At 48.8% G+C, this 141,653-nt stretch overlaps 14 protein-coding genes across 14 annotated transcripts; 9 read left to right on the plus strand and 5 right to left on the minus strand.

The window, feature by feature from the left end:
• Nucleotides 1-442: 442 nt before the first annotated feature.
• PtA15_11A312 (uncharacterized protein) lies at nt 443-2,419 on the plus strand (the record flags this gene model as incomplete). Its single annotated transcript, XM_053161208.1, has 5 exons — nt 443-445; nt 526-780; nt 847-987; nt 1,072-1,379; nt 2,398-2,419. 5 exons carry the CDS (start codon nt 443-445, stop codon nt 2,417-2,419), a joined length of 729 nt encoding a protein of 242 aa, XP_053025177.1.
• Nucleotides 2,420-6,222: 3,803 nt separating this feature from the next.
• On the plus strand, nt 6,223-11,392 carry PtA15_11A313 (uncharacterized protein; the record flags this gene model as incomplete). Its single annotated transcript, XM_053161209.1, has 14 exons — nt 6,223-6,369; nt 6,442-6,543; nt 6,618-6,725; nt 6,787-7,260; nt 7,414-8,142; nt 8,267-8,352; nt 8,444-8,487; nt 8,548-8,654; nt 8,721-8,901; nt 8,967-9,154; nt 9,747-10,634; nt 10,708-10,904; nt 10,978-11,163; nt 11,275-11,392. The coding sequence occupies 14 exons, from the start codon at nt 6,223-6,225 to the stop codon at nt 11,390-11,392; spliced, it is 3,555 nt and encodes a 1,184-aa protein (XP_053025178.1).
• A 4,557-nt stretch (nt 11,393-15,949) lies between these two features.
• On the minus strand, nt 15,950-16,327 carry PtA15_11A314 (uncharacterized protein; the record flags this gene model as incomplete). Its single annotated transcript, XM_053161210.1, has 1 exon — nt 15,950-16,327. The coding sequence occupies one exon, from the start codon at nt 16,325-16,327 to the stop codon at nt 15,950-15,952; it is 378 nt and encodes a 125-aa protein (XP_053025179.1).
• A 5,133-nt stretch (nt 16,328-21,460) lies between these two features.
• PtA15_11A315 (uncharacterized protein) lies at nt 21,461-22,902 on the plus strand (the record flags this gene model as incomplete). The annotated part of the gene is made up of 3 exons (XM_053161211.1): nt 21,461-21,828; nt 21,893-22,503; nt 22,595-22,902. 3 exons carry the CDS (start codon nt 21,461-21,463, stop codon nt 22,900-22,902), a joined length of 1,287 nt encoding a protein of 428 aa, XP_053025180.1.
• Nucleotides 22,903-37,678: 14,776 nt separating this feature from the next.
• PtA15_11A316 (uncharacterized protein) lies at nt 37,679-38,298 on the plus strand (the record flags this gene model as incomplete). The annotated part of the gene is made up of 3 exons (XM_053161212.1): nt 37,679-38,017; nt 38,093-38,150; nt 38,255-38,298. 3 exons carry the CDS (start codon nt 37,679-37,681, stop codon nt 38,296-38,298), a joined length of 441 nt encoding a protein of 146 aa, XP_053025181.1.
• Nucleotides 38,299-40,323: 2,025 nt separating this feature from the next.
• On the plus strand, nt 40,324-44,360 carry PtA15_11A317 (uncharacterized protein; the record flags this gene model as incomplete). The annotated part of the gene is made up of 7 exons (XM_053161213.1): nt 40,324-40,374; nt 40,442-40,687; nt 40,787-40,843; nt 40,925-41,684; nt 41,752-42,451; nt 42,536-43,997; nt 44,181-44,360. 7 exons carry the CDS (start codon nt 40,324-40,326, stop codon nt 44,358-44,360), a joined length of 3,456 nt encoding a protein of 1,151 aa, XP_053025182.1.
• Nucleotides 44,361-51,569: 7,209 nt separating this feature from the next.
• Nucleotides 51,570-55,606, minus strand: PtA15_11A318 (uncharacterized protein; the record flags this gene model as incomplete). Its single annotated transcript, XM_053161214.1, has 11 exons — nt 51,570-51,791; nt 51,864-51,995; nt 52,073-52,219; nt 52,299-52,655; nt 52,726-52,832; nt 52,897-52,915; nt 52,990-53,328; nt 53,405-53,677; nt 53,749-54,358; nt 54,430-55,223; nt 55,289-55,606. 11 exons carry the CDS (start codon nt 55,604-55,606, stop codon nt 51,570-51,572), a joined length of 3,318 nt encoding a protein of 1,105 aa, XP_053025183.1.
• A 141-nt stretch (nt 55,607-55,747) lies between these two features.
• On the minus strand, nt 55,748-56,467 carry PtA15_11A319 (uncharacterized protein; the record flags this gene model as incomplete). The annotated part of the gene is made up of 2 exons (XM_053161215.1): nt 55,748-56,382; nt 56,461-56,467. 2 exons carry the CDS (start codon nt 56,465-56,467, stop codon nt 55,748-55,750), a joined length of 642 nt encoding a protein of 213 aa, XP_053025184.1.
• Nucleotides 56,468-56,556: 89 nt separating this feature from the next.
• Nucleotides 56,557-57,309, plus strand: PtA15_11A320 (uncharacterized protein; the record flags this gene model as incomplete). The annotated part of the gene is made up of 4 exons (XM_053161217.1): nt 56,557-56,568; nt 56,690-56,725; nt 56,795-56,996; nt 57,083-57,309. The coding sequence occupies 4 exons, from the start codon at nt 56,557-56,559 to the stop codon at nt 57,307-57,309; spliced, it is 477 nt and encodes a 158-aa protein (XP_053025185.1).
• Nucleotides 57,310-68,201: 10,892 nt separating this feature from the next.
• PtA15_11A321 (uncharacterized protein) lies at nt 68,202-70,750 on the minus strand (the record flags this gene model as incomplete). The annotated part of the gene is made up of 6 exons (XM_053161218.1): nt 68,202-68,869; nt 68,947-69,076; nt 69,278-69,346; nt 69,431-69,768; nt 70,230-70,654; nt 70,725-70,750. The coding sequence occupies 6 exons, from the start codon at nt 70,748-70,750 to the stop codon at nt 68,202-68,204; spliced, it is 1,656 nt and encodes a 551-aa protein (XP_053025186.1).
• Nucleotides 70,751-71,042: 292 nt separating this feature from the next.
• Nucleotides 71,043-73,961, plus strand: PtA15_11A322 (uncharacterized protein; the record flags this gene model as incomplete). Its single annotated transcript, XM_053161219.1, has 18 exons — nt 71,043-71,295; nt 71,359-71,451; nt 71,518-71,592; nt 71,660-71,756; nt 71,819-71,853; nt 71,937-71,960; nt 72,036-72,120; nt 72,182-72,255; nt 72,317-72,373; nt 72,525-72,628; nt 72,697-72,808; nt 72,886-72,944; nt 73,031-73,054; nt 73,127-73,228; nt 73,291-73,351; nt 73,437-73,594; nt 73,669-73,745; nt 73,823-73,961. 18 exons carry the CDS (start codon nt 71,043-71,045, stop codon nt 73,959-73,961), a joined length of 1,629 nt encoding a protein of 542 aa, XP_053025187.1.
• Nucleotides 73,962-75,306: 1,345 nt separating this feature from the next.
• On the plus strand, nt 75,307-76,746 carry PtA15_11A323 (uncharacterized protein; the record flags this gene model as incomplete). Its single annotated transcript, XM_053161220.1, has 3 exons — nt 75,307-75,532; nt 75,618-75,656; nt 76,742-76,746. 3 exons carry the CDS (start codon nt 75,307-75,309, stop codon nt 76,744-76,746), a joined length of 270 nt encoding a protein of 89 aa, XP_053025188.1.
• Nucleotides 76,747-94,941: 18,195 nt separating this feature from the next.
• Nucleotides 94,942-95,382, plus strand: PtA15_11A324 (uncharacterized protein; the record flags this gene model as incomplete). Its single annotated transcript, XM_053161221.1, has 1 exon — nt 94,942-95,382. One exon carries the CDS (start codon nt 94,942-94,944, stop codon nt 95,380-95,382), a length of 441 nt encoding a protein of 146 aa, XP_053025189.1.
• Nucleotides 95,383-96,033: 651 nt separating this feature from the next.
• On the minus strand, nt 96,034-100,551 carry PtA15_11A325 (uncharacterized protein; the record flags this gene model as incomplete). Its single annotated transcript, XM_053161222.1, has 11 exons — nt 96,034-96,049; nt 96,141-96,264; nt 96,377-96,456; nt 96,549-96,730; nt 96,813-96,923; nt 97,014-97,101; nt 97,169-98,277; nt 98,348-98,572; nt 98,728-98,806; nt 98,881-100,141; nt 100,218-100,551. The coding sequence occupies 11 exons, from the start codon at nt 100,549-100,551 to the stop codon at nt 96,034-96,036; spliced, it is 3,609 nt and encodes a 1,202-aa protein (XP_053025190.1).
• Between the last annotated feature and the right edge of the window lie 41,102 nt (nt 100,552-141,653).

Raw genomic sequence — 141,653 nt, forward strand, 5'->3', positions numbered from 1 at the left:
CCTCCCTGTCGTGAGGAACAGCCGACGGGTGGTCGGGCAGGGTCGGGCCGACCCGAAGGGCTGCTCGACGTCCTACCAGGACGGCCCGACCCAAGTCCGCCCGCCGCACGACTCACTTTACAAGTGGAGCAGTGGTGTAAGCCTCTCCTGCGGAGAGCCCTCCGGGCGGGGTCCCCCGGACCCTCCGTTCGACTCCAGACCGCCAACCAGGCCAACGACCAGCTCTCCATCTCTCGGAACCCTAGCTGGTTATCACATGTGTCTTGTTACGTCGCATGTTTCATGACGTTATTCCACCGGTATCCTAGAACGTATAGTTGTATATACATATCAGTAGTTAGATTAATAGTGCGGTATGTGAAATCAATAGCACTTTAAAAAAAAAACAAAAAAAAAAAAAAAAAAATCTCTCGGAACCTCGACCGGCAGTTCGGTGAACTGCATGGTCAGTCCGCACACACACACAAGCAAACAACCACGGCAGGCTGACGAGGCTCGACAGCATCGGCCGCACCCTTCAAACAGGACGCCCTGGCTTTCATCTGGCCCCAGTGCATCGCCCTCAAGGCCGCCTTCGCCTCCCGCCTCCCGCCCATCTACTTCGCCATCTGCCGCCCCAACATCGCCTTCGTCGCCGAATACGTCCTCTACGTTATGCCCGGCGAAGAGGCCTACGGGAAGAACGATATCGTCTTCGCCTGCGAGGGCTTCCTGCCCCTCGTCCTCGACCCCGAAATGGTCCTCGATCCCCAGAGCTGGAAACTGTTCAACAAACTCAAAGTCCAGATCCACCTCTCTCATTCACTGCCCACCCTTGGCTTTCTTTAACCCCTTCTCTCATCACAGATCTACATCCAACGGCTCGACCAGACCGGCCAAGAAAAGGCCGACTCCCGCGTCCTCCCCACCCTGTTCGTCGAAAGTCTGTCGAGCTATTCCGGGCTAGACGTCGTGCCTGCAGAGTCGGAGATCGAGTTTGAGAAGCTGGTCACGGAGACCAAAGAGGAGGCATGCCGATCAGCCCATTTCCCGGCCCACCCCCACGAGCTGACACTGCTCTTCATCGCTTAGCTCATTGGAGCAGGCGCCGATCTGGCGCTGGTGCAGAGCCGACATCCGTACAGCAAGTTTGCGGTCTGGGCGATCGAGTTCCTGCATCGCTGTGCGAGCCCGGTAGACCACCAGGCGGCGGAGCAAGAGCAGACGGGTCCCTCGTCGGCTGCGTCCCCGTCGACGGGGACGTCGAGGAAACGGGCGCGCCAGAGCGAGCACGGCCCGGGGCCCTCGTCGCCACTCCCTACCCCAGCCTCGCCCGGCTCAGCCCCGCACTCGTCCGGCGTCCACGTGGACATCAACGTGGGGCGTGTGTCGGAGGAAGAGTACGCCCAGGACGGTGGTGGTCTGGGGACTCCGATTTTTCCAGGTTACGCAGGGAGGTCTGGTCCTGGATCTGCCTAGGTTTCCCTGCAAACCCTGAGAGCATCTGGGGTTCCAGAGCAACAGGGTTCCACTGCATGCATGCACTGCCAGTGCTGCTGGATGTCATCTGGATGCTTTGGGGAATGGTGGGGTGGTATTGTCGCCCCTGCAAATTTAGATGTTGGAGTTGGGTTGCCATGACATTTTATATCAAGTGTAGGGTTGAATGTGGGTTGGGTTGACCCACTGGGTACCCAACCTGTGGTCTGGGTTGGCTTTTGTCTCAAAAACTGGTTATTGAACCTGCAACAGTGACAGACCTGCTAGATTTTCCAGGTTGGGTTCAGGCAGCCTATTGGAGGACTTCCCGTCACTTTTGAACAGATCTGGAATTCCAGATTTTGCAGGGAAATCTGGAATCTGGAACTCTGGATCACTTTGGGGATCTTCGGGGACCCAGATTTCCCTGCGAAATTTGATATCTGGTGGCTCAGATCTGACTTTCCAGATCGACGGGAAGTCCTCCATTTTCTAATCAGGTTGGCCTGTGACCATTACACCTCCAACAGCCAAGTTGGGGGTTTGGTGCCTGATAGGTTGGTTTGACCCAAGACCTGTTGGGTCAGCCCATGACCCAAAAGTAAAACAGTAAGACGTTGAGCTGGGTTTGGGCAGCATATTTTCAAATCTGACCTGCACTCAATTCTGGGTTGGGTTTGGGCACTGTTTTCCTATCCAGTTTCATCCCTAGGTGTCAGGCACTGATGCTGTCTCACTGTGTTGGTGTTGGCATGATGCTGTGGGCAAGATCTTGCCCTCAACAAGGACCACAGTGCTCCGTGAGGGAATGCTTGCTTCTGAGAGCAACTCGTCCACCCCAGCCCATTATTTCCAGAATCCACACTCTCCCTGCCTCTCACAGAGACCAAAGAACAACATTTCTGTAGACTTACCACATTCCTTTTCTGCCATGGCCAGGTACCCGTTTGGCATGGCTTGATTGGTGCCCTGTATTCAGCAAGGAACAGGCTGCACAGCCTCCAAAGCCGCTCTCAGTGCTTGAACCATGAAAAAATTGATGTGAATAGGTGTCAGGAAACATTCAGTAACATATGATGAAATTCCAGTTGGTACTGCAACATTACTTCCCTTGAATAAACATGGCCCCTTTGTCATCATCAGGGGGTTCTACCACTTTTCCATAAGTGTATGATTGAAGATAAGGATGGAGTTAGCTTCATGCCACCTACCACCTAGTCCCCTTAGTTTTTTCATGGTGTTGTAAGCTTCTTGAAAAGAAGCAACTCATTGGGTGCAAAGCTGATGAGAAAGTAAGGAACACCTTTGGGTACCCGGCACCCGCGGGTGGGTACCTGTCACACCCGCCAGGTTGAGGTAGTGCCAGATGCAGTTTTGGGTGTCAGCTTTTGGTGAAAAAAACAACCTGGTACCCAGGTACTTGCTGACCAAAGGCCCCCGGGCTTGCTTGTGGATTGAAGCCTTGGGCAGCCAGTACAGGCAATTGAGAGAGAGTATTCATTCTCCCAATGGCCAGTACCAGCAATCTCATTGGCCAAGAGGGACAGGCCCAACCCAAAGCAACCCTTCCTTCCAATCACTTTGTTGGTCAGGGTTGCTGAGCCTCAGCATCTCATTGGCTGAGAGGCACAGGCCCAACCCAAAGTGACCGGAAGGAGGAGTTACTCCTTCCATCCAATCACTATGTTTAAGGGGGGTACCCACAGTGCTGGGTGTTGGGTTTAGATGAAAAAACAAGTGGGGTGCCAACAGCACCTGTTTTCACTAAGGCATTCTCTATGAAAAAGTAATCTTACTAAAGAAATGGAGCAAAACAAGGAGCTCTAAAGGAGTGTAAGGTCAGGGTGTAGGGCTCTGTTTCTTCAGTTTGGCCCAGACAGTTCTGTCAGCTGGCTACTATTGCTAGAGATGGCACTGACAAACCTGTTGCAGGTACCTGCCAGAATGTGCGTGTTTGGGTGTGGATGCTGGGTTTCTGGGAGAAATCCAGCGGGTACCCGGGTATTCTTAGTGGGGGCCTGCCCTTGTTTGGCCATGTGGTGACTGCCACAACCGGAAGGCATTCCTTCTGGCCAAAGAGGTTGTGTAATCTCTTTTTACTCTTTGACAGGAAGAATTCCTTTCCGGTCAAAGATGTTACACAGCCGCTTCAGCCAAAAGAAAACCCTTGCTGGCCAAAGGAGTTGTGTAGCCTCTTTGAATGGAAGGAATCCTCCCAACCAAGGCGGTTGAGTAGCCCCTCCAATTGAAAGGAATCCTTTGGGCTAAGGAACTCAACCTCCTTGGCCAGAAGGATTTCTTCCAGTAAAAGGGGCTACTCAACCTCCTTGGCCGGAAGGATTCCTTCCAGTCAAAGAGGTTACTCAACCTCCTTGGCCGGAAGGATTCCTTCCAGTTGAAGATGTTACTCAGCCTCCTCAGCCAGAAAGGGTTCCTTGCGGTTCAAGAGGTTACACAACCTCTTCAAACAGAAGAAATCCTTTTGTTTGAAGGGAGTATAACCTCTTCAAATGGAATGATTCCTTCTGGTCAATTTTGAGGGGCGCATACCTGCAGGTGACCCAATATGCGGGTGCGGGTGCGGGGGTCCCACTTGGCCAAAAAAAAACCGTGGGTACCCAGGTGTGGCGGGACCATCTCTAAATATTGCAGATCCACCATGACATGATTTCAATAGAGGCTTGAAAGAACAACTCCTAAAAATTGGGCAAACAACTCCCAAAAGTCAATTATGTTACTGGGACTGGTTCTTGACCAGCCACCCAACATTGAACTGGGCCCCTTTTTGGGGTACAATGTGTTTGGGAGTTGTTGACCAAAAAAAAATTATGTTTGGGATCTGTAACTACCAATTTCCCACAAGATTATTATTTTATTTTGGCTCAAACTGGGGGATGTCTGACCTAACACCAGGAAAAACAATGATCACTTGTCTGCAAGTGACATGGCAAAGTCCAAAGGGGCCTTTGTACTTTCTCATGTCACTTGTAGACAAGTGATCATTGTTTTTTCCTGGTGTATAAATGCCCGCCACCATGATCCTCTTTGGGAGTTGTCTGCAGAGCAATTGTTTGTGTCATGGCCTTCACCCCTGTCAGGATCATTGACTGTCCTCAGCTCACAAGTTTGATTTATCTTTTCCATCACTCTTAGTGATGTCTACCCCCCCCCCCCCCCCCCTTTCCCTCACATTGTGTGATTTATCTTTCTCTCTCTATCAACATTTATTGATGCTATCCATCACAAAGTTGTAATGCTTATTAACTCACTCATCCATTGTTAATTTACAATGTGCTTCCACATCTTAAGGTGTGTTTAGCATATGTACTTCCTGTCCTTCCATCTCATGTGGACAAAGAGACAGAGAGGAACTCCTCTGAGATAAGCAAGGGTCAATGAAAAGGGTACTAACTGTCAATATTCCTGTTGGTGATACTGGGAGTGTAGTGGCCTTTTTCTGGTGATCCTGGGCTGTCTGGAGGTGTGGTTCTGGTCTGCTGAATTCTGTGGATCCCTCTGATGCATGGGGGATCCTCATTTTGAAAGTTTTCACAGTTTGCTTATGTAATATGTACATGTGGCCGGTGCACCTGGTAGTGTCTACACATCACAGCTGTGCATGCGCACCACAACTCAAGAGCTCTGGGCAGGAGTAGAGTTACAAATCAGATGTGGTAAGTTGTAACTAGGGTTGCATGAGGAAACAGAACATGAAGTCAAAATAAGGATGACTCTTAAGATGAAAAAGATATAAAGTATTTTAGGTATAAAAGAGTAGAAAGGGCAGACTTGAGGTCAGCTGCGCTGGCTCTAAGGCTGACGGTGGATATCTGTCACATCAAGGCTTGATCTAACACCCAACGTGCCTCAGAGGGTGGCGGCTTGAGCTGAGCTTGTCCCATTGCAGGCCTTGACCATCAAAGCGGATATCTGCTACATGAAGGCTTGATGTAACACCCAGCATGCACCCCGGGGGTTGCATGGACAGCTGACACAGATGTCAGAAGGTGGGGATGAGCTTCCTGCCATTTTGTGGCCTCTCCCCTGAGACACCTTGCAGCTCCTGAACACCTATGTGTGTGTGTGTGGGAGAGGAGATGGGATAGCTGGCTTTGCTGACACAGGATCTGTGTAGTGTATCTGTTACATGATTGGCAGTACATGTACTCCTAAGGCTATAAAACCTCAGAGTGAAAGTGTTAAACAGCTCATGACTGGGGGCTTCATTGACAGCTGTGTGCGGCTAAAACTGGATACTAAACACCACTCATCTTGAGGAACTGGGGACAGCCTCTGCTGAGAGGTGTCTCCCAACTCTGACCAACATACTTGACAGTTCCTCCAGTCTGACACACCGATGGGCAGTGCCTCCTGCCTGTGCATAAACAGCTCCTTTGTGATGTTTTGCATGTGCGTCAGTTGGATGATCCAGGGTGGGAGTGTGTGTATTGACTTGGCTGATACAATGTTTGTCTGATGTGTCTGTGCTTGATCTACAGTTGGATGCCCAAGGTTCATATGCTGATCATGGGGAATGAGATACACACCAAACAGTTCCTTCACTCCCACACTGCAAAGCAGCAAGTTCCATCCAGATCAGCAAGTTTACATAATGCAGTTGACAGTTGTATGATGCAGGGGGGGTGTTTAGGGGGCTGTTTGGATCTGCATGGTTTGTGACTGTTTTGGGGGGTGGACCCTTGGCCAGTCCCCTGGGCTACATATAAAAGGGGAGCAGCCTCCACAGGGTGGGCAGCTGCAGCCATGGACCCCGCCATCCTCATCCATGCGGTCACCAACGCACAGGCACTCGTCAAACACTCCGCCAGGCTCACCCCCACCAGCGCATTCCCCCGCCACCACCAGCTGGGCTGTGCAGTCGTCATCTGCGCATGCTTCGAATCACAGACAGTCAGCACATATTCATCCTCCCAGCGACGGTCAACAGAGGAAAACTAACCAAACATCTAAACATCCAAACAGGAAACCGACATCCTCGCTAGCGTCTTCAGGAAACCAGCCGCACTCAACTACCAGACCCTCTTCAACGCCATCCAGGAGCCCCGATCACTCGAAGCAGTCAGGGTAAGCACCACAAACACACAACCACCAAGCACAACCACTGACTCAGCCTCCAGAACGACCTCGTCAGCGGAAAGTATGGCTCCGCAAAGGCCTTCTACATCGACCTCAAGTCCGTCTACAGCACCCTCGCCGTCCTCTCCCAGATCGCGCCGGGGATATGGAAGGCGGCAAAGACGATGGACGTCAGTACCTTCTTCAAATAATCACACACACCTGCTAAAACTGACGACAGAGCGTGTGCAGAGCTTCACGGACGACGCTTGGATGACGGTGGTTTCCCTGCAGGCGGAGAAAGTGGAGAACGGCGAGCTGGAAAACCCGCTGCCCGATGCCCACCAGCTGTTCGCGACCCCGGACGCGGCCGACGACCCGCGCCCGCCGTGTCTGGCGGACACCCCGGTGGAGGCGGTCCTGGAGAGTCTCTCGGGCCGGCTGACGGCGGCGGCGCGGGCGCAGCTGCCGTCCAACCGCACCGGCGAGGGCCCGCCGCGGCTGGCGCTGGCTCTGCCGACGAGCACCGCGGACGCCCTGGCGGACGACCCGGAGATCGAGGTGCTCTATCCGCCCGCCGCCTCGCTCAAGCGGCTCCGCACGCCCGAGCGATGTCCCCACCCGCCCTCGCCCTCCTCCCTCGACACCCTCCTCCCCCCCTCGGCCACCAAAAGAGCCCGGCTCGAGCACGACCACGGCGTGGATGAGCTCGGCTGGCTGCGGCCTGTCGAGCGCATCAACCTGCCCAAGGCCCTCGACCTGCTCATCCTCCTCCTCCACACCATCCTCGACCATCCCCGTAAGTCCTTCCCCTCCCAGCCCTCGATACTCAGCTCACGTCTTTTCTGTTGCACAGGCTTCGTGATTTGCGGGTACCAGCAGACGCTCAAACAGGCCCTGCACGCGCCGCTCGAGGGTCTGCGCCGGACGATGGCCGACGCGCCCGAGCAGCTGTCCTCCCTGCGACTGCTCGACGGGGCGATCCACGCGCTCATCCTGGCCGCCAAGCGGGTGCCCAAGCCCATCAAGGCCGAGGAGCCCGAGGGCGACGCAGCCGGGGACCGGGCGACGGCGAAGCGGGCCCGGCTGTGTCTGCAGCGGATATATCACGAGATCCACGCGCTCGACTTCGCCCACTACTGCTCCGCCATGACCGCCCCGCCGACCGCCGAAGAGACGGCCAACGACGCCGCGATCCATGCGGCCCATCTGGCCGCCTTCGCGCGCACGATGCGTCGCAAGGTGCGCGCGCACGTCCGCATCCTGCTCCCCCCCACGCCTGCGTCCGGGCCCACTCCCTCGCCGCTGACGGAGGAGCGCGAAGGGTCGACGGCCGACGCCGAGCGCGACTGGGTCGTCCAGCAGCTGGTCGTCGCCGAGCGCGAAGAGAGCCGCCGGTCGTCGTCCGCCTCGCATCCCGCGGACGCCGAAGACGACGAGCCCGGGGCGGCCAAGCTGCGCACGCAGATCCTGAACGCCTTCGTCAGCCCGGCGGGCGCGGGCGTGCCGGGGACCGCCCCGTTGGCGTGTCTGCGGTTCAAGACGCTGGCCGTGCGGGTGGGCTCGTGGGTGCGGATCTTCGACCCCGCCCGGCCAAGCAAGCCCGTGGTTGGCCAAGTCTTCGCCATCGTCCTCGCCGCTGCCCCGTCCGTCTCTCCCCTCTCTCCCTCCCTCCAACCACCGCATACTGACCCCCGGCTGATCCTTCAGAGGCCCGAACAGGCCCGCACAGGCCGTCGTCGTCGTCGCACGGTTCCTCAGGGCCGCCGACGTGCCCACGGACACCGGGCACCGCCCGCTGGCCAAGGAGCTCTTCCGGTCGGCCGCCTTCGAGGCCCATCCCGCAGAGTCCGTCCGCCCCCTCCCTCCCCTTCCCCTCCCCACTGGCTGACGAAAGTGAGTGTTACAGGGCGGTCCTGGACTGTTGTGCGGTCCTGCACATCGACGACTACCGTGAGTGACCCTGCCTAAAGCGAGCTAAGAGAAAGAGAGAGACTGATATGGGACGCGCAGTGAGAGCCCGGCCGACGGATGAAGCGGGGCTGAGCACGACCCACGTCTGTCGATACGGCTACAACCCGATCCTGCACCAGCTGACGCGGCTCTCGGCCGCCGAATTCGCCCGCTCCATGCCCCCCGGCCACACGCCCTTGGCCCTGGCCCCGCTGCCCACGCCGCTCGAGCAGACCCAGCTGCCGCTGCAGAAGCCGCCCGCCCGGGCCGGAGCGAGGGCCAAGCCGGCCGACGACGCCCGCTTCGCCTTCCCCCGCGCAATGTCCGATCCCCTCGGCGTCCCCGGCTCCCACCACCACCAGCTCCGCGCCGATCCGTCCACCGCCCTGCCGCGCCGCGCGTCCGAGTTCAATCGTCTGTCCTCCCCTGCCTCCCTTGGACATCCCCTCGAGACTGACCTTCCTTCTTGTGTGTGGTAGCCCGGACGACGACGTCGATGGAGGTCCCGTCGCCCATCTCCTTGCTCGACCCCTGCCTCACCGAGCCTCCATCTGCCCCACCACCCCCGCCCACCGCTGCCGACATCCCCGTGCCTCACACCGCCGACCCGCCGCTTCTGCCCTCCTTCCACACGGCCCAGGACGCCCGCCAGGCTCCCGTGCCGTACGTGCTCCCCTTTCTTCCCCCGCTTTGCACACTCTCTCTTGGCGTCTGACTGTTTTGGGTTTTTTTGGGTTTTTTTGGGGGTTTTTTTTTGGGGGACGGTGGGTAGGGAGGGTGCCGAGGGGATGGATCGGCAGCGAGTGGATCTGCAGGAACAGAATCAACTGACTCAGAATCAGCAGCAACCGCAACTGCAACAGCAGCAACTGCTGCAGCAACAACAGCAGCAACTGCAACTGCTGCAACTGCAGCAGCAGCAGCAGCAACTGCAACAGCAACAGCAGCAAGAGCAACAGCAACAGCAACAGCAGCAAGAGCAGCAACAACAACAACAGCAGCAGCAGCAAGAGCAACAACAGCCGCAGCAACAGCAGTTGTCGCAGCATCAACGGCAACAACAGCAACAACAGCATCTGCAACAGCTGGAAGAAAGACAACGACAGTATAAGCAACTCCAGCAAGTCCAGCAGATACAATCGTCGCAACGCCACCGACAAATCGAAGCTGCTCAGCAACAGCTCCAACGACAACGGCAGCAGCATGAGCAGCAGCTACGACAGCTGCAAGTGCAACAGCAAGGACAGCAGCAAGAAAAGCCGCGACCCACTCCGGCGCCGGCCGCAGCCAAACAGCAGTACGCACTGCTGGACCGTCAGTACGTGCCCAACAACCAGCAACGGGCGGCGGGCCAACAAGCCGGAGTCGGTTCTTTTGGACAACGGCCACAGCAGGCTCAGACTCCCCAGCACTCGCCCCTCCAGGTGCACATTCCCTTGCAGCAACCAGGACCGCCCGGCCAGCATCAGACGACAGCCCAACAGTTCGACCTCCGCCAGGGGCTGCACTACTCGCCTCGCTCGAATCACGTCCAGAACAGCCCGTCTGCCGGCCAACTCACCTCGCCCCGTCTCCCGCTTGGCACGCCCAAACTCTCCCCTCATCCCCACCCAGGATCATCGTATCCTGCAGGCGTCAATGGGGCCGTCAATGGTAAAGAGCCCAGTCAGTTCGAGTCCCGCGCGGGCTCGCAAGTCCTGAACAGCAGTCCCACCGGGCCGACCCGCGAGCCTACCCAGAGTGTCTCCAGCCCCACACTGGGCCCTCCGTATCCCCGCGGCTCGCAGCAGGCCCAGATCGGCCGGTACATGCTCGGCTCCGCGCCCGCGCCGGGGACAGACCCGACCGTCAAGTGGCTGACCTCGCTGCTCGACTACGCCCCGCCCGGCGAGCCCGCCGAGATCCCGCTGTCGTGGATCTACGCCGAGTTCCAGAAACATTGCGCGCGCGTCGGCGCCGACGCCGGCCTCTCCATGCCCGCGCTCGCCGACAAGATCCTCGCCGCGTTCAGCAGATCTCCTTCCCTTCCCCCTGCCACCCTCGCGAACTCCAACTCGACTAATCCCGTCATCCGCGGGCTGAGGCCCAGGCCTCATCCTCCCCCGCCCTCTGCGGGCTATCCTCGGCAACAGGTAGACGGGCCCTCGGTCAGTCTTATCCCCTCGACCCCCAACGATCAATGCCTTCTTAACGTTTTCTTTTCTTGTTGCTGGGAAATAGAGTACGCCGACTATGCAGCACGAGAGTTGGCCCCGGATCCGCAACGAGTCCGTGCTCTCGGTCAATGAGGAGCACCGCAGCTTGAGGGAGACCCTGCGACACGAGATATACCAGGAATTCGCGACCTCGTACCACCAGTCGCTCGAGCACCAGCTGGAGCGACAACAGAAGGAGATCGAGATCATGAAGGCCGACCTGTAAGCTCGTCTCTCCCACCCGCACACCAGAACCATGGCGATGCTGACGGATGTCTGGCTGGTGTGGCTGCAGCCAATGGATCAAGGGGTTCCTGGTCAGCCAGTCGAAGACCCAGAAGCAGACGGCCTCCGCCGAGCACCAGCTCCTGACCACCGTCCAACAGCAAGTGCAGAGCCAGGCCTCGCTGCTCCAGCAAGCCCTCCAGGCCCCCACCGCCCCTGTCTCCGGCCCCGGCAAACACCCCTCCGCACAGGGCTTGTCGGCCGATGGCTACGCCAGACAGCAGCAGCAGTTCAAGACCCACCAGCACCACCAGCAGCAGCTCCAGCTCCACCACCAACGCCTCCACACCCAGCAGCACCTCCACAGCCCCCAGCTCGCCACCCCACACCATCCCTCCCCCGACACCCTCAAACAAAATCACCACCAGCAGCAGCACTCCCTCGCCCCCGACCGGCCCTCCTCGTTCGCCCACTTCCCCCACTAACACCCCCCCTCTTCTTCCTTATTGCCCCAGCACTAGCTCTCGCTTTTTATGTATCCTTCGGCGCTTCTTTTGTTATGCTTTTCCAGGCCGCCGCTGCCTGCCCCCTTCTTCGCACATGCTTGTATACCCTAGCTCGCAGCTTACCCCTACCCCAGCGCTCTCTTCGTCCGCTTCTTCTCTCTGCTTGGCTCGGCTATTTAGAGTCTCCCCGCGTCGGAGACGTTTTCTTTGCCGGCTGATGCGTGCTTCGGGGGCGGTGTCGCGGCGCGCCGCGTTGGTGCTGCGGGAGCCCCGGCTGCCGGGCGCGGAGTGTGCAGCCGGAGGAGAGCCACTGGCCTGCGGGCCTGGCGCTTCTGGACGGGGCGAGCTTCGCAACTTCCCTCTGCTGCCGGGCGGGTGGTCTCGCGAAGCGAGCCTCCCATCGAACTTAGCTAAGTCCCTCGATCGGAGGCGCGCGAGCGCTGTCGCGAAGCGACCCTCCGAAGGAGGGACTTATGCCCTACCTTGCAAATGAGTAGGCAGCAGATGTCTGTTTTCAGCCTTTTTTGCTTGTCCCTCCGTTGAGGCTACGCAAGGACAGCTGGGGCCAAGTCAGCTGCTTCAAGAAATAGCCAAGAAGCATGGCTCTCTGCTGGTATCTTTCTTTTACCTGTAACACATGAGCTTGATTTTTAAAAAAATAAATAAGAGCTGCTAGGTTTTGACAGGTGTCAAAAGTATGGCTTTGACCAAGGCCTGTTTGAACAATGCCCTCCCAAAACCCATGAACTCCTTTTTGTTTCATTTGGGATTCAAGAGTGTTTTTGGAGGGATCCGACCTCAGGAAGGTGGAAAGTGAAAGGGCAGATGTAGGCAGAAAAATCTGTCTGCTCAGATTTTTGATGGCTTTTACTTGAGTCAAGATATCAAGAGTTGAAGATTTTGAAAATTTTCCCCAGCCAAATGGGATTTCTGCTGCTTACTGTTTTACAAGGTAGGGCGTAAGTCCCTCCTTCGGAGGGTCGCCTTGCGCGCCTCCAATTGAGGGACTTAGCTAAGTTTGGCCTCCCATAGCCCTGGGCAGCTGCGCGCTATTGCCCCCTTTTTGCGGGGCCTGCAAGAGTCTGGGTTTGGCTGGGAGGGAATGTTGAAGACCTGCAATTCCTTGCCCTCAATGATTTATTTAGGGTAAACTGGCTCAGGTTGGAGGCCTGCTTTCTGCCATCCAACCTATTTAAGCTGAGGTGGTTCATTGCCACCCACAGAAATTCTGCCAATATCCACTGACAGCTGGGTGTACTAGTGTTGACTGGACCGCTGCACTTGGCAGCTTGTGTGCACAATTTGTGGGTGGCTGGTCAGCTTGGTCTCAGAGGATAAGTGGCATTCTTGCCTAGCTCAACAAAGCCACTCAAACGGAGGTCCAGGAGACCTGCGCGGAGAGGCTGACTCGCTATCCCTCAACTTTGGCAGGAGCAGAAGGGATATTCAGTGCAAAAAATAAAAATACAGCCCTATGAATTGCAATAAAAACAATAAAAGAAAAATGAATAGACAGTCTTGTAGCCTTGATAAATGCGCAAAGTTTGACACCTGTTCCAGCCTCTCAGTCCAAAGACTGCAATCCCTAGTGGCAAAAGTGTCCAGGAATATAGGTCAAGGTAGCAAACCAAAATTCCAAACCATGTCTTAAGTTTGGAGGATCCATGTGTGGATCCGCATTTGGCCAAAGGGCAGCACAGTGGTGATCTTAGCTGATGTACATACAATGTGTAAATTTACATACAACCTAGAAAGCATGCAGATTTGTTGGTCCACAGGATCTACAAGCAACACAGCCTTGTGAATCCTTGTGCAGATCTATTTCTTGACAAGTCATTTTTCAAAAATGTGTTAAAAATACATTGAGGGTGATGCAAGAATGCCGAGGAGACAGAATTGTTGGGGAGATGACAAAGGGTCAGAAAGCTGTGGCTCAGACCTTTGGAGTAGACATGGCCAAACAGGTCTGGGTGCCCGCAACGGGTGCAGGTACTTGCTACAAAGTTCTCCAGGTTTGGACACCCGGACCTGGACACGGCACCCGCCGACAGGTACCGGTGGTACTTGAGGCAGGTACCGCCACTGCATTTTGCAAGTGGCCTATTGAGTGGGGTATGTACGCACCCCTCTTGATGGCCGATCATCAAGCGGAGTACACACCCCGCTCAGTGGCCAGCCATCGTGATCACCCCGTTTGATGCCCAATCATTGCGTGGGATGTGGGGGTATGTACTCCGCTCAACAATGGCCGGTCATCAACACCAGGGAAAAAAAATAGTCACTTGATGGCAAGTGACATGATGCAGCTTTGGTTTCTGCTCCAGAGCTACTCCAGCGCTGCTCCAAGTCTGCTCCACCAGCACTTGTAGAGCTTGCAGGACTGCACCAGAGCACTCAATGTGGCACAGTCAGCTGATCCTAATTTTTTCCCAGGAACAGCTGATGCTCATCATAAGCTGAGCAGTAAGCATTGACTGAGCCTGGGCCAAAGCTGAGCATTGGCTGAGCCTGGGCCACAGCTGAGCATTGGATATTCCAAGCCTGAAACAAATCCAAGTGTCAGCTGGACCAAGAATATTCCAAATCTGAGCATCAGCTTAGCCAACAATGGTCCAAAGCTGAGCATCATCTTGGAAAAGGCTTGTGCAGAGCTTAGGATCAGCTGGGACAATACTGTTCCAAAGACTAACACCAGCTGGGCCAAAGATTTTCAAAAGCTGATCATTGGCTGAGCCAATGCTGGTACAAAGCTGAGCATTGGCTGAGCCAGGGCTGTTCCAAAGCTGAGTATCAGATTTTTTGAGACTATTCAAAAGATTAATATCACCTGAGCCAAGACTGTTCCACAGCTGAGCATCAGCTGAGCCAAGGCTGGTCCACAGCTGAGCATCAGCTGAGCCAAGGCTGGTCCACAGGTGAGCATCAGCTGAGCCAAGGCTGGTCCACAGCTGAGCATTGTCTTAGCCAAGGTTGGTCCACAGCTGAGCATCAGCTGAGCCAAGGCTGGTCCATAGATGAGCATAAGCTGTTACAGGAGTGGTCAGACTCAGAATCTGAGCATTGGCTGGGCCAAGATTTATCCAAAGCTGAAAATCAGCTGAGGCAATACTGGTCCAAAGCTGAGCATTGGCTGGGCCAATGATATTCCTAATCTGAGTCTAAGCTGAGCCATGACTGCAATAAAGCTGAAAATAAGCTGGGACAGGACTGTTTCTGATCTGGGCAACAAAGCTGAGCATGAGCTGGGCACCAAAGCTGAGCATAAGCTGGGAGCTAAAGCTGAGTATCAGCTGACCAGAAATGGGGATCAGTGGTGCCCAGCAAAAACTGAGGATCTCCTGTGGAAATTCTTTAACTGGTTAGATGGTGGGTAGATGGTGGGTAGATGATGGGTAGATGGTGGGTAGATGATGGGTAGATGGTGGGTAGATGGTGGGTAGCCTGCTGGAGCTGGCATGATGTCACTTGTCATCAAGTGGCTATTTTTTTTTCCTGGTGCAAGGGTGTGTGCCCCTCTTGATGACCGTTCATCAAGGGTGTGTACCCCTCTCGATGACCGTTCATCAAGCGGGGTGTGTACTCGGCAACTGGTCAATGGTCATCAAGTGCGCATCCCACTTGATGGCTGGTCATTGAGGGCACCGGCCATCAAGTGAGACATGTATCCCGCTTGATGTCCTGTCATCATTAAGCAGGGTGTGTACTCCGCTTGATGTCCGGTCATCAAGCGGGGTGTGTACTCTGCTTGATGTCCGGTCATCAAGCGGGGTGTGTACCCCACTTGATGGCCGGCCATGAGTGGGATGATGTTGATGGCCGGCCATCAAGCTCACTTGGAGTGCACAACAACGGGTACCTGTTTGGTACCCGGGTACCCGGAGATTTTTCAGCCCAAATTGTATACCCGGACCCGTACCCGGCACCTGCAGACGGGTACTCAAAGGGCAGTGGCAGGTACCCGCCAACGGGTGCCAGGTACCGTCAAACAGGTACCCACTGGCGATCTCTACTTTGGAGGTGCTGGGGGCGGAGCTATTAAAAAGTTAAAAAACCTTACAGCCATTTGGTACCTTCTGCTCCCCTATGAAATTGGGGATAACATGCAAGTCCCTCCCTACAGGAGGGGCTGCTTCGCGGCCAGCCACAGCAAGCCTCCCACCAGGGGGACTTGTTTTAAGTTAGATTATTTCTGTGTCAATGTGTGTGTGTGTGTGCAGGGGGGGGGGGGGGGTACAGTGTATAAACACCTCCTGAAAGAGGCTTGCTTTGTGAGTTCAGCCTACCCCCTGGGGGCCCAAAGTCTTGAGGGACTTGGCTAAGTTTGGGCACGTGGGGCACCAAAACACTGTCCACTACAACCTCCATGCCACTCTGTGAGTGGATTAGAGATGGCATTTGGCACCCAGGTACCACCTGTTATTTTCACTCAGATGAGCACCTGGTACCACACCCGGCACTGCCTGGCGGGTGCCAGCTGCTGCAGGCGGTACTTGAGGCGGGTACCAGCGGTACCCACAGCCCTAATAATCACCCCTATCACTTTGATTTGAAAATGGAGGGTGTGCCCTCAATATTAATGTTGGCGCTGCCAAGGCCGCCAAACTTAGCAATAGAGATCTGATAATGATCAGAGCAGTTGTTGGAAGAAGGTTTGGGGAGAGGGAGGATATGAATGGGCATGGCAGTGTAAAGTTTGAAAGAGTATGAGTGTTGGTAGTCCGGGATTGGACAAGCAGGTGGTGCTGCAGAATCTTCCTCCTGGGTTGCCACCAACGCACACTCCAGTTCTACAAAGAGGTAGAGCGCTTTGAGAGGGGTTTCTGGTGCAAACTTGCGGATCACCCTCTGTATATTGCCCAGTTGGAAGCCAATTGTTAGCCCACCACCAGTGGAAGGAGGCTCACTAGAGGGCATCTTCTCCCAACAGGCCCCAGTAATGCCACCACCGTTTCTGCTTGGCCTCTTCAAGCCGCTCTTGGCAGGCTTTCTCTTGGGCAAGTTGCCTCTGGTGAGGGGATGAGTCAGACTTTGTACTGGAAAACTTGTGTTGCTTGGGGGTGGATCCCATGGTTGGGGAATGGGTGAGTCAGGCGGTGATTGGAAGTGGTCGGAGGGTAGTAATTGCATATAAGTGATTGAATAAGGTGAAAAATCCCCCACTCAAGGACCCCTAGCTCTCCGGGTATAAGGCGGGTACTGCTGCAGGTACCCAGGTAACCACTGGTTTTGGAGATAAAACAGACACCAGACACCGCACCTGGCACTGCCTGGCGGGTGTCTGGCTGATGCAAGTGGTACCCGCCCGCGGGTGTCAGGTACCAAAGTGACATCTTTAGAGTGGATGCCGGAAAGAGCAGATGGCCTACCTCTCTGATGACTCAGGAATTTCCTCCCAGAATTTCAGAAACCTAGACTGCTTGAGGAGTGGGCTTTAAGGTGCTAAGAGCATCTCCACTGCGGGCCCTAAATTGGGGGACTAAACCAAATTTAGCTACCCAAACCCAATTTAGTCCCTCCACACAAGGCCCTAAAGGAGGTCCTAAACTGGGAAAACCCCATCCGGGCCCTATACCAGTCCCAAATCTGGGACAGCATAGCTCCCCACATAGTCCCTCTGGCTCACATTTCACACAGCCAGAGGCCTGTGATACTCTACTTCTTTACCGCACACAACCCCCAACCCCACCTCCATGAATAGGCAAACCCATTGAATACAACCCTACATAATCCCAATGGCCGGGACTGACTGGCCATTGGGATCACTACAAATAAATTATAATTGAAAACCTTGCTACCTACCCTCAATAGCTCATACTCATACATACCAGCCATCAAAATGAATATATATTGATGGCTGGTCAGTGCTAGAGGAAAAATTATTGTTGGCTGGTCAGTGCCGGCAATTGAGAGGACAAAATATTGATGGCCAGTCAGTGCCGGCCATCAAGAGGACAAAATATTGATGGCCGATCAGTGTTGGCCATCAATAGGACTATGTATCAACGCATCCCAATGGCCATTCAGTAACGGCCATCAAGAGGAATGTGTATGAACATCTGGGATGTTTCCTCCCCTCAACAACTGAATTGAGATGGACAGCTACACATCAATGGCCTTTTGTACTGGCCATCAAAATTAAAATATATTGAATCAATGGCTGGACAGTACCGCACACCAAGACAACTACAAATCAATGGCTGGTCAGTACTGTGCCATTGAGAGGACAACATATGGTGTTGCAAGCCCGTCTGGGCACATACCCAACTCCCGCTTGGCCAAGTACCTCCGGGGGTTGGGGATGTGCCCAGCAGGCTTGATTGGGCAGGTTATGCGGGGGGCAGAGCTTGGCACACAGCCAAGTCTCACTTGGCCAAGATCAAGCTCTTGGCTGATGTGTGATCTGTGACTTGGCATGCAACACACCGGTCAACACTGGTCATCAGACGCCGGCCCTCCTCTCTGCCTCAAAAGGCAAGAACAAAGTACCCTCAAGGAGGGGAAACGTTCTTGCTTCTCAACATTGCACATCGGACAACAACAAGGGAGCTTTTCCTTCTTGATCGCCGGTCTGTAGGCTGGTCATCGGGGAGGAAAGACTCCCTTTGCGGTGGGTGATACTTGTATTGATCATCAAGAAGGGAGTCTTCCCTTCTCGATGACTGGTTTGTAGAGTGACCATCAAGGAGGGAAACTTCTCTCCTTGATGGCCGGCACAGCGTTTGGCATGCGTGGCACCCTTGCTTGAAATTGGCCCAGGGGGGCTTTGTGCCAAACCCCGCCCACTTTGCAATATGCCAAGCGGGGGTTGGGAGTGTGCCAGGCGGGCTTGAGGATTGGCCAAGCAGGCTTTAGGGTTGGCCACGTGTGCTTGGCTTTTTTTTGGCCAAACTTTGGTGAGTGCCCAGACGGGCTTGCAACACCATATTGATGGCCGGACCGTGCCGACCATCAGGAGGAGTGCCTATTGAGGTCTCAAGAGCTCTGAGGGGTTTTTCCTCCTCTTGACGACTGGATGGGGCAGGGGAAATTGAGGGCTAGGTTTTAAGTGTTGTGAGTACAGGTGGTGAGTGAATCACTGATGAGTAATAAAATGAGGAACAAAAATAGGGGAGGGGGGGGGGGGGAGATCCTTATAATACAGACAAGTGTGAGGGAATTTAGCTCCAGGTCATCCCTGAGTGAGCAATTTTAGCTGGCCTGGGCTGTGCACAATTTATGCAACGAGTGCATACATGAGTGAGGCTGTGCTCAATTCATGCAATAAAACCATAAAAAAGTGGAGGTAGAAAGTGCTAGAATGCATGGAACAGTCCAGTTGATGGGGCACAGTGCTGAATGATGTCATGAAGAAAAAAAACAAAGGAAATTTAAAATAGGCAGTGGGGATAGAATGAAGCAGGGAAAAGTGTTTGTATATTGGGGAAAGATGACAGGGGTTTGACTGGGTGCTAGTGTAGGTTGTTCAAAGGGCTAACTTCCAGTGGAGATCCAGTTACCATTGTGGGGGGCGACTAGGTGTAAATTTGGCTGCATATTCCATTTCTGAGGTCCATTTGGATGTACTGTGAGGCCTTCTCTGACTAATTATGCAAATGAGAGAAAACATTTGATTTTTCACATTTTCAAGTACCACACCGGGGGCCTGTGAGCTGTGCTCTGCCAACCACCTCACATTGATGCAAGAGGGACAACACGGAGCAAAAGCAGGCTCAAGGAATCTTGGAGAACACGTGCACATGGCGGACCCAAACTTGACTAAGTCTCTCCTGAGCGCAAAGCGCCTGCCTCCAAAGGAGAGACTTACAAAACAATGCAGTTTTTTGGTGTGACAGGTACACAGACACACCTTTTTCTTGGCTGTATCTTTTCCAAAAACCATTGAAACTTCTTCATGAAAGATGTATTGTGTAGCCAGGAAGCTCAGTTCCACTCTTATTATTTTTGTATTTTTTGAGCAACTAGTTGATGAAGAAAAAAAAACAAGGAAATGGGGTTTCAGCCAAGCTATCATTGGCAAATAGGGCAGCGTAGTGTAGCTTAATTCCGCTAAAACTAAGGGTTTTCCCCACTATCTGTTAGCAGAGTTGAGCTAGCGCTAACCTCTGGCAAACAAAAACTTAGCCCAATGCTCTGCGTTATGCCACTTTTTAACGGGGGTTTCTGCTAAAAGTGGCAAAATGTAGCGTAGTGTTAGCATAGCACCGCTAACATTCTTCTAACACTATTGCAGCACCAGCCAAAGCTAAAAGGTGCTACGCTATTGCACAGGGGCTGTTTAGGATAGTTTAGCGTAGCAGCCCACTGTTGGTTTCAGCATTTTCCCACACAGAGGCATGCTTTTTGCGGCCATGCAAACTGGCAAAATATTGGTATTTGGATGCCATTTTTTTGGCGAAGGTGGTGAAAGTTGATCACCAAAATCAATGAGTAGAAAGGCAAGACCAAGGCCTTTCTCATCATCTTTTCCATGCCAGCATAGCTGGTATGGTTGAAAAGTTATTGCAGAATTAAGATTTTCTCTGGCAAATCCAAAAAACTTGTCACACCAAAAAACTTCACTGTTTCATAAGTCCCTCCTTTGGAGGCGGGGCTTTGCGCCCAGGAAGGACTTAGTTACATAAGTTCGCGGCGGGCCAAGGAAGCCCTCGTGGGAGGGCTGGCAGCAAGCTTAGCTAAGTCCCTTGATCAGAGGTGCGCAAGCGCTGTTGCAAAGCAACCCTCCAAAGGAGGGACTTATGCCCTACCTTGCAAAACAGTAGGCAGCAGAAGGGTGTTTTGCACGTTTTGTTATGTCTTGTCCTGTAGCAGCTACACAAATGTACTTGAGGCCAAGTGAGCTACCCCAAAAGATGCGCAAGAAGCATGGCTCTCTGCTCACATTTTTGATATATTTTTAACACCCAAACCTGATTTTTAAATAATTATCCAACACAAGAAATCTGACTGCCTTCTTGCAAGTGCTAGCAGTTGTTTTAGTGCATGTTTTTCTGAAACCTAACAGCTGAACACCACCTTCTTGATAATCACACACATTGGGTTGCACATTTGCATTGGTCTGTCAGACTCAAGGGATGTTGTACATAAGACTATCTTTGGCATGTGTCAAAGTATGGATTTACCCAAGGACCTGTGTTAAGAGCGCTCACAAATTCCTGATTTCCCTTTTCAGATTCAAAGGTGGAAATAGAGCACCACTGTCTCAGGGAGGTGGCAGGTGGAAGGGCAGATGTAGGCGGACAATTCTGTCTCCTCAGATTTTTGATACCTTTTACCTGAGTCAAGATATAAACAGTTGAATTTTTTGAAAATTTTCCTCAGCCAAATGGGATTTCTGCTGCCTACTGTTTTGCGAGGTAGGGCATAAGTCCCTCCTTCGGAGGGTCGCTTCGCGACAGCGCTCGCGGGCCTCCGATCGAGGGACTTGGCTAAGCTCGGGCTGGCAGCTGCTAGCTTGCATGGCTGAAAGGTGCTTACGCTCGAGCTTCACTAACCCACTCGTGGTCTTCAAAGTGTCACCTCGTGAACGCAGTTGTCCTCAAGGCAATTTCAAAACCCTGTCAGCCAGTTTAAAGGTATGCAGGAAACGCCTTGGCCAGACAGAAAGCAAATGGGCCTCAAGGATTGTTCCATTGGCTCCTTTTTTCATCAAGACAACAGCTTGGCTTGTATATCTCTGCCACAATGATGTATGTGAGATGAATGAAGTAACTGGGAGACAACAAACAGAATGAAGCGCAACAGAGGACAATGAGCAACAACAGAGAATGAAAAACAACTGGACCTGCAAGCTAGAATCTTGAGACGATATGTACTAGGCTCCCTAAAATGGCCCAACAGCGCACAAGTCTGGGACTAATTTAGTTTTAACTGTTTGCTTCCCTCGCTCATGGCAGACTCGGCAATTCATCTGGTTTCCCATGCCCTTCCTTTCTCGCATTTGTCTTCTTTCTATTTGCCATATCCATATTTCCATATTTGAGCCTCTCAAAGAAGGTGTTTAGGGAAGAGTAATAATAATTTTTTCATGTTCTTAACATTGAGGACCCAATGATGCAGTGGCTCAGAACTAGCTCTCATCTCTTCGTCCTATTCATCCAAGCCATTCTGCTCCAGTTGGTATGGACCCAGCCCGTGCATCTCGACAGCCGACGGATGCGCTGGACAAGGATAAGCTTACTGCCGCTCACGCTGGGCCTGCTCTTCGTCAACCGCTGCCTGCGGAGACAGGACTCGGAGTTCGTCCGGCCATTCCAGGCCAACCCAGGATGCATGCTCACCCCAGACACCCTCAAGGCTATCCTGCTCGCCTTCAACCAGCCAAGCCCGGCACGGGCCGCCAAGTTGCACGCGTCGCCAGGCCCGCATGCCGACTCCCTCCCAACCATCCTCTTCCGGGCGGTCTTTCTAGTCATCAAGTCAGTACCATCCTCACCGACTGTCTACGAACCGAGTCAGTTCAGCTTTGTTCTTTCCAACCAGGGCAAGTTCGAATCCATCCAAACAAGTGAAGCTGGTGACCGGCGGGAGTAGGCATACGATTCGCGCCGACCTGGCCTTCCTTCTATCCACCGTCCGCCGGATGCTGGTCCTGAACACCGTTGGCGTGCTAGGATTGTACTGTTGGAAAGGCGTGCACGACGACGCGCTCGTCGGGCGGTTCCCGATTCTGAGCCGATACCAGACGCAGACCAGCGCGGTAGTATGGGGGGTGTTCATCTGGACGGGGATCGACCTGGTCGGCTGTCTGGTCCGCATCGCGGCCTTCGTATCCAAGGCCGTCCACCGGCTCTTATCCCACCACTCGAGAGCCTACCGAAACCTGTTCTCGGATGCCGACCTCAGCCGGGTCGATCTCGAAGAAACCTGCCCGGTCTGGTTCACAAAATCGCCCCTCGAGGCCGCCAGCCTCTCTGCCTTTTGGCGCAATCATTGGCACACTATGCTTCAGGACCTCTTCGTCGAAGCCGGCGCGATCCCCCTCACTTCCCTCGTCCGATGGACTTTTGCATCACGCAAACCGCACCCCAAGCTGCTCCGACTCAGCGGAATCATCGGCGCGTTTGGGGTCTCTGCAATCCTCCATGAAGCTGGTCAGCTCTCTATCTCTCTCTTTTTTTTTTACCCAAATCCAATATTCATTCCTGCCTGCAATTTTCTTTCCGGAACAATCCTGTGATAAAGGGATATGGTGCAATGCAGGTTCATTTGATCGACGTCTGAGGACCTTGACCTTTTTCCTCAGCCAAGCCGTCGCGATATGTCTCGAGAACGGATTCAAGAGCCTCTCGGGCAAGCTTGTCGACGGGCCCTTGGGTAGGATATGGACCTTTTCCTGGCTGATATTCTTCGGCGCACCCATGATCGAGGCCTGGCTTGAGGGACTGGCCTTTGACAAACACAAAATGTTTGATCATGCTAATCAGCTTGGGCTCTGGAGGATGCTGTCCACTCCTTTCATCTTACCCAAACTCATATTCTCCTTTGAGTGACCAATTCCTGTTCTCTTCCACTTGATCCTCCCTCAACTTCTTTGTACATTTCGCGAATGGATTACGGGTATGATACAGTCACTTATCCTGTTTGTTTCTCAGGAGCGGTAGAGTTACTATTTGTTTTCCTTTACGTACCTATTTGTCTTGACTTTCATGACCATCATTGTTATCATCATTGTCCAGCCTCCTTTACATATTCTCTACCAGCAATCCTCAACCAAATACATCATGGAGGCTGTCAAGACATCACACAGAACTAGATTTAAAATTCCAATTCTGTGTTGGTCATTATTCCTGTGCAGCTCACCCTGCGCAGATATGTTATGACATAGCTTGACCACTGAAAGGCCCTGTCCCTCTCTAAGCATTTCTTTCCACAGAGGGTGACATGGTTTCTGAGCACACTATTAATGGTCATTTATTGAAGCCATTGACACCATCATTTGAACATTGAACCCAACTAACCTGTTCCTCAACAGCAATATTGTACTGTAAGAATTTGTACAACCAAGATAAATTGCTATGAGTAAGACTGACTGCGGCTATGCACAATATGCTACATAAGTTGAGACCAAATGATAAGAGAGATAGAGAAATTGATAAATTCCTAAGAACAGGCAAGTTGTCCATGCTGGTTGTGTTATTGAAGAGATAAAAGAAATGGGAGACAAGCTCTGAGAGAAAATAGAGAGGGGATTGGCTATGAACAGGAAGATAGAGAGGAGGAGGTCTGGGAAAACATCATCAAGATTTTCCAAGAAAATCAATGCAAGAAACTGCACAACATCAAACCCAACATCCCAGCTTGCTGGAACTCAACATAAATTCAACTTGAAGAATATTTAATAGGTTCCTTGGCTTTTGTTTTGGAAATTGTGGTGATGATTGATCAAATCACTGCAGGTCTTTCCACAGTGATTGCAAATCAGGATGGAAAATACCCTCCTGCTTTACACAATGGTTGTTGTGCGGGGCTTGGGATCAAAAAAAAGTATTACTCACCAACTGACTCCAACCTAATCCATGACTGTTTTACCTGATTAGATTTTGAACTAATGACAGAATTTTGTCTGAGCTTCCAGTCCACCATCCATCTTTCAAAGACAAATATTTTAAGCTGGCCAAATGGCCTCAGGTGTGGATCTACAAGGTTATTGATCTAAATTTCAAGATTCACAATACATGGCACAAGCCTAGCAATTGGCTTCAGCCCCAAAACCACCAAAGAAAGCACTGGCAAAGGTAAGTTTAAGCCTCATTTTATGTTCACTGACCAAGTGGACTATCCACTCTCCCTCCAGCCAACTGGTGTTTTGGAAGGGTTAGGCGCAGCTGCTGTAGCCAGATTGGCTGAATCTCCATTGGAAACGGCCTTGCTTGGTGGAGCAAGCAGAAGAGAAACAGAAATACTCACAATGGCCTCTTGCAGATGGCCCTGGATGTCACGTTCTGCCCAGGTGAAATTGCAATCAAGTATCAAAAAAAACTTGCTTGCTGATCAATCACTGTTTATATGTAGCAACCACAGTCAATGTGGAGCGTACATTCAGCTTTGGACAAGACTATGTCTCCGCCTGGAGACAGAACCTCCTTGCTCTCCACAAATACCTTGAAAATTCCAAGAATAAGACCAAGATGAAACAATTCTTTCACAAATACCTTGAAAATTACAAGAAAAGTTTTGGAGGTACTCAACTTTGAGTTCCCAGAACTCAACCTAGATTATTTTCTCCCAGTTCAAAAATTCAATTTATAATAGTTCTACATCTTGTCTTTCTTCTGGTACAGTTTGGGACCATTACCTCCTCTTCTTCATGCTTATTTTATTTTTTGAAAACATTGCAAAATATGATTTGCTAGGTTCGGAGCAAATCACTAAACAACAAAGCCGGTGCGCAATTGGCAGATCTTATACAAAGTGATATCATGTACGTGCACCTTTTTTCACTTTTGTCAATCCTCTAAAAAGCTGAGTTTTTGGCGCGATGTAATAGCGTTGTCTGTGCGTAGTATGCTGGGATACAACAATTATTTGCCTTTTATTCAATTTTTACAAATATTTTTAGGGAGTTGAAAAATCAACTCTTGGAAATTAAATTATTGACTCCCAAATGGCATTTACGTCGCACGGACCGGGTCACAACGTCCACCCCCGGTCCGCGGGACCAAAAGTTGACCCGCGCGGATTTTGGGAGTCGGAAAATTAATTCCTCCTTCAAGAATGGGAGTCAAAAATTCCACAAATACACAAATAAATTCATATCTCCTCAGTGGGGCACCCAAACCCCCCAGAAATTTTACAGTGGGCAGAATGCCCTCTTAACAGCATATGACGAGCTTCACGGCATTAGCACACCCCATAATAGGCATGTGCGGTTGGGGGTCAAATTTGGCCAATTTCCTACTAAGGAAATCCACCAAATCCTTAGCTACACTGCCCCAAAGTGCACCAAACTTTTACAGTGGGAAGAATAACCTCTTGAAAGCATATGATGAGCTTCAAGGAAAACATAACATGAGAGATTTGCCATTTGAAAACATAACTTGCAAAACCGTTTGAGGAAAACATCACATGGAAAATTATGGTCATTGTGATGGAGGGACTAACAACTGAGGTGTAGGCACTATTGAATGTGTCAAAGGTACTAAAAGCTGTGGCAAATTTGGCAGAAACACTATTAGCAGTGGCGGTTGCACTATTATCTGTGGCGGCGGAGGGATTCTTAACTGTGGCGGGGGGACTATAACTGTGGCAGGGGAACTAATAACTGAGGTGTAGGCACTATTAGCTGTGTCAAAGGGACTAAAAACTGTGGCAAATTTGTTGGAAGCACTATTAACTGTGGCGGTTGCACTATTATCTGTGGCGGAGGGACTGATGTCTGCGGCGGGGCCAAAAGCCCCAGCTGCCTCTAATTTATTTCATGTGCTTGAGTTACTGCCTTTATGCTAAAAGTTTGGGTGGAGAGTAATAAAATTTATGAGCTAAAATTTTGGTGCACTTTGGGGCACTGTAGCTAAGGTTTCAGTGGATTTCTTGAGCAGGAAATTGGCCAAATTTGACCCCCAACCGCACATGCCTATTATGGGGTGTGCTAATGCCGTGAAGCTCATCATATGCTTTTAATAGGGTATTCTTCCCACTGTAAAAGTTTGGTGCACTTTGGGGCACTGTATCTAAGGCTTTGGTGTATTTCCTTAGTAGGAAATCAGCCAAATTTGACCCCCAACCGCACATGCCTATTATGGGGTGTGCTAATGCCGTGAAGCTCGTCATATGCTGTTAAGAGGGCATTCTGCCCGCTGTAAAATTTTTGGGGGGTTTGGGTGCCCCACTGAGGAGATATGAATTTATTTGTATACTAGACTTTCAAGGCGGCTGCGCCGCCGCTCGTCGCTGGTTCCCCGCGCGGGCCTCCGTACGCCTCACCAGGCCCCCCCGGCGCCCACTCCCCCCCTGCCACCCCCCCACCCCCGCACTCAATCCCCCCCTCGCACACCCCAGCTGTCTCCGTACTACCCTCAGCCAAACCTCGACCAGCAGCTCGAAGGCAACGACCCACCCGACCAATACTGATCGCCACCAAACCCTGAGAGCACCACAGGCCCCGGTATACTGGACCCGCACGACCATCACCGCAACTATTCATCCACTCCCTCCGACCACACGATGGGCCAAGGCATAACTACGCGGACGGCCAACTCCTCCCCCCCTCGCCCCCCATCAATTCGACCAATTTCCCTCGCCAATCAGCTGCCAACTATACCCAACACTAACAAATCTAATCCCAATCATCATGATATGGCCAGTCACTTGGCTCGAAAGTCTCCCCACTCGCGACACCTTGACGTTTTGTGGAAAGTTCACCGCGATATCATCTGTAAGGCCCCTTCCCGCAGCACTTAAGCCCGTCGCTAACGAACTATTCCAGGTTTTTGAGTATCAATCCAATCCCTTTGAAGCACAGCTCACCCGATCCTCATTTCTCACCTCACCTACCGTCCCAGCGAAATTTCCACGGGCATCCATCACATTAGCCCCTCTTGATACCACACGACAACAACTCGAAGACGGCGAGATTTACCGCCTTGAAGGTCAAGTCGCCCTAACCGACCGAAACGGCAACCAACAATTCTACTATCATCCCCAACGAGTCACTTGGAAACGCCACACACAAGCTCAAGCCTCTCCCGCAAAAATTACAATGGAAGGCACCGGGACTATCCGACAAGTTACCCTCCCACCAAATCACTCGGACAACACCACCCAAACCTCATCCCTTCCATATCTAGAGCTCATCATTGAGCACCAAACTAACGTTAGTGTCATATCTCAAATTTTAAGACGATTACTGACGCCGTCGACTCATAGGCCTATTCCGGCGCAAATTTCTACGCCAAATACATCATAGAAGGAACGTCTGCCCTTCCTTCCGATATCATACCACTCAAACCTGGGGTAAAAGTTCAACTCAAAGGCACCTTAACCGACCGATGTGCGATTACGGGGCTTCTAATAATCAAAGTGAGCCACAACCAAACCCCAACAGTTCACATAACTGACATCTTCCTCAGGTCACGTCAGGCTACGTTGGGCTACCCCCATTATTCTCTAACGGTCCTATCCGATCCGTCATAGATCTCACAGACTGAATCCCCCGCCTATCTGTAGCCAATCACCCGAAGACCAATCTGAAGCGACCTCTACAATCGAGATACCCACAGACATTTACACCAACCCTATCTACCGCGGTTCAACTCATCAACTTTACCACATTCGCCATATGATAAAGCAGAACCCCCCACTTTGACAAGTCCGAGCTACGGGTCAAAGCACCCAACAACCCTCCCCGAAAGACTTTCACATCAACTACGCCACAAGAAGTACGACACGCGATTTCTCGTGCATTGCCTTCGATTTGCTTATCTCCGAATTGTTTTTCTCACATGACCGCTCCATACCTGAGCTTTCCGTACAAAATCACCATGTTTTCTGATTCCCCTTCCCATTCCAACTTGTGCCTACAGTTTTTGTTTCATTCAATTTGAGTAATGTGCAACACCAGATGATATTGACCCGATCATCACCCAATGACACCTCACGCGCAACTGTGCTCCAGCTCTATTGAGTCTTCCATATCAGTCGCAAGAAAATCAAACAAAGCAATTACACAAGTACAAATTGTAGTGTTCCGAAGATAAGAATTTTAATTAAAAAATAAAACAATTCCGGAGATTAATGGAGGAATATAGGAACAATGCAACAAAGTGAAAGAAAATAGCAATTGCTAACAAGAGTGCGACTCTTTCATCCACAGACGGCCCCAACATGTGAGATTTCAAGTACGCCGCCTCCCATTGTGACCTACAGGTGAGCCTAGCGTACGACCTGACTTAGCTGCATTCATCTCTTCGCAAAGAATTAAGATCGCACTCACCAAAAATAGACTTGTGAAAAACATTCACAAGGCCTTCCTTCCTGTCAAGCTTACACACGATCAAATTGTCCTTATGTGTCACTCTGGACAACGCAACGTATAATTGACCATGTGCGAAACATGAATGCTTTAACATGACACCCACTCGCGCGAGTGTCTGACCTTGCGACTTATTAATTGACATTGCGTAGGCCGGAGTTATGGGAAATTGATGTCTGAAAAAACTCAATCCCGACTTCTGACTCCCCTTGTGATGGAGTTTGATTTTCGGCAACATCACCTTCTGTCCTTTGAATGGCCCGGACATCAAGACACCCTCTATTGATCCTGTCCCAATCCTAGTCAATATGAGACGAGTGCCATTACATATCCCCGCGGAAATGTCCATGTTTTGCATGACTAATACCGGCATTCCCACCTTCAAGTCGATGATATGTTTGGGGAAGCTAGGTATGCTCATCTTGTTGAGTACTTCCTCCGGCAAACTGTCAACTCCTTCGGGATCTGGCATATCAATCGATGTTGCCCTAACAAACGGCCCGGCAAGTCTCAGTGCCACTTCACGGTTCAACTTGCGAACGTCGGCATTCAAGGGTGCCAAGATACAGCGCTCCGCTAGGTAAGGCAGGTTAGTATCCACGCTGAAGTTATGCCTTGAAGTCACATCACCGTAGACAAAATCCACGACCGTCTTGTTGCCTTGCGCCTCGCTCGCCGCGTGAGTTATATTGATTTCAGAGACTTTGACAACGTGGTAGTCTTCTGTTTGACCAATACCTTCACCTAAGCTGAGCAGCGAAGATGCAAATTGACGATTCTTCTCGGCGTCCTCAGGTACCGTTGAGTTCGCCGCGATTCGCATGTTCTGCACGAGTTTGAACTGCTCCAGTTGGCCCCAAAGGGGAGAAGACCTTATCGTTGCGTCATAGGACGGCGGAAATTTGTCAAATTTGACGACTGGGAGGATTTGCCTGAAATCGCCTGAAAAAATTACTACTTTCCCCCCGAACGGCAAATCAGAGCGGCAACAACGCCTCAATGATCTGTCAACGGCTTCAATTGCGTACTTGTGAATCGTCACGATTTCATCCCATATGATTAAATCCGTAGTGCTTAAATCCTTGCCTAACTTATGGTTAGGCTCAAAACTGCACTCTAATTCTGGCTTGAGATTGATTGGTATCTTGAACACAGAGTGAGAGGTTTGACCTCCCTTCAGCAAGAGAGCAGCTACTCCAGACGACGCTGCCACGACGGACCGTTTTCCCATGAGGCGACATAGGTCGATGATCGCATTCAACAAAAATGTCTTGCCGGTGCCTCCGGGGCCGTCCAAGTAAAACAAACTCGCCTTCTTAGCCTTGACCGCGGTTCTGATCTTGCGAAAAAATTGGGATTTTTGTTGATTGAAAAGGCCTTCTGAGTGGTCGAGGCGAATTGCTACAGCCGCGAGAGACTCGAGTTCCCCTGGTATCTCGTCGAACTGTTTCATCTTGCGTTGATCCGTCGACGACACTATCATCCCGGCATCCGCCAGAGTCGAATTCATTTTTCCTGGCATGATTGATAGTTTAAACAAACCAAAGACCCTCCTTCTTGACCGGCTTAAAGGAATCGCGTTACGATCCCCTCGATCCAATCTCAACAGGTCGTCAGTCATCGAATCCCAATGCTTATAGTACAGGCTTGTTGGGTTCGAAGGTGGCGAGTTTACCAGCATGAGTGCGAAGAAGTGTTGTAAGGCATTACCACTCTGATATATAGATGCTTCCTCAAGAGCTTTATCATACAGATAGTCATTGATCAACAACCCGAGCAGGTTGCAGGCATCTTGGTAAGACGCCGCGAGAACCCCATCAACAGTTCTGAGATCTTCGTGGGACAAGGGCCCTCTTTGGTGGGAGAGGAGAGTGCGTAAGTAAAACTTTTCCCCCGCCCGAAACGACACGCTGAAGATCCTCCCAACTGAAATCGTCTTGTTTTTTCTCGGCGTCCAGACCTTATCCACCTTGCTCCACGTGAAATACTCCGGTATTTCTTCATACAACAAGGTTCGCGCTTTTCGCCCTTCGGCCCCAACAGCGTCAGTCTGGTTGAGGTCGAAAAAAGCCAATAAATTCGTCTTTTCAGGTTCTTGAAATTTCAATTTGTCCGCTATCTCTCCTCCGTCCCTGAAATATATCATTTGTTCATCCACATCGTGTATTGAGAGGCGCGTGACTGGGGGCCACCGAAAAGAAAGGGGAAACTTGAGTAAACGCCATGCGGCTAATTTTATGTGTCAGCCAAAGTCCCACTAAACACATTAGACAAACTGCGTACCTTCTGGTGCGCTAATGAATCTCGCGTCAATAAATGCTTTAGTCTCGTCATTATCCCTTATCTCCATAGACGACCGGTCATGTCCCTTTGTGATATACTTGTAGAGATATTTCACCGCAGTAGAGTCCACCGGTATTTCGACGTTAATGTGACAGTCGAACTTCAACGAAAGGTATTTGTTATAAGGAACAACATTAGAGCTGTTGAAGATTTGTTTGTTTTTTGCAACAACAAAATCAGTCACCCTACGCCGATATACTGGGTACGCCCCACTGATTGTGATTGTCCTTGGTGTGAGTGGTTTTGGATAACCCAAAGAACAGCCTTTCTTCGACCAACACGGGCGTCCGGGACAAGGGCCGTGGATCATTAGCCTGGAGACAATATCGTAGAGCTTGGGCTCACTCAGTGGGTCAGGCACCTCGGCGCAGACGAGAAAATCAATCTTCTCGGGGGTGTCCAGCCTATCTTCTTCCCTCAGTGTGACCATTAAGTGGAGATGGGGAAGGCCCCGTTTCTGGAATTCAATGACCCCCACGTATGAAATTACCGCTCCCAACCTTCCGTAATCGATAACTTCTTCAATTAGTGCGTCGACTTTCAATTTGAACACACGGTCGACAAACACAGGATGGTCAGCCGCGGACGCCAGGAGTCCGATTTCGTCGGTTATATCTTTCCACTTTGGATTAGCAGTCATGGTGATGAAAAGTGACGGTGGGCCATATTTCCTTACGATGGCCATCGAGTCTTGGTACAATTGGTCCATCGCCCTCGGGCTGCCGATAAAAGTCGAGGGGAGTATGACTCGCCGGCCCTCAGGGACCTCGAAGTTCTCAATGGATGTCATAAGGGACTGGTATTGATTTGCTTTCAAGGCGAGTTGATGGTTTCGAATGAAATTAAGACGGGAGCCTTCTACGCATACGTACATATCCACGACAAATTCCTGAAAAAGCGTACGGCCATGGAGAATGATCGAGTATCGACCAACTCTTGCAAACAGGAGGAATGCAAACCATTCCAATGACTTGACGCGTCTATTCGTTTCTATTTCGAAAGCACCACTATTAAGACAATGTCATTGTTCTGATCCGAGAAAAGGACTCACTTCGAGAGGTTGTACAAACATATACGTTATCCCACTGTTGGGATCCGTAAGGGAAGAATAGGGGGTATCGAAGAGGGAAATAAGATGAATGTAAATCGGAGATATGCTCTAATCGTCCGTCTTTCCGCCTCAATTGAATATGACGGGTCTTGTTAATTTCACCTCCCCCTTCGACAACGATCGCAACTTCTTCCGGACTTGGAAGATTGTAACGCTTCGGGTTCGTCCCCGGTTTATGAATCGTCGTTAGGGCAAGCGTCTTTGACGGTGAGTTTTTCAAGACGGTTCTAGCACTCTTGTAAACTTTCGCGTATGGGTTATATGAATACATAACCTTCATCAAATCTGACACTATGTCTTCCTGCATGACGAATTTGGCACCAATTGGGTTTCGTCTGCCAGAGGCTTTCTCGATTCGCAGCCGGGTTTCTTCTTGTCCGCCATTCCCGATGACGTAAATTTGTGCATAGCCTGGGTTGGAACGATTGAGGGGCTCGACACTTGGAATCAGGTGGCTCAGACCGCCCGAGATTCGGAAAACATCGATGCCTAGTTGACCGCGGACGGTTTTGTCGACATTAGCTCCCAGCGACGTGAAGCTAATGCAGTTATTGTAAAGTCTGATAAGAGCCTGAAAGTTGATAGCTCCTAAAGAATAGTCAGCCAAGAAGTTAACATCCCTTTTTGTCAAATGTGTTACATACTCTCGTCTGTTCCTGAGAACAACTGTTCGAGTATCGGAGGCGTTTCAGGGGCAGCTGGATCCATCATGGGCAATATGACCTGCGATTTCTGACAGCACATCGTGAAGTCTTTCTCCGTCTTCCCACGGTCGAGTTTCGTCGATTCTTCATTGAAGTGAAGGGCACCACAACCTATACAGATGATTATGCACCTTCCAAGCGAGTGGGGAATCGTAAATAGGACTTGGTTCAATATGTAATTCTCGTTGTTGTCACATTCACGGGTAATAGCCTTGAACTTGAACGGCATCGTAACTGGGGATAGAGATGTGATAAGATGTTGACGAGATGAGGCCCGATAGTTAATGATTATCTGACAATTCAACAAATATAAGGCAACAACGAAGAGGGCTGTCCAAAAATTTATCGCTAGAAGACTCACACACAATTTACGGAGAATGTTCCTAGTGAGGAGAGTGAGGACTATGAACTGGTCAATCGTGTTACGCACCAACCACTCGAGTAACTTGGCAGAATTAGTCCCGAGAATGTCTCAATGAAGGTTGAATGTTGAAATCGCAATGTCAACTGGCCCCCACAACTGGTATCAAACCAACACCAAGAGGCCCTGAACGTGCATGACGGTAAGGCGAATGTGGCTGGACCAGTCATTTGATGATGAATGGGCCTTCAGGTCGTGACACTCAAGCGAATCCAGTTGGCCCAGTAGATCTAAGAATCCTAGCTCATGAAGGACAACTAATAGCGGGCAAATCGCTAGCAAGGGTATTGGGGCCTATCCAACTCGAATGACCGGACTCGCATTGACATGTTTGGTCCTGGTTGTGAGGCGCGGGCAAAAAGTACGGTTGTTATTATTTGGCTCTCATCTAACTAACAATATCTACAATTTGGCCCGCTTTTTTTTTTACAAGACTATTCTAAATTTTTTTCTATTAACTGTGGCTCTTTATGATAAGATTTTTATGTTGATTTTTGAACTATGCGACACGACAAAAAAATGAGCAATGAAGGGAAAATGGATCCGTACAAAGTAAGAAAATGGCCCCGGAGGGTTCGATCTTCGGCTCACGGGCGCAAGAATTCGGGCAAATGGACTATTGATCTTCGAACTTTTAGTTCTCTCTGTTGGGGTTTGCTGCCGTCGGTGGCCCGGTGAATCATTCATTTTTAGACTTTTTACTTCCCTCGGTTGGGGGTTGCTTGCGTGGGCGGCCTGGCCCTTTCCTCTTGAGGAGCGGATAGTCATCTTCTTCGACCTCGTCTTCGTCATGGTTGTCGTGGTTTTCATCATTGGCACCTTGGACCTCGTTGGGGGATGCTTTTTCTTTTCCTTTGCGAGAGATCGGAGTGTGTAGCAGCCCAGTGGTGCCAGATTGAGATGCGCAGGGGGTTGGAGAAGATTCTGAGTCTTTCTTGAAGGTGATACTGGTGGGATAATCATGGTCAGAACTAATCCGATCTTGAATGATGAATTAAACTAACAACTTCCTTCCACGCGAGGCTGGAGTCGAGGGTCCTACCCCTAATTTGCCATTGCTACCCTTTGACTGATGACCACTCGTAACACTCACGCCACCAACCTAGAATTAATTCCCGAACAATTAGTATTAAGATATGGAACAGACAGTATCAACTCGACGCACAAGAATGATGGGCATCTTTGCCTTGATATCCCAATCGACCAAAGATCCAACGATCGACATTTCCCGTCCCACAGTGTAAAGGACATGGGTTTTCACCATGTTGCGAGTAGCTGGGACTATATACTTCGAAAGAAAAGCTCGGTGGGAGCGTGCCTAGACTGGGTATTAGTACCAAGCGTCGACTTGAAATGAAAATCTGACTTACAACAGGATCCCAATCATTGTGAGAGACAATGACTTCGAGTTGATCTTCCTCTCCAGGGTTCGGGCTGGGAACTTCAGCACGTTCAACAATTACGCCTAGGCCGACAATACCCGTCTTATTCGTGAAATCGAGGTTCAAATCAGTCGCTTTGCCAATTCGCATGATGGAATCCTGTGTGTAAGTCACGGTAGGAGGACTCCCGTCGTTAAGAGCGATCATCCGAGCACCCGTGATCGAATATATTATCCCTTGCTCAAGTGCATTAGCGACGGCCGTATTGGCCATTAATTTGACCTCGAAATCGACCTCTTTATCGCCTCCAACCCCTGCGCATTGGAAAAAGGTCCCGGTTGTCAGGAGCCCGTATTGGTTTCCTCTGACAACGTCTATTTCAGACTTTTGAGGATGGGAACAAGTAAGTCACAATCCGGTCAGGTTGAAGATGGTGGGGTGCTTACGTCGGACAAGGCTTCAAAATGTCCGGATACGATACTCGGATGATTTGAAGGTCGGACGTTCGACATTGGGGTAATGGTACTTGGTGGTGGGAGACGATGTGCGTGGATCTAATCTACGAGGAAGTTTTCAGGTGGCAGGAGATTAAGATGAGTGTGATCAGGTAGTGGGGGGTGGGAATGTGAGAAGGCGAGCAGGTTTTAAGTTCAAGCTAAGCAGTGATATCGCGGTTGGGGAAGTTCAAGACAACGGCACTCGGGCCAAGGAGAATATTGGGCCATGTTGTGAGGAATGGGGTCCACGGAGAAACACGGGTAACACTAAAGAAGGGTTCGAGTGAAAACAATAGAATTGGGCGAGGGTCAGTTGTCGCCATGCGCAATGTTCGATGTTCGCTCGCGGAGCTCCTATTGCTCCGTTTTTTCAGGGCCTGGTGTAACGGACGATAAGGACACGGTGGCCATGGTAGCGAATACTTGAGGGAAGGGGTGAACTAAGAAGTAAGGGTGACGATAGGGAAGCGGTTAAGAGAAGTGAATGTGATCAGTAGACGGTGACATGTCGGAGCTGGTCGCGCGCGATGTTGTCAGGGTCTTAAGAACTCACGGGAATGACAATATCAGGCAACGTGGGCGGGTATTCATGCCTAGAGGTCCACAAAAAACAATGGGTGACAATACGGAAGGGTGGAAGAGCAAGTAATGGGATAGGTTGAGGGTCAGTTACCGGAGATGAACGCGTTGTATGCACACGTGCGGACCTCGTACCGAAGAGAGTTCGACAATCGTTTCTGCGAGACGACGCCTCCAGCTTGGGAAGGCGTTGAGGGTCGCGAAGGCGGATACGAATCGGAATGTTTCCTCGCGGTCCAACTGCGCCCCTGAATGACAGGCCCTTGTGGGATCAGTACAGGAAAGATTTAGGTAAAAGTAATTCTGGAAGGTTCCTTGTGGACCCCGGTTGCGAGGGGATGGTAAAAGATAGGAGGTCATGACGAACAGGAGTGGGTGAAGTACCAAATTGGTGAGGCTGTTGGCCCGTAGGCAACAGTATTGGCCGCAAGTAGCGAGAAATCGGAAAGGAGGAGCAACGGATTTGATGGGTAATCGAGACCAAGTTTGGATGAGGGTATCGAGAGGCGAGTTTGGGCGTCTAGGGAGTATCATACAGTGAGTTCGAAGAAAATTGGAGGGGGAGGCGTTTGGGGGGGGTGGCAAGGATTAGGGTGCGACGTGTTTTGAATCCGAGAGATCACGTGGGAAGTGAAAAAAAAGAGGGAATGGAAAATTATAAATAGAGACTTACGGCGCATATGGATTGCTCCTCGCGGTTCCGGGCTTTGGCTTCATTATGCCGCCGGAACCGCCATTGTGGGCAAAGGGGGTTGAGGTTGGTTAGCGGGACTCGCGCCAACCTTGTGGATTTTCCACATTGAATTGGAGAAATTCATATTGAATTGTTGGCTCTAGGCTGGTTAGCGGGACCCGCGCCAGCCTAGAAATAAGATGGGGAATGGGGAGGGAGAACCCATGATCTTAGGTTCCATGAATCATTGGTTTCATGAAACTTAGATTTGTGGAATTTTTGTAAAATTAAATTTTTGACTCCCATTCTCAAGGGAGGAATTAATTTTACAACTCCCAAAATCCGCGCGGGTCAACTTTTGGTCCCGCGGACCGGGGGTGGACGTCGTGACCCGGTCCGTGCAACGTAAATGCCATTTGGGAGTCAATAATTTAATTTCTGGGAGTCAATTTTTCAACTCCCTATTTTTATATAAAAATTTGAGTTGAGATTAAAAATATGACAAAGAAGGGGATGAGGAGACGCTTCAGGAAAAACAGGTTCCAATACAAGGGGATGGGAACTGCAGGAGTGACAAGTAATATAATGAGTTTCCTTCTAGTTTTCATTTCTGGGACCACCCAAGCTGTCCCCATCTATGTACTATTTCCATCTCCCCCCATCCCTTTTCTTTGATCTGCAATACCCTTTGTAATATCATTGGTTTTGGATCCTGTACAGTGCAAGATGTGTAATGAAGGATGAAGTAGACATGATGGTGGTCATAAAAAAGTAATTTGAGTGCCACTCAAGGCTTCAAAAAATTTGAAAAATATGTAGGAAGATTCTCCATGGTCTTCTGCATCTTTTTTTCCCCCAACACCTAATCACCCAATGAGAATTGATGCTGCTACAAAACATCAAAAAACCGCATTTTTGAAATTCTCTCAGGCCACGAGGTCGACATAGCACATAAGTCCCTCCTTTGGAGGGTCCCTGCGGGACGGCGCCCCCCCTCCACATAGAGAGGGACTTAGTTAAGTCAGGGCAAGGCAGGGATGAACAGCGAAGGGCTGGATTGAGGTAAAATTGCTCCAGGAATCCAATGGTGGGGCCCTCGAGGCCCCAAAGTGGAAAACAAAGAAACTAGTTTTTTTCTTCTGATGGCATTCCTGACATACAGGAGCCATACAGGCTTTGAGGCTGAAATCAGCAGCCCAAAAGTTGGGCCTACCCAACTGCAAGCTTTTCTAACATGGCTGTACATTTTTGCGCGGAGTCTTCTTTCAGATATCTCTTGATCTACACTTTGATCTATTTGACTTTGCTATCTCTGTCGAATTCAATCACAGTTTTTGGAGTAGGCTCTGGAGTTGCTGGCTTGCGGGTACATAGGTTGCGCTGGTTTTTGCTTCCTCTTCATGGTACTGTAGCTGCAGGCAGATGTTCTGAGGGTTTGAGGAGCAGTTTGCGGCGCTGGTGACCCCCAAAAAAAAGAAGAAGAACACCCGGGTGTTTCGGTGTCTACCCGGGTCAACTCGGATACAGGCGTCGGGATGAGCCTCATCCCCCGTCCCGAACCCCGCGGGTTACACCTTTACACAACCATGATGGCTCAGACGACGCCGCCGAGTTCGATGGGAACTGCCAAGCCGGGCACGACTGAGGGCGCGGGACCATCTCAGACGACGCCGAGCACGACAGCGACAGTGACGACGACGGCGAGTGTGGCCGGGCCGCCGGAAGTTGAATCGACGATACAGCGGCTTTCCGAACACCGGAACGTGCGTGGGGTGATCATCCTCAATCGCGACGGCGTAGTTATCCGCTCCTCCGGCCCCGTCTTCCAGGGTAACGACGGTGCTGTTGTCCTCCGTCGGTACGCCTCCGAAGCCTACAAGATTGTCGACGCCGTAGGAAGCTCTGTCGATCGCATGGAACTCGACGTCCGTCCTTCCCCCTCTCTCTCTCTTATGATTCTTCCTTGGCTCACGTAGACCATTTTTTCCCACTCTTTGTAGGACCAACTGAGGTTTCTCAGAATCAGAACTCAACAGCACGAATTGCTCATCAGCCCTGGTTCGTACCTCCTGATCAGCCACTCCTCGCAAAATAAGAGCCAATAGATTGATCCCGGATAGTGTTTCTAATTCTTCTCAACCACTACGCGAACCTCTTGATAGAGCCCAAATTTACTCTGGTCGTCATCCAAGACCCAAACAAATAATTAACCCCTGCGATAATCTCAAGGAAATGTCACTTCAACCCTTAGCCCGTGCGGGATATCCGATAGACAAGCCAGGATATCTGATAAAGGACCCCGGATCACACCAGATATCTAAGATCCCAGGTTCGCAAACCTCCGGATATTCACGGTTATATTTGGATCCCACATTGTTATCACATTGCCATAGTCCTATAGGGATGGCAATTGGGCGGGCCTGCCAATGGGCCACCTGAACCTGGCTGGGTTCAGGCCAGGTTGGGGTCGGCTGCTGGGAAAAACTTGCAATGTCAGCCCAACCCAACAGACCCACAACCTTGGGCTTAACTAAGCCTGCACAGGCAGGAAGTGGGAGCAAGCAACGGAGCTTTCCACACCAGTGGAGGCCCATGCCCTATGTCAAAATTCCTGCACATTGAGTTTTATTCAATTTGGGCTACTATTTTGCCTTTCTCACCCTGTAGCTGCTTTGCTATACACATCCACCCAATGAAGGGCTGCTTCTTGTTATTGTTTTGGTGTTTGTAGTATTTTTTATCACTGCTCATTATTTTTATAATGATTTTGAAAACCATCAGTTTTTGTCCTGATATGACGTGTTGTGGCATGCCTGGGCTGCTTGATCAACTTGTCCCAGTGTAAAAAAAGTTCAAACTGTGATTTTATAAGAATCATTACAAAATTACATGTACTCCTTCTGAGTTTAGGTTGGATGGGCAGCATCATGTAGCCAATGATGGGTAGTTATGTTACATGGCCTTATCTGTGCAATTTGGGTAACATAACTACCCCTGTTACCCGCAGCGCCCTGTTACATTATTCTTAACGGGGTCTTTGCAGGCCTTACACGTCATGTAACAGCCTATTTTTTGAGGTCGTTAATCCATGTTTATATCCATTGGATAACACGCTAACGGGCCAAAAGAGGCTCTCCAGCCCAATATTCATCTGTTGTCGGGCACTCTGCAGGCGCTAATAATGTAGCAAACATTAGTATCTTCCCCTGACATTGGGGCAGTAACATAACACACTGCTGTTACAAGTACCTGTAACAATAATGGCTAAAAAACTGTTATGTTACCATTATTGGTAACATAACTACTCATTGCTGATGTAGCTCTTCAAGAAACCCTGACTGGAAATCCTCAAATTTGTGAGGAAAGCTTGTGATTGCAGTTTGAAGTTTTCTCCCATCAAAAGGGCGGAAGCTCATCACCCCCGTTTGTCTTCCTAAGGTAAAAGTCACCCCTGCAGGGAGTTTGCTTTGCAAACAAACCAGCCACACTTTGCTGGCTGTAGAGAATGTGGACCGGTCTGGCACCACCCGCACCCATCAGGCGGTGCCGGGTGCTCATTGGCAAAAAGCGGTGCGGTACACGGGTACCATCCATCCCCGGCCGGGGAGCCGGGTAGCCCGGCCCGGGGCCACCCGTTTGTGTCAACAGCTCAGACCCATCCGGTTTTACATTGGAGGACTTCATTTTGATCTGGAAACCCAGATTTTCTCAGATTTTGCAGGGAAATCTAGGCAGATCTAGGATTTGGGATGACTGAGCCCAGATTTCCGTGTGAAATCTGGAAAAATCTGAGTCACCAGACTGATGGGAAGTCCTCCATTGCTGAGCCAAATGTTGCAGGCAGATCTAGGCTTTGGGACTCTGGGTCCTCTATTGTCCTGTGCCCATGGCCATGCTTATCAAGCGGAGTGAGCACACCTGAAGGAAAGGCCTAAACACTGATGCAAAGATGGAAATGAGCACAACTAGACAAAAAATCGCACTGAGGAGCAGAGTCAGTTGCCCCTTGGACTGGGAGAATAATTTTCTAATTCTGATGATGATGATAACAGCCGAAGACAATTTTGTATGTAGTGTGGTAGGTTTGGAAGAGATGATTGCGAAATGTGTTTCGCCGGCTCAAGGAATACATACGTCACTTCTCCGCAGCTGGCCGCGCCCCGCAGCAGCCTATAAAGCTGGACAGCCCGATTGGGGCAAACCAAGCGACTTCCACCCACCACGAACCACGATGGCGATCGAAGGAGACGGAGAACTGCTGGTCTACGCAAACGCATTCAAGGTATGCAGACCGAGCCAGGAAACCACTCACACAAGCAGCATCAACATACTGACTCAAACAACAACAGTCTCTCCACCCCAGACAGGCTCACAACACACTGCTCAACAGACTCAGACAGGCCAGGAACATCAACGAGGAACTGCTCGAACAGCTCAGGGAACGGATCACCATCGAAGAACACTACAGCAGAACACTCACCAAACTATCCAGAAAAACGCAACCTGCAAACAACCCATCCCCAGAATCAGGCCGATTCAGATACGACCAGGAACAGCAGCAGGCCGATGGCCCCGAGCAGGATAGCCACCAGCTGGTCAGGAAGATCCTCCAACAGGAACTACTCAGATCCATCGACGCACACACAGCCTACCAGACTCAGCTGCAGACTCAGGTCGAAGGACCACTCAGAAAGTCGTTCGAGGACCACCAGACCCAACTCAGGACGACAGACGAACAACTGGCCAGACTGGTCAAGACCTACGAGGAGGCAGAACAGAAGCTGAACAGATCCAACCTCCGACTCAACGCATCCAACTCCAACTCGCGCAAGATCCAAGCACTCCAAAGCAGACAGACCGAAGACCAACAGATCTTCAACCAAGCCAAACAGCTCTGGACCGAGCAGTCCACCCAGGCATTCAAGACCTACCAAGCAGTCGACCAACAGCGACTGCTCGAGCTCTTCGAAACCCTCACCAAGTTCGAAACCATCCAGTCCGACTACCATCGCCAACAGATGGAAATCTCCGAGAAATCGACCATGAGTCTGCTCGCCTTCGATCTCAAAGAAGACATCCATCGCTTCGCCCTCATCAACGGCAACAACAGCATCATCCATGATCCTCCCAACAATCCCACTCCTGCCCCCGGTCATTCTCGCCATCCGACCGCAGAGACACACTCTCGGCAACCGACGATCGAACTGCACTCTCGCCAACCGACCCTCGAGCTTCATTCTCGTCAGCCGACCCTCGAGCTACACTCTCGTCAGCCGACCCTCGAGCTACACTCCCGTCAACCATCACCAGGCCGCGCATCTGAGGCCAACGACACCGATCAGGAACAGCTCCGCCAATCCGCCCGCTCTCCCTCCCTGCGTCCATCAGCCTTCACCACCCCCACCGTCCCACCCGCTGCCTCCTCCTCCTCCTCATCCTCAGCACAACCTACTTACGATCCCAACCATCCCGAAATCCCTAAGCTCAATGCCCCCAACATCTCCGTCCCCATCCGGTCCACCCCCACCTCCCCTGCCCTCAATGCTCAAAACGGCCTCCCCCCACGCACCCTTTACGTCCAACGCCGTCCCTGTCAGTTTCTCTGCATAACTAACTTCGGCCCTCAATTGACTGATCCTTTTTTGATATATATATCCAGCTAGCGAGTCTCTCTCGGTTGCAAACCGCAGCCGTCCATCGGGCGATCTCGCCCGTTCGCAGCGCTCGAATATGCGTACCACACCTACCTCCAAGCCCGCTGCCTCCGGGCCCTCGATAGCCGAGAAACTGTTCTCGCGGACCCGACTGACGAACATGCTCTCCCGCAACACCAGCAATAACAACAGTGCTAATGGCGGCACGCCCGCAAGTCTGAAGCAGCCCCAGGCCCGACGGATGTCCCAGACGAACCTCCCGGCCAGCCGGCTCAACGAGTCCACAAGCTCGCCCACGCCGACAGACCGCTCCCGTCAACGCAGGAGTTCGAGCATGATGGGTCGCGACACCTCCACCGGCCCCATTTCTCCACCCACGACCACCACACCGCCCGAGACTGCTGCTGCGCTCCAAAAGCCCGGATGGAGCTCCTCTCGGCTCGGCCATTTCTTGCCCGGATCAGGCCCCCTCCTCAAGAAGAAGTTCTCCCAGTCGAGCCGTCATTGGACCGCAAAGGATCAGCCCGCATCTGCTAAAGCCTCCGCCAAGACCTCCGCCCCTCGAGTCGATAGCGAAGGCTTCTCCATCCCCCCCGTCCATCGTGACCGTCCACCTTGGGAAACCGACACGGATACTGAGGTCTTGTCTTTGGATAGGACCGAGGGCTCTAGTCACCACCATCCTAACAACAGCTCGCGAACCAAGTAAGCCCCCACCCCCTCTCTTCCTCGTTTTTTTGTTTTTTCTCACATAGCTAATGCCTTTTGTCTATATCACACGTGCTGTAGTGTCCAGGAGCAGCCGGATGTTCCCGATCGGGCCGGTAATACGACCCCCGGAGCAGCAGGCAAACACCAGTTCGCGATCAAGCCGTCGGCCAGCCAGGACTTCACCCAGCCGCTCGACGAAGCAGCCCGACTGGCGGCGATCCAGCGGGTGCAAAACACTCTTGCCTCGTCCTCCACCGGTCCCATTCCAGGCTTGGTCGGCGGGACCCGGCGTTCGAATGCCGCGTTACGCGGGCGCAGGGCTGATGGGCGCGGGGTGACGATGTACGATGCCTCTCCCGTCCCCGCGGTTCCTGCTGCCACTTCCCTGGTCCGCCGAGGTACCGTCTCCGAGCGACCCGATCCGGCGACAACCGAGCCGCTCGAGATCTTGCCCACCTCGCCCGCCAGCTTCGAGCGCTCGGGATCCGACCAAACCGGGCACACACCACGGACGGCGCCGACGAGCTTCAGCCATCTCTACTCGTCCCCTGAGACCCTCTCCTCCTCGCTCGGTAATCCCCCCTCGGCCACCTTCCCGCATCCCCAACTCAACAATCAGAGCCCCGGATCGAGATCCAATAGCTTGTCTTCCGCCGTCTCGTTGGCCGGGCCCTCTTCGTCCAAGAACCCGTTCTTGAGCATGTCCCTCAGCTCCGTCCTTTCGCCCGCGGGCTCTGCTCGTCAACTCGAGGATACCCCCGGCGTCGTCGTGACCTCTGGCCCTGCGCTTTCTGATGGGACGCTGTTGTCAGTGAGCGAGAAGCTTAACGTGCTCATGCACCAAGGTGTCGTGACCAAACTTCTCATCATCGGCCAGGTCTGTATCCCCGCCTCCGCCCTGCGTGGGGTCCTTTCCCCGGAGAGCACGAAGGACGGGTTTTCGTTCAGGATCGCAGGTCTGGATCGGCTGGAGAAAGTGGTCTATCCGCGCGACCTCGTCGGCCCTACCACGCAAGAGCCAGCAGTCGACGGGGCTGCTGCGGGCACGACGGGGGAGTACCGACTGGACCTGGCCCGGCTCCAGGCGCTCTTCCCCTCCGACTCGTCGCAGACGGTCTCAGAAGACGTGTGTCTGCTCAAGTACCGCGTCTTCCTCGACCACGCCTCTCCATCCCTGGTCCGCGACCTGGCCCCGCAACATGTGCCCCTCATCGTCGTCCCCCGTTGGCGCTGTCTCCCCGACAAGACCGAGCTCGTCATCACTTACCGGCCCTCTCCCGCTTTCCGCACGCTCCATCACGCCGCCCACGTCCGTCTCTGCCACACGAAAATCGAAACCACCGTCTTTGCTGGCGACCACCCGGTCCGTAAGCCCGTGGCTAGCGTCCAAAGTCTCCCTCATGCCCAGTTCGACCCCAAGAACAACCACGTCGCCTGGTCCATTCCGCAGCCGCCAACAGACGACACGGAGGAGCTTACGATGGACGGCGGTGTGGGGACCCAGGATCGGGAGAGGTTGGGCGTCGTCGGGTTGGACAAGGTGGACGGCAAGCTGATTTGCCGGTTCATCCATCCCTCTCCCTCTCCCTCCTCCTCCTCTTCCTCCTCCTCTTCTTCTGATGATGATGAAGAAGGAGAGACGGGGGAGACGTCCGCGACCACCACCTCGCCGGCCGAGGAGAAAAAAGAGAAGAAGAAGAAACAGAAGGACGACCATGGCAAGGGCGCGCTCGAGGAGAGCTGTGGACCCGTCAGCGTCACCTGCGACGTGCCTGACATCGCGCTCTCCGGCACCACCGTCTCCTTCGGCAGCACTCATCTTCCGCACCAGCCGGTGTCGGCGGCTGGACGCGACCCGAGGATCCGCGTCCGCAGCGTCTGCTCGACTTTTCTGGCCCGCTGATCCCGCGCGCTCGCTCGTCCTCTTCATCCCTGCATTAACGCGCTCCTTTCTTATCGTTATCTCCCGCTCTTAATCACCCCATCCTTGCTCTATTTATTGTATGCATGCAGCTTTTTTATGGTTCTTTCTCCTGTGTGGATGTGTTGCTATTCGGTTTTGTTGTTTTTAGATGTGTGTAGCGTGATGCAAATCAAATCATCATTTGTGTGTGTGTTTTGAAGAGGGTTGGGAGTCAGGAGGCCCCCCGGCCCAGCGGGCCCGGGTATTGCTTGACATCCGAGCCCGGCCAGACACCGGTCCAGACACCGGGTTGGTGCAAGGAAAAGGAGTATCTGCAGCGCAAAAACACAGGAAAATCCCCGTCCCGCTGTTGGCCGGATAAAATTCTCACCGAAATCCGGGTTTACTCTCAACATCCAGAAAAGCACTGCCGGTGTATGCCGTGCGCAACTGGAGCTTTCCGGGAGGGACCATCGCAGGCCATCCATCCAGCGCGCCAATGTATTGGCGTGCGGCCTAACACCACAATAGACCCGTTGTGGCGTGTTGGTACGTCACCTTCTTCGACGCGCTGGCAGGACCGGTCCACCTGGCCTGCTCAGGTCATGATGGATTCTGAGCTGACAAGCTTAGCTTGAATGGGCTCAAGTTCAGTTGCCGGAATCAAGACAGAAAAAATAATGTGAAGAGACGAGCTCAATCCAAGGGAGTGGTAATGTAGAAAAACAGCGCCGAGTCGAAGGGAAGAGTGATGACAAGGAGAAAAGCTTAGAGGCTGAGAACTGGATAAGGAAGCCCTCTTTGGGGGCCAAGGCTGCTAGTTTGTGACGAGGAATCTCACTACAAGAGCCTGGATGTTGGTCTCAGGGATCAGGCGCAGAGAATAGATGTTGTTAATTTCTTGTCTATCTATGATATATACGCTATTGTAGCTTGGGGAAAAGCTGTGGGACAGAACCGGTGTAATGAACATAAGGAATGAGTGACTGGTAATGGAAAGTAAAAGAAGAGAGAGAGACGTGCAATTCCAACGGGCAAGAAGACAAACTACGTAAAAAGTTTGAGATCCTGTGCCAATTGGATGCAATCTGTCGGGTAGTTGTGTAGACTTGGACTTCCATGTCCAGAATTAGGACATGTAGATAGTGGATAAATGTAAGGACTACTTGGAAGTTCATTGTTGTTAAAGAAACCTGGTGTTGAAAGAGGTGTGTCAGAAGCATGTCCAGTTATCAAAATTTTGCTTAAAGTGAGATGCCGCCGGAAACTCCAACTAGAGAGCTTACCCTTTTACATGAAGAACTATCATGAGCACGACGAATGCACAGAAGCCACCTATAAAAACGCCACACACTGGCGGTCCCCAATTTTTAACATCGCCTCTACTTACTGTCGCTACTTGATTGGCTCTTGCTTTTTTTGCACCATTTGCATAATAGCTGTCATAGGGAATTTCGATGCTTAGGTCTCCACCACCAGAGCTTGCGGGATCGGTAAGCGGGTTCAAGTTGCGTTGAGTTTGGTCGTGATTAAATAAGTTGTGAGGACTAGAGATCCCTGGACTGCATTCAATGCCTGTGGACGCTTCTGAGCTATGCCCCGCTTCTAAGCTATGCCCCTTTTCCAAGCTATCTTCTAAGCTATGCCCCGCTCCTAAGCTACTTTCCGCTTGTAAGCTACCTTCCGCTTGTAAGCTTTGCCCAAGGAGCTAAAGATTCAATAGTTGGCTGTAAGTTTGGAGGATTATAATGCTGTGCCATAATGAAGGAAAGAGCGCTCAACTATTAGGCATGATAACCACGCAGCCATCGCAAAAATTTGGACGATTTTCATTCTGGAGGATGTGATAAGCTTTGGGTGGGTTTCAGATACATGCATTAGGTCAAGGTCATGAGCAGAGTGTATTGGAAGGCGCTCTGTTATTTTGTATAGGTTGCAGAAGGACTGCACTTACCGGGATAAGTTGGTCGCACGACGAGATTTATCCCCCGGTACACACTTGGTAAGATGTTATGATTTGACTTCGTTTGTCGCACTCGAGGAGAAATATCCTTCCGTGCACACTAGAGACCTCGTTGGGATAAGATAGAGGAGAGTTATCGTGTATGAAAGTCAGTTTAAATAATTGAGAACAACACCGGAAAGAAAACACAAGATGTATTGGTCATGACTCATACCACTCACAATAAGCAGAGTGGTTGATACAGATATTTTTCGATAAAGAGGGAGGGAACGATCGACTCTATAAAGCAGTGATGATGTTAGTTTTATCCAATTGGTTGTTTGATTGTTGAGAATGATACTTGCAGGGTTTCTTCTTTACTTTTGAAGTTGCAGTAAGACTATATATAGCGCGGGTGATGGGGGGAAATTGAGGCGGGGCTTTGACAGACGGACTGACGCGACGTGTTTATATCCTGATCCACCTGCTCCATGATGCCAAAAGAATTGGCGGTATTTTGTGGGTGAACTGTCGGTGGGTGCTCCCCAATGGGGCCAGGAACATCATGGGATGTTTCATCATAAGTAAACTACTCACGACCCGGCTCGATCTAAATGGGCAACTCACCCAAGTTGCAGCAGTTCGGAGAAAGCGTTAACCCGGGCGCGGCTGACCGATTGAGACGCGACGCGTTTATATCCTGATCCACGCCAACAGAATCGGCGGTATTTTGATGGTGAACTGTCGGTGGGTGGTTCCCACTGGGGCCCAGAACATCATGGGATGTTTCATCATAAGTAAACTACTCGATCCAAATGGGCAACTCAACCCAGCAGGTCGGAGAATGCTTTCCGCTCCTGAAATTCTGACCCCCCAGCTCGGCTTCAGACACAGCCACCACAAGAATAAAGCAAGTGTATCTCTCTCTGTCATCTCTCCTCTCTCAATCTGCTCGGCCGGGTTTTACTTCCACATTCCGGCCGGACCAAAATCATGTCTTCTTTCCGGAAGCGCATGAGCAGGTGCCAGGAGGTGGGTCTTGTCGGAGGAGCCGGCCAAACCCAGCTTGGCTATGGGCAGAAGTATGATGGATCATGGGGAGCATTCCCATTTGTTCGCTAGATTCTCAGGTCAAGTAAGCGCGGGTTTTTGCGCAGGTCAGCTAACCAAGGCTATCTCAAGTGGGCAAACAGGACCCTGGAAACCCCCTGTAGAGGTGTAACCAAAATGTATGAATTTTTCGGCCAAAACCAAAAAGGGTACTCACCAAATATGTATGAATGGCCTTTTTTTGGCATGAGGGTATGCACGGAAAATGCACTTTTTTTCTCATGGGGTTGGGGGGTTGGTAACAAAAATTGTATGAAAGTTCAGGGTTGAGCAGAAAAGCACCCCGGTAACCCCCCCCCCCCTTGGCAGCGAGCCAAGGCCAGCCAGCAATTTTTTTTTCAACTGCCCGCCAGCAAGGAGGAGGGGGTTCTAGGGGGTTTTAGATCCCACAACTAGTAGCCGGCTTAATCCTGTTTAATCTAGATTCTACTTGAATACACAGAAATTCAAGCTAATTCTCAAAAAGGTAGAAAAATGTTTGGGCTCATCAGAGCAAATCAGAGCTCATCTGGACTTGTTCAGAATTTACTCCAGCCTGGTCCAGCTCATTTCATTGCATATCCCTTCATTGAAGGGGATTGAGCGGGAACAGGCGAGTTCCCCCCTTTCCATGCAAGCAGAGAGTGGGAAGGCTTGTGAAGATCAGGGCTGGGCCCAAGTCAATGTCATGCGCGGTACACCAGCGCGCCGTATATAACATTGACACCCAGGGAGATGGTCATTGCAAAGCGTACCCCATCACATCTTTCCCCTTTTCAGATCTCAGAGCCCTCTTTCCCATCTCGGGATAGCGGTTTTTTAGGCACCTCCCACCCACCCTTTCTGGCAGACTTTGTGCTTTCTTACACAGGGCTTTCACCTGAGCCCATACTCCCTCTGTAAGAGCACATAGTCCACACATTTTCCTCTGGTTGAGGCAACGCGGGGAAGAACTGACATTCCCCCCCCCCCCCCACAAGCCTCTCTTCCCACACTTGTTGCGAGTCACTGCGGCGCAGTGAGTCGCACCAAATACCAGGAGAAAAAACGCAGGCTGGAATGGATTTCAATCCCCAGAAAAAAATCCAAATTTCAATTCATCTTTGTAAAAATGTTGGTCAATACTATTGTTCCAGATCTGTTTGACAAAATCTTCTCAATCTCTCTATCAGATTCACAGATACCTCGCAGAACACAAAATGACTTAATCTTTTGGCAGCTTAGCTCTCCTCCAATAATCCCTCAAGATGAAGAAGATGAGGGAATGTGGTATGTTGTGAATAAAAGCATGGATGTGGTCTTTGGTGTTGAAAACTGCAAAGAAAATCTCTGGTGTGGAAAGTTTGGCATTGAAGTTGTGCTTGAGTACTTGAAGAAAGCTCGTGGTCCACCCTCTTGGAATGCGGAGGAGCTCCTTGCTCTCAAACTCAAGTGTATTTATCAATGTTTTGAAGGTAAGTGTTTATAAATTTTATTGGTTAGTAGTGAGCTATCTATGGATTGATTTAACTTCTGATATTAATGCCTCTATGTTCAAACAATCAAACAGATGACGGTGGCGTTCTCACAAAGAAATTCCTTACAATACTGTCTACGAGTATTTCCAAAGAACCTGTTGGCACATTGAAAGTGCCTAAAAAAATATCAAATACTTCAAAGCCTTGCGTGTTAAAAGAACCTGGAGAAGCTTGGAATGCACGCAAATCAAAATCTGCATTTTCAAAGCCAATACCTAGCTCTAGCTCAACTCCGCAAACAACCAATAAAAATATCCTTACAAAGTGTCCAATGTCAAACAAGGCACAAGTCTGCAAAGGATGTTCAATATCAAAACAAGATGACCGTTCCCAGGATAGTATCTTCAAGTGCCACTGTGGAGACCCTTCAGTGGTGCTTCCAAAAGGCCGAACACAAAATGACAAAGCTCATTGGAATTCAAGTCAGTTCCCCTTGAATTTTCTTTCACTAAGAGAATTAACTCAGCTTAAGTCGCCAAACTGACATGTTATGAATTTCAATAGATTCTTTGGGTTGCAAGCGCCACTAGCTGATCAAAGCTGTTGTACATATCAGTGCAACTCTTCTTATGTCAACCACACATCCCAATAGCTGCTGGATTTTCCACCTCATCTCTTGAGGCTCAAATACTTGTGCATCTTGCAATTGTGCATCTCCATCAGGGGGTTTCAATATGACCAAATCCACCATTATGTAATTGACTGGTTTGAAAAAACCCATCATTTTTAAAACATGCTGGTCCTTCTTCTACCTCATTTTGGGATCCACTGGTGAAAAATTTCATTTTTGGCTAATTGACTGGTTTCTAATTGTGGATTTCTCATGTTTGATACCCCCTATCATCTTTTTCCTGTCAGTGAGGGTCTCAAAATTACAGAAGTTGGGGATAATTGTGTATCTATTGCCCAAAAATTACAACCCCTTCTTCTTGCATTTTCTCAAAGTCAATTCTTAGAACACTGGCAAGAAAATTTCTTACACTCAAATCAATCAAACCAAAATCCTATGATGATGCTTGATGTTTAGCTCAATTCATTTTTCCAATTAAAACAGTCAGAATTGATCTTTTGTGGTTTTTAATCTATTTGTTTTTCATTTTTTTGACTTAAAATGCTACAACTGCCTATAAGATGCTATGCAGTGAAAAGAACGGCAAGCTGGCTGCGCAAAAAGGCCTGCTGTGGGGTTTCTGGGCCAAAAAAAAGGGTACACACCAAATTTGTATGGATTTTTGGGCAGAGCCCTGAGCCTGCGCACAAAACCGGTATGAATGCCTTGTGAAAATGTATCAATTTCAGCCAAATCTTGGATTTTTGGTTATCCACCTCTATAGGGGGTTTCCAGGTTCCTGGGCAAACACATTGGAGGACTTCCCGTGCAATCTGGGACCCCAACAGATCTTAGGTTAGACCCAAAAAAGTCTAGATTTCTGCAGGGAAATCTAGCTTTTTGGGCTCTAGATCACTTCTGGAAGGCCCGCAGACCTCGACGGGAAGGCGTCTTGTTGGGTCAGTTTCAGGCCGAAGGACCTGAAATAAGCCCTATCCTGAGGCTTGATGTCAGGTTTACATAGGCTAGCTTAACAAAGCCTCTCGGGCGGAGTGTCCGGGGGACCCCGCTTGGAGGGCTCTCCTCCCTGCGGGAGGGACGGCTTTGCCGCCAGCCACAGTGAGCCTCCCACCAGGGGGGACTTGTGTTAAGTTAGAGGTTTAGGCCAGCTGAATTTAGCAAGCCTAGAAGCATTTGCATTTTTTGGGTTATGGAAGTTGACAATTTCTAGGAACTGGATGTCTTCCCGTTAGAGATGGTCACTTCAAACAACGATGCAACTATTACACTAAAAGTAAATAGCGCCGCTAATAAATGAGCGCAGCGGTCCCCTCTAATAATCTGAGCTGTTAGCGTTAGCCGTACCTTCAAAACGGATTCCTTTGACCTTCAAAACAGATTTCTTCAATCAGTTTTGGAGTTTATAGGCCTCCAGAAAATAGGTAAGGGTGCGCATCAGTGGGTGACTTCCCGTAGGATCTGGCACCCTCCCAGATGCCGCTTTAGACCCGAAAAGTCTAGTTTTTTGCAGGGAAATCTAGCTTTTTGGGCTCTAGATTGTTTCTGGGAGACTCCCAGATCTCGGCGGGAAGTCATCCAGTACTTTCAAGAGAACTGTTGACTCAGATTTCTCTGTACGTGTGTTGTTGATTTTTACATTGTGTTTTTGTGTTTTTGGGGGCAAAAATCCTACCTTTGTCTGCCAGCCTTCAGACTTTGTTTTTTTGAAAGAAAGTGCAAACCTCTCCTATCCCCCGGACCCTCCGTTCAAGAGGCCTAGTTAAGCTAGACATCTGCCTGACATCTTGATACACAGCTCACCACCTCATTATCCGCCCTAATTTGGTCTCTTGTAATAGTTGTGCCGCTGCTTTTAACGTTCAACCAAGGCCGGAAACCCGACACCATGCCCAATGCATGAGTTTGCCCACGTATCACACACCAGTGCAGGCTGTGCAACTCCGTCCATCCCGCCGGGTATTCCCCACGCCCCAGCGGCGCCCAACGACCCAAACATAATCAAATGAACAGACCCCGAAAGGAAATGGAAACGCAAGATGGGCGGATAACAGGGGTTTTTCATTATGAATGTGCAGGGGGAGAAGGAAGGATCAAGCGAAGAAGTACTTCGATTTGAGCACGGCATGGATGTCCAAGTTTCCTCTAGGAGGGAGAGGCGGGATGAGCATATGGAGCTCGTAGAACCTAGCACTCGGTCCTGCGGGATCGGTGTTGGGGAGATTGAAGTCGATGCCCATGGCTTTGAGCTCGGAGACCATCCGAGTTGTGAGGGCGTTCTTGGGCACCTTGTAGCCCTCGTACCGATGTCTGATCTGCTCCCCCCAACCAAGCCGGTCAATACGTATGCAAGAGAGAGGGGGGGGGGGGATGGAGAAGGGATGTACTTCTTGGGCAAGGTTGTCGAGGATCCGGGTGGTGTGGAGCCGGACGAAGGCGGCGCGGAGGTGCTCGTTCATCGTATCGACGGAGGCGGCGTGGGTCCAATACGAGTCATGCACGCTCGCAAACGTGATATCCTACCAAACCACCACCACCCCAAAAAAACCTCATCAATAATCTGGTCCGCAAAGAAAGAGGAGGGGGAGGAGAGTACTGGGCAGGCAAGCGCGGTGAGCATCATGTGTGTGGCGTCCAGACTGTGGATGAAGTTGGGCGGGAAGGCGGAGGCTTGGGAGCGCGAGTCAGCCTGGGCGGGCTCGAAGGGGTCGGCGATGTAGACGGTCTGCAGGACGGTCTTGATCTACACACGCGCACAAGAACAGCCCCGCAAAAAACCAGTCAAACAAGAAGAGGGGGGGAGGAGGGATGGGGGGACGGACTTGGGTGCGGTTCTGGGCGCGATAGGGCTGGCAGACGACCAGGCCTAGCGGCGTCGTCCAGGTCATGGACGTCATGAGCTCGACCTCGACGTCCATATCCGACGAAGACGATCCGGGGAGCTTGCGTTTGACCGGCCGGGGCTTCTTCGTCTTGTCCGCGCCCTCCTCCTTCTCCTCCCCCTCAGTCGCCCCGGTGCCCGTCGTCGACGATGGCGTTGCTGTGGTTGGTGTCTTTTTCTTGGTCAATGCGGCGACCCGTTCGGGAGGGATGGATTTGGAGACCAGTCGGGCGACGATGGTGAGCCATTTCTGGATAGCCACCGCGCCCTTGAACACCTCCCCAATTGACCGCAACACCTACACAGACACACGCACATCTCTCAATTCGATTTCCCCTTTCCCTTCGGGACTAGACAAAGAGACGTACTAAGGTGGCCACATAGGCCGCGGAGATGTACAAGTTCGGGATCGGAATCACCCCCAGATCTTTCAACTGCCGCTTGATCTGTTCCCGCGCGCCCACAAACGTCACCCCTACGAACCACAATGAGCCCTCCTACCCTGTCCCAAAAGCCACATCAGAAAAAAAGACACTTACCATAAACAGTAGTCATGACCTACCAACACCCACCCACAAAAAAGTCAGTAATTTCTTGGGGGAGTTGAGAGGAGAGGGGAAGGAGAGACGGACGGTTTGTTTGACGACTTTGCGCTTGATATGGCCCTTCAGAGCCTTGGCGATATCATGGCCGTTCTGGGCGTCGAGGTCGACGAGCTTATTGACCTCGACGGCGACCTTGGAGTAGACGTCGCCAGGCTTTTCTCCCGGGACGAGGTTGACCTCTTTCCCGCCGTCGACGTCCCCGCCGAGGGCCGCATAATGCTGCAGCCCGTTGCACGAGCCGTCTTGGTGCACCGGCAGACTCGAGCGGAACTGCTCCGGCGCCCCGCTGCGTAGGGCCGCCGTTAGCTCCATGCAGCCCGCGAGGGTCTGCCAGGGATCTTCCGACTCCAGCCACCATCGTCGGCCCTACAATTCCCCTCTCCAATCAGCTCTCTCTCTCTCCCGTGTATCCCCACACTCTTCCAAGTTTGTTGGACCTCACCTCTAAAGGATGGTCCGCCGAATCGAAGACCTCCGAAAGCCGCTCGTCGATGAACCGGGCCCGATCGTCGAGGCTGGCCTTATCGTTGCCATACTTGTTCGAGAGGTGGATCTTCAGCCACCGGAGCCCATCCGCTCCGAGCTCCTTGTCCTCGCCAAACATGAGCAAGCCGCGCGAGATGTCGTCGCCGATGTGGTTCAGATTCGCCGGGATCGGATAGGCGCGGCCCCGGAAATCGATGTTATGGGGGAAGTAAAACGTCTCGTTTAAATACTGCGGTTTCCCCACATGTATATTAGCTTGATCCTGGTAGACGGGAGGGAGGGAAAGCTGTGAAGACTCACTGCTCGGGCTATCTCTAGTTGGTAGTTCACCGAACATCGTTGGCCGTAGGCCGACCGTCTACTGGCCAACAAGCTGCGGTAGATTTCCTTTTTCTCGCCTTCGGATCGAGGATTTTCGAGCTGAGGGTCCTGGTCATCGTCGGCGGAGGGAGCGGAGGCGGAGAAGAAGAGTTTCTCGATCTGTTCGGGTTTGAGGTTAAGATGGGGATCTCTGATAGGGATGCCGGCGAGCTCGATGCCCTGGTTCCAGACGGCGGACATGACGTCGAAGATGGGGCGGTTGATTTTCCAGGGGGTCTGGCCGAGCTTGTCGAGGGCTTTATAGACGGGCTCGAGGCCGTTGTAGCGGTGGGCCTCGAGCAGATGGAGCGCCTGTTCCGGCGAGTCCCGGGTCCGCATCAGCGGCGCGCCGTGCACCAGATAGGCCCCGTTCCGCGGATGCGTCCACGGCACCGGCCGACACACCATCGGCAGATACCGCGGATGTAGCGTCACATTCGCCGGGTCCCGGTCTAGCCTCTCCGCCACCGCTTCGTTCATCTTCGTCACGCCTACCCGTTTCCCATCAAAGTATTGCGTGGTTTGGTAGAACGCCGGCTGGACTTCCTCGCTACATACAGAAAAACATCAATCACCCACTCCCTAGACACAAGAAAACGGGGGGTGGCGGGTGGGACTGACTAGACTGATCCATCCTCAAGGACCGTACTCCTGGTGATCTTGGAGGTCTCCAACAAGCCTCGCATGACCAGTGCGCCGACTTTGGAGCGTTGCTGGATAGTCCAATCGAAGTTATCGCCATGGATAGCCTGCAGATCAGCCTGGTAGTGTTTGAGTTCGTTTTTCCAGATCTTGCGGACGGTATGATCGAGGGAGCGACTAGCGGTATCGACGGCCTCCTGGTTGGCCAGCTTGATAGAAGCGAGCAGTTTCTGGTTGAGTTCGGGGATCGACTTGATCGTCTGGGCGTACCATTCGTTCTCGATCGCCTTGCCAAGCGCGATAAACAGTCCGATCGACTTGGCCCCGTCGTTGATCGTGCTGTTGCTCATCTCCCTGATCACCTCGACCACCGCCACCTTGGCAATCAACGAGTTCGGGAGCACGTTGATGAAGCGTAAGTCGCTCGAGATCGCCTCCTTCTTCCCATCCAGCACCGTGCCCGTCTCGTCCACCTCCAGCGAATCGAACCAGGCCTTCAGCTCCTCCCACCACTCCCACATCCACGCCTGCAGAACCTGGCCGCCATCCCCATTAGAGAAACCCACGCCCCGCTCTTTGATCTCCTTGTGCCCTTCGAACCATTCCGCCTCCGCCGAATCGTACCCCGCATACTCCAGTACCATCTGGCGGTCGTATGCGTTTGTGAAGCTCTGGCTGGCTGATTCGGGGATCGTTGAGACGTTCGACAGGAGGTGTGAGAGCCGCATGGGGATCTCTCTCTCCCTGCTCGGATCGTCTGCTGGCTTGGAAGGCTGAGAGGGCCGACCAATCAATGACTTGATTTATTATACTTACTCCGAGAAAAAGAGGTCCTTACTTTTCTGACTGGGTTGAGTGGGATGGGCTCTGCTTCGACGGCGGGACGCGCTTCTTTGGGGACGTCCTCATTGACGATCCCAGCCCAGCGCCGCTCGACGATCTCGACCTCCTTCAGGACGTCTTCCCGGTCGGCCTGGATAGCCTGAGCCTTGATCCGTGCCAGGGCCTCGTGCTTGTCGAGGGTGCCGAAGAAGGACTTGGTCTGGGAGATTATGAAGGTGATCGAGTCCAGGACGTTGAACAGTGTTGGGGGTAGACTGGTGGTGCTCGGTGGCTGGTAGTTGCGTGTTGATGCGTCGGGTAGGATCCATGGCATGTAATCCAGTGCACTGTAGATGGGCTCTTTCAAGCTAAAAAAAAAAAAAAGAAAAAGAGAGAACAAAAACACTCAGTTTAAGTTTTAGGGGGGATTTTTTTAAAAAGGGGGAGGGGACAATGTATTCCATCTTGTTGTGAATTACAATAAGACACCTTTGAGAACGCCGGCCATGAGATGGTGGTCGAGCTGGGCCCAGTGTTGGCCATTAAGCTTGAAGTTGATGAGCCAGTGGAAGAGCTGAGACTGGAGGAGATGAGCCTGGGAGGAGTTTCCTAGTGATTCCTGCTTGATGGCCTGGACGAGGGTCCTTCTGAGGAGGGAGCTGAAGATGGAGGGGTGGATGATCTGGTTGAGGGTGGGCAGGGATGATGGTGTTCTTCTGAGAGCCAATGGTTCGCTTGCAGGTGGTGGTTGTCTGCTCTTGGAGATTTCAGCTAGGGTGGTCTGGAATGTTTTCGTTCTGGAGTATCCCAGGCTGCGTTCGATCTCGAGGATGATGGTGGCTGCTCGCTGGATGTCTCCGATGGCGATTGAGACTGTGAGTTGGCTGAGCTGGTCGTGTGATCGTGAGCAGTGGAATCCGTTGTTGAACTGGGTGTAGTCGATCGTCGGGGGGTGGTTCTTGGACTGTCTGCCGGTCAGGGTGCTGGTTGTGGGTGGGAGTGGTGGTCTGAGGTATCCAGGGATGTTTCCGGTGTGGAAGGCTGAGTCGAAGAGTGCTACTTCGTCGTTCGTGTCCGTTGTTTCGGCTGTTTCTGCTTTTTTTGCTGCTGCTAGTGTTTTCGTGGCCAATGTTCTTCGTCGTCGTGGGTGGTGGTGGTGGTGGTTGAGGTTGAGTATTCTTCTCCTGCTGGTCATCATGGTTCCTTCCAGGAAATCCTTTTTTCTTCTTTTTTTTCCTGGCTCCCTCTGCTTGGTTTTTTTTTTGGATTCTGCATATATGCAATATGCATCCCCCCGCACTGCATACCATAAGCCACCTGCGGAAACACAACACTTTCGAAAGACCAACCAGCCGAAATGAGCACACCACCCCCGCCAGAGCCAGAGCACGACCCACCGCCGAAGCCAGAGAACGAGGAGCCCGTCCCCCCAGCAATCGACCCGGAGCTGATCGTACGCCCACATCGCGCCCCCCCCCCCCCCCTCCATCACACAAAAGAACTGACACGCGGCCTCCTGCAGAACAAGATCACCCGGTTCAAGGCCCTGCGCGAACAGGGCATCTATTTCAACGACAACCTCGTCCAGAGCAAGGCCTACCGGAACCCGAACATCTACACCAAGCTCGTCGAGTTCCTCGATCTGCGCGAGACCACCACCAACTTCGCCCCCTCCTTCTGGGACCCCCTGGGCTTCCCGAGCAGCGCATACGCCGACGCCCTCCGTAAATCACACACACACTCTCTCTCTCTCTCTGCGAACCTCCCTTGATCTGCATGCTCATCCGCGCTCTCGTTCCGTCTCTCCCAGGGCAACGCCAACAGTCGCTCGCCGACGAGAAAGACAAGCAACGCTCCAGCGCCGCCGCCAGGACCACCATCGACTTCCAGCACGCCCGCGCCCCCGCTTCTTCTTCCGCACCAGCTCCCTCCAAGCCCCCGCTCAAACGGGACCGCGAGCGCGACCGAGCACCCGATCGGGAACGGGATCAGAGGGACAGGGATCGGCGCAGGCATCCGCCCGCCCCATCCCGATGATCGCCGTCTCTCAGTCTACATACCCTCCTCCCCCTCATCAACATCGCCATGTGCTTATGTTCTCAACAGGGGAAATATGCTTGTCGACCACCCAAAACAACGCTGATGTCCGGGGGGATCCACTGGTGTCTGGTTGTTTTTTTTTGTATAAGATGATGTACATGTATATATAATTTCACTCCCCACCCACACACAAACACGCATTCCCTTCTGTTAAAGAACTAGAACCCAGCTCGTCATGGAAGCTTGTCCACTATAGAGAAGCTTGCACTAACAGTAGCATCATATGAAATAGAACACACCTGCCCAATCCTGCTCACTGACACACTTTTCTTCTGCCTGACACTAAAACCAGCAGCACTTGCCCGTAATGAACAGAGCTCAAACAAACCCAGTACGAGTCAAACTGGACTGTCCTTGTGTAAGCCTCCTCAGGGTGTAAGTTTAGCCCAACTAAACAGTTTTTTTTGTTTGATTGGCCACTGTGTCAAGCTCAGCACACATGAGGGGAGTTTTAAGAGAACCTGAAAATTGGGAAAACTACTCCTCATAATTGGGCTCCCAAAAGTTTGTTTATGTCCTGGGGACCCGCAGCCAGCCCCTCCTCCCCAAACGTCCAACTGGACCCCCTCTTGGGCCACGGATGTGTTGGGAGTTGGCGAGCAAATTTACCAAAAACTGGAATATAGCCCTGCAAAACAGGGCAATAGCTTGCAAGAACCTCCTGCCAGGTGCTGCAGGCAAAATTTGTCTTTTTTTTATTGTTCTCTGGCTCAATATCTGCTTCTCCATGATCAGATATAGTAACAGCCTTATTAAAAATGTATCTGCTTTGTTCAATATTTATCTTGCACCGCGGTTAGCAGCAAGGATAATGATGACAGTCACTAATTGTTACATTCTTGTTACGTTATGCATTAACATAGCAATATACACCCAATTTTGTGCCATGAACCTGTTTTGAATCCCCTCAAATTTTAAACTTTGGGCATACATTTTTCACAGAGATGCATGTCAATAGCATTTCATCCAAAAATAGTTCTGATGATGCAAATTTTGGCTGTGGAGAGGGCTGCAAATGTCTTGGGACTCAATTAGGCCTTCTGTTGTCTACCCCACAATCAAAAAAACATTTAATGTTGCCCTTGTTTTCTTCTTTTGTATGATATGGTTTTGATTGGGTACACTCTTTGGAGTTTCTCCACACGTTATGCTGTGATGCCTCTCTGGCCCTCTCTGGGTTTCCAATGCAAATCCAAATTTCCCTTTTAATACCATGATTGCTGTTGGCATCAGCTTACAGCCCCATCAGCTTGGGAGCCAGAAGCGACTATTGCCGCAAACCTATGCAGTAGCTGGTTGGAAATTCAGGACAGACTATCCTGCACCGTCTTTGCACACATTTTTACCATTGAAACCAGGCTGTAAGCAAATTTTGGTAAGAAATCAGTCATCAACAGTAAAAATAAATACCCACCAATGGTCATGGGATAGTGTCATTTCCCCTGTCCCTCAGGAATAATCTGCATAATTTGGTATCACACTTCAATATTTTTGGGGCTGGCCCCACAAAGTCTTACTCATGAAAAGGGAATAGAAACCAAGTTTGTTTTACTAGGAATTGGTGGTCTGGGGATCAAATAGAATCAATACATAATTTATAGATCTATTGATGATGAGAGTGCATTGAAAATAAAAGATAAGAGAAGTCTAATTCTGTGAAGGTTGTGATCCCTTCCCTGAGCAGAGGAGGAACAGAGGCGGAGCAACCACGCAGATGGAAGTTTTCTAGGACCAAACTTGGGGTTTTGATTGCACTGGTCCAGAGAGACTGCTGTCAGTTCTCTCTGTGATGATGAAGAAGAAGAAAAAAGGACAATATGAGGAAGATAAGATATCTTAACTGGTCCAGAGAGACTGCTGTCAATTCTATGCTGAACCATGGAAGGTAAAAGAACATGACTCATTGACTATGTATCTACATGTGACATTTCTTGTATCCTAGTGACACCTAGTGAAATCCAAGTGAGAAGGGGGTTTTACAAATGCTGTGACAGAAACTTGAAAATATAAAGGTGAAACATGCATAAGATGAAGAGTGGACCTGACAAAATTCCAACACTCGGTAAATATTTTGGGTTGGAAATCAATGTGACTTCAAATTAGTTCAACTTAAACCACATATTTTGAGAGTGCCTTTTAAAGTATAATCAAATTTTGAATGATACACTTTTGCCAAGGCTTAGTAAATTTCAGTATCCAAGTCCCCAAGTGCAACTAACAAAAATCTTGACCTTGAGATCGAAGATATTCTCTAATGGACTTGTCAATCTTTTCCTCTCTTGCTTCACTGAAAAATTTTATTGGTTCAATTTGGAAATTTTACATGTCAGACACTTGCTTCAATTTTCAATCAAAATTCCAAAAACAAAATGTTACACACTCAATATGCTTTGAGCAGCCAATTGCAGCGGGTTGATTGCAATCCGCTGTAGCAAAACATTTTTTGCAATAATACTCAGCAAGTGGAAAGTAACTTCTACCACAATCATCACATTTTGCTGCCTCCTTGGGTCTGATGTAAACCGCCACACTAGAACAGCCCGGGTTATGATCAAACCCAAACGACAGCCCAGCCAGGAAGATAAGGCAAAAAAACTTTATCTTCCAGTTCTTCATTATGGCAGCTGTCAAAGAATTCCAATTGAATCAGTGGGAATGATAGCTTGGCAGATCACATAAACTTGAGAGAGGTCTGTCACTCATTTTATTTCCTAATTTATAGAGATTCCTCACCTTCTTTTCAATTGGTTAGGGAAGGTTTGGGAGGGATATATGTTAAATCAAATGAAGGGGTGTAAAGTTGATACAATTCTCTACCGCTTGGGCCTTTTTTGATTGCTGGATGCCTCAATCAACAATGTATACATGCGCTCTTAAATAGATGATCAGGAGGCTGAGGCTGGTAACAGCTGACTGAAGTTGGCCAGTGGTTTCCTCAATACAGCTGGGTGTCATTGGAACATCTGCCAAACTGTTTTTCATGTTGAGTGCCGGCTGACATCAGGTGACATCAGTGATAAGAATGATGCAACAAGCTTTTGCTGAGTTGAATTGTCAATGACTGCATTCAAAAAGTGGCTCTCTTGATACAGGTGAGTGTCATTGGAATGGTGGCCAAGATTTTTTTAATTTCAGTCCCAGTTACATGCATTAATTCAGGACAGGTTTCACTTAGGGTCCTCCAACTTAAAAACATGAAAAATTGTCAAATTTAAGGTTCTTAAAGTTAAAACATGAAAACAGTTCATCTCATTGTATACGGCCATAAAACACTTTGCAGGAAAATATACAAATTCAACAATCAGGTATTCAAGAGTACCTGTAAAGAAGGATCTTGGTTTTGACAAGTGAAATTGAGCACCTGTAATTTGAAAGTTTTTCCTTTCATGCAGATGAAATGTGAGATATATTTACATGTCAGTTCAGGGAGGGGGGGGGGGGGGGGGGGGGGTCACAGAGCTGCAACTCTCCTGAAATCAAAATGAAAACAGGTCACATAAACTTGACACTTATTGGCACCTGCATGTCTGTCATGATTTGTGACAGGAAAATCATGTAAAATTTTAATTTTTTGAACCCAGTGAAATCACCTGATGTCACTGATGAGAACATTTCAAAGATCTTTTTTTGAGCTTGACATTCCTTTGTTCTAAATTTCTGACATGGTTTCCAAAATCATATTGAACTATGTGAATTCAGACTTTCTCTTCTTCAGGAAATGTTTGCACAGCGGCTTGTAAAGAAAATATAGCACCCAAAACCATGTTAGAAACATCACTGTGGGTGCCAAACACACATGAAATCTGCAAATTTGCCACTGGGGGGCTATCCTGTTTGCAGATTTGGAGACAGAAGAGCACCCCACCCAAAAATTATCACACATGTTTCTTGTGCTCCTGATTCTTTTGCCTCCCCAATATAAAACCTACACTATGAATTTGAAAGAAACCTAATATGGCAGTGTGCAGTGCAAATCTCAGTTTCTGCAGGTTTTTAAAACTACACCCCTGTCACTGAACTTGAGCATTGGGGAAAACTGTCTAGAATGTGTGGTGGAGATTCTCTAAGATTTCAATCTTCTCAATTTCCTCAACCTTGGTATTGAACAAGGTGAAACAGGCCTTGCACCATTGTAGGATGCACTGCAAGAAAAACTCTAGAAACTGCTTGCAGTTGTGATGCAGCAAGCTTCAAACAAGCTTCAGCTCAAGCTGGAGTCAAGCACCCAAATTCCGTGCTGGTGCAACTTGAGTGTGTACCTTGTTCAGCATCTCAATGTTGAACATGCTGTAGTGCTCATGCAGTAGGCTGAGGCAAATGAGCATCCCCCTGAGCACCCTTCCATTCCCTTTTATTGAACAATCCATGCACCATTGAATCCAGCCAGAATAACATAAAAAGGGTATGTACACATGAAAGGGATATGTACAGATGAAAGAACTATGTATGCATGAAAGGGGCAACAGTGCAAGAGCTACGCTACAAAAAGCGGCAGCGTAGCAAAAGCGTAGCGGTTTTAGCCTTGCTTCGCTAAGCTTTTTGTAGCGGACTTGGCGCTTCGCTATTCGCTACATTTTTTAAGGGGAAAAAATTAAAGAAAATAGCACGCTTTTTTTAGCGCAGAGTAGCGGCAATTCGCTACGCTTCTCGCTATAGTAGCGGAAAAAACGCTACTGTAGCGATTTTGCTGCGCTACCATAGCACCAGTCAAACATCAATACTGCACATCATAAAATGATGGAGGATTGATGTTTGTGTACTATTTCTGGCATTTTCCACCAAAAGGCAGAGATGCCCGCTACACTTTTGACACAGAAGCGACCCGGTTCGCTACGCTTTTGGCGCTAAAAAGCGCTATTAGCGCCAAAAAGCGTCAATTTTTCCGCTGCGCTATACTGTAGCGAAGCGGCAAAAAAAGCGCTTCGCTACGCGCAGGCCAAAACTGCAGTAGCGGTTCTGGCGCTTCGCTACTGCTCAAAGTAGCGATTTTCCGCTAGCGCTAACGCTATTCTGGATCCAGAGTAGCGTGTTTCCGCTTCGCTACGCAAAAGCGCCGCTTTTTGTAGCGAAGCGTAGCTCTTGCAGTGTTGAAAGGGGAATGTGAGGAGGTGTATAAACACATAAGAGGGATATGTACACATGATGAAAGGGGTATGTATGCATGAAAGGGGTATTTATGCATGAAAGAGGTATTTATGCATGAAAGGGGTATTTATGCATAAAAGGGGTATTTATGCATAAAAGGGGTTTGTGCAGAAGGGGTATTTGCACATGAAAGGGATATGTAAACATGAAAGGGGTATGTAAACCTGAATGATAAAAGGGGTTTTAAAAGGGATCAAAAAAAGTCAAAGGGGACATGTAAACATGAAAGGGTCATGAACACATGATGAAAGGGGTATGTACACATTGTGAAAGGGATACATGCACATGAAAGGGATATACACACATGAAAGGGGTATGTGCACATAAAGGGCTATGTACACATTATGAAAGGGGTGAATGCATACAAAAGGCATATATGCACATGAAAGGGGTATGTGCACATGAAAGGGGTATGTGCACATGAAAGGGGTATGTGCACATGAAAGGGGTATGTGCACATGAAAGGGGAATTTGCACAGGTATCAACTCCTGCACTTAGTTTTTTGTACCTCAGACTCACTCTTGCATAAATTAGACAATGTGCATGGAATCAATCAGTGCTTGATTCTTGCATGAGGCACAGCTTGCCTTGAGCTCTTGCATCTCAACTGCAAGCAGTTTCTAGAGTTTTTCTTGCAGTGATGATGGCTTGTTCCCAATCATGTTTTTCTCATTTTTTTTGGCCTAACCAGGATTCACATTAAACCTTGTTAAATTCAATTTCCAAAACTTACTGCAGCTTTCAATTGATTTCAAACTGTCAAACTTAGAGTCAATTTAGCTGACCTAAAGTCTGCCTATATCATTTATTTCTACATGAATTGTCTCATAATTTTTTTAGCTCAATATTGAACCTTGTTTTGACTTTATATTCTGTTTCTTCAAGCAGTTTCAACCATATTCTTCACTGACTACTTTTAAATAGATCAACTCCTTCATAGATTTTGGTGTTTCTCAAAGCCCATGCACACCCCCGCCACATAGATGAAACAGAGCATACCAACCACATGTGAATATTTAATTATTTAAGAAAACTGTGAAATGTTTCTCCCACATGCAGCTGGAGAATACACAGACTTCAGACTACCAGAGCCACACACTCAGACAAACCAGGATCAAGGGTGAGAAATTCTGTTACAGTACATTACAGGGGCCCTTTTGGATACTGTAACTTTTTTTTAGTTATCCAAATGGTCCATTTGAGTAACATAATTGTTTTTTTTGGTTAATGTAATGTAATGTGGCATTTTTTTTATTTTTTTGCGTTTTTGGATAATGTACCTGCTAAGTTTTGTAACATATTTTCAAAACAAAATTGCATTTGCATATTGAGTTTAGTGTACACCACCACTCAATAAATTTTGAATCAGCGCGTGGGCTTGGCTGTGGGGTCAGGAACAGGTCTGGCATGACCTCTTCTTGCTTTTCACGACAGAGACGCTTCAACGCAGGCGATGGGTCAGAACTACGTGGGCATCCGACCCACATGTCAAGCAAACACCGCTGACACATTTGTCGGCATGTCACGTGGGTCAATCAGGGGTCATGGATTTTTAATCAAGTGACCTGGATGCGCCTCTTTTGCTGTAAGAAAGAGGCTACACAGTTCAAAATTTTACAAAAAAAAAAAAGTAAAACAAACAAACATGTCAAGAAGAAAAGCCTCCAAACTTTACAGGAATACATGCTTTGCTGTCTATATACAATAAACAGGGAAGTTTGGTAGAATGTGTTGTGCTGTAGCAATTAGTGGTGGCGTTATGGCCTGGCCAAGGGTCGTGGCTGGCGTTTGGGTCCCAATGAGTGAGCTTTTTTGATGGGCAAGCTTGATGACCAGCCAACACCCTGCACTGTTTTGTGCGGCCGCTGTCAGAAGATACGCCGACAGCTGCCACTTTGTATACACGCTGTTGGAAGATCAGCCAATGGCTGCCCTTCTGTAGGCCCGCTGTTGGAAGATCAGCCAACGGCTGCCCTTCTGTAGGCCCGCTGTTGGAAGATGCGCCAACAGCTTCCACTGCGTAGACCCGCTTTTGGAAGATCCGCCAACAAAAAACCCCAATACATCCCGCTATGAAACATTAGGTTGGCCACCCAAATTTTTGGGTGTGGTCGGGGAGGTTGGGCCGACGCAATTCATTATGTCAGCACCCAATCAACCGCAACCTGTGGTGTAGTGGTTAAGCCCTGCTTCTTGCACGGGTTGCCATGTACTGCTTGTGGGTTCAATCCTCTGTGTAAACCTCTTTTGACTTAGCATTCTTTACTGTTTATCATCAACTTGAGCCCAATACGTATTTGTATTGATCAAAACAGCCATAAATTGTCACCTCTCTTGGAAAGTTACAGCCAAGTTACATTTGGCCAAAAATGTAACGTAACCTAGTTTGTTTAAACTATCTGGTAATGTAACTAGGGAAAAAAAAATGTCTTTTTCTTGGGTGGATATTGTAACTAAAATAAAGATATCCGTGACTGATGGATAATGTAACCTTAAAGTTTATGTTACAGTTACATTCCCAATTATGGGAAATGTAACTGACCACCCTTGCCAGGATCACCAACCAGAGGCCACTACACTCACACTCCTCTCCTGTCACAGGCGCCAAGGATATTGAAATTTAGTACCCTCTTTCACTGAACCTAGACTTGAAGACAGCATTGGATTGTGCGGGAGTTTGTGCTGGAGCCAACGGAGGGGGTTTACTAGTAGGACTGGCAGCTCTATTTTTCTTAGTACTCTTTGCCTTCTTTTCATTGTCCCAACAATAGGAGTTCCACTTTGGGCTTTTAACCAGGAGTTTCTAGAAGTGCAGATGTTTGAAGTCCGTCTGCTGGTCCTTGGTGTAAAGTTGGAGAGCGCGGCTTAACTGGTCCTTGACAGAGGCACCACTCTGGTTGAACTGTTCAGCCTGGTGAACCCATCCACAGAACTTGTTGATCAAGGGCTGCACATTGTTGCTCCATTGATTCTTTGAGCTTGCTGCTGGTGGCTGGTTGGATTGGATTTGTTATGGCTTGGTGATATACCACTGATACTTTTTCCCAGAATGTGCTTTGTTCCAACGGCAGGATCTTTGGATATCTGAAACCAGGCTCAACACAGCTCATATTCCTTGGGTTTGGTATAACTAAGTAGGCCCCTTCTTCTTTTGCTCTGGCTGTGTGGCTTGGCTCTTGTTGAGGGTGAGATTTGGATCTAAAGTAGCTAGAAAAAAGTCCCAGGACTTGTTTAGTCACCCAACAATGATGAAAATGATTGATGGAGTGGTTTTTTCTTCTTGGCATTGCAGTCAAATCAAGAGATGAGCTGGATTTGCTGATATGCATCAAGGTGTGGGGTGGAGATATCAGGGGTTGTGTATGGAAGGCAGTGCAGTATCACAAGAAGGTTTTCTGTGTGATATGTGGATGAGGGGGAAAATCCAGGGAGCTATATGGTCTCAAAGCTGGGACTGGTATAGGGCCCTGGAAGGGTTTTCCCAGTTTAGGACCTCCTTTAGCCCCTCCGGTGGAGGGACTAAGAGCATCCACATTGGTTGCGGATTAAGGGAGGATTAGCGTAACTAATCCTCCTTGGCAACCACATTGGGTCCGATTTAATTGGACTAAACTCCTCCCGGGAGTACGATTTGGAGTAAGCGGGAGTGAAGTTACTCCTTGCTAATCCTGGGAGTAAGCGCTGCATGCAGACACTCCTCCCCACCCAAAAGTATGCACCAAACACAGCTTACATAAGCTGTAGGTGCATACAACATATTTACACATCTTTTTATCCCACACCAATGCGGTTGCCGGCCGGGATTAGCGCTAATCCGGGTGTAAGCACCGATGCGGATGCTCCAAGCTTTTCAGCCTTAGAGACATTATTACATGTCCAAAAGCCTGCCCTTTTATCTTGTAAAATATTGCTATATTTATGTAGTAATGTAATTAACATTTTAATTATGGTGTTCAAAGTTGGTTTGCATAATTTTATGCATGCATAAATCATAAAATCATGAAAATATTTTGGTGAGGAAATTTTGTATCACATAATCAGACAGTCATATCCCCTGCAAAAAAGATTTCATGATTTTATGATTTATGCATGCATAAAATTATGCAAACCAACTTTGAACACCATAAATGTTTTATACTTTATTTTATGTTTATCTTTCAATATCATTTTTAAGAGCAGGGGCGCTAGAGAGTTGCTCCACACACTTGCGCTATTGTTACAATAGAGAAAAATGTATTTATGTAAATAATTCAATTTAAATGAGTTCTAATTCAATCCCAATTCTTTGCGCTATTGAGATGTGTACAAGCAATAAAAATCCTGATAAAATTCTAGAAAGAAGAGGAAGACTCCTCATTTTTCACATGTATTTTGAAGAGGGGGAAACTCCTTCCAAGCCAGGAGGGGTGACTAAGTCACCCCTCCTGGCATGGACGGAGTTTCCCCCACTTCAAAATCAGACCAGAACCAGGATATTTGCAATTACCCGTTGGCGCCAGCGCTTCTGTCTGCTAAAGTTTGAAGGCCTTACCCCAGTTACCCCGCTTCCAGCACACCTTACCTGCAAGTAAGTATCCTTCTTGGTAACGTAGAACATTCCTTCTGTCTCCTTTCTTAGGCATAGCTATGACTTGATCCCATCTTTTCCCTTTGCCCCATTTCCTTTCATCATCTGACTCTCACCATCCATGCACCGCACTCAAACAATGTATTGAACATAAACAAAACTTACTTTAATTATCTGTGTTTGGTGGTACAACCAAGAAACCCACATAGGTTTCCCCTCAAAAAGCCGCTGCTATTTTCCTTAAGCCTGATAAAGCAGGCTGCTTACAGGTTGCCCTGAATCAGGCCTTGCTCCCTTCCATTCGAGGAGGCTAGCGTCTCACGCAGCTTATATGATCCAACCCCAAGTTGTGGTTAAAATCAAGCGTAAAAGCTCGTGGAGAAGATCCTCATTTTCTTATGCTTCTTTATCCACAAAATTGCATTTCCTTGATCTCTGAAAACACAGCCGCATTGCCCCCACATCTTGTGTCCGCCCGTCACACAAGAGCCGCCGGCCCACAAAGCTGGGCCGGGGTGGCTAAATTTGGTTAGTCCCCCAATACAGGGCCCGCGGTGGAGAGGCTCTCAGCACCTCGTTCTCACCGTAACGGCCGCACCTCACGCGCAGGACATGCCCCATCCCGCATTACGCAGCATCCTTCGCGTTATTTTATTTAGGCAACTGGAATATATTGATGTACAATTGATGGGGACGGACAGGCAAAGAAAAGCGGGCCGGGAGGGCGCGCGGCAGTCTGCCGCGGGGCTGTTTGGGGAGGGAAGCTGGCGGGCGCCGGTGCCCACGCACACGTGCGGAACGAGAGAGAGAAAGAAACAGAGAGACAACGCCGTTGGCCACACGCACAGAAGGAGCCAGAAGACGACGACGAGGGGAGGGAGAGGAAAGAGCGTCTATGGTCGGCGCGCAACGCCCTGGTACAACAGATACACACATCTACGATACATACACATCCGTGTCTATCCACTGACGGCCCAGGAGAAAGAGAGAGATTGGAGATATTTATGGGTAAGCAAGAAGGGAGGATATGTTGGGCAGGTCTCTGGGACCGATAGGCGGGATAGTGAGGAAGAGGGGGGGGGGGGGGGGGGGGGGGATAAGGATAGGCGGCGGGGGCTAGACTGCCAGCGGATGCGAATAGACGGGCGCGGGAGACTGGGGGTCTTCGGGGTGGTTTCGGTAGAAGGGATGGTCGTAGAGTCTGGGGAGCTTTTCGTCGGGCATCGGGGCCGGCGGCGTGGGGGGCGCTTTGCGGGTGTCGAATTGGCGCTGGACGAGGGGGCGGATCCTGCGGAGGCGCATCCAGACGATGTAGGCGGAGAGGAGGGTGAAGAGGGCGGTGAGGAGGAAGACGGCGGCGGAGAGACGATGGTGGGAGCGGGTCTCGGCCGCGTGTGCGGAGCGCTCGACGCCGAGCGGGTCCTTGGGGTCCAGCCCGGGGTCGCCGAGCAGCACGCCGACATAGACCAGGGCGAATTGCTTGGGCAGGGTGACGATGCAGGCCACCGTGAAGACCCACAGGCCGATGCCGATCGTCGCTTGCATCGCCGTGCACACGTGCCCCGGCATCGCCGACGCCCGCACCAGAATCACCATCCCCAAGCCCCCCTCCCGCATCAGCTTCGCCAGCGACGCATACGTCACCGAGCCCGCTTCCGCCCGCGCAGACCGCCCGCTGATCAGATGCTTGAACGCATGGTATGTCAGGATCTCGCCCAGGAAGGTGCCCGCACAGGCAATCGCAAAGCCGACCCACAGCCCCCATATCATCCCTGCCACAAGGACTAGATCCGCCAAAAAAAAAAAAAAAAGGAAATCAGCGGGGGGTCTGGCTAGGGAGTGGCTGGCTGGGCCGGCTCACTGATTAGCTCGTGGCCGAAGAGCGGCGGGAACGAGACGATGATGAGCAGGACGGTGGGGATGATCCAGGACCACGAGGCCCGCTTGATCTGGGCCTGATAGGGCTTGAGGCCGAGGGCGACCTTGGTGTGCTGTTGCAGGGGAGCCCGACGAGTCAGCCAGAGATGGAGACCAGCAGAGAGGGGTTAAGGGGGGGGGGGGGGGGGGGGGGGACTGACGTAGGAGCTGAGGAGGGAGCTGAGGACAAGGACGAGGAGGAGGAGCAGCCACCAGCCCCAGTACTTGCGCTGGAAGGCCGTCCGGAGGGTCTGTTTCCAGTGGTGGTGGCGGACGAAGTGGAGGATCTCGAGGGCGGCCTGCTTGGCCTCGCGGGCCTCGGTCCGCACGGCGCGTGCGCAGCGCTGGTGGCGCCGGAGCTTCGGGGCGGGGGCGGGGGCGAGGAGGAGGGGCGGGGCGGGGCGCTTTTCGGGGGGCGAGCCGAGGACGGTGGGGGAGGATGTTCCGCTGCGATAGGTGAGTGGGGGGGTGGCCAGGGGCTGCGGGTGTGGGAGAGGATGGAGGGTGATGTGTTCTTTCCGGTACGCCGGGTCCGACGGGCTGGCCTTGTCCATGGTGGGGGTGGTCGACGGCCGGGGCTGGGGGTGCTGGGGAGAGAGGGCGGGTGGGGCCAGCGGCTGGTGATCATCAACTGGGATGGGCAGACGGCTGGTGGGGGCGCACGAGAGCCCGCTTATGAGCCCAGGAGGGTGGTCTCGAGAGTCGTGCAGGGCGGGTGCTGGTGGGAGTGGGGGTCGCGAGGGTTCTTCGCTGGACGAGTAGTGCTCTGCGGTGGGTGACGACGGCAAGCCCGGCGTGCGGGCGTGGCTGGCTGGCTGGTCGGCTGGCTCCATTGATCGGTGGCGAGGAGGCGTGACGACTGCAGGTCTAGTCAGAGGGGTGCATTATGGAAGGGTCGAGTGGGCATCATTTGCGGATACACTTGCTCCTCATGGCGACGAACTTCCAAGGGTGGACTCTGGTGGGGCTGGGGATGTTGAGTGGGTCTTTGAAACGGCGGGATGCCCTCACGAGACAACTTCCTCCCTCGGACAACCCACTCCACCGTTTCTGCGAGCCACGCCAGACACAACCCCAGACACCCTCGCTCGGCCGGAGTCAGCTCCAACCGGGCCTGCGGAGCAATCCACACGACACATCCAACATATCACTCCTCTGCATCTGCCGAACGACCAGCAGAAAAAAATGAATATGGGCATATGTCTGGAGCTCATTGGGCTCAGCGACCCCTCGTGCTGGTGAGGTGAGCTTCTCCTGCTCCGAGGCGAGCCACATAATCAATCGGGTCGATGTGTAACCGAGGCGGGCAAGCTGAGAAGTGGATCCGAGCCGGCGATCGACGCTGCAGCCGGGGCGGGTCGAGGGACCTAGCTCGGAAGGGGCGAGCCTGGTCGGCAGCTGCATCCGCTGGCCGGCTCTCCACAGCGACGAGCAGGCCCGTCCAGCGCGAACCGGCTCGTGCGGCACGGCGGATCCGCGCCTCGGTTCGCGCGCCCTGCCGGGCCCCGCACCATCCAGGAGTCCTCAACACAGGGCCACCTGCGCCCTCGGAAGACCGTAGTGGTGTTGGACGACTGCTTGCTCTAAGGCTCGCGGAATGGAGCGATATGGGCCTCTCGCCAACTCGCCCGGGAATCTTGGGGAGAAGTCTACTACACCCCGCAGGCTGGCCGATCGCTGGCCTGGCGCCCCTGCACCCCTCAGTAACAGCCAAGCACCGACGCGTGCCCTGGCGCAGGCTCAGGCATCCTCGCCGCTGGGGGTGGCGGGCCGCTGGGGGATCGGAATTATATCTCAGCCCATGTCGAGCAGACCCAGTCCACTTCAACTTCAGCGATCGTTCGCCAGCCCTTCTGGGATGATTGCTCTCCTAGTGGCGTCTATACACCAATATATAAAACCTATTCTTCTCCCCTTGAACAACCATCCCCCGCCCATCCTCCATTCTGACCACCAGAAACACTTGCTCAAAAAACAACACTATTCCAACAATCCACTTTCCATTCGTCCATCGACAACAATACCCACAAGAACAAAAGCATGCGCAACTGGGCCCCGCTCACGGTGGGCTCTGCGCTCGTCCTGGCATGCACGGTAGCCGGGTGGCCGTCGCTGGCCGAGCCGGCGGCGAACGACAAGCTCCGGCCGCGCCAGTCGTCACAGACGGTGTTCGAGGGCGCGCTGGCCACGCAGATCCAGGCCTCGCACCAGTCCGCCGAGGCGCTCGTGTACACCTCCGGCAACGGCCAGGCCTACGCAACGCCCTTCGCCGCCCAGCGCATCGGCACCGACGGTCCGTCTCTCCCTTCTCCTCCATGCTTCCGCCCCCGCGCCCGTTGATCCTTGCTCGCTGTAGGCCCCCTGCTGCTCCAGGATACCCATCTGGTCGACAACCAGGCCCTCTTCAATCGCAAAAATATCCCCGACCGCGTCGTCCATGCTCTCGGCGGTAAGCACACTCGCCGAATAATGAGAGCCCCATCCACTGACCCGTTCGGTGTTGTCTTCGCGCCAGCCGGCGCGCACGGCTTCTTCACCACCACCACCGACTTCGCGCGCCAGTACACGATGATGAGTCTTTTCCAACGCGGTGTGTTCTCGCTTCCTCCACGTCCCGCAAGCACACTCCTTCTGATCAAGCTCCGGCCCCGCATCAGTCGGCCAAACTACGCCGATCACAATGCGCTTCTCCAACGCCGGCGGCCATAAAGGCAGCCCAGACACGGGCCGGAACGTCCGCGGATTCGCCGTCAAGTATGGCCAGCTTTTATCGTCAAATCTGCCCCCGGTTCTTACTCTTTTTTTGTCGGTTTTAGATTCCGGACTCCGAACGGAAACTGGGACCTTCTCAGTGAGTTCTTCCCGCCCTCGCTCTCTCCCAACGGTTGTCTTCCCCACAACTAAACTGACACCCATAATGATTGGCGAGTCTAGTGAATAATTCTCCCATCTTCTTTCGTAAGCTCATTTCACATGGACGTGTCCTGGCGCGCAGGGAGCGGGTCGACGACTGATAGGTTTGGCTCTGCACAGTTCGAGACCCGGCCAAGTTTCCTGCCCTGATCCAAGCCGTAGGGGAAAATCAGCAAACAGGCCGGGCCGATTCGGATGCGTTTTTGTAAGCCTCATCCTCCTGTTTGAGTAAGACACGCGTCAAATCTGATGGGTCGTGGTTGCAGTGATTTCCTCGGCTCTAATGGCGAGTCTTTGCCCCAATACTTGCGCTTCCTGTCGGACGCTGGGACTTCTCAAGGTGGGCATCTCCTACCTTGACCACATAATAAGCCAGCTTAACTGGTTCAAATTCTTGACAGGCTGGCTCAAGACCGACGCATACTCTGGGCACGTCTACAAATGGGTCAAGCAGGATGGTCTGCCAATTTTCCAACTCTGTACCCACGAGGAAAAATAGCTAACACTTCGCACAATCTGTTCTTGTGACCAACAGGGACATGGGTTTACGTCAAGGTTGGTCCGATCATCTGTCCTGAGCAACTGCAGGCTGTTTGCCTTCCTCATCAGCTTGCCTCTCGTTTCGTCAGATCGTCTTCAAGAGCTCCCAAGGTGCCGCAAACTACACCGCTGCTGACCAAGCCGGCGTTGGCAATCCGGCGCAAGCCGCACAGGTGTGTGTGTGTGAGGAGAAAGTCGGGACGCTAGGACTTGCTTACGCTCTTCCATCCCGTTTCCGCAGGATTTGTTCGAAAGTATCAAGGCCGGTCAGAGGCCCGGATGGAAAGTATACGCCCAAGTCATGACCCCCCAAGATGCGGAGAAGTTCCGTTACAACGTCTTGGACCTTACAAGTACGCCTGCAAAAAAATGACCGCTCTGGATGCGCCCGGAAAACTCACGCCGATGTGTTGTTTGCTTTTCACGACAGAGGAATGGAGAGAGGATCTTGTGCCCCTGAATGAGATCGGAAAAGTCGAGTTAACTCAGGCGGGTCTCTCTCCATCTACACAATGTTCATTTAACTGCTCATTGGCTGATCCAAACCTGCCCTCCTTCCTGCGCAAAATACACAGAATCCTACGAACTACTTTGCTGAGGTAAGGACAACATGCACAGCTCCCTCAAGGATGTTGACCATGAGATTAATCTGAGGCGATTTTGCTTGCCAGGTCGAGCAGGCTGCTTTCACCCCTGGAAACATCATCGATGGATGGGAGCCCAGCGACGACCCTGTTCTGCAACTGCGTCTCTTTGCTTACACGGATGCCCAGGTAAGCGCTCGCGTATTTTTTTCTTCAATGCCTACGCCATGGCTGATGTAGCGTGTGTTCAGCGATACCGGCTCGGAGCAAATTACCAGCAGATCCCCGTCAACTGTCCTATGAACGCCGTTGGTACGCACCACCCAATCATCCATACATATATGCTTTTTCTTTGCCCTCGAGGCCGCACCTGACTGGAAGAGATTTTGGCTCAAAGCCAATTATCAGCGTAACGGGGCCGCTTCCTACCTGGGAAACCAAGGAAGTCGTCCGGCCTTTGATGCGAGTTACGCGCATCTGGCGGTGGCCCCACGAGCCTACAATAACGACAACCACACCATCTGGAAAAGCGGCGCCATTCGATACCTCAGTCAGGTATATCCATCCCCAACAGCGGTCGAAGCACGAGAGGAATGCTCATCGTTTCGCTCGCCCATCCTTCATCCCAGGTTTCTGCAGTCGACTTCGAACAGCCGAGGTATTTTTACGACAACTTGTCTCCGGATCAAAAGCAAAGTCTCGTAGGGTTAGTCACTAGTGATGGCTGAGAAGGCTACTGGCAGAAAGACTGATCAGTGAATCTCGTTGGCCGGCTCCACATAGGAACTTTGCGGGCGGTTTGTCCCAGGTCAAGAACCCTAGCGTCGTCAACAGAGCCCTGCAAGTCGTCCAACAAGCTAGTCCTGAGCTCGCCCAAAGGGTCTACTTCGCCATGTCCGCTTATCGGGCTCAATCTAGCTAACCTTTTTCCCGCTGCGTTCTCCCTCTCTCTGGAGACTGCAAAAGAAATCGCGACGGTTTTTTTCTCTTTCTCTATTTTATCCAAGTTCCTTGTATCAGAACTTCCGCCTTGAGAAACCTTTTCTGTATGTCCGTAGGTATATCGTCCAACCATATATTTATCCATGGCCCCCTTCAGTTGCATGGTTGATGTTTAGCTCATCCAAGATATTTATCTTCATTTGTGTGAATTTCTTGTCGGAAATCATCATTCATATCAGCACCTCGCTCTTTTCCTTTGCGGGGCTCGCGCTCTGCCAAGCCAACCAACACACGGTACTTTGGCATAATGGTGCGGCCCCGGGCTCAGCCTCTGTGACCTCTCTTTCCCGCTTACTGTTTCAACAACACCACTGTTCGGCGTCGACGGCGGAGGGCTCAGGTGTGTCGAGGGTGCGAGCATACCAACTCCCCACGCTTCTCGAGGCGCGTCTTGATCTTCTGGAGTCAGAAGGCTGTATTGTCCGGCCGTACCGTCCGACCTTGTCCGACCGTTTGAGTCGACAGACTCTGGACAAGTTGCGGATAAAGTATTTCTCAACAAGCTTTGTTTCGAAGATCGCGCTTCACCTTCCGTGGATCAGTTGCCACCCTGTAGTATTCAATGCAGAGGCCATGTTACATAGGCCAGTTTGGACCGCCATCTTTGCACCCGGAAGGTGAAACACAGTGTCCGAAAAAAAAGCTGATGTCATACACTCCAGGCGCGATTGGTGTCGGTCCCATGAAATCCTGCCGGTTACCAGATAAGGCCAGCCCGTCTACGCAGCCTCAAGCCCTACTGGACGACCCACCCTTTGATCCATCATGTGGCTTCAGTATTGTCTCCTTGTTTTCGTCTCGATTAGACATCTCATACTTGACACCCACGCGACGCTCGCTTGCTCCGATTCACGGCTTTGGCTTCCAGGTAATCCGGAGATTGATTTCTCGCTGGTTGTCAGGGACCATCTGGACAGGCAGGTGGCTGGGGGTTGTAGCAGTCAGACATGTTGGTGCAGCGGCTTAGGTATGTTCTCACCTCGCCCAAGGGGTTCGGATCTGGGCCCCATCTTCCTATCCACCACTAATCAACTGTCTCTCTCGTCACCCCCAACTCCTGCCCTTGTCTGTCGACTTGCATTGCTTGACTCTAAGATCGTAGTGGGGAGATTAAAAACAAACAAGCAATTTACTATTTCAAACAACAATTCAACACACTGCCCAGGGCCAAGCGCTATTTCGGACATCAAGCCAACAAACTCGAGCGTGATGAAAATAATGAACGTGTGAATCAAGCGTTAGCCTATCTTTTGCGTCACGAGTCCATGTCTCAGGAAGATCTAAACCAATGGGACCTAGAGATCGACGAGAAAATATCTCACTATCAGAAACCCAGAACGTTTCCCCATGCAATTCCCTATGCTCTTTGCACTCTCCTTCTGCAGAGGCGCGGTGATAAAAAATTCAGGACGAGAATCAAGGACATGGTGGAGGTCATTTGGTCAAAGTTTCCCAGTCAGGCAGAACTAGTGGACGAACAATGGGCGAGTGGTGGGTTTTTGTACATGATTTTTTGTTTCTGGATGACATTTGCATACTAAAATCTGTCTTCGCAAAACAACACGTCATCTTTCAGAGATCTATCACCCCTACATGGGTCTCAGTTCGCAATTTCGTTAGTCATCCAAAGTACACATCAGAGGAACAATTAGAAGTTTCATGATTCTGATCTTGTTTTATCATCTGCATGGTTCAGTCGAATGGAATCACTTCAAGGGACAGTTAAAAAATGAACCGAGGCTGCGCCTTCTCGAAGACGCGATAAGTGAAAAGAAAACACAGTATATTATTGAAAATCTGTACCCAATCATTGGAGAAATCTTCTCCAAAAACCCAGCAAAAGACCTATCTGCTCAGACTAGAGTAGCCTCAATAGCTGTACTCTATCATTTGTTGAAAACTGATTCTCATCATATTACTCAGCAAGTCACTCAACTCATCCGTTCACTTAGATCAAACCAACATGACTCCTTCTTCTTATTTGAACATGAGAGTGAACTACTAAACACTTTGCCAATACAATATTGACTTTCTTACCATGAGGATTTGCTTTCTGAAGATTTCCCCCCCTTTATCTAGTGATACAAATCTTGACTTGTCAAACTTCCATCTTGTCATTTTCAGAAGATGGATATGCACCACTATAAACATTTAAAGTTTTCCCAGCAATGATTCAAGCTTTGGTATTGGGAAAAATGATAACATTTTCTTTTGAAGATGCCCCAGAGTTAAAAACCAAGCCAAATTCAGCATGCTCAATGTGGAAATCCAATGGTGCCAGGTCATTGGCAGTACTGAAAAGGGATGAGTGCACTGTGTGTTGACTTTGAGGTGTTCTGGAAAACAATTAAGGTTGGGAGATTGGAAAGATAGCTATGGAGAGGGAATTTGTTGAGTTGAGATGACAGGGTTAGTTTTCTGTTGGCAGCGGTTGGCAGAATGAGGGTTAGAGGAGGAAAGGATCAGGAAGGAGTAGTCCAACAATAAGGGTCAAAGGATGCAAGCTAAAGCAGGATAAGGGGAAAGAAACAGCGCGGACTGAGAGGCTCAAATAACTCAGAAGACTTAGGATAAATAGGATTAGAATTCAGTGATGATGGTTGATCTGAGATGAAAAATTGGTGATAAGTGTTTGGATCTCCAGCCTCTTGAACTATGAGTGTGGGGTCCATGACATATACATGACAAATATATAAATAGGGTAAAACACCCTACAGAGGACCCCAGCAAGCCCCTACTAGACACCCTTACATGATACCCCGGGAATTTTCCATTTTGAAATGGCTGTAGTTTTGATTTTTTGGAGAGAACCAACTGTATGAAACCAACTACGTCAGTATGTTCAATTTTGCAAATTTTGGCATAGTGGATTGAAACAAGTTACGTAAGTAACATCTGCAGCCATTTGTGGGGGTTTGGGATAAGAAAAGTGCAAAATTGACCTTCTGGTTATCATTGCTGATTAGGGTGTTCAAAGTTGACTTGCATAAAATCATAAAATCTAAGCTGAAAAAAATATGTACCACCCAAACACTCAAATTAGAGCACCATTTCTAAAATGGTACATATAAAATCATCATTTGAAAATTTTATGATTTTATGATTTCATGTATTGAAAATTTTATGATTTCAACTTTGAACACCTTAGATGTATTCAGGGCATAGCACGGTGGTATTTGACGCGTTTTTTGGGCCCCTCGAATACTGATTCATCGAATATTCGAGTATTCGGAGATATTTGACGGAAAAACTTCCAAAATACATTAAAAACACCAAAAAATTACATTTTTTGTGTTTTTGACTTATTTTGGCCCATTTCTGGGCCATATAATTTTGAGGGGGTCATCCTTCAAACATATAATGGTGCCAAAGGCGCTTATAATATTGCCAGAGGCATATCTCATAATGGCGGACGCACTATTCAGAGTGCCGGACGCACTTTTCATAGTGGCGGACGCACTTTTGATAGTGCTGGATGCACTTTTGATAGTTCTGGATGCACTTTTGACAGTGCCGGACACACTTTTGATAGTGCTGGACGCACTCTTCATGGTGGCAGACACACTGTTGATAGTGGCGGAATCACTGCCAGATGCACTTTTGATAGTGCCGGACGCACTCTTCATAGTGGCGGATGCACTTTTCACAGTGACAGATGCAATTTTGATAGTGGCGAACTCACTATTCAGAGTGCTGGACACACTTTGGATAGTGGCGGACTCACTTTTCATAGTGGCAGACGCACTTTTCAAAGTGGTGGACGCACTTTTCAAAGTGGCGGACGCACTTTTCAACGTGGCAGACGCACTTTTCAACGTGGCGGACGCACTTTGCATAGTGGCAGACGCACCTATTGTAGTGGCGGATGCACTTTTCAAAGTGCCAGAGGCAGATTTTCTTGTGTTGCATCAAAGGGGCTGGTATAGGGCCTGTGCAAACTCATCTGGGGCCTTTGGGCCCCAGAGAAGCTTGCATTGGCCCTCTATGCGCCCCTTTGAGCCATTATTTGAATTTTTTCAAATATTTGAGCTTAAATTTGCCCAGGCATTATTTGACTTGAATCAAATTTGAATACGAATACTCGAATCAAATCGATTCGATGTGCTATGCCCTGGATGTATTACAAAAAATGGATTAAAATCAACAATAAATCACTTTCAGAAGCCTTTCAAACTTTTGTCAACCCTTTTAATGCAACATGGGAGCAGGAGAGAACAGGAAGTAACTAATATGTATGCACACTATGTTTGCACCTTTAAGCACAAAGACAAGTTGAAACAAAACACGTAAGTATGTCATTCTTTCCCTTGGAAGGGAAGACCAGATTGAAACAGGGTATGTCAGTATGTCCCAGAATAAAAAAATCCCAGAAGTGTCCATTTGAAACAAGTTTCACAGGTTTACTTAAGTATCATTTTTGCCAAAAAAATCATTTTGAAAAAATTTACGTGAGGGTGTAGCTAGTGGGGGCTTGCCAGGGTCCTCCCTACAGCTCATAACATTATCCCCCCCCTTTAATTCCCAAGCCTTCCCCTTTTCTTTTCTGATCAATGGTAAAACATAATAATAAAATCATCCTCTTTTGGCTTTGCATTCTTTCCCCAAGTAGTGTTAAAAAAAGGGTCAGCCTAAATGCACTCCAAAAAAATCCCAAAAGCACTCCAAAAGTGAGTGTATGGAGTGTGCACTCCAATGATTGTTGGAGTACAGTGGGTCATCTAATGTTTTTGGCACCACATTTTTGTTTGCAGAAGCTCAGCCCACAGCTTTCAAGACATGAAATTGGCCACAGAGGTGGAAAAAAAGTTCCAAAGAATGATTATGAAATAAAAAAAGGGGGTTGAGAAATTGACTCCCAAAAATTAAAACATTGACTCCCAAATCGAGTTTATGTCGCGCGGACCGCCGCGCGACGTCTTTCCCGGGTCCCCATGACCCAATTTTGACCCGGGGGCATTTTGGGAGTTGATTTTGTAATTCCGCAATCCCAAACGGGAGTCGGAATTTTAATTTCACAAAAAATGCCGGAAAATAAAGAAAAATTTATACCTCCGCACTGGGGAACCCAAAGCCCCCCAAAATTTTACAGCACTCCAAATACACTCTCTAGAGAATATGTTAAGCTTCACGGCATTAGCACACCTCAGGGAGACCCTGTGTAGCCGGGGGCAGATTTGGCGGATTTCCTACTAACGCAATGTGCCATGTCCTGAGATACGGTGATCCAAATGCCCCCAAAATTTTACAGCACTGTAAATACTCTCTCTAGAGCATATTTTAAGCTTCACGGCATTAGCACACCTCAGGGATACCCTGTGTAGCCGGGGGCGGATTTGGCGGATTTCCTACTAACGCAATGCGCCATGTCCTGAGATACGGTGATCCAAATGCCCCCAAATTTTTTCTGCTACATAAATACACTCTCTAGAGCATATTTTAAGCTTCACGGCATTTGAAAACCTCAGGGAGACCCTGTGTAGCCGGCGGGGTGGTTTTGGCAGATTTCCTACTACTTATCCTCACTTGAACCCTCTATATCTTCTGATCAAGAAGAGATAAAAAAAAAGGAGGAAGCTCAAAGGATTCTCCGCCCTCCTATCTACAATTACCAATACAGACGGCAAAAATATTATCTCAGGACATGGCACATTGTGTTAGTAGGAAATCCGCCAAATCCGCCCCCGGCTACACAGGGTCTCCCTGAGGTGTAATAATGCCGTGAAGCTTAACATATGCTCTAGGGAGTTTATTTAGAGTGCTGTAGAATTTTGGGGGCATTTGGATCACCGTATCTCAGGACATGGCGCATTGCGTTAGTAGGAAATCCGCCAAATCCGCCCCCGGCTACACAGGGTATCCCTGAGGTGTTCTAATGCCGTGAAGCTTAAAATATGCTCTAGAGAGAGTATTTACAGTGCTGTAAAATTTTGGGGGCATTTGGATCACCGTATCTCAGGACATGGCACATTGCGTTAGTAGGAAATCCGCCAAATCCGCCCCCGGCTACACAGGGTCTCCCTGAGGTGTGCTAATGCCGTGAAGCTTAACATATTCTCTAGAGAGTGTATTTGGAGTGCTGTAAAATTTTGGGGGGCTTTGGGTGCCCCAGTGCAGAGGTATAAATTTTTCTTTATTTTCCGGCATTTTTTGCGAAATTAAAATTCCGACTCCCGTTTGGGATTGCGAAATTACAAAATCAACTCCCAAAATGCCCCCGGGTCAAAATTGGGTCATGGGGACCCGGGACAGACGTTGCGCAGCGGTCTGCGCAATGTAAACTTGATTTGGGAGTCAATTTTTCAATTTTTGGGAGTCGATTTCTCAACCCCCTAAAAAAAAGTAAAAATAAAAAAATGAAAAATGTGGAAATTTTTCAATTCCTTGCAAATTTCTCAGAATGTTCATTACTGTTCAAACCAAGGGGGGGGGGGGGGGGGGGGGGGGGGGGGGAATTAGAGAGCACAGTATGACATGCAACAATAATGATAAAAAATGAAAATTTTTGAAACCATTGCCAATGATTTTTATTGGATAAAATAAATTGAGTCAAATTAGTGGTGATTTGGGCTACAGTCCCTGAGTTCAAATGAAATTGGTTGATAACCCATCCACCCAAAAAATCATTGAAAATGGTTTCAAAAATTTTCATTTTTTATCATTCTTGTTGTATGCCGCACTTTGCTCTTTAATTTCCCTCCCTTGGTTGGAACAGTAATGAAAATTCTGAGGAATTTGCAAGAAATTGAAAAATTTCCACATTTTTCATTTTGTTTATTTCATAATCATTCTTAGGAACTTATTTTCCACCCCTGTAGCCAATCTCATGACTTAACGGCTGTGGCCTGAGCTTCTGAATTCAAAAATGTGGTGCCAAAAACATTAGATGACCCACTGTACAGACTAGAGTACTCCAAGTCAATTGGAGTGCAGAACTGGGGACTCAAGACTCTTTGGAGTGCACCACAAAGAACTCCAGTGGCCAGGAAATGTAATGAGTGCCCATGAGTCTCACTCCATCAGATTGGAGTGCATATCCCCAGCACTCCATTCCTGATATTTCTCCTCCTCAAAAGGGGAGTGCAGTACTGTGCACTCCAGCCAGAGCTGGAGGGCCTACAACTTCAACCGGGCTATGTACAAACACACCCCACTTGATCCTCCTGATATCCATGACCATTACAGACCGGCATTGAGCAGATTAACATCTCCTCTCAATGACCGCCGGTCATTGAGGGAAATCACACCTCTTGATGACCGGTCTGTGCCGGTCATCGAGGGGAGTAACATCTCCTCTTGATGACTGGTCTGTGCCGGTCACCAAGGGGACTCACACCTCTCAATGACCGGCGCGGACCGTTCACACCTCCCAATGACCGGCACAGACCGGTCATTGAGGGGACTCACACCTCAATGATTGGTCACACCGGTCATCAAGGCTAATAACACCTCTTGATGACCGGTCATCAGCGGTCATTGAGAGGTCTCACACCTCTCGATGATTGGTCAGACCGGTCATCGAGGGGACTCACACCTCTGGATGACTGGTAATCACCGGTCATCGAGGTGAGTCACATTTCTTGATGATTGGTCAGTCCGGTCATCAAGGGTAATAACACCTCTCAATGACCGGTGTGTACCAGTCATTGAGGGGAGGTGCTATTCTCAATGAACGGTTGGTCTGACTGGTCATCAAGAGGAGGTGCTACTCCTCTCAGTGACCAGCACATGTTGAAATTACTCAGGTGAAAAGAATTGTGTGTTGTGGGATTTGAACCCACAACCAGCGGTGGGCAGATACGTTACAGTACGTTACGGTGGTCATTTTGGATACCGTAACTTTTTTGAATATCCAATTTGCTTTGTTTTGGATAACGTAACCCCACTATGCAAGTAAAGTAACGTACTGTAACTAAATTTCCTATGCCAGTTTTTACAGCCCCAATAACGTACCGGTGTGGTGATTACTGCACCCGTAACTTAAATTTGGCGCGTTACGATACCCGTAACTTAAATTTGGCGCGTTACGATACCCGTAACTTAAAATACAGCGCTTTTATGGTCCTGGTGGGAACCGGGGTCCAAAAAACCTTGATTAATGAGCGACAAAGCGGGGAATTGAACGCGCGGAGCGCAGCAGAGGCAGCAGGCACCAGACTGACCCCTGCTGACTCGACTATATCACATTGTTCAAGGCACTGGATAACGAATAAGTAGTACAGTTACGATACCCGTTATCGTAACTGGTCCTGTGTTACCCCCATATTTGAATTGGGTAACGTACTCGCTCCCCCAGTTATCCGTAACTAGGCGATAACGTAACGTAATTAGTTACGTTACGGGCAGCGTTACCCAGATGGGTAACGTATCTGCCCACCGCTGCCACAACCTTCTACATTCATGAGAGCTGCTCTTATACCACTGAGCTAAACACACAGTTGGTCTTGCTGGTGATTTTTGGATATTAGATCATATAGCTTGGCCCCCTCAAATGGGGCTTGAGGCATATATTCCAACACACCCCTTTGCTTCATGCACCATGAACAAACTATGAATATTGCATATGCAAATCATGTATGTTTGTCATGCATCATAGATAATGATTAATGCATAACAATTATGAAAATTGAATATTGCATATGCATATGGAAGCATGAATATCAAGTATTCACAGGGTTTAGCCAACTTTAATTCAATTCACTGAGAGCATCCGTACTGATAATGTGTTGAAATTACTCAGGTGAAAAGAATTGTGTGTTGTGGGATTTGAATCCACAACCTTCTACATTCATGAGAGCTGCTCTTATACCACTGAGCTAAACACACAGTTGGTCTTACTGGTGATTTTTGGATATTAGATCATATAGCTTGGCCCCCTCAAATGGGGCTTGAAGCATATATTCCAACAGCACAGACCGGTCATTGAGGGGACTCACACCTCTTGATGACCGGTGATTACCGGTCATTGAGAGGACTCACACCCCCCGATGACTGGCACAGACCGGTCATCAAGAGGACTCACACCTCTGGATGACCGGGCAACACCGGTCATTGAGGGGACTCACACCAGCTCACACCTCTCGATGACCGGTCAGACCGGTCATTGAGGGGAAGTGCTACTCTTGATGACTGGTCTGTGCCGGTCACCAAGGGGAGTAGCACCTCCTCTCAATGACCGGTCAGACTCAGACCAACCGGTCATTGAGAATAGCACCTCCCCTCGATGCCTGGTACACACCGGTCATTGAGAGGTGTTATTACCCTTGATGACCGGACTGACTGGTCATTGAGAAATGTGACTCACCTCAATGACCGGTGATGACCGGTGATCCAGAGGTGTGAGTCCCCTCGATGACCGGTCTGATCAATCATCGAGAGGTGTGAGTCCTCTTGATGACTGGTCTGTGCTGGTCATTGGGAGGTGTGACTGATGACCGGTCCGCGCCGGTCATCGAGAGGTGGGAGTCCCCTCAATGACCGGTAAAGACCGGTCATCAAGAGTAGCACCTCCCCTCAATGACCGGTCATCACCGGTCATTGAGAGGTGTGACTGATGACCGGTCCGCGCCAGTCATCGAGAGGTATGAGTCCTCTGGATGACCGGTTGTGTGCCCCTTGATGACCGGTCCAGACTGGTCATTGAGAGGTGTGATTGCTGTGGGCACTCCAAAAAAAAAGGAGACTTGGAGTGCACCCCAATGTGTGAGAATTGGAAGACTTAAAGGTTTATTTCACATTGAGTCAGGATACGAGTGATATACAGTTTATGGTAAAGTAAAAAGAAAAGAGGAGACTGGTGGTGTACCTTAAAGGGCAGGGTACAATTTAGTATGGCACAAGTGTATAGAGTATAAAAAAAAAGGAGTAGCGCGTGACGGGCTTTTAAGGAAAAGGGGATAGCTGAGGTACGTTGCGAGGTCGTTGTACAATAGCTGATGATAATGCTGACGAGTCCGTGAAGAAGGCAATGTCACTAAACATGTGATGTGACGCCCCAGAGTCGAGAACTGCTGCTAAGGCTTTGGTGTTGATGGAGAACATGCTGGCCGTGGTGACATCAGCAAATGCAGGACGCTCAAATTTGGAGGAAGATGGATTGCCTTGTTGTTCCGCGGTGGCTGTGGAGTTGTGTTGAGCGGGTTTGGGGGGCAGATCTCAAACTGGTCAAAGTTCGGGGTGGAGAGCCCAGCATTGTTCTTTGGAGTGGGCAGCCAATGGATTGTGATTTCTCTTGCAACGGGGCGGAGGTCTGGCTCTTGTGCTGAGTGCAGTCGCCGTTTGTTCTACAGGAACTTTTTTCTTTGGTGGTTTGCAGTCTTCTTTGGCGAGGTCTTTTAGTCAATCCATGAGTAGCAAATGGTTGTTGTTCATTTCTGGATCAAGGGCAAAAGAGTCGTTCAGAGCGCGACGACTGGTACCAAGCTTTCCGATGATATAACTACAAATATCTCGACTTTGCATAGGATGACCAATTGAGGCAAAGTTGGTGAGACATCGTTGGACGTCATCGAGGAAGTTCAACATGTGTCCTTTGTATCTAACGTTCTGCCAGTCTGTCAAGCATTGATTGAAGCGGATGGTAGTGTATCAAGCAAAACGGTCAGAGATCTTCTTCCACAGGAGATTGAAAAATTATGGAGAACTGAAAATGCATTTCTCTTTAGACACTTTGTTCTTAGGCTTGTAGAGCTAGTTACAAGATTGTTAAGCAGGTGAAAGAGTTTTACCTGAAAGCAGTGCAAGTGGCCGCCGCTGACTTAGAGGTTGAGAGTAAGAGATTGTGAGGTCCGTTTTCTGCGCGTCACCGTTGAGCCGTTAGCCGCTTGTTTCCTCTTCTATATTTTGGAGAGTAAGTGTTCTCTTACTTGGCCGGGTTTTTCCCCAGGCTTGAGCCTTTAGCTGAGACGGTCCGATAGAGATGCGCTTCCTACGCTTTCTGTTGAACATAGTGATTAGCTCAGCTTCTCTTTTTCTTGGCCTTTGTCTCTAGCTCATGACCTTACCACTTACTTATCTCCTTTCCTGTTTGGTTGGGAGTGTTCGTGGTTTGAGTCTTGTTCTTGAGTTCTGATGCTGCAAGTAACACGGTCGAGCGTTTTAGCCACGACTAATTAGTTAGCTGAACAGTTCACTCTCACTCACCTTCGGTGTTGGATGTGATCCTGTCCAGTAACGACGATTGACGGTACTTGTCCGTTTTTTCGATCTTGCTGTCCTCGGTAGATGTACCTGCTATCATCAGAGTTGATGAAGTCAGTTTTCCATCTCCGCGGGCAGCTTGGGCTGCGGAAAGAGGTTTGCTTTGCTTACCTGATTCCGCAGCTTTTGTGGTTCGCGGCGCTTTCCTTAGATTGCGCCGTTTGCCGAGGTCTGTATTCTTACAGAGATAACCGCTATCGTCGTTTTCCTCCTTGACGATATCCACAAAAAGCCGGTCAGAGAGTTTCATGGCAATGACGCCGGCCGAGTTGTTGAGTTGCTTCTTGACTGCTTGAGCGGGGTTAGGGACAGGAGCAACTGTGATGGTTGTCCATAGGTCTTTGTTCTTCATGAAGTTGCGCATTTGAAGAGACCAGAGAGGATAGTTAACGTTGCCCTCCAGGGTGGGGAGGCAGGCGAGTTCTTCTTTGGATGCGATGCTGTTGGCCATTTCGTCGCTGCCCTTGTAAGTCTTGTTTTGAGGATTCAAGTGTTGCTCGTGGAGTCCACCAAGACTGTAAATCTGTGAGAATTGGAAGACTTAAAGGTTTATTTCATATTGAGTCAGGATGCGAGTGATATACAGTTTATGGTAAAGTAAAAAGAAAAGAGGAGACTGGTGGTGTACCTTAAAGGGCAGGGTACAATTTAGTATGGCACAAGTGTATAGATTATAAAAAAAAAGGAGTAGCGCGTGACGAGCTTTTAAGGAAAAGGGGATGGCTGAGGTACGGTGTGAGGTCGTCGTACAATAGCTGATGATAACAATTGGAAAGAGAAGCGATTCAGGAGTGCGGCGAGTTCTGTGGGAGCAGTTGAGGGGAGTCTGGGATGAGTGAGCAGGAGCAGGAAAGAAACGTGAGGAAAGTGAGTCGGATGGCCTAGGAGCGATGAAGGTGGTCAGCTTTTTATGTCCATTCTTCATCACGCAGGTAGGACATCTGCTTTGGTAAAGTACACGCTGAGGGTCTGCTTGCAACTCAATTACATGAGTCCGGTACAGACAAAAGAGGGAAACGCCACGGCTGGTAGGGCACAACCGGTTGGGGCGGGGTCTTTGTCCATGCTTTCATTGCCTGTACAAGACGGTAGGCAAGGGTGTCAGTTTTGGCTGTTGCTTGTCTTCAGAACCGGTTCAGGCATTGGTCTGGTTGGATTGGGAGGTATGTAGGAACTTACTGGTCATGGTGTGGCTGGTGGTTGCTTCAGGATTGTCAGCCATGGCTGGAATGGTCAGAGGGGTTGTTACCGGATCAAGGCTTTTGTTTGGGGGACCCAATCCCGAACTCTGACACAATGCACTCCATTTGGTATTTGGCAGCTGGAGTGCAAAGCCAAAATCCTTCACTGAAAAGGTGGAGTGCTTGGGCTTGCACTCCTTTTTCTTGGAGTGCATCTAGCTGCACTTTTGGTCAAGTTTGGAGTACCCAGTTGTGTACTCCAATAAACATGGAGTGCCCATCTGGGGACTCCATGTTTTGGGAGTACAAAATCAAGGCACTCCAACTTTTTTGGAGTGCTGGCCCCCCAAAGCCAAAAATGTGGAGTGCACAAAGTAAAAGTTTGGAGTGCATTTAGGCTGACCCTAAAAAAACATGTGGGAAAAAACTTTCCCTCTCATTTCCTTGGTGTCACTGTCTGCCTCCATGATTGTTTTTGTCAAATCTGCCCACAAGAACAGATCTCTGCAATTCTTCAGGTTTGCCACTGGTTCCCATGAGTTTTCCTCTGGCCCAAATCATTTCCAGCTGACCAGGCATTGAATTTTCTGCCCTCTTCTAACATTCCAGCATATCTTCTGTGAGAATACAAGCCCGGGCAAATGGCGCAGCGCTCATAAATTGAGAGAGCGGCCAGGAGCTACATCAGCTGCGGAACATGGTAAGCAAATCCCACCATTTCCGCAGTCCAAAGCAGCAGCTCAGAGATGCAAAATTAACACACCAAATTTGGTGTATGCAGGTCCAACTCCAGCAAGCAATAGAATTAGACTCAAGGAAAATCACAACCGTCAATCACTTTCAGATAGAATATCCAAAGCTAGCACCAAAGGTAAGCAGCCGGTCAAGCTTCTGAAGTGTTGATCTAGATTTTGTGCTAATGCCACATCCCAATAATTCCTTAGGCATTGTTGTATACGCAACAGGAAGTTTTGCTATTTTAGTCTTGTGTTTCTTTATTCCGCTTGGAATCTAACAAGACTACTCACCAATTGGTTCTCCTACTCTTTGAGTGAAATTGGTTTGGTCTGTCTTTTCCTGTTCAAAAATGTCTAAGAAATTATTGAAATGCAGAATTAGCACAACATCTAGATCAACATGTCAGAAGCTTGAACACCCACTTACCTTTGCCACTAGCTTTGGATATTCTATCTGCAAGTGACTGATGGTTGGGATTTTCCTTGAGTCTAATTCTATTGCTTGCTGGAGTTGGACCTGCATACACCAAATTTGGTGTGTCAGTTTTGCATCTCTGAGCTGCTGCTTTGGACTGCGGAAATGGTGGGATTTGCTTACCATGTTCCGCAGCTGATGTAGCTCCTGGCTACTCTCTCAATTTATGAGCGCTGCACCGTTTTCCCGGGCTTGTATTCTCACATCTTCCACCTCCCATTTGTTTCTGCCGCAAGTGTGATCAGATCCAGTGTATTGTGGATTGATACCTGCAGAATACAGGGTGTACTCCTTGTTTGGAGAGTGGAAGTGAGTGTTAGCTTGTATGCATATTTGGAAATTCTACTAACTATTAGAAATGGTCCCAGCCAGCAGTGATCCAGCTTTGTGCTGGGAACATACTTCTTCTGTCCATTCCACACAAAGCTTGCCAAACTAGTGCAAGGTTTCGGGATTGGCCCAGGTGGCCCTCTATTTTGGTGTTTGACTACTTTTCTGGATCTCTGCATCATGAGAGAAGGGTCTGCCAGTAACACAATTTGTCCCTTATTGTAAAGGATCACATCTGCCAGTGAATACCTGTTGGACTTGCCTGAAAGTGTGGAACTCTCACACAGGGGTAAGGAGAGCTTGGAGGGGAAATGTAATATGCCACAGAAAAAGAAACATATGGGCTCTTGAAGGGCTGCCCTCCTGGAATAAACTCAGGGAGTTAAACTTGCACTCCCAAAGACCCACGGGTGCCTAATACCGGCCAACGGGTACTACTATGGGCTAGGTCTAAGAAAAAGGAATTTCTGGCAGTTCCTTTCTTGATTTAATAAGACAGATTTTCACTAGATCTGGGATTTAATTATCTTCAATTTGGATTAGATGAAAGCTGATCAATATTTACATAGCATGGGAAAAAAGAAAACAAGAATGGGCAAGAGAGGCCTCTTTTTTCAGAGAAAAAACTAGTCTGAGGTGTGAAATAATTTGCTGATTGGGAAAGCTGTGCAATGTGAAATGAAATAATTTTGAGTTATGATAACTTGGCTTGATCCAGATTAGGCAAGGAAATCACATCTAAGAAAAGATTTGCTACATCAACATGTAGTACATGTGACATGTAAATCATTGTGGGGAAATTTTTGATGTTTGTAAACATGACTCAAAGTAGCTGTATGCCAAGACATGAGTGGGATAAGTGTGTAATTATGATAAAATATGCACTACTGTTGGCCCTTTCTGCCAGATTGACTGCCACAATCCTTCTATATGTCCATTTTACACAGGTACTGGAGGACTTCCTGTCAAATTTGGATAAATCTGGAATTTCAGATTTCACAGGGAAATCTGAAATCTGGAACTCTGGATCACTTTGGGGAGCTTTGGGGACCTAGATTTCCCTGCAAAATCTGAAATCCATTGGCTCAGATCTAACTTTCCAGATTGACAGGAGGTCCTCTGGAGGACTTCCTGTCAAGTTTGAATAAATCTGAAATTTCAGATTTTGCAGGGAAATCTGAAATCTGGAACTCTGGATCACTTTGGGGACCCAGATTTCCCTGTGAAATCTGAAATCTATCAGCTCAGATCTAACTTTCCAGATTGACAGGAAGTCCTCCACTGAGAAGATAGTCTAAAGGCTGCAGTAGGACTAAAAAATGCGCAGAGTCATCAGCACCAAGAAAACACTCAAGGCAACATGGAAAAACCACAGAGCATGAAAAAAAAAAAATCAACATGCAACATGAGGCAAATAATGTAGAAAAAAAAAAACATGAGGAAACTCATCACATTAAAAAAACACAAGCAACTTTTGTTGTGACAGAGCTGTCACAGGCATCTTCCAGGCTCACCACAGCATAAACCATACACCACAGGTGAGGTTTTAAAGTTTCCATCCAGTAAATTTACTGGATGGTACAAAAAACTGAAAACCACCCGGAATCATTCTGGTATGGTCAAAGGACCAAAAACCAATTGGAATGCTTCCGGTATGGTAAAAGGACCGGAATCATTCCAATCACAGTTTGGGTTAAAACCAAACCCAAAAAAAAAGGGTCGCATCGGAACAAAGTCAAAAACGTTTTGACTTCATTCCAGGAAATACACACTGGAATCTCTTTCCGGTATTTTTCCTGGAAAACTTCTGTACATGACCGATCAAGCCTTGCAGATGCAGGCTCATAAGCACAAATCACGCCATGCTCCACATGGCTTGTCTAGCGTAGTGGTCAAGGAGTTCCGGTGAGGGTAGATCAGCAACATGTTGCTGGTTCAAGCCTCATTTTTGGCTGGGTGAATTGTGTGGCCCCCATTTAGAACCAATCACCACCCGTCACAGCCCGTAACCATTCCAAATTGCACACAAAAGCAATTCGGAAGTGCGTTGGGAATCCGAAGTAATTTTGGATTGCCTTGCAGTAGGGTTCCTGGAATTTTCCAGTGGAAACGCCGACCGTCTGGCGACGGGCCCCCTTGCAGGCAGACCAACCGAAATGATATCAGTTGGAAATCAAAATCATTTCGTTGAGCTTCACCCGTGGTGTACTCCTCATCCGGGACAAACCCAGGTTGAGGAGTGCTTCTACGTGAAATATACTGAGTTAGACATTCTGAGTCACTATAACTTTCACATGTCATACTGTTTTCTCTAATTTTTTCTCTTAGGTTAATGAACAACAACAAAGATTCTGAGCAATTTGCATTAAATTTGATAATTTTCAAACTTTCCATTTTTTTCTTCTTTCACACATAATCATTCTTGGGAACTTTTTTTGCACCCCTGTAGCCAATCCCATGACTTTGAGCTTCTGCAATGAAAAAATTGATACCAAAAACTTCAGCGCTCCTGCTAGGACAGTTCACATTGAACTTAACACAAGCTTACCCTCCTCGGGGGAGCGTAGCAACTTGCCTCTAAGTTGCATGTCTGGCCCTACAGGATCAAGACAAATGACAGGGAGGATGCCACACTCCCCCATTGTCCCCAATATCACCCTCTAGACTTCCAATTCTCTCCTTGCCTTTGGCACCATTACAATCACCAGCTTCTTAGCTTATTTTCCCCACTACAAACTCCCCTGTATCCATCCCCCCTGGTAAGAAACCTCCTGTAAATGTTGTTACATGGTGGATTTATGTACCCAATCCCCCCCTTTGAGCCCGCGTGGGCTCAGGGAATTTCAAACTTTGAGCCCAAAAACCACTGGATCACCACTCCAGAACCACTTCACAGTAGGTGGAGTGGGCGGGCTAGTAATTATGTGCTTCAGCTAGGTAAAAATACTGTTAAATGGAAGCTGAGATTGTAGGCTACAAGTCTGTCTACTCAGATTTTTTTTAACTAAAAACTACATTTTTAAAAACACTAGAGTTCATGGCGGCTTCGCCGCTGCAATCTCAGGGCTCTCTCCTCACATTACACAAAAACCCAGGTGCAACCACACCAAAAGACTGCAGTGAAGAAAAATTGAAATCTTCATTACAAAGATTCAATAGTCCAATATTCTCAGGGTTAAGCCCCTGTCCAAATTTTTCCAGTATAATCTTCTTTTTTCAAAAATACATAAACTACCACTTATCATATTGGAGACTCTTATTTTAAGGCCTTCATCAATGTTCATGTTGAGGTGGACCAGGCTAAGAGAGGACTGAAAGTCACAGACGCTGGGTCTTGTGACAGTGACTGGACACAAAGATAAAGTGGTTCTGATTCAGTGAGGAGAGCGCCTTGGATCTGAGGCACCATAGACTAAATACAATGTGTAGTTTGGATAGAAGCATACACTAAGTATAAGGATCTCAACAGTTCACCCAGGACTGATTTCAAGGACACAGATAATTTCCCTTGCCCAATATTGAGGATTTGACTTTTGCTTTTAGCATTAATAGCTGGCAGCTAAGCTGTACTAACAGGTCTCAACCTTCAATCCCCAACAGTTCAATCACCTGTGCAAAATCTTCCCAAGCCACAATTTATCCTCTATGCTTGCTGCATCTCCAACTCAAATTTCAAAGTCAGTTGAGTTTGTCATTTATATCATTCCACAGCAAGTTCTTTTTGTGAATTACCTGTTGAATCTTAAAACTACCCAGATAATAATACCTTCAGAGGATTAATAGTATACAAAAGAATGAAAGAGTAAAGAGATGAGGCAAAAGGCACGACACAGAGAGAGAGGAAGCGGAAAATCATAGGATACCAAAGAAGGAGAAAAGGGGCATTATCAAAGGAATAGAAATCACTCTTGTCTTATGTTTAGTCATCATGAGCAAAAAGAAAAAAGAAACCAAGCAGAAAAACTGAAAGAAAGAAAAGAGAATACAAGCTGTAGACATTTTTACTTTGACTTGGTCTACTTCTAGTGCCTTCTTGATATCCTTTCACCAATAAATAACTCAAGAAAATCAAGGGGCAAAAAAACAGGCTTGGATAACAAAATGATCTCTGTGCGCTGCTGCGACAATGATATATGGCTAGGTTTCAAAATGCTTCCTGGGGTCTCTTTTTGAGGATTTCCCCCTCTCCCAATACCTTGTTTTGTCTGCTTGGGATTGGCTGGTTTTCAAGTCAGCTGGTCAAGACATGCAAGACCTTAATCAAGTGGCCATCATTTTTTCACTTGTCTTTGATTTCGAGTCCTTTGACTCGTTGCAAGATAGTCATGGGTTGCTGGTCCATGGATTTGCTAGATTGTTCTTCCTTTCCCAAAGATTGAGGTCCTGATGTATGCAGGGGTAGCAGTCGCATTGGTGGCGGCAGTCTTAGAAAGCGCAGCAAACAAACTGCCTTCCTTACAGAAGGACGACAGAATGAGAGACAATGGAGAAGTATCACTTTTAGAGGTGGGTGGGGCGGCGGCTGCGGGAGCGGGGGCAGTGGCGGAAGGTGGAGAATTGCCATTTGTAGCCGGCTTGGAAACGCTCAATTTCAGTTGAGTTGCGCTCCGTCATTGGTGCTCTTCTCAAACTGCCGCCGGACGCGCTGTGACCATCTTAGGATCCCACCGGCGTGACCCGGCTTTGAACGCAATTGCTGCCCCTTGGAGGTGGGCCTATGTCCTTCCGAACTGGCTCGTCTTATCGGGACTTGGATATTCCGGTCTCGTCGTGTGTCTTGCCGCTCCGGCTAACGGCTGTTGATAAAATTGGAGCAGGGGCCTAGCTTCCGAGGCGTCCTTGGTCTCTTGATGACCAATTCATTGAGACTCTAGATTAAACTGTAAGATGTGACTCGCGCATTTTCTCTGAATGCCGAGTTGCCGACCACCAAGACAACATCTTCCTTGACCTGTAGGCATTCTGCCTTGCGATAAAATTACATCCAAAACCGGTGAAGAACTTATACTCCTCGATAAACTGATCCACGTTTGCGTTGTGGAGAAGCATCCACTGGGAGAATTCTGTCTGGAAAATCGTGAAAACTGCGCAGCGCTGATTTCATGATTGTTCGTCACTGCTCCTGTAATCTTCTCTCAAATGAAACACGGTGGACCCCCCGGTCTGGCCCAGCTCAGTATGCTCGCGTGCTTGGACCTTGGGGACCTCCCCTTGCAGTCCGGTCACCTACCATGCGAAGATAAAACGAATGGCCGTGAGGGCCTCATCAAGACGAAGGCAGAGGCGATGCCAGCATGGTACGGCGAGCCCCTGCCAGAAAGCCAGGGAATATTGGACTGGTTACAAATACATACCAAGCTGTAAATATTTGGGCCTGGATAAGTCATTTGGGATGGGACTTACGAGTACGCAATAGAGTTATGACGTCGACATCTGCCCTGAGTTTCCTGACTTGGTGGCAACTCCCTCATTGGGTGGGAAGGAAGGCGTGTTGGGGGGCGGATTGGCAAGGCAACGGGATCAAATGAAATCGCGTAGTGGTCGCCATGTGGCTAGGGTACCGTGGCTTCAATGTATTGCCACGGCGCTGCGAGTAATGGATGGACAATTTGTGGCCAGACAGAGCTGGGGCAAGGGTATAAATAGCTTCAATTGGTGGTTCATCATCCCCCCAGGGCAGTCGAGGATGCTGCACTTCCAGCTAACCTTTGCCCTCAACCCCTCCGCTGTTGCGCGTGCGCAGTCTGAGGGGCAAAGAGTGGGCCCCCCACGGGTCTGCAGCCTTTGCTGCGGGCCGGGGGCCTTCACGTCCAACCTTTTTTGACCCGCGCGCTTGACGCGGGCTGGAGGTTGAGCCTGGGCGCACAGCACTGCTGATGTTGGAAGGCTAGGTTGACAATTTACAGTGCTACATTTTTTTTTTTTGATTCATATTGATTGAGGAAAATTTGTGGATTTTGAATTGGTTTTTTGTACAATGGGGAAACCCTAGATTTTTTTTCTTCTATTTTGTGTGTTTACAGGGGGAACCCTTGATTTTTTTTTTAGGGTTCTGGGAAATCTGTGTCTTTAATAAACTTGGATTTTGCAAAGAAAATATGTGTTTTTTTTTGCCAGAAATTCTTAAGTCTGTAGGGGGTGTGACTTTAGAGGTAAGCCTCTCCTTTGGAGACGCTTTGTGCCTCCTCAGAGAGGCTTTGTTAAGCTTGAGTTCACATTTGAAGTCAAGCACTGCTGGTTTGCTGACATGGCTTTGCTTGCTGGTTTCAGAAATTACTTAGGCCCCGTTTGGCACCAATATATAAATTATAGGTGATATAATCGCTGATTAATTCAATAAAAAATACAAAATTCAACATAAAGCCTCCAAATTTTTTTTGTAGGCAACCTAAAGTGCTGGTCTCTTCAACTTTGAAATCAGATTCAACTGATTCAGCCATCTTCAGCACCATAATACCATTATATCACTTTTGACCAATATGAAGTGATATAATGGTATTATGGTGCTGAAGATGGCTGGATAAGTTGATTCTGGGCTCACAGTTGAAGAGACCAGCACTGTAGGTTGCCTACAAAAAAAAATTTGGAGGCTTTATGTTGAATTTTGTATTTTTTATTGAATTAATCAGCAATTATATCACCTATAATTACATCGGTGCCAAACGGGGCCTTAACTCCCAGCTATACTGGCTGGGACTTGTAAGTGAATTGCTCTGCTGATTTGAAATTTTTGCGTTGCCAAAAAATTTCAAATGTGAACCCCCCTACTGTACATGGAATGTACCAGATTTCACTGAGTGCAGTTTTTGTGAAACCGCGACCAGAAAACCTGCGCGGCGCACCGCGCACCCTGCACACATCCTCTGTAGATTCCGTGTACATAGCTTGGTATTTGGCCTGTTTGCTTTGTCGTCCCACTTGGTTCAACTGGTGAGGTACTTTCCCCTCTCTCCTTCTCATTCCTCTTGGTCCCCCAAACTAATGCTACTTCCGAGGAACCCAATCGATCCCCGGAGGTACGCAAGCAAAGAATCCAGATTGAGATCACGAGGAGCCACAGCCGGCGCAGAAGATCAGGGAATGGCGAGCAAAGACGCGGGATCGAGTGTGGCAGAGGTGCGCTTATGCTTGCGGCTGGACATGTCCACGAGGAGCGACGGGAGTGCGGGAGAGCCGAAGAAGCACGAAAGCGAGCTCGTCGAACGCGTGGCCAGTGGAGGCCTATCGGAGCTAGCCAAATCCCTCGCCCGGCTACGCGCCCAGTCCAACCAAACGCTCACTGCGCTCATCAACTCTTACGGCGCAGCTGAGACCGGCAAGGAGAAGAGAGTCTCAGAGAAATTGCAAGCGGCCCTTGCCGCCCGGTCCGAGCCGGACGACGAAGATGATGAAGGCGACGAGCTGGAGGCCGACGAAGATTAGGCCATCCCTCTTCGCTATCGATCTCCAATCTCGCGCCCCCCCTCTTCTTCTTTTGTATTCCTTCTGGCTTGCGCTCCCCCCTACTCCTTCTCCTCAAAGACAAGGTTCATCCGAAAAAGTATTGTGTATCACTGAAACAAAAAGAAATCTTGCTGAACTGGGTGCAGTTGACAAGGAGCAACTCTTATGAAACTCACGGCGTCCAGATTTTAATTTGGAAAACATGATGATGGAGCTACCTACGTGGGTCATGTTGCACATGTCCACTCTGCACAGTTTAGCCAACTCTCTTTGCAGTGAATTGATTCATTACCTTTCATCAAAAAAGAAAAAAAGGTACGAGCGCAGATGCTTAGAACAGAAAAACAACACTCAGATCACCATTAACATGCCCTAAATATTTCAAATAAGTACATACATATTGTTTATACAACTATGTAAATGCCTATGATGTGCAACAAAACCAAAGTAAACAGTATATACTAGCCCGTGTCAAGCCCATGGACATCAAATGCGCCTTTTATTAATTCTTGTCAAATGTATGACTTTTTTGTGAGATGAACTTTGTTGATTCTATGTGATTAAAGTAGGGTTGATGAGAAGAAAGAATGAAGATGACGATCGACGCCACCAATGCGCCCTGCTTTCGCCCTAATAATCACGTAACCTGACAGAAGAGAAAAAAGCCCCATTCCGCCGTCAATCCCAAGTATCAAAAGAGAACAAGAGAGAGAGAGAGAAAGTAAAGAGGGCCCAACTTAGCATATGAAGCGGGGGCGAAATAGCTCCGGAGCGCCTTGGCGATATACAGTGGCACCGAGCTCACGGCGGTGATGAACGAGACTTTCCAGAGGAAGGAGACCGTCAGGACGAACGACAAGTCTACATCATCCCCCAACACAGATACGCACACCCCAATCATCAGAGCCATCCAGTCCCAGAGAAGAAAAAAGCGTTTTTTTTATTGACAAGGAGAAAAGGGGGGGATACGGACCGAAGAATTCGGGCAGAAAGGCCATGCTGGTCAAGTATATCAACAGCGTGACTACTTCGGCGACGATCATGTACCTATGCCTACATACAGAACACACGACGCCCCATGGAGAGGAAGAGACTGGGGGGTAAGCTGGTGCCAGGAATGGAGAGAGAGGAAGGGAAGGACGGACCAGGTGGTGATTTCTAGGGCGACCATGAGTAGCTCGGTGAGGATGAGAGAGGTGAAGGAGATCGAGACGATGTTCAGGAACTCGTTCTCGAACAGGATCAGACTCAGGATCATTATCACTCCTCCCTGGAAGACCGCCGACATGAAGTATGTGAAGAAACTTTTGTACGATAGCGATCGCCCCTACACACACAAACATTGTCCACTTGCCCTTTTGTCAATGAAACAAACTCGCGTGAAGAGGACGAGCGAGCCCGCTGCGTACCTTGGTCAATTCTTTGTACAGTTCGGGGTAAAGTAGGGCCACGTCTTCGTTGACGTCTTGGTCCAAGACCAACGAGAAGACGGGGGCCATAGTATAGCAAGTAGCGTAGCCCTGTCGACGGGAGCGCAAGGCTGTCAGCACAAACACACATATACATACATAAGCAGGAGAGAAATAAGTACAGAGAGGGGGGAATGGTACCATCATCAGCCAGCCTTGGTAGATCGCGACGGGGGCGAAGTACAGGACGGAGGAGAAGACGGCTTGGATGACAGAGATGATGAGGCCACTAGAAATGAAGCAGCCGATCAGCTGTCTCTCTCTTTGTCAAAGATTAAGCGGAGTGGGGGACGGACCGATGGATGACGAATTGGGCGAGTTTAGCGGAGCGTTTGTAGGAGTTTCTGCCGTGCCAGAGCAGCAACTTGGTGAGGAAGGAGAACTGATTGATGGAGAAGTCGGCGGCGAGCGAGGCCTGTTTGCCCTCTTTCCCTACGATCCCTACGCCGACGTCTGCGGCCTGGATCATGCTGACGTCGTTGCCGCCGTCGCCGATGCAACACACCCGTTTCTGGGTGTACCGTCGGATGAGCATGGCGATCTCCGCTTTCTGGGTCGGCGAACATCGACAGGCTACTACGACTGGCAACTTCGTCGTCACCTCGATGAACTCGCTCTCGAAGTAGCTCAGACAACTCGCCAGGGATCCGCCGTCGATCACCAAACAACAGTCCTGTTTCTGCTGCAGAAACTCGAGCTCTTTCTGCACTTTTTCTGGGCCCTCGAGCTTGGAGACTTGGTGGATGTATTGGCCCCTGGAGACCAGCTTGCTGGAGATCGCGATGCACGTCGCCGTCTCGATCTTGTCCCCCGTCAGCATCCAGATCTTCAGCCCGGCGTTCCGGAGTAGCTCCAGTGTGCTCTTCACGTCCTCCTGCAACTTGTCCTCTACCCCGGTCACCCCGAGTAGCTCGAGGTTGTTCTCCAGCTCCTCGGAGACAACCCTCTGGATCGCTTCCTGTCGGTCGTCGGCCCCCATGTCCACCCGCGCCGAAAGGTATCTCCGCGTGAACCGGTGGTAGGCCTCGTTGGAGAGCTTCTTCTTGGCCATCACTAAGGTCCGTAGCCCTTCTCGGGACATGTTGTCGCACTCCTCCTCGAGCCAATCGTTCGATTGGACGATCTTGGCCATCACCGCATCCGCGCCCTTCTGGTAAAACGTCACCTCCCCCGTCAGCTTCTCCCGGATGATGATCCCCATCCGCTTCGACTCCGACGTGAACGGGAAGATCTCCAGCACTTCGAACTCTAATTTCTGCCCCGACGTCGTCCGTAACGTCATCCCGCTTCGGTCCCGCGAAACTAACTTCAACCCGACCGATTCCGTGTACGCTACTATGGCTACTTCGTCTGGTGAGGATGCTTGGTATGTCACCGAGCCGTCGTCATTGATAACAGGCGTCACCTTTCAATGAACAGATTGAATATCAATTTTGCTCTGAATTTTGATTCATAACTCTTGGAGCTCTTCTTACATTATGACATAAGCCCAGACCCAAGATGACATCCTTGACCCTCGAAGACATGTCTCGTCGCCCCCGAGTAGCCAATAATGAAGCAGTCGGCAAGCCAGAGCCAGCCGGATGACCGAGCGGATCGGGCGCGTTCTCTCCAAAGGCTGTGGCCAATTGGAGCGCCACTTCGTCCATCGAATCAAGCCCGTATGCCATCGTACCCATATGCAACTTCTTCAATTCCATCTCTTTCAAAAAAAAGGACATTGTTCAGGTTAGTGTTCAGTAGTGGAATAAGGATAGGAGATTGGGAGGGTACCGTTTTGTGTCAACGTGCCCGTCTTGTCCGACAGTAGATATTCGATCCGGCCCAGTTCTTCCGGAAGCGTGCTCGTCCTGACGATCGTCCCTGGGATCTCGGGGTCGTTCTCGATCTGATGGGCGTAGACGGTCTTGCCCATGTCCAAGTTGACCCGCAAGCTGAAGAGTGTGTATCAACAAACTGAAAAAGAAACTGTGTGTGTGTGCGTGTTTAGGGAGAAGGGGGGGCTTACGAGATGGGGATGATGGAGCTGAAGAGGATGAGGAAGCGGACGACGTAGATCCACCATGGGCCTCTGAAGCCGTTCAAGGCCACTAAGGCGACGGACAGAGTGAAAGTGACGATGCAGAGGATCTTGGCCAGCTGGTTGATCTCGATGTCTAGAAGACTGGTCTTTGTTTTCGGGTAGGAGGTGTTCATGACCGCCCGGGTCTCGGTGCCGGTGTAGATGACCAAGCCGACCGCTTGTCCGGCGGCCAGGACGGTGTTCGCCCAGAGCACGTTCTCCGAGGTGATCGGCACCTTGCTGGTCTCTGTCGAGGTGGGCGAGCTTGCGGAGTGGTGGGGTAGGATCTCGTGGATCGAGTTGATCTCGATGTCGTCGATCGAGTCCCGGACTGGGTCGAGATCGTCGCCGAGGTTAGGATGCCGGTTCTCAGCCGGCTCTTCCTCTGCACTTCTACCCCCTCCCCCTCCCCCTGCTCCTACGCTTTGACGCGAATGGATGAGTAGGGTGCCGTTGAAGGTGTGGATGTCCATGATCGGCTTGTCGGCATAGACCTCGAGTCGAGTGGTGTGGTCGTTCTTCTTGCCCTGGCCGTTGTTGACGTTGCTGGCCAGACGGTGGTCATCATCGATAGAGGAGAGGCCGTCGAGGGCGAGCAAGCCGGCATCGCCGTCGGCCAGGTTCTGGGTGAACTCGAGAGCCAGCTTGAGTTTCCAGTCGGTCTCGCCGTCGAGCTGGTCGGTGCGGATGAAGCATGAGCCCGAGGCTTGGTCGGAGGTGCGGAGGAGGACGAGGTCGGCGGGGACGCGCATGTTCTTGTCCAGGAGGAGGATGTCGCCTACCCTGATCTGGGCCGAGGGGATCGTCTTGATCGGCAGGAGGGTGGTGCTCGGGATAGTTTCGCCCTGGATCTGGCTGACTGTGGATGCATGGTGGGAGTTCGAGAGCGGGTTGGCGGAGTGGTTTGAGGAGGACCAGTCTAGGATTTGGTAGCGGGTCGAGTTGGCGATCGAGTCGCGCTGTCGGCGAAGATAGTCGTCGTGGGCCTCCTTGCCGATGGTGATGACGAGTACGAAGGCAAGTGGGGCGACGTAGGTCATCAATAGCCCGATCCGCAGCGCGGGGACGAACTGGGAGACGGCGACGGCGAGGAAGTAGAGGTTGAAGAAAAACTTGAATTGTTCGTAGAGGACGAGTGGGATGAAGCTGATGAGGTTGTATTTCTGATTCCGGACGATGTTGGGTGGGAAGCGAGATCTGAAATGGTCTGTTGGGGTTCCCCAGTCAGTTTATTGAGATGGATATGTGTAAACAGGGCTTCTCACCCTTCTACATACACGCACCGGGAGGGTTGAATGGGATCGTTCTGGATTTTCCGGAGTAGGTCTGCGTTCCGAGTCTTCTGATCCGTTCGGTCCATGACTCTGCTTCGATCGAGGGGGCGATTAGAGAGGCTGGTTTGGGAGTGTGTGTCCTGTGCTGGTCGAGCAGGCCAGCTCGTTCTTCTTCTTCTTCAGCTTCTGTCCATGATGGTCCGTCTCTCGTGCCCTCGTCGTCCGAGTATTTCGCTTTCAGTTTCCCCTTCGGCGATGGCATGTCTGCTGCTTCTGGCGAGTTGTTGGTTTGGAGGGGATGGCTTGTGCAGTGTTTCGATTGCTGGTGGTGTTTTCGTGCCATTCGATAGTCGGCGGTTGTTCTGGCCCCTCCCCCAAAACGGACCAGTTCTCTTAATTAGGCACCCGCCCCGGGGGAGACAGAACCCCCTAAGGCCCCGTTTGGACACTCCAAGAAATTACCACATGCACACCATTTTTGGTCTGCATTGTGTAGCCGGGCTACAATAGAAGGGGCCTGACAGGTCCCGGACATGTTACGACACCCAGGAGGGTTCGTGAGGCATACTTTACAATGGTACGCCTCACGTACTCCTGTTACGATATATTTCATACACTTCTCTTTAGGCGCTCCGTAGCGCGTAGCGTTTGTCAAATGTCCCTTTCAAAAGAGACATTATTTCATGTATGTCAGATTGTCATTTCTAGTATTTCATATGTTGTTTAGTCAGAGACCTGTATATAAACAGGTCTCCTCTTGTACGGTTTCATTCTACCCCGAAATCACATCATTTCTCCATCGCATATATTGTGACCTCCCCTAGCCTCCTTTGAGTCTGTGTAGCGCCCCGGCACAATTGTTGTGCAATCCAAGTTTTTTGGAGTTGTGGTGTTCAAAATTGATTTTCAAACTACTTTCTACATAAAATCATAAGAACTGCATGTCCAAAGTTTTGATGGGGTGGGTTCTCTTCATTTCAAACACCTCTGAAAACTTTGATAAATCTCATGATTTTGTGTAAAATGATATTCAAAAATCAACTTTGAACACCCAAAGTGCAAATTGTTAGAGATAGGTATACACTTATGCGGAAACTATGTCTCAGTGTAAAGAACACGGCCTTTTTTCACTTCAAAACCTTAGAACTTTTACTCTTTTATGTGTTTTTGGACTTTTGTCTGTGTATAACCTCTGATGTGTAACTTGAGATGAATTGTATTTATAACAAAGATTTTGAGATGATGAGGAAAATAACAAAATAAATCTCTTAAAGAAAAAGGGAAAATACAATGATTCTTTGAATATATATATATGAAAATAACTTTAGAATTTGAGAGAACATCTTAAAGTGTAGAAACTATCTAATCTGATCGATCCTTTGTTGTTGTCTAATGAGCGCATCTCTTGATCCGTGCGCGTCACATAGAAACTTTTGTAGATAATAGATTTTTTGTTTTGATTTTCAAACTTTTTGTTTCATGGTTTCCGACCCGAGTTTGACAAAATGGCCTGCCATATACCCTACATCTTGATCTTGATGAATTTATTTGAGGGCAATATAATTGGCGAGATCCCAAATTTATCATGAAATGTCTTCAAAAAGTCAAGCATGTTTTCCGCAAAATGCCCTGCCCATATCCATGAGTTGTCTGCCGTAGTACCATGTCGCCAAGTCACCAAATATTTGTGTCTATTTTGTATCAATCTTCGATAACCAATGATGGATTCTATATCAGATTCATCATCAAACCGTTCCGGCTTGCCCTTGTGCAGCTTGGGTGGTGGTGGTTCCCTTCTTCCCGGAAAAGACCGTGGGTTAACATAAGCTACTAATACCGAGGAATGGAAAACTGGGTGAATACAACGCAATTCCTGAGGGAGTGATAAACAAAAAGCCTCATTTCCTATCTGTTGCACTATTCTAAACGGCCCTAGTTTTTTGAAATCCAATTTTCCCGAAGGCCTCTTTGTGGTGATGTTGTGACGCAGCAGCCAAACCCAATCCCCTTCTCGAAAAGTTGGTCCTTCCTGTGCCCGTTTATCAAAGTATTCCTTTTGGATCTCCTTTGCCCTAACCATGTATTTTTTCAAAGAATGATGAATGTCAGCTAATTTCTTGATCAATTCATCTGCTGCGGGCACCAGAGATCCTCCCATGAGAGTATTCATCCTTGGGTGGAAAGCAAATTGCGCAAAAAATGGGGAATATCCTGTTGAAGCTGCAACCGAGGTGTTGAAAACTAGTTTGGCCATGAGAAGCAAAGATGCCCAGTCGTCCTGTCGATCTGAAACAAAGTGACATATGTAAGTTTTCATTGTTTGATATGTTTGTTCTGTTTGACCATCTGTTATTGGATGCCATGCAGTGGAAGGTGCCGGTCTGATGCAAAGTAGCCTCTGAACTTCTTTCCAAAATTTAGACACAAAGATGGCTCCTTGATCTGAGACAATTTTGTCCGGTAATCCATGAAATCTAATGAAACGGTCCAAAAACACATAAGCAAATTCTTCCGCCGTCCAAGTTTTGCAAGCCAGAATAAAATGTGCTGCTTTTGAAAAATGGTCTACTATAACCAATATTGAATCAAATGTTCTTGAAATTGGGAGTTTGACTACAAAGTCAATTCCAATTATACTCCAAGGTCTTTCTGGAATTGACAATGGAACCATCAATCCTGGCGGCTTTTGATTCAAATGCTTTGCCTTTTGACAAGATAAACACGACTTCGTATATTTCAGTACATCTGATTGGATACCCTGCCAATTAAACAATTGCATGATATTCTGAAGAGTTTTCAGCAATCCTAAATGTCCCGCCAAGATGTCATCATGGAACGTTTGCAAAAATAATGGGTTGAATTGCAAGTGGAACAAAAATACAATCCTTTAACCACCATAGACCTTGTTCAAATTGGAGCGGGGATTCTTCATTCTCTGTATCTCCTTTCGGTGGTTCATTGAGATATGCCTTCCTAAGAATGTCTAACATATTTCTTGATGGTTGAAAAAACATGTGATCAGCGTGACATCCCAAATCAATGATCTCATTCTCTATCTTATCCATTGCATTTGCTGAGTTGCATTTCTCAATCACCAAGCTTTCCTGATTCCCCAATTCTGTTAACTTCATCATGTCCTGGTCCTTTTGGAACATAACCCTCTTTGTGTCCTCTGATTCATCATCCACAACAAAATCTGGGCGCCGTGTTGCTGGATCTGCCGGATTGTTTCAACCTGAGACATGCTTTATAACAAAATGGAATGATGAAAGTTTTACTGCCCATCTTGCTTGTTGCTTGGACAGGTTTTGATTATCCATAAAATATTTCAGATTTGCATGATTGGACATTACTATGAAGGGTTCATTCGTGTCGATCAACCAAGCTCTCCATTCTTCAAATGCCGACACAATTGCGTAAAGTGCCTGATCATGAACCTGCCAAAGAGATTCTCGAGGCATCAGCTTCCTAGAAAGAAAAGAAACTGGATGGAGATCCCCTTTCTCATCTGGTTGACACAAAACTCCCGATATGGCATATTCCGAACTGTCTACAAACAAAATTCGTTGCTTAGAAAAGTCAAAGTGTATCAACAGAGGGGCCCTGGTAAAACATTTCTTTAAAAAGGAAAACAAAAGACTGCAATCTTCCTTTTCTAAGTTTTTTGGAACATCCACTCCCTTTTTTGTTAACACCGTGAGCAGTGCCGTTATCTCTGAAAATCTGTGAATAAACTTCCGATAAAAATTAGCAAATTCCAGAAATTTTTGTAGATGAAAAACTGATGCCGGGTACAGCCATTGAAACACCGTCTCCATTTTAATCCCTTCCAGTGATATATCAAACCTTAGAAAAGAAACTTTGTCAACATAAAATGAACATTATTTTGGAGAAGCAAACAGAAAATTATCCTTGAGCCTAGAAAACACCTGCTGAACGTGTTCCCTATGTTCTGCCCTGTTCTTCAAAAATATTAAAATATTGTCAATGTAAACAAAGCACAAAACATGCAAAAATTCCCGTAAGACATGTTGAATAAATTGCTGAAAACATGCCGGAGCATTTTCCAAACCAAACGGCATGACTAAATACTCATACAATCCCCACGGAGTTCTAAATGCTGTCTTCCACTCATGCCCTTCTTTCACCCTTAACAGGTTAAACACTGCCTTGAGATCAATCTTTGAGAAAAACTTGCATCCTTGTAATTGATTTAACAACTGTCCCAATATGGGAATTGGGTAGCTGTCTCTTACTGTTAAGGAGTTCAAACCTCAATAATCCACACAAGGACAAGGTTTCTTACCAGGCACTCTCACAAAAAAGATTGGCGCCGCTGCGCTAGATGAAGACACTCAAATAAAACCTTTTTTCAAATTCTCATCAATATACTCTTTAAGCTGTGCTAACTCTACAATGGATAAATTGTATAACCCCCTGAACAGAGGAATAGCTCCTTCCCGTAAGTCAATGGAAATATCCATGTCCCAATGCGGTGGGAGGGTACAATTATCCTGGGGACAAAAAACGTTAGCAAACTTTTCAAATTCAGGTGGTAAACGAAAAGGGTTTTCAGAGATGGAAGCAATACATGCAGAGAAGTCGGCTTTACCTTCAAGCCCCTCCCCAAGATCCAAAGAATCAATGACAAAGACTTGAGTCAACCCTAACGTGAAGCAATGACCATGCTCCATGCTCCCCGACACGCTCCAGGTCTGGCAATCCAACAATGGCAACCCAAAGATTGCGTCAACTGATCCAAGTCAAGTGATTCCAAAGGTACTGTTGAACTGTACCGGTTGATTGTTGATTGACAAGAGTGTGATTTTACCGGCCTAATTGTGAGTGACCGTCCCTCCTACTCCTGGTTGTCCGTCAAATCCAACACCCTTGATGGCCATCTTGCGTTGGTGAGAAGAAAGTCAATTTTCCCAAATTAACCAATCACTGATGAAGTTTGCCATAGATCCTGTGTCCACAAGAACTGACGCAATCACCAAATTCAAACCCGCCGTTTGAAATGATACCGGAATCAAAATCCTGCCTGCCTTTGAACAATCCAGTCGCACTTGAACCGTAGCCACCGGAATCACGTCCTCTTCATCTTGAGGTTCGTTGTATCCAACCTGAGTTTCCAAAACTGCTCCCGGTGCTGAATCCCCCACCGACTCTGCTCCTAATGGACTTTCAACCACACTATTCCAATTCCAGCTAGGATGTTGAGGGATCTGGTGGCTGGAGGTGGTCCTTTGGGATACAGAGGTAGCCGTTGAACGCTACTTTCCCCAGGAGGTCTAACCCCAAAGGAAATTTCTGCCACTTGCAAAGGCACTGCATTCTCATATTGCTCCACGAATTTCTTTCACCAAGACTCCCATGTTAGGACAGTTGTAAGCGTTGATGTGATTGGGAGAACTTGTTTGCTGTAAACATCTAAAGCAAACTTGCTGTGCCATACAGACCGTACGGAATAGGGCCTCAAACTTTTGTTCCGGTGTTTGGGCAGCGCGATAAGTTGAAGTGGAGTCAATGTCCATGGCATCAGGAGCTTGAACCAACGTTTTGGGATGTTGATAAAAATGGGTGGGGGGATGGTGGACTGGAAAAGACGACGACTGCCCGTGCTTTCCTTTTTCTTTTGCTTTCTTCTTGCTAAATTCTTGATCTGTAGAGCCGCACTGAGGGCCATGCTCATCTTTGTCGCCAGATTAGGAGTTGTCAGCCAAGCATCTGACATTGCCTTGTCAACAATGTTGTCATTCAACCCTTCCACGTATTTTTCAATCATTGCTTCCTCCGAGTTAATCACCAAGTGACACAGTGATTGATAGTGCACATTGTACTCAGCTACCGTCCGGTTTCCTTGAACACACACCTCAAGATTCCTCCTTGCCATTTCCCCCGCAAATTTATCCCCAAAATCTTTGACCAATCCTTTCTCAAAAGCCTGTACCGTCAGCAACATGGGGTGTTGAAATGGAAGCCGATTTAAATCCGCATATTGATCAAAAACTTTCTGAGCCCTGGTGTTGGTGAGAATGAGGGAATTGTACCAATATTCCGCAGGACTGGATTCTTGATTTGCGTCCAAAGGTTTGAAGCCAAAGTGTCAAGAGATCCAAACAATCATCCGTGCTTGAGACAAGAAGAAGGCCTCCCGAGGATAGAGATAATCGCGAATCAATTGGAGAAAACAAGACAAATGTCGTGGATCTCCGGAGAAGGAACAAATGCAAACCGAGCAAAATTTGGAGCCCCCGCCGGTGGTGCTGCTGGAACCTCTTCAAATTTGACTGGAGGAGGAGGAGGGTGTTGTCATAAATTGGTATCCTTCATGATCACAATCAACTTTTCCAACCCTGATGCCGTTCTCCCCACTTGCTTGTCCAAAAAATCCAAACGTTGCTCCTGGGACATTGGTTGTTGGTGATCCTCACCCATTTGGAGGTTTGATGTAGATGAAGATTGATGGTCCCCCAAGATGTTTTGATCCATTTGATACTGTGTAAGAGGAATAGAGGAACAAGAAGCAACAGAGTTAATAATGTTATTGACCTGCAAATGAAGAAGCTTGGTGTCTAAGGAAATTTGTTGGGCCTGTTGTTGAATTTGGGAATGTAGGAGTTGAGAGCAAGAGAGGTATTGATTGCTGGGCCAATATCGCACCGCTTGTGAATACAGAGAGGCGACCCGCATGGGAGATAAGCTCGTGGAAGCTTGTGGGAGATGAGGGGGGTTCTTTTGACCAAAGTCTCTTGCCTGTGAATTTTCAGTACAGTCCAAAATACTACTGCTTTGTTGGAGTGGAGATGGAACCGCCGGGAGATGTTGTCTTTGCGGAGAAGTGGTCGGTGAGAACCACTGTTGAGAATCGCCAGAAAAAGAAGGGGAAGGAGACCCAGAACGGTCCAAATCCCCGTCAAAAAATGTATCTGGAGAGTATGACGGAATGGTGCATGATGGTACTGAATATGCATCTGTAGGGAGTTTAACTATGTTGACCTGAAAACTATGACTGTGTCTGTGATACAAAAACTATGTCTGTTTCTGTAATACAAAAAGCTATGACTACAAAACTGTATACTATATATTTATACTCTACTACTTTCAAGTGTTTTTTAGATGAGAGATTTATAATTTAAAGAACGCGGCCTTTTTTCACTTCAAAACCTTAGAACTTTTACTCTTTTATGTGTTTTTGGACTTTTGTCTGTGTATAACCTCTGACGTGTAACCTGAAATGAATTGTATTTATAACAAAGATTTTGAGATGATAAGGAAAATAAAAAAATAAATCTCTTTAAGAAAAAGGGAAAATAGAACAATTCTTTGAATATATATATATGAAAATAACTTTAGAATTTGGTAGAACATTTAAAGTGTAGAAACTATCTAATCTGATTGATCCTTTGTTGTTGTCTACTGAGCGCATCTCTTGATTGGTGCGCGTCGCGTAAAAACTTTCGTAGATAATAATTTTTTTGTTTTGATTTTCAAACTTTTTGTTTCATGGTTTCCGACCCAAGTTTGACACTTAGCATCCAATTACTTTCCTCTTATGTACATAGATTCTTGGTGACAGGCACCAACCTTAACCTGTCATTGGTGCGCACATACACCACGGCTCCACTTGTAAAGTGAGTCGCGCGGCGGGCAGACCCTCCCATCAGATTTGGGTTGGGCCGTCCTGGCAGGACGTCAAGCAGCCCTTTGGGTCGGCCCGACCCTGCCCAACCACCCATTGGCTGTTCCTCCTGACAGGGAGGGCAGGCCAACATTGTCTGACTGTGCCAACCCGCAAGGCAGCATGGTTGGCTTGTCCGATAGGTCCGGCCAACCCATCTTCCCGGTGGGTCAGCATGGTCGGCTTGCCCTCAAGGTTGTCAACAGGTTGGCTGCCCCCAGAAATGAGCCGACCTTCCCAACGAGTCACCGGACCAAGGGTGAAACAGCTGCGCTGGGCTGACATCAGCAGCACTTTTAGCGCAGCGCAGCGGTCCACCGCTGATTCTCCAGCCCAATCAGCGTTAGCGCAGCGGTCTGGCTGCTGCGCTGACGCTGATTTCAGCGTTATACCGCTGACAATTTCCGGTGATCAGCGTTAGCGCAGCGGATAAATGAGCGCTAAAGCTGACAAAAAGCGCAGCGCAGCAGAAATTGCGCTGAATTGCCGCTGACCGCTATTTCAGCTGTCAGCGCGCTGTTTCCACTGTGCAAGCGCTGACGGCTGCCGCAGTGGAAGCGCCGCTGTCAGTGAGGCGCAGCGCATTTTTCTGCAGTGCGATTGATGATCACTGAGCTTATTCAAGAAACCTTTGAAGAACGTGAAATTTATCTGAAATCACTTGAAGTTGAACCCAATCCACCTTTGAAACATACCAGCTTGGAGCGCCCACCCAATCCGGAGTCCAAAAGTGATGGGGATGAGTTTAATTTTTATCCAATAAATTCCCAAGCAGTCCAACTCAACACCGAGATTGAGCGCTACACCAATGGTGATTTCCCCATAGACAAGAAGGGTTGTGTCTTAGCTTGGTGGAAGGTCAGTCTCAAACTTCCTTTTCTTTTTCCTCCTTAGTTCCTAATTGACTAATATTGATATTGACACTGTTTGATCAATTAATTTTGTCAACTTATTGACGCTGCTCAGAAAAATCCCAAGTTCAAAAAATATCAAGAATCTTCCGCCGCAACAACCTCAAAACCCCATAAATAGTAGTCTACTTTTAATTTTTTCTTGATTATCTTTCCTCAATCTTCTCCCCCCCCCCAAAAAAAAACTACAAAACCCCATAAAAAGTCACTTTTTTCATTGGTTTTTTTTAGAATGTTGTACCTAGATCAGCAGTTTTTAATTGCCGATATCAGCGGTTGACCAACTCGGATCAGCGGTTTTAGACCGCTGCGCAGCCGCTGATATCAGCGGTTTTCCGCTGAAAACAGCGTCAGCGCAGCGGTCCTGCAGCTGATTGCCCGCTGATTTAGCGCGCTAAATATATATTTTTTTTTCCGGTGAGACCAATCAGCGCTTAGCGCAGCGCCCCACCCGCTGATTGTCAGCTCAGTGCAGTGGGCGCAAAAAACGCTGCGCTGACCGCTTTTTGCGCTGTTTTCAGCGCAGCTGTTTCACCCTTGACCAGACTGGTCAACCTTTCCGTTGTGGTGCTCCATTCCAAACCATAAGTAGTATTTTACTGTCTTCTTTTACATATATTCATCATTACACTGCCTATTACCCCACAACCCTTCACAAATACCTAATTATTATTGCAAATTCAGATTCTACGCCTCATTTCACCTGCAGTCACTCATACGTAGTACGCCTTTATCTTCAATGGTTCAATAGTTATAGAGGATATAAGACTTACAGAAAACCTACAGTCCTCATTAGTTAAAGATGGCAAACGGGTACCCGCGGGCGGGTACCCCCCACCCGTTGGAGGGTACCCGCCCACACCCGTTTGGGACCGCCTGGCGTGTCCGGGTACGGGTACGTGTCCCTGATTTTCTTGGGTTGGCGGGTACGTACCCGGGTACCCTCCAAAGTTTTGTTGCGCATGGCGCGCGCCGGCGGCCGTTCCCCGCCCCCGTAGGGGGAGGGGGGGGGGGGCGTGTACTTCATATCCAAGCCCGCCATGATATCTGCATATCCAGCATCTCACCCGGAACCAACCACCCGGAATCAACCACCATGTCAGGCCGCAAGCGAAAAAAACCAAACACCTCAATTGAATCGTCGGTTGCTTCCTCTCCAAATCCTTGATCTACTCAAAAAGACACCGAGCCCAACGAAAGCGAATCGGCTACCGCAGAGCCTGCACCAGGAACTACACTGACCGATTGGGAGGAGCTAGGTGAGTAATCATAAAATATTATTGTATCAATCAAGAAATTGCGTTCTGACCCTACCTTTTACTTGAATTTCAGAAAAGGCCCAGAAGATCGCTGCAAACGCCATCAGCGCAAGTTATAAATCTTACTCGACACCCGAGCTATCTAATCAAGTAGACAAGCATGGCCACCGAATGATTGCATATCCATGCAAAATGTAAGTCGTTTTCTTTTTTTGATGACTGATCCCAACTCCTCCCTGATATCCCCTTAAATCCAACTCCAGATGTGGAACCAAGATCAACCGCCCCACCGGCGACTCTTCTTGCAGCAACTTGATCAAGCACGCTGCAAACTGTCTTTGGAAACAAAACGAAAAATCAACCACCCGGTTGCTTGCGAGTGTTGGAATCAAGGGGACGGGGGATATCAATCCCAAAGAAGTGAGCCTTCTAATTTTCAACAACAAGCTGCACAGCTAATATTTATCTTTTTTTCTGTTCTTATTTAGGTTTCACAATTGTGTGCAACCTGGTGCGCCGAGGCCGCAAGGCCCTTTTTGGCGCTTGCTGATGATAGCCATCGGGCCATCCTCCATCCAGTCGTTGTTGCTCATTTACCAACCAGAAGGACGGTTTCGAGGGATATCCATATGCTGTACTCGGCTATCCAGCAAGAGTACAAGGCTGTTCTCGAAGTAAGTGATTTCATTTCCTCAGATCATATCACCCAAATAACAATTTCTTTTTGTTATTTAGTCACACACAGGGGCGTTGTACTTAGGAGTCGACACGTGGCAGTCACCTAACGGCTTTGACATTCTCGGGATTGTAATCTACCGATTGCATGAGCTCGAATCCAATGACTTGAAGCTGGAGGCAATGCCTCTTGATTTCATTCAACTCTCCCATTGGCACACCGGTGAGTACTTAGCCGAGACTGTCAGCTTGGTAGTGCAGAAGTTTGGTATTCAGCATAAGGTATTGTATCTTCGATCTTGGTTCTCTTTCTTCAACTTTTTCTTATTGTTCAACCAGCTCATCAACTACATTTTTACCCAGATCTGTGGCATTGTCAGCGACAGCGCGGCCAACAATGGAGTTATGGTAAGGGAGCTCAAGAAGCAGAAGTGGGCTCGTTTTAAAGGGGAGTCCGAGTGGATACAATGTTTCGCGCACGTTCTCAATCTAATTGTCCAAGGTATCCTCCGACCATTTGGAAATCACAAGAGAGCAAGGACTTCAAATACCCAAACTACATCGGATTGGGATCATTCAGACAATTCAGATTCAGAGAGCAACAACGACATTGCAGCTGACCAAATAATACCGTGAGTCCAAACGGGAATCTTATTTGTTTCATGTCAAGAGACTGACCGGCCTGTTTTTCACATTCAAGTCTTGACATTGAGAAAGATATTGTTTCCGAAGATGGAGAATCTACCGCAAGCAAGGATGATACTCAACTTGTTGAGGACTCTACAATGCTTGAGCTGGATGATATTGATAACGCTAGCAACGAGGACGAAGAGGATCGATACACCACAAGTGGCTGTAAACAAAGCTTGGCTAAAGTAAGATAGCTTCCTGCTTATTTCCTTTCAAGCAAGTCTGACTGATGCCTTTCTCCCTACCAGTTCCGTGCAATTGCTAAAAAACTTAGGTACTCCCCCAACTCGAGGAACTTGTTCAAAGAAATATGTAGCGAAAAGGAGTGTTCCACCCCTCATACGGTTGGAAGAGACGTTTGTACGCGATGGAATTCCACCTATACGCAACTCTCCAGCATCATCAGATGCAAGGATGGCATGTAAGTCATTCTTATTTCAGCTGATTTTATTACTTGTATCCCTATGCTGATATGTATTTTCTTTGCTTCACTCAAGCGTTGAGTGGCAACGTCATAAGTGGCACGGAATCGACCGTAAGCACTACTTGGACGAGTCCGATTTCGACTTGGCGCGCGATCTTGTTGATGTACTGAAGCTCTTCAATGAGATCACACTTCAAATATCGGTCTCTGCCTCACCTCGATTATCAAATATCGTTGTCTTCATTGATCAAATCACTGAGCATTTGTCGTCAGTGATCAGCAGTTCAGCTTATCCACCGGCGTTAAGGAATGCCTGTCGGCTTGGGTTAAAGGTGACCAACAAATACTACAGCCTTACTGACACTTCCCCTCTTTATAGGATAGCTATTGGTAAGTTTAATTTCTTGCTTTCATATTGATAAATATCACTTCCTTGTCACTAACACACATGATTTAGTCCTCCACCCATCTTTTAGGGATGAATACTTCAAGTTAGCAAATTGGGAACCCGAGTGGATCGTCGAAGCGATACGGCTAACCCGGGAGATGTGGGTATCTTTTTACAAGCCTGCAGTCATCCCAATGACCCCCTCATCATCATCTAACAACAAGGTAAGACTTGATTTCTATTTATTCATAGAACAATTTTTTCTACATGCTAATCCACTTGAGTTCGTGTCCCTCAGCCCAAGACTGGTATGTTGGCTGGCCTTGGAAGTGCTGCTGCTGCCCGAGGTGGACGCTGCTCAACAGATGCATTGGACGTGTGGCTCGCAGGCGGGCTAGTATTGGAAGGCGACAAACCCGTAAATCCACTCAAGTGGTGGATGAACCAAAAGCGATCTGGAAACACTCATGGGGGTCTCATGCAGATGGCACTCGATATCTTGAGTTGTCCAGGTGAGTTGGTTTCTTTGTGTCCTTCATTGATACATGCACTGACGGTCTGATATGTCAGCTACATCGGTTGATGTTGAAAGGGCTTTCAGTTTTGGCCGCAATTATGTGTCGGCAAAGAGGCACCGGCTCTCAGCGCGATCATTGAGCAGGGGCATGACGGTGGCCTTCTACTCGAGGAATGGATTGATTGAGGATGGCCTCCTGGCTAAATGGAAGGCTCAAATTCAGCAGGAGAAAAGGTCAAATGCTAAGGAGAAGGGAAGTTCGAAGGACAAGGGAAAAAAAAAGTATTAGTTGTGGATTAGAAGTGATCAGACGAGAGCAATAAACATATATTTGAGTTATTTTTGTGGCAAGTCTAGGCGGTATACCCGCGGGTACACCGCCAAAGTACCGCCAACACCCGTCCACAGGTACGATTACGGGTACGGGTATCTATTTTGGCCAAAAAAGGTCGGCGGTACGGGTACCCGTGGCGGGTACCCGGGTCCCGATTGCCATCTTTATCATTAGTTACAATACTCATTTCATTAGTAGCTTACTTGAATGATTACATTACATTCTTTTCACAGATATTTTCTCACATACTAAACTCTTTACATACATTACTCATTATGTACTATGCCTTTTGTACACATTACATCATTGGATCTGTGCTTACCTCTTTCAGTAGTGCTCATCATTACAAGTTGTTACTATGTTCACATCAATTTCCCCATTTGTATAACCTTTTATTCCCATAGCCAGAACCTTTCCCCATTTGTACAACCTTTATTCCCGTAGCCAGAATTCCTCATTGTCTGTGCTCATCCTTCCTTCATATAAGAACTGTCCTTCCCCCCTCACTTGTACCTCATGCAGAAATTTAGATACAGAAATTATAGTAGAAATTACTCATCAACCATTACTCATTGATATCATTGCTGTTGCTCCTGAACCCATTGCTATTGAACCATTCACATTGCTTTCCCCTCATACATCACTGCTACAACCCTCTCACCCTCAGTAGTCAGTAGTCTGCTCATAGTACTAGCTCCTAAGATCAAGTAGAAATCAGCCACACCTTTTCTTCTTTTTCTTAGTGTTACTCTCATCCCCTCAGCATTAGTCAGGAAGGCAGCCTCATCAGCACCCTTGCATAGCTTACATTAGTACTAGTGTTGCTATCCATTTACCTTCCAAGCTCTATTCTCCCCTTTGAGTAGTTCCACACCGTCGGCCCAAGGTCGGAAACTCACTTGAAAAAAGTGAGTTTCCTGAGACCACCAGTACAATCTGCCAAGCGTGCTCGCGGATCATACATAGAAGAGAAAAGAAAAAAAGGAAAAAAAATTATTGGACTTTGCAATGTTCGCTTGTCATGATAAGTAGACACCAGGGGAGATATGTTCCCACTCCCCAGGGAGTGCCACCGCTGAATTTTATGTGAGTTTTGGTTGGATGTCAGCTGGATGGGAATAGTAACTTATCCCTAATCTGATCAAGAACTCAGTCAGAAGTGAGTCACAAGAAAGTCAAAATTAATCCAGAAGTGATTCACAATTGATGCATAAGTAAGGCAAAGAAATGAGGCTGAATTGAGTCTCAAGACAGCTAGAAGAAATGTGGGAGCTAACACAATGTTGTGTAGAACTCTTTGATTTTCTTTTTGTAATTGTAGTACAACTGATGTGCAATGAGACATTAGTACAAGCCATTCAAACAGTAATTCCTGTTGAATATGTGTTGCGCATCAGTGTAACTGAATCATTACTCCAGAAAGATTTTGTGTTGTGGAATGCCCTTGCAAAGAAGAATGCTTTGCCCCACTTCAAGCCCCATTCCACTGTGCAGGACAGGCAGGGTGGACAGGCAGGGTGACTGTGAAATCTGCCAAGGAAGTGTTATATTTTAAAAAAGATACTACTCAAAAAATAAAAATAGCTATAAGGCTAACTGGATGGCTAGATAACGGTTACTTAACTACAAGGTTCATTCATGTGGGGTACCAATGCTTTGGGGGAAAACCTTATATTTTGCAGTTGTAAGTGAGGTCACTCCCACATATCCCACATATTGGATATTCAATTGTCAAGTTAAACACAGAAAAACAAACTTCATGAATATACTTGCCTGTGAGTTTACATAAAGATTCAATATCCCAAAGGGCAAAGGGGAGATGATTTTACGTTCATGATATGTTCAAGTTGAACCTGCATGCTCTTGTAATCAAGTAGCAATTTGGACCACCCTAACCCAACCTGCAGAGCTCAAGAGCCCAAATACAAGTGCCAAACAAAGTCAAAATAGATTTTTTGATATTGTCATGCTCAGTGATACCCCCAGTGGCCCATCTCTGGAACGTTTCAAAAGGAACACACTATCTCCCCTGTCTTTCTCAGTTCCCATTTGTGTAACAGAATAAATCAAATTACCCATCCCTTTCCACAAATGTCTTCAACATTCTGTCTCGGCCAATTTATCATCACCTTACCTTCCACTAGGACTGTAACACTTACTTCTGATGTCCCTCAGGTAGCTTTTCTTCAACAAGGCCAACAGCTAGTTCACATATACTGCGCACCACATAATTGCTTTTGAGATCTCAGCCAAAAGCAGAGTGAATATCTAGGTCCATTATTAGGGCCAGTTTCCAGCTGTTCAGCTCCACCCACCCAATGATGTAGCTCTGGTGAAGTTGCGTGCCTTTCTTGTGACCAAGAATTTTATACAGCCTCAGCTGAGGGGATGTGTCTTCAGCCGCTCGGAAAACATATCTCAAGTCCAATTGGCCTTTGAAGCTGCCAAAGTGGAACTAAGCCCAATCTGGAACTACAGCCCAGATGTTTTTTTTGCAATTCCCCACCTCACTGAAACCACTAGGGACTCAAACTCCAGACCAGCACCTTGGCTTTCAACATTGCTTCAAAAGTGCAAGACAAGTATGAAACCCCATCAGATTTCCGCCCTAAACTTCCTCCTCAAGAATGAGGACTCCGAGAACAACAAGCCAGCAGCCTTGTGGTACCATCATGACAATGCCTGGCTTTGCGATTACTACAAGAAAGATTCAAATTCTAGCGCAAAGGAACCAAATCACAACAGGTCCCAGGGATCAATACTAGCTGACAATATGGGGTTAGGAAAGACGTTAACAACCCTTGATTTTATTCTGGCAACAAGTGATAATGGAAGAAATTTCCGACAAGCTGATCCCAACAAACGATCTGCAGCTACACTAGTCATCTGCCCTCTGGCAACCCTTTCAAATTGGAAAAAACAAAATTGATCTCCATTTCAGAGATCACGCAATCCCTTATGAGGTTTTCCATGGAGACGATTGGAGGAGCCTTACTAGAGAAGACCTGCAGTTGACAATGCTGATTTCGACAACTTACAAAATGATTGGAACAAGTGGTAACAAGAAACACCCCAACCAGCACAACATTGGAGCTCTAGATCTGTTCTGGTTCAGGATTGTATTTGACGAAGCCCAGTAAGTGAAATGATTGATGTGGAAAATTGGCATACATGTTGCTGATTTGTTTTTATGATGATAGCTTGATAAGGAATGCAGCAACACACCAAACCCAGAGCATTCAAAATCTTCAGTGCCAGTTTGTTCTTTGCTTGACAGGGACACCTGTCCAAAACCGATTGACCGACTTTCAAAGCTTGATTACACTGTTGAGAATACATCCATAGGACAAAGAGTGGGTATGGAGGAGCTCTCTTGTCCCTTGAATGAACGTTGTGAGAATAAAAGCTGGTTTGTCAGTGGAAAAGTCCGCTGACCGCCTTCTTCAAGAATTTTAGTGTCCGGGCTGTGTGATTGTCGGTAACTCGGCTCCGCACTGCTACTTTCTGCTAGCCTTCAGTGCTCCTCTACTGAGCCTGATCTATAGCGTAATAATCCGCAAGTGAATGAAGCTCCGCACTTAGTAAGCACCAAATCCGCAAGTAACTCTTCAAGTAAAGATAAGATCACAAAATAAGTCCTAATAACTCTTGCACGTCCGTAGTTGTAAGTACACAATGATGAGGAATCCCCCCAAAAATAATGATAGGATAATAAGATAAGGATACAAAAAGAGAAAAATCCATGAGTCCCCCTTTTCCCAACCTTCCCTCCACGCAAATTGCCGTTCCCACCCGATCCCGCACGTCTGACACTTTCCCGCACTAGTCCTCCAGCTCCGCCCGCTATTCCGCACGTCACTTTCCCAGACTCCCCTCCTCTCCGACACTTGATCTCCCACCGTCCTCTGTCTAGCCCCTGCCAGTTGATCTCTTGTCACCGCCTCCACCCCGGTTCCACCCGCTGGTGGAACCCGCTTTGGCTGTTGTGGCTCACCCGCTGACGTGCTGCTGCTACCAGTCCACGTGTGTAATCCGCCGCAGTCCAGCCCTGTATTTTCCGCTCCGATCCAAATACTCAATCCAAAATCTGTGATCCTTGATCCGCAATCCGTGCATTCCAGTCCGCGCGTGACTTTCCGTAAGCTTTCTTAGCGTGCTTTCCTGACATCATCCTCAGTGCTTATGTCACCGGAATGCACTCTGCCTGAGCGGCTTTGTGCATTCCCGCCCACGCTATCCCTGCGTGGACATTCTACCGCGCTCCCTTATATAAATAACCACAACGTTGGTGCTTGAGAGGCAATCAAGACCTTAAGCCAACTCATGGAAGCTGTTTGCTTGAGAAGAACAAAGGATGTTTTGTTGAATCTCCCCGAGAAAGTGGAGAAATTTATCACTACCAACATGGACAAATTTGCGATGTCGTATATTGATCAATATAGCGTATATTGATCAATTTGTATTGATCATTTTTTATTATTATTATTATTCTTGATACCTTTGTCTGTTTTCATGTCTCCTTAATACTATTCTATAATCTCTCTCCTTCCCCCTGTGTTAGCTTCAAGCCACAGGAATCTTTTTTTTTTGCCTGATAACATTCATAAATTTCTACATACACAATTCAATTATTCCTGAAAAAAAGACATTGGAAGTTTTAGGATTAATCCAGGGTGGCTGAGGGGTCTCAATTTTTTTTTCTTTTTTTTTTTTACTTCAACAATTGATGTTATCAGAAGTCTCCAAATCAACTTTTCTTTCAAAAAAGGAAAAACATTGACCCCTGACCTCTCTCATGATACCATCCTGCACACATTTTTAATTTGAATGGTTGAACTTGCTCAAGATATTGCATATCTCACTTGAAGTGCTACATGCATAGGAGGCCTTTTTGGAATTAGTTTACCATGGTTTAGCATAATTTTGTCAGGTTCCTTTTTTTATCTACTTTTGTTTTCAACCACAGATTAATGAGGAATATTTCCACATAAAATTTCATTGGACAATTTTCCTGCATGTAAAACCCAGAAATATTGTATTTGGGGTCACATCCATTATGCAGCAGCTACAATCTGATCAGTTGCCAAATCTCACTACTTTGTTAGTTTCTTGGTATTTCTGCAACTATGACTCAACACAGCCTGGGAATTTTTCCATGAAATTGGGACCAAAATGTTTAAAAGCCCCCATAGATTCATTGTGTACCTTGAATGACCACAAAACCCCCAAATGTAGCAGCTACAATGTGATCAGTTGCCAAATATCACTAATTTCGTAGTTTCTTGGTGTTTCTGCCACTATATCTCAGTGCAACTGTAAGCTCCCGACGAGGGGAGCTTCACTGAGCGAAGAGGAACCAGTGGTTCAAGGCAAAAAGGGCAAGGAGGGACCCTTGTAGAGATTCTGGAACCACTGTGCAATATGTATTTCAAAGAACTAGCTCAGAGGAAGGTCAGTCCTTCCTTACTACATACAATTGGGAGAAGCAGAGAAAGAGGAGAACAATCGGAGAGAAGGACAGGGAATGCTTACCTAGCTCAGAGGAAGGTCAGTCCTTCCTTACTGAGCTAGGTGGGTGCGGGGCGATGGGATCTAAGTAGGCGGTCGGATCCCGGTCGGTGACACTCTTGTGATAGATTTGGTGAGCTCGCGGGCCGCGGTCTCACATCCTCCCCTCCTATAAAATCTGGCGTTAGCAGAGGGGGTTCAATGTTTGCCGGGGAAGGGTGTCTGGTGGTGTTTGAGGCGGAGTCGGTCCCTTGAGATGTGTTAGTCGGTTGGGTGGTGGAAATTAGCGGTTTGACCTTTGATACATGGAAGACAGGATGCCGTCGGTCTCCTGCCGGCAACTCCAACGTCACATTTTGACCGTGATTGGATACGTCAATGATCCTGTACGGTCCTTCAAATCGCGGCTTCAGCTTGTCGCTTCCCGCTTGGTGTCGGCCGCGCCAGTCCGCAGAGTCCAGTAGTGCTTCTTTTCCTACGACCAATGCTGGTCTGTTCTTGTGTTTCCGGTTGTGGTGGGCTGCTTGTCTAATGCGGTTGACCCACAATGCATCTCGCGCGTCCGCCCAGGCGCTTTCTCGCAGTCGGAGCCACGTGTCTACCGAGGGCACAGGGTCGGTTGTCATGACCGCTGACGGGAAAAGGCGGGGTTTGCGTCCGAAAACCAGCTCAAAGGGACTCTTTCCTGTAGATACATTTGTCGCTGAGTTGATGGCAAATTCGACTGCTGGGATCGCCTCCAGCCATTTGCTGTGCTTTTTTAGTGTCGTAGATCGCAGGATCTGACCTACAGTCTTGTTTGTTTGTTCGCTGCGCCCATCCGCCTGCGGGTGGAAAGCCAACGTCATATGGAAATTGATCCGCATGCGTTGCATGAGACACTTCCAGAATTTAGAAGTCCAGGTTTTATCGCGGTCACTGATGATTGACCGTGGGGGACCAAAGGTTGCAACCCAACCGGTGAAAAATTGAGAAGCTGTCTTGTCTGCTGAGTCTGTTTGAAGGCATGGGATGACCTTTGTGAAACCGGACAAGCGGAATGTGCACGTCAGGATCATGTCGTGGTGATTTGATGATTTCAGAGGTCCGACAAAGTCGATTGCTATATCTGCTAGCGGGACCCGAGGGACCGTCGGGGTTAGCATCTTCCCAGTCGGTGTGGTAGTTGGTGCCTTGATCTTTTGGCAAATTAGGCAGGAGGTAGTGAATTCCGCTACATCCTTGGCCAGGCGCGGCCAGAAGAAATCCATCCTTAATTCATCCAGCATCTTTTGATAACCGAGGTGGCCTAGGCGCTGTGGGACTCCGTCCATGCGTGGGCCGGCGGCAGTTCTGGGAGGGATAGTAGACTTGTGAGAAAATGCCCTCCGGGGTTTTGGTCGGATTGAGGGAAAGGATCGGTAGAGCGTTGAGGTTTGAGGGGGGTGATTTAACAACGGCTGTGAAGGCGCGTCGGCGGTTGAAGGGGAATGAAGGGAAGCCGGACTGTGGCCGGCTGGGTGATCAAAAGAGAAGGGAGATTGGAATGCTCAGAGAGCTGAGAGGGAATGATCGGGATAAATATTCTCAGGCGGCGTTATGGAGGGCGCCGGGATCAGATCGACAGGATCTAAAAAAATTTGATGAATTTCCGATTTGGGATCAGGAAGGTTTCATGCCTCCCCTCTTCTGAGTTCGGGGTTGAACTCAGACTCAGGGAGGCGCCGCGCACTGCGGACCCGTCATCACGCCCCGCACGCGCACACACTACAACACACACAACACAACCAGACAAAACAAGCAAACAAAAGAAATAAAACCAAACCCTCCCCACTGTAACCATCCAACGCGCGCAGTAAAGAAAGGGAAAAAAAAATCAAAGCTTAAGAAACAAAACACAACAAGAAAAGAAAATAAATAAGAAGAATGAGAAAAACTCCTGAGATGTCTTGAGTGAGATGCCCGCCGCGCCACGAAAGATCTTGATGCCTTGAGGTTCTTCTGTGCGCCGCGCCGCCAAATTTGAGCTGTCACCGCTGGTACCATGCTGAGCACCACATCTCCACCATGCTTGCAGTCTGTCCCTAGACTGCTCGCGTACCGCCGTCAAAGGATTAAAAGGGAAAAGAAGAGGGAGAGCCTAGGAAAACAATTTGGAAACAAAAGAGCCAGGGGCCGCCGCGGTGCTCACAAACGTGGCATGGAGTAGAGTTTTCGAAAACGCGGTAGAAGTACCCTGGAGGTGCACAATTGGGAGGACTTACTTTTGCCCTTCTGTGCCTCCGCGCGAGAAATATCTCTTCACCTGATCCGCCAAGAACCGCCGCGCCAATTGCGTGCCATCGAGTTCCACCAAAATGTAGGAGCCTCCTTGAACCTGGCGCACCACCCGAAAAGGCCCGTTCCAGCGGCTGGCAAAGAGCTTGCCCCACTGTGTCTCCAGCGCTCGGTTGTAGGCAAGCACCATGTCGCCAGGCTGAAGAGGGAGCCGAAGTCGATTGGAATTTTTCTTCTCCCAATATCGGACGGATTCCTCGCGCGATTTCATGAGTTTTTGGCGCGCCATTTGGCGAACTTCATCGCTGCGCTCCAACTGCCGAGACCGCGCTGCCAAAAGTTCCGCCGTGTCATGGACCTCGTCCCAATCAATGCCCAAATACGACTCCATTTCCAGATCAATCGGCAGTACGGCCCGTTGGCCGAAAAGGAGCTCATAGGGCGAGTAGCCGGTTGTGCGCTTTGTGGAGATCCGATCCGCAAAAAGAACAAGAGGCAGATATTTCCGACAATTCTTTGCGCTTTCGCCCGCCAGCTTAACCAGAGCAGCCTTCAAAGGACCATGGCCGCGCTTGACCATCCCCTGTCCTTCTGGATAATAAGGCGTAGAGACCCGATGCTGGCCAGGGAGCTCGCGCAACATTTCTGCGAGTCTGCCACCAAATTCGGATCCCCCATCCGTAGAATACGAGCGCGCCAAACCGTAGCGCATTGTCCAATTCTCGTGAAGAAATGTGGCCACCGCCTCCGAGCTGAGAGTGTTTAGAAATTTGGCTTCGACCCAACCCAAGAAATCGTCTCGTGCCACAATGAGATACTGCGCGCCAGGAGCTTTGATGTGAACTACATCCATCGCGACACGTCCAAATACCGCCGTCTCGCCAGTGGGCCCTCTAACCTCCAGCGGGCGCCGCGAATCGCGCTTCTGGCATGCTTCACAGCTCTTGCACCAGCGCGCCACACTCTTCTTCAACGAAGGCCACCAGAACCTCTCAGCAACACGTCGATACGTTTCCACCTCGCCTCTGTGACCAAGCCCTTCGTGCAGCTGACCCAACACTTTGTCCTGTTTCGACGGGATGGTGATGACAATCCTCGGACATGGGGAACCTCTCTTCATGAGGCGACCCGTGTGGACGAAAAATTCAGAGGCCTTGCGCTTTAGAGCTCAAAGATCATCCCTCTTCATCCCTTCCGGTGTCCGTAAATCCAAGAGGTAGCGCTCCAATTGGCGCCAAAAACCCTGTTGGTAGCCTAAGTACTCTCCATCAGCAGCCATTAAGCAAAAACTCAATGGTTTGATCATCGGTTCCTCCTCATCAAAGATCTTGTCCGGGATTGACTCATCTTCATCTTTAGGTTGCCTAGACAGGCCGTCAGGCATCAAGAACGTCTTCCCAGGTCGGTGGACGATGTCAAACGAGAACAGTTGAATGAAGGACACCCAACGTGTCATCGGCGCATTGATCATTTCGATGATTGAATGTGCGTCGACCTGAAGCTCGAAGTGCTGGCCCCACAAGATTGTCTGGAGTTTCTTTAGAATCCGCGCCACTCCACACAGCTCCAGCTTGGGCTGTGAGTACCGCGATTCAACATCAGAGAAGAGAAGGGATTCGTACAATGCAGGACGATCCAAGCCATTCGAATCGGCTTGCGTAAGCACCGCACCCGTCGCGTGGAGGCTGGAATCCACCGCAAGCTTGAGCTTCCCTGCGTCGGGTCCGTAAGTGATCTTGGCAAGGACGATGTCCTTCCCCACAATTGTCTTGAGTTCCTCGAAAGCGGCCTCACACTCGTCCGTCCAGATCCAATCGGCTTCCTTCCGTGTCAACCGACGGAGGGGAAGGCAAAGCTGCGATAGAGCTGGGATGAAGATGCGGACGTAGACTACAACGCCTAGAAAGCCGCGCAGTTCCGTAGCATTCTCGGGTGTGGGCCAGGACAAGATCTTGTTCACCTTTCCCTGCGCCATTCGCCTGCCCTCCTTGCACACAACGTGACCAACAATCTTGAGAGCCGGCACACAGGCTGCGAGTTTGGAGGCAGATACCGTGAGACCCGACTCTTCAATGCGAAAGAGCACGCGCTCCAAAGCCGTAGCGTACTCCCACACAAATCGGCGAATGCCGATATGCCAAGGCAGAACCTCGTTGTCGTAATCAGAAACGGGGCCTTTGATGCCTCCATCGTCGATGAAAATACCAGCGTGATCGGGGATCTCTTCCTGGAGGATCCACATCATCTGGGCCTGGTATACAGCCACAGAGTTTGTGGCTCCCTGAGGTAGACACGTAAGCTGAAAGCGCCCAAGCGGTGTCTCAAATGTTGTGAGAGGTCGAGAAATGGGGTCAAGGGATTGCTCGTCGTAGCCACCCATTATGTCGCCGAGTCCGTAGCACGCTCGTCCTGCGAAAGACTCGACAAACTCTTCCGTGGCGGGCGGAACACCCGCATCTTTGATGGTGACCTTATTCAAGGGTTGAAGATCATGAACCACGCGTATCTTTCCATTGCTCTTAAGAACACAGAAAACCGGAGAAGTGTAGCTTGAGGTGGATTGTTCATAGAGACCCGTCTCTATTCTCTCCCGGATTACTTTGATGTATTCATCCATCTTCGCCGCTGGTATGGGAATTTTCTTCTTCTGCCACGGAACGTGCTCTACCACCGGAATGATATATGGCAATCCATATGAGTCCTTCAGCAAGCCCCTCTCCGCTGGTGTGAATGCTATCGCCAAATTGCGCTCAGACAGCACGTTCTTGATCAAGTTGAGCTCATCGGGTCGCAACCACCCTTCAGGCCCGAAGTTGACCACCGTAAGCCGCTCTTCAGTGACACATCCTTGAGGAACAAATGGACCCGCAAGGGCGTGATCAAGTCCACGATACGGGTCGCGCAAGAGAGGGGGCCGCCGCAAAGGAGGATTGAGACCCTGGGGCATTGCCTGATTGATAGGTTTGATCTTCTTTGCGACAGGCTTGTACTTAGTTGCAAACGTGAGAAGCTCGCCGCGGTTCCAAGCGTCCAGGAGCCTCAATTGATCCTTCAAACGGAGCCCACGCTCCAACAACGACCAAGTGCAATTCTCCCTTTGATCCAAAAAAGCTGCCTTGTCTGCAAAGGAAAAACCGAAAGCCCGTCCATTGCTCACAATAGTGGCACAAGGTAGGGTATACAAAATCGGTGTAGCATCACGCTCCGGAGGTGCACTTTGGTTGGAACTTACTTTCACTCCAAAGTTCCTCCACGGTGCCCCAAACACAACCTTGCCGCCTTCGACTCCAACACCCAAAGCGAATAGTTTATCCTTGTTGCGGAGAAGATCTTCAAAAGACGCGCCAAATCCTGACAGGACAGAAGAGATTGGGTCCAAACAAGGGCTCACATGTGTGGCATGTAATGCTTTCGAGACTAATAGAGCAGCATGCCTGGAGGTGCATAATTGGGAGGAACTTACTTTTGTTTCTCCCGCCCTCCGCCGAATATCTTGTTCCTCCACTTCCAACCCGTCCATGAAAATCTGCAAAGATAGTTTACCCTCTTCGCGGAGGTGGTTTAGTTTACCCTCCTCTCGGAGCCCGGCTAGTTTTTCCTCATTGCGGAGGCGGTTGGCAATGGAAGTTGACACTAGTTTTTCCTCATTGCCGAGGCGGTCAGAGATTGAAACGGAAGCTAGTTTAGCCTCATTGCGGAGGCGATTTGGATGAGAAGAGATTCCACCTGTAACAGGCGAAACACAGAGAGGCCCTTTGAGGCTCACAACAGTGGCGCGCGGTAGAGTTTTTGAAAGGTTGACAGCATCTTGCCCGGAGGTGCATAATTGGGAGGAACTTACTTTTGTTTCTCCCCATCCTGGCGAAGCACCTTTTTCCTCCTTCTTTCCGCCATCCTTGAGTGTTCTTGATAGAAGACTTGTACCCATGGTGGGCTGAGAAATCGCCACCGGGGGTGAAGTGAAAACAGAAAATGGAACCGAGAAACCGAGCGAAGATGAAATGTTTTTGTGATTTTGATAATTTTCCGTTTGTTTTTCGGGTTTGATGTTTTGAGGATGAGGAAATGATGAATGAAGCGAAATATGAGACGGGAGACAAGACTGTGGATCCTCTTGAGCATGAGTTGAACCAGCGGCGCGAGTGCGAGGTCCTAGATTAAAACGGCCGCTTGCTGATTCAACGTCACTCATAAAAAATGATTACCCTCTGAAGGGTCAGTGCGGACCTTCCCCATCCGAGTTAGAACCGCTTTCCTTCCCTTGCCCGGAAAGTCTCTCTCCCAGCGTCCTTGGTCCGTCGCACAGAGAGAAATTGCAATCTGTCGGCCTTCGGGGTCCGGCAAGAGAATCTTTTCACCACCATGTCCTGAGAAAAGGAGTGTTGCCTGAAAATCGATGAGAAAAGGGCGGCCCAGGATTAGAGGACCCTCCGCGCGAGTGATCCAAAAATGACAGGACCCAAGAATCGTGCGTCCAACTCGGATCTGGACGTCCTCTGCAACTCCCAGAAGCTCGCAGGACTGATTACCAATACCGTACACGGCTGAGCTGAAGTTTACACGCGGGCTGATGTTAAACTTATTAGCCATTGCGTCTGAAATCAAATTCAGCTGCGATCCAAAGTTGATAAGAGGGGATGCAGCACTTTCCTCGTTGCCGATCAAGCACGGAAGAAAGTGTAAGGACTCTGTTAGTCCTTCACTGAGAGTGAGCTGGAACGGGCACGAGGGACGAGGCGGAAAGCCTAGAGTGGTTCTAGGACCAAACACAGGGCGGTTTGATTACTGGCTCAGAGAGAAGGGTGTCAGTTCTCTACTGAGAAGGAGAAGAAGAAGAATGAATGAAAAGGAGGAAGGAGCTTACCTGGCTCAGAGAGAAGGGTGTCAGTTCTCTACTGAGCCAGAGAAGGAATGAGAACGGGCTATCTACAAGGCTGTGACAGGGCAGGTGTCCAATGGTGGCACCTTGTGAACCCCAGAGGAGGAGGGGGGTTTACAGTTTCCCCTCCTATAAAAGAGAATAAAGGAAGAGAATAGTTAAAAAAAACTGGGACATAGGAGGGACACCGAGAGAAAACTGTGACATAGGAGGGACACCGAGAGGAAGGAGCAGCACCTCTGAGCTGAGGAGTGGAGGGATGGAAAGGAGGAGGGAGGATCAGGCCAGGAGAAAGGAAAGTGAGTGGTGGAACTTGGGTAGGATGTTGCAAAGGGTGGGGTGTTGTCGGGAAGCACACAGCCGGGTTGAGTGGCAAGGAGGTTGATGTTCTGTTTGCTTTTGGAGAGATCGCGGTGGAGTGGTTGTCTTCCCTGCTGGAGGAGGAAGGGGGGGAGAGGTGGGACTGGTAGTCAGGTGGGGGCGAGCCTGTGGAGCGGATGGAGGGTGGGGGAGAGTCAGCAGAATATTGTGGGGCGTGCGCTGGTGGCGGAGAATGGCGCTGGTCGAATCGGTCCCCGAGGAGCAGTCGGATTTGGGTGAGGCATCAATCGAGGCTTCCCAGGCTCGTTGAGGTGTAGCAGGTTCCCAATAGTTTGGTGTTGTGGCTCGGACCCTTTATAGAGCGGCCGATGATCAAGGGGAGAGCGGGACACGTGGGGGCGGCGACGCGGTCACTGGTGGTGCTGCGAGACACTCGGTAGTTGGTGGCGATGCAGGATGTTGCTTGGCTGGCAGAGAGCCCCTTGACGCATGGATTGGCGACAGACAGTGGGGGGCGGCTGGTGCTTCTTCGGTCTTCCTTGGGCAAGCTATCTGAGGAAGCAGCTGTGCAATTCAGAAGCTGTGGTCGCGGGAGGAGAGGAGATGGGCCGGCAGGGGGGGTCGTAATGGAGGCGTCGGTACTGCAGGAGCCTCGGTCGTTTGTGGCATTACCAAGGAGTGAGGAAGATGGAAGATTGACGACGGATGCTGAGAGACACGCAAGGGAATCACCTCGGTCGCTTGTGGCGTTGCCGCGCAGGGAGGGGGCCGATTGAGACTCGCTGATTGGGCTTGGCGCTATTATTGAATGGTTCGGGGGTCGATGAGAGGTCAGCGGCACACGGACTGGCAAGTGTGTAGGGGATTCAGCGGCCTGTTTTGGTGTTGGTGACGAGTTCGCTGAGTGATGGCAGAAGGAGCACACCCGCGTGAATATCTCGACTTCTTCACTCATATTCCTCCAAAAAAAACAGTGTCGAATCTTTTGGGTTGTCTGGAGGTGGTCGGCATGTCCGAGTTGTCTGTGTGCCTTGCTAATGATTTCCAGTTGGAGAGCGGGATCTGCTGGGAGAATCAGGTAGTTCTTGATGAAAAGAAGGCCGTCCACTTCTGTACAGTTCTTGTCTAGATGAGCAATTGTGCGGATCAGTCGAATGAAGGAGTCAACCGCATAACCGGCACAAATCCTCTGTCTGAGCTGATCGGTGATGGAGGCTAGGATTCTTGGTGGTCTGGGCTGCTCAATCGCCATTTCTGGAGGTCTGGAGTGCATAGAAGATGGGAGGTGGGGTCGTCGAAGTTGAAAAGGGAGAATCGGAAAACTGAGAAGGAAAAATGGTTGGATTTGGAGTCGGATGGAACGTATTCAAAGCAGAATGGATTTTTTTTTTTTTTTTTTTTTTTTTGGCAGAACGGATTTGATTTGATTCGAAGAGGACAGGATTTTGGGCGGATTCGGAACGGATCTCGGAACGGAGCGGAACGGACGGATTTCAGAACGGAACGGATGTCGGAACGGATGTCGGAACGGAACGGATTGGTTTGGTGTGTTTGGATGTAGAAAAAAAAAGTGTAAGGACTCTGTTAGTCCTTCACTGAGAGTGAGCTGGAACGGGCATGAGGGACGAGGCGGAAAGCCTAGAGTGGTTCTAGGACCAAACACAGGGGGGTTTGATTACTGGCTCAGAGAGAAGGGTGTCAGTTCTCTACTGAGAAGGAGAAGAAGAAGAATGAATGAAAAGGAGGAAGGAGCTTACCTGGCTCAGAGAGAAGGGTGTCAGTTCTCTACTGAGCCAGAGAAGGAATGAGAACGGGCTATCTACAAGACTGTGATAGGGCAGGTGTCCAATGGTGGCACCTTGTGAACCCCAGAGGAGGAGGGGGGTTTACAGAAAGCCCAAAGGGCACGAATACAAACAAGAGTCTCCTCCAGGTCCCTCCGCCAGAAGAGTGCCAGTCGCCACTTTGAGATTTTCGGCGCCAATCTCCACTCGTTGTTTGGAGACCCACTTCTTCATGCCCTTGGCCATGGAAGGAGAACTCGCCAAAAGCTCCGAGACAGTCACGCCCGGAACCGGAAGGTTGAATATCTTTTTCAGCATTCCTTCGACGACTTGAGGATGATCCTTAGCAACTCCCCGCTCGAAGCGAACCTTAGGAGCTGAAGATTTAGATTTCGTCAAGGGCTCTGGCGCATCCGCCGATGAAGAAAGTGCATCCTCAGCTGGCGCAGCAGGGACTCGCTCAAACAGCTCCGGCTCGTCGTCCATGTCTTCATCATCCGATTCAACAGGCGCCTTTGGTGCCTTGCGCACAGGCTTGCGCGCAAGGGAAGGAGGGACCATCGGAGCCTTATAGGGATTAGAGGCTTCATGCTTCTTCCTCGCCGGGTCCGCCTCATAGGTTCCAGCAAAAGACTGCGAAGAGACCGCCGGAGGATACCAAGGATTGAGTGCTCCACAAACCGCGCGGAATTCGGGATCAACAGCAGCCACGGAGGTCTTGGGGTTGAAAGAGGCGACCACATGTCTGATAGGTCGAGAGGAATCAAAGGGAATCAAAGCACCATTGGGCAGAAAAAAATTATTCCCCTTTTGCTCCACAAGATTAGCCTCCTTATCTTTGACCAGCTCCGCGCAGCGTCCCGTACCATGCCCTTCACGATGGCAGTAATAACAGACTACAGGCCCACAAGGCTCACGAGAAGCACCAGCTCCAGATGACGCCGTTTTCGCCGCGAATTTTTTTTCCAATCAATTCTTGAAGGATTGTAACATTTTGGAGATCTCGTCGACAGTGTCCAAGGGTTTCGTGGCCGTCGCTGGGGCTGCAGGTCGTCGATCTTGCTCCATCTTCTGCATGACATCGTTAGACTGCTTGAAATTTCCAACAGGTACCGGGGATGAAGACCGAGGATCCTCAAAGGTTAGGGCCGTCTGGCCCTTCATAACCGTTGCTACTGCCTCCTTCAGAACTTTGAACGCCGGCAGCTTGAATCTGTTGTCCAGCGTGGTGATCATCGTGTTTTCTTTGATAAGATGATCACGAACCCGCTCCTGAACGCCCGGAGAAAAAGAGCGATAGTATAACGTCCGGACTTCCTCAACAGAATCAATATGAGCCTTCCGAATCAAGTAAGACTGGATGGGCTCCCAAACCCGTCGAAACTCTTGATAGTCCAGGACAGAGGAGACTCCTCCTTTCAAATTCCACGTCTGCACCAAAGCCTCCAGATCAGGCAATGTAAATCGCGCTGTGTCCACCTGGCCCCAGTACGCAATCATAGCCGCTTTCAAAGACGTCCAATTGGGAGGATTGTAACCGTCCAAGGTCTCAAGCACATCCTTCACCTCCGGCCTGCGCACGAAAAACCGGATCTGCTCCGCCATGTCATATTCCGACGCGCCATCCAACCGAGCTGACAGCTGATAGTCGGCCAAAAAGCGCTCGACATTGCTCCCATCAAAACCCAGAGCTTTGTCCTGCGGTTTGATTTTAACAGGTCGCGCTGATGGTCCCGCTGTTCCTGCATCCGCCATTGCGCGGTAACTCGACGAGCTGATCTGAAAGGGGGGAGGCAAAGTTTTCGAGAGGCTCACAGATGTGGCTACGTAATGCTTTGACGGTGATGTAGTAGAACCCTCGGAGGTGCACAATTGGGAGGACTTACTTTTGTCCCTTTGTGCCTCCGCGACTGAACACTAAACCATGATTGAATCCAAGCACGTGCTCGGAAACCGTAAGACTGAGAATTGAGAATCTAAAAAAAAAGAAAGAAGACCGCCAAGCGTCTCAAACCGTAAAAAAATCGGCAAGACTGTAAATCTTGAGGTCGCTGGTTTGATCCCGGCTCGGGGGACCAAATGTGGGACTCCGTCCGTGCGTGGGCCGGCGGCAGTTCTGGGAGGGATAGTAGACTTGTGAGAAAATGCCCTCCGGGGTTTTGGTCGGATTGAGGGAAAGGATCGGTAGAGCGTTGAGGTTTGAGGGGGGTGATTTAACAACGGCTGTGAAGGCGCGTCGGCGGCTGAAGGGGAATGAAGGGAAGCCGGACTGTGGCCGGCTGGGTGATCAAAAGAGAAGGGAGATTGGAATGCTCAGAGAGCTGAGAGGGAATGATCGGGATAAATATGCTCAGGCGGCGTTATGGAGGGCGCCGGGATCAGATCGACAGGATCTAAAAAAATTTGATGAATTTCCGATTTGGGATCAGGAAGGTTTCATGCCTCCCCTCCTCTGAGTTCGGGGTTGAACTCAGACTCAGGGAGGCGCCGCGCACTGCGGACCCGTCATCACGCCCCGCACGCGCACACACTACAACACACACAACACAACCAGACAAAACAAGCAAACAAAAGAAATAAAACCAAACCCTCCCCACTGTAACCATCCAACGCGCGCAGTAAAGAAAGGGAAAAAAAATCAAAGCTTAAGAAACAAAACACAACAAGAAAAGAAAATAAATAAGAAGAATGAAAAAAACTCCTGAGACGTCTTGAGTGAGATGCCCGCCGCGCCACGAAAGATCTTGATGCCTTGAGGTTCTTCTGTGCGCCGCGCCGCCAAATTTGAGCTGTCACCGCTGGTAACATGCTGAGCACCACAGCGCTCGTGTGTCTCTTTGATTAGATAATGTTTGAGTGTCCTGCTGGAAGGTATAACGAGTCAACCGTCAATGAAGATAAGGCCGTCAATTTCAGTGCAATCGTCCTGTAGAGGCAGTGCCTCTCGAGTGTTGACGCAGGATTGATCTTCCTCATAGCCGTCCAGAATCTTCTTGCAAAGCTCTTCCAAAAGAGTCAATCCCACTTCTGTCAGTGCGGCCACTCTCGCCACGTCCTCCGTTGTTGGATGGCTGTTGTCCTCCTGGTGTTTCCTTGACAGTGCGTCTGCCACGCCATTGTCTTCTCCTTTGATATACTCGAAGTTGAGGTCGAAATCCGCCAATAGTTCTGTCCATCGAGTTTGTCGCCGACTCAGGTTTTGTTGCCGTAAGAGGTGTGTGAGCGAGTGATGATCAATCATGACGTTTACTTTCATGCCAAGAAGAAGCATCTTACACTTTTGGAGGGCGTGGACAACTGCGAGCAGTTCTTGCTCGTGGACCGGGTAGTTCCTCTCGGCCGGAGTCATTTGTTGGGACTCATAAGCTATTGGGGAAGATTGCTTCCATTCCGCTCCTTGGAACAACGCCGCCCCTAGTCCAGAACCGCTGGCATCGGTAAACAGCCACATTGGTTCCTCCGAGTCAAAATCGATATTTTTCAATGCTGGTAAATTGGTCATGATCTTCTTGATATTCTCGAACGCCTTTTCTTCTTCTTTGCCCCAGTGGAAGGAGTTCTTGTCGATTTTGGAGCTTGTCAGGGGCGTGAGAGTGCCCACGTACTTTTGCAGGCCCCATATAAATTTTTCATCCATTGTACAGTACCTAGGAACCGTTTTACCCCTTTAGCAGATCGAGGGGATGGCCAGTTTTGAATTGCTTCCACTTTGCTGTCGTCAGGTCAAATCCCGTCTGCCGAGATATAGTGGCCGAGGAACTTGATTTCTTTCCAAAACAATTCGGTCTTCCTGGCGCTGCAGTAAAGGTTTGCTTGACGGAGACGTTTGAGAACTGATCGGACGTGTTGCTCATGTTGTTCCGCGGAATCGGAGAAAACAACGATGTCATCGAGATACACAACACAGATGGAGTTGATCAGGTCTCCTAGGGCCTCTTCGAGCCGTGCTTGGTGTGTTGCGGGGGCATTGGTCAATCCCATTGGCATCACTACCCATTCCATAAGGCCCCACGGTGTTTTGACTGCCGTGAGCGGTATGTCTTCCTTGCGCATTCGCGTCTGGAAGAACGCGTTTGTTTGGTTGAGGATTGAAAACACTTTCCCCGATGCTACCATGCGAACCAATTCATCAACATTAGGCAAGGGTGACCTATCCCGGACCGTGAAGCTATTCAAGCGCCAGTAGTCACAAACCCACCTCGGCAACGCCTTTGGGTCTTTCTTGGGAATGATGAGGGATGGGGATGCGTATTGACTTGTCAAGCGCCTTATGCGTCCGGCTTCCAAATGTTGTTGGATCAGCGTTTGCCAGGCCGCTAGGTGTTTCCGAGGGTATGGGTACTGTTTCTCGTTCACGATTGCGTTCGCGTCCGTGAGGATGATCTTGTGCCTTGTACGCAAAGATTCTGATTGCAGCTTTTTTGGAAATGATCCGTCCGTGAATAGGCCCGCATCTTCCACTTCATCCGAGACTGCTGGGATGTCTATGGGGAACAGATCGTTGAATTCCTTCAACAATTTCTCTTTGGCCGCCTTGTGGTCAAAATTTTCCGCTATTAGAGTTGCCGAGCAAGCTGATGCGTCCACTGCCACGGCGCTGTGGATTTTCATTCCCGATGGTTTGTGAATAATTGACAGTCCACGGATTGAGACCATCAGGTCGAACCGAAAAAGGAACGGTGTGCCCAAAATCGTGTCGTAGTTTCCCAAGACTGGTCCTACTCTCAGGGACACGTCCTTGAATTTCAAGGGGTGTGATGGGGAAGCCAGGTCGCCTACAACGTAGCTGCGCAGGATTAGGGGCCTCGCAGAGCCTGCTTTCATCGCCAAATGGACTTTTGTTGGAGTCAAGAGCGGTTGGATCCGCAATCCGGATCGGTCCGCTGCGTCTTGAGAGATGAGATTAATCTCCGAGCCTGTGTCCACAAGCGCACAAATAGGGGTGGAGGCAAATTGGAGGGTCAAAATTACCCTGCTGTGTGGCTTTGATTGGTTGTTGGGCGAAGGGGGCATTGCGAAGGTGTAATTTTGTTTGAAGCAAAGGCAAAGCAAAGGCAACGCAAAGCGCGAAGAGGGCAAAGGGAAGACGATGCGAAGCGCGAGGTGGTTCAAGAAAAAAAAAGTGTAAGCTCCCGACGAGGGGAGCTTCACTGAGCAAAGAGGAACCAGTGGTTCAAGGCAAAAAGGGCAAGGAGGGACCCTTGTAGAGATTCTGGAACCACTGTGCAATATGTATTTCAAAGAACTAGCTCAGAGGAAGGTCAGTCCTTCCTTACTACATACAATTGGGAGAAGCAGAGAAAGAGGAGAACAATCGGAGAGAAGGACAGGGAATGCTTACCTAGCTCAGAGGAAGGTCAGTCCTTCCTTACTGAGCTAGGTGGGTGCGGGGCGATGGGATCTAAGTAGGCGGTCGGATCCCGGTCGGTGACACTCTTGTGATAGATTTGGTGAGCTCGCGGGCCGCGGTCTCACAGCAACATGGGAGTTCTTCCATGATATTGGTACCAAAATGATCAATTGCCCTCAAAAATACATTGTGTACCTTGAATGACCACAAAACCCCCAAATGTAGCAGCTACAATGTGATCAGTTGCCAAATATCACTAATTTGGTAGTTTCTTGGTGTTTCTGCCACCATATCTTAGCGCAGCGTGGAAGTTCTTCCATGAGATTGGTACCAAAATGATCAAATGCCACTGAAGATTCATTGTGTACCTTGAATGACCACAAAACCCCCAAATGTAGCAGGTACAATGTGATCAGTTGCCAAATATCACTAATTTCGTAGTTTCTTGGTGTTTCTGCCACTATATCTCAGTGCAACATGGGAGTTCTTCCATGATATTGGTACCAAAATGATCAATTGCCCTCAAAAATACATTGTGTACCTTGAATGACCACAAAAACCCCAAATGTAGCAGCTACAATGTGATCAGTTGCCAAATATCACTAATTTGGTAGTTTCTTGGTGTTTCTGCCACCATATCTTAGCGCAGCGTGGAAGTTCTTCCATGAGATTGGTACCAAAATGATCAAATGCCGCTGAAGATTCATAGTGTACCTTGAATGACCACAAAACCCCCAAATGTAGCAGCTGCAATGTGATCAGTTGCCAAATATCACTAATTTCGTAGTTTCTTGGTGTTTCTGCCACTATATCTCAGCGCAACATGGGATTTCTTCCATGATATTGGTAGAAAATGATCAATTGCCCTCAAAGATTACCTTAAATGACCACAAAACCCCCAAATGTAGCAGCTACAATCTGATCAGTTGCCAAATCTCACTAATTTGGTAGTTTCTTGGTGTTGCTGCCACTATATCTAAATGCAGTGTGGGAGTTCTTCCATGATATTGGTATCTAAATGATCAATAGGCCCCAAGGATTCATTGTGTACCTCAAATGACCACAAAACCCCCTACTGTAGCCCCTGCAACCTGATAAGTTGCCAAATATTACTGACTTGGTGGTTTCTTGGTGTTTCTGCCACTATATCTCAACACAGCCTGGGAGTTCTTCCATGATATTGGTATCAAAATGATCAATAGCCCCCAAGGATTCATTGTGTACCTTAAATGACCACAAAAACCCCAACTTTAGCAGCTACAATCTGATCAGTTGCCAAGTCTCACTAATTTGGTAGTTTCTTGGTGTTTCTGCCACTACATCTCAAAGCATCCTTGGATTTCTTCCATGATATTGGTATCAAAATGATCTATAGCCCCCAATGATTCATTTTGTACCTTAAATGACCACATAACCCCCAAATGTAGCAGCTACAATGTGATCAGTTGCCAAATATCACTAATTTGGTAGTTTCTTGGTGTGTCTGTTACTATATCGCAGCACAGCGTGGGAGTTCTTCCATTTAATATTGGGACCAAAATGATCAAAATCCCTCAAAGATTGATTGAGCACCTTTAATGACCACAAAACCCCCAAATGTAGCTGTCAGGGCGCGTCTCTAAAGTGGCGACGCCCTGAATGGAAAAGAACAAGATGTGAGTTCCTAAAGAGGAAAACACGCTCGACTCGACCGTGATACGGGAGGAGAAAGCCGCGCCTCCGTTGGAGGGGCTGGTAGAGCTAAGTTGTACCTGAACCTAAGAAGGTTCACAAAGCTCTAGCTTACCTGTTAAGGTAGCGAGCGGAAAGAACCGTGAAGAAAAGGAAGTTGGGAACGGCGGAGGTGGAGGCGGGAAAGGGATTCGGAGGCGGAGGCGGAGTCGAGGAGAAGGGAGTATTCAAACAATATAGAAAGGTTGAGATGTAGCTAGATAAAAGCCCCGGTCGTTTTGTATCAAACAAGGATGACGGGCTTGATAATCTAAAATAATCTGCGGACCTTTTGTGGGGCAGAGGCCCCAGGTCTTTTATAGCCAAACATGAAGGCCGTACTTTGTCGTCGTGAAAACACGAGGTTCTTGTTTGAACTAAATCCACGTGTGGATTGTACTCACTCAAGCTTGACAAACTAAATCCACGCGTGGATTGTGCTCACTCGAGCCAGACGGGTATGACACCCAATGTCAATCTACTCAGTTGCGCTTACGTGCGGACGCATTTTCTTTGGCGCATGCTGTGCTTGGAGCGGCACTATGCGCGCACAGTTCTTCTGCGGCGCGTGCAGTGTCAGCCATGGCGCTGTCTGGACTAGCCAAGGGCTGACAGTAGCAGTGACAATGTGATCAGTTGCCAAATATCACTAATTTGGTAGTTTCTTGATGTTTCTGCCGCTCTATCTCAGCGCAGCGTGGTAGTTCTCCCATGAGATTGGTACCAAAATGATCACATGCCCTCAAATATTTGTTGTGGACCTTGAATTACCACAAAACTCCCAAATGTATCAGCCACCATGTGATCAGTTGCCAAATATCACTAATTTGGTAGTTTCTGAGAGTTTCTGCCACTATATCTCAGCGCAGCGTGGGAGTTATTCCATGATATTGGTACCAAAATGATCACATGCCCCTGAAGATTTATTTTTTACCTTGAATGACCACAAAACCCCCAAATGTAGCAGCTATAATGTGATCAGTTGCCAAATATCAATTTGGTAGTTTCTTGGTGTTTCTGCCACTATATCTCAGCGCAGCATGGCAATTCTTCCATGATATTGGAACCAAAATGATCAAATGCCCCTGAAGGTTCATTGTGTACCTTGAATGACCACAAAACCCCCAAATGTAGCAGCCACGATGTGATCAGTTGCCAAATATCAATAATTTGCTAGTTTCTTGGTGTTTCTGCCACTATATCTCAGCTCAGCGTGGGAGTTCTTCCATGATATTGGTACCAAAATGATCAAATGCCATCAAAGATTCATTGTGTACCTTGAATGACCACAAGAACCCCAAATGTAGCAGCTAAAATGTGCTCGGTTGCCAAATATCACTAATTTGGTCTTTTATTGGTATTTCTGCCACTATATCTCAGGGCAATGTGGCAGTTCTTCCACAATATTGCTACCAAAATGATCCAATGCTCTCAAAGAATCATTGTGTACCTTGAATTACCACAAAACCCCCTAATGTAGCCCCTGCAACCTGATCAGTTGCCAAATATTACTGACTTGGTGGTTTCTTGGTGTTTCTGCCACTATATCTCAACACAGCCTGGGAGTTCTTCCATGATATTGGTATCAAAATGATCAATAGCCCCCAAGGATTCATTGTGTACCTTAAATGACCACAAAAACCCCAAATGTAGCAGCTACAATGTGATCAGTTGCCAAATATCACTAATTTGGTAGTTTCTTGGTGTTTCTGCCGCTATATCTCAGTGCAACATGGGAGTTCTTCCATGATATTGGTACCAAAATGATCAATTGCCTCAAAGATACATTGTGTACCTTGAATGACCACAAAAACCCCAAACCTATCAGCCACAATGTGATCTGTTGACAAATATCACTAATTTTGTATTTTCTTGGTGTTTCTGTCACTACATCTCAGCGCAGCTGTTAAAACTAACAATGCATTTTGCAGACGCTTAGCAGAAAATGATTGACTTGGGCAGGATTTGAACCAGCGACCTTAGCTTGAAGCTAAGACACTATACTAGAAGTGCTGCCTTTACCAACTAGGCTACCAAGTCCATGCCTGATGTGTTGATTTTTACCACTGAGGATTACAACATTTCAACAGCAGCGTTGTAGTTCTTCCATGATATTGGTAAAAAAATGATAGAATGACCTCAAAGATTCATTGTGTACCTTGAATGACCGCCAAACCCCCAAATGTAGCAACTACAATATGCTGCGTTGCCAGATATCACTAATTTGGCATTTTCTTGGTGTTAAGACCCTGACAAAAACATGCTCAACCATGTTAAACTAATTTCAAAAGGCCTCATATGCATGTAGCATACCAAGGATGATATGCAACATCTTCAGGAAATTTAAGGTCACACCAAATTAACAACCCAGGAAGGATGGTATTGTGAGAGAGGTGAGGGGCCAATGTGTAGAGGTAGTATATGTTGGTACACCTCACACCTGTGGATATAGCTCAACGGTAGAGCAACCCAGCATGCATCGGGGAGATGCGGGTTCGATTCCCCCTGTCCGCACTATTCCTTTTACTTGCTCTACAGGTTATGAGCCCAGCGCTATAGGCAGCTGCGTACCTGGGATGAGCCTCTGGGAGGATTAGTGGGCTCTGTCACCGGTGTAGGTGTACAGGGGGTGTGCAGAGGTAGTATATGTTGGTACACCTCACACCTGTGGATATAGCTCAACGGTAGAGCAACCCAGCATGCATCGGGGAGATGCGGGTTCCATTCCCCCTGTCCGCACTATTCCTTTTACTCGCTCTACACAATGTTCCCTTTTTTGACAAAAAGTAGATTCGGAGACTTCTGATAACATTGATGATTGAAGTAAAAAAAACAATACAAAACTTCTGAGACCCCTCAGCCACCATGGATTAATCGTAAAACTTGAAATGTCTTTTTTTCAGGAAGAACAGAATGGTGTATGTAGAAATTGATGAATTTTATTAGGGAAAAAAGAGAAAAGATTCCTGTGGCTTGAAGCTAACACAGGGGGAAGTTGAGAGATTATAGAAGAGTGCTAATGCAACATGGAACACAGACAAAGGTATCAAGAGGAATAAAAAAAAAATTGATCAATATAAGGGCATCAACATGCGCTATCAACGGTGAAACTAATACTTTAAAAGTATCAGTATTGTGTGTATTGTATTGAAATAGATGTATTTTGGATGTATTGGTTATCAGATACAACACATGATTTTCCAAAACTGTGTATTTGGGTGCCCAATACAATACAATACAGCATGTATCAGGGGAAATACATGCTGTATTGTATTGAAATACATGTATTTGTGATGTATCTGATATCAGATACAATACACACTTTTCCAAAACTATGTATTGCCAATACAGATAAAAATACACGTATCGTATCAGTTTCACCGTTGGCGCTATATTGATCAATATACAACATCGCAAATTCATCCATCTTGGTAGTGTATACTTGTCAAAATCAGCTTGGAATGGGAGGAGATTTTGAAGGATCTGCACCAGACGTTCATCCAATATTTTGGGAGGCTAAGAACAGCGGGGGAGCAATGGGATTTGTCGGAGTTTTTCAGACAGTTGAAAATGCTTTGTCAATTTTGCAACCATCCAATCTTTGCAAGATCAGAGATACTACATCAAACAAAATGGCAATGGCAGGATTCAGGAAAGATTTTCCACCTAGTCAACAACCTGAAGGTCTTTTTGTGAGGAGTTCATGGAATTGAAAGGACAAAAGCAGTGGTATTTTCTAGTTTCACTGGGTTTCTGGGGATGTAAGTTATGTTGTTTTGCTTTGGAGCATGGAAAGGGGAAAGATGTTGATTCTGATTCAACCTTATAGTATTGAACGGGCACTTCAGGAGAAAGGTATTGGATTAACCTGGCTTACTGGGGACCAGACAATCAAAAAACGTGATGAAAACCTGAATCAATTTTGAACCAACAGACAGTGTAATGTTCTCTTGGCTTCAATCCAAGCTGCCGGGGTAGGCATTGATTTGCGTTGCACTCAGAATGTGTACATGATGGTAAGCCATAGTTGTTTTTTACAGGCATAGAAGAGAGCTAATAATGCTACATCATCCAGGAACCAGGGTGGAACCCTGCAGCAGAAGTCCAAGCTGTTGACCAACTTTACCGCTTAGGACAGGGTCATCCAGTTCATGTATATCAATACTGTCTAAAAGGGAGCCTGGAAATGAATATCTATCAGGTTCAAAAGAGGAAAGGAGAGCTTGCACTGTATGTGATTTCTTGCTAATTTCCTTTTTGTACTTAATGATTTGAGGATGTCTCATAAATAGGCTAAGTGTACCATTGGGGGGAAATGAGCAGTATGAATGTGCTCAGCTACTCATGAGCAATATGACAGCTTGAAAGTTGCTGAATTTAACTCACGGTGGAAAGCAAGCCTTATCTGACTTTTAGCAATTCCAAGAAGTTGATGGTATCCGTTGGATTAAGAAGATTTCTCTGGGACTCGGAAAGCATTGACAAGTATTTGAGGGAGTACCAGTTCAACGGAAGATTACAAGGAACTTCCTTGAAGTCAGCTGGAGGAGTTGTGGTTGAAGTCTGCCTGCAAGCTTCCAAGACAAAATCATGTGCAAATTGGTGTCCTTTGGTGCTGGTCTTCTTCTGAATAAAAATCTGATCCAATTCTTGCGCAAATTTTGAGAACTCCGGTGACCTCCAGAGCAAAGGGATTTTGAACAGAGAGCGAGAGGGATTGATCTCAGTTTCAGAAGTAGCCTTGATGTTATTGAATAAAGTTTTTGTGTTAGGGTTGAATGGGAGTGTAAAGAGCATTTCTTGATGGTGCTGCGAGATCTGAAATGAAGAAAGAGCTTAGCCCACATTTTGGGCAAGAGAAAAGCAAGAATGTGGCATACCTGCATTTGTACTTTGGATTTACGTTCAGATTTTTTCTTCTTGGGTTTGCGCTGTTCTGAAAACTGACCCAATTGTAATCCTTTCTGCCTTCCAAGAAACCATCTGTAGAGAACGCCAAGCTGGAAGGATGTGTTTGAGGCTTCAACCAGATCCATGAAAAAAGGAGTAAATGTTCCAGCTGCATAGGCATTCCTCCAATGTTTTAGGATAAATTTTGCAAAAAGTTGGTTCCAGTGAGAATCCCATGGATGAGACCAGCAAAAAGTAACACCAGGAAAACAAGATTTTGAGAGGTCTTGGACAAATAGGACTCAAAAGATTGGGGATATCTTCTGTGAGGTGGGTAATGTTGAACCAACAGGAATGGGATCAATGGGCTGTATGAGAATGAATTCTGGCAAGTTAGACCCAATGTGGAAATTGCGGGCAGAAGGTGGGAGCTTCCATGCCTCTGAAGGCGTTTTCTTGTCAAGATTCAGGCTTGGTCCCCAAACAAAGGAAGCGCAAGGCATTGAACCCTAACCCCGCAAGGGGGATCGGTGAGTCGGCGCAACCCACAGGCTCATGCATATGCATGCAGCGCCCAGGCAGATGGTTCAAGCTTAAGGCTGAAACCCTTCTCCTCTTCTTTTCAGCCACGTCATCAATAGACAAAGTGCCCAAGCAACCCAAGCAGACCCAAATACCAATCAGGTAAGCAGGAACGCTGGGTTTGTCTTGGCTAGGATAGTTAGACTGACAGAATCTTCACTCCTGATACAGTACAATAACGTCCGACGCCAGTGCAGACCGTAACGGTTCCAGACTCAGCAACAGGATCACTACTCACTCCAAAGGAGGTAAGCCCTGCGCTGCAGTTCCTAACTTAGGGTTGTCAGAGGCTGACTGTTGGCTTTTGTGCATAGCAGAAACCAACAGATCCCGCAATCTCCTAGCTTGGATTGGCTAGTGTTGAGCGCAACGCCACCCAAGTCCATGTAAGAGAATCTTTCTCCTATCAGCTTCATCACTGGAAGTCACAGCACTGACGCCGAGCGCAGTTGCCACTTGATCTATCAGACGTACTTGTCATCATCGCCACTGCGCAACTTGAGCTGCTAATTAGCAGTCATTTCCTTTTTATCATCTATACCAAGGACGGCCACTGATCCGCTCTTAAGTACAATATTGTCTTTATCTCTTCTCATGTCTCTGTGTTTGTCAGATAGACCAAAATCTCTAAGCAATAAGCGCTCTCAATTGTGTGAAATCTTTCATTTCTTGCGGTCATATTCTATGTCTAAGAGAGCTCGCGTGAAGGCAGCAATACAACAAATAAATGATGATTTGGAATCGGGGAGGATTTTTGAGTATGCAAGATTAACTTTTGCAACACCAACAGGTGGTTTGCCATTGGCGAAATGAGTCTGGGATAAGGACATTCTGAATTAAAGGAACCACAGGACAAAAGAGCAGAGTCAGGAGGGGGAACACAAGAGGAGGTCCAGATTATATATTACACAAATCAGGTGGTGTCTAGGAAAGTGCAAAGGGACGAGGGGAGAGACAAATTATTAATGTGAATGAAAGGCAAATGAGACTTTATGTCATTGACAAAGGGCCTTGGCCAATTCAGAACTCAGTTTGGCTCTCATTTGATGAAAGGAGTTTTATTTGGTCAATTGAGTTTTCCTCTCATGTACGCGCGTACATGGGGGTGACTTTGGGCAAATGCATTGCTTGTTCCAGCTTGGTATTACAATCTGAATATTTGGGCCCATCACATGTGAAAAGACTTATAAACATTTTTTTTTACCCTCAAAGATTCCCGCCCATGTACGCGCAAACATGACGGTGACACCCACCAGATCAAATATCTGAGAGTACATGAGCCA

Source organism: Puccinia triticina, chromosome 11A (assembly GCF_026914185.1).
Source record: "Puccinia triticina chromosome 11A, complete sequence".
In the NCBI taxonomy this organism is placed as follows: domain Eukaryota; kingdom Fungi; phylum Basidiomycota; class Pucciniomycetes; order Pucciniales; family Pucciniaceae; genus Puccinia; species Puccinia triticina.